The following is a 144,179-nucleotide window of genomic DNA, read 5'->3' as shown; positions in this document are numbered from 1 at the left end:
TGGTGCAGCAGTTTGTGCAAGGCTTCATGGATCCAGCTCTGCCAGCCTTGATGGTCTCCTTGTGGGGTTTCTGAACCCTCTTCTTTTATTTCTAATCTCAAAAAAGTGAACCAACCAACTGACCAACCAAGGAAAACCCTCAAAAAAAAAAAAAAAAAAAAAAAAAAAAAAAAAAAAAAAAAACCCTTGCAAATAATCTAGGTTGCAAATCTGATATAATTTTTAAATTTAACTTTTTATTCATTATTTGTGAATTTTCTATCATGCACCGAGACCCAGTCATCTCCCCATTACTCAACACTTGCATCGTCTGATGGTCACATGCTAGCCTCCCTGGAGAATTTATCAAGGAAGACATGGTGGAGGGCAGCAAAGTCCTCCACGTTGTTGGGATTATTAATGTATCTTGCTCATATCTCAGGCAACTGGGAAGCCAAAATCTCATGCTGTAACTCAGGCTGGAATCTCCCCCAACACAGTGACCTAATTTCTGCACCCAGGCCCCAACCTTTGAGGGTTCCCAAACCTCCCTAAACAGGACGCCAGCTGGGGAGGAAGTGTTGAAACACATGTGCCCATGCGTACATGTCTCACAGCCACACTAGGTATCACCGTGTAACTGACTCTCCTTCAGTGTTTCCTTACCAGCTTTGTAAATATGAGCTGTCACTTGACTTCTCTGAACCTGTTTCAGACTCACTAAAATGATAAGATTCTGAGGCTGCTTAGTGATGTTGCTGAGAGGGTCAGAGAAGAATGCAGCAAGGCTCTTTAAGAATCACAAGGATCACTGAAATCCTTAGCCCATGTGATACGCTAAATGAGTAATCAGTCAACACAAGAAACACAAAATATGAGAAAATAGCTCTCTTGAGTTTCTTTGTGTAGGAACATAGGTGTTCTTTTAGTTACTCCAAAGCTTGAGTATTATGGATTAGCAACATCAAACTTGAGGGTTCATGTTGAATGACGACACCATGGCACTCCAATTAGAATTACAGATTTCAGGAGATTCCCGTAAGACATAAAACACAAAAGATTCACTGTTGCTCTAAAATAACTCCCATGAGGTGTCTTTTAGATGGCACATTTTACAGGAGCCTACATTTGGCTGTTGAGCAAGTTAGACCCCTGTGTGGTTACATTACTAACTATTGAGCATTAACACACCAGGAGGAACACTGGTTGTTTTGCACACACCATTATGGAAGGTCTTCCCTCTCAGCTCTGATTCATTAAACTGATTGCATCAGACTGAGGTTGGACTTGTAAAAGTGTAACTTGCCCAGGCTTCTCACGGACCTCAACATGCAGACCTGCAGGGGCCTATCTTATTCATTTTAGTTATGTAATCATATATAGCTATGAGATGCAATTTATCACCATCAAGAAGCTTGCCTTGCTGTTGACACGGTCACTACATAGAATTTCCTTTGTATTTTGCTCTATATAGGGTGGTGTATAGCGGGTCAATGTCATTTGACGACAGCTTTTGAACACTTGCACTCAGTGAAGTGTTTTTAATCTTCTTTTGTTTCCTCCAAGAGAGCAAAGAACAATCAAAAAGCCAAAATGGTTGTATTTTTGTTTTGTTTTTTGTTGGTTTTTTTGAGATAGAGTCTTCTGTATCCCTGTCTGGCCAGGAACTGTAGAAGTTGATATAGTGCTTGGAATTGAACCCAGAGCTTTGTGCACAGAAGACAAGGACTCTACCAACACCCCTAGTTTCCTTCTCAAACATTTAACTTTCAAAGAAAAATCCTATGTTTCTTTTAAAAATCAGTTTTGTTTTTATTTTCAGCATCTAAGTATTTATTTTTTAAGCATCTAAGTATTTACGCCTCAATTTTGCAGAAGTTGCAAATATACCAGTCGATGTTCATCATGGTGTTATTCTGGTGTTTCCTTTATGATATGGGTTGTAATACATTTTGGAATTCTGTTTTCTTATTGATTCAAATTCACACCATGCACTAAGTGTATATGTTTATATAAATAATGGTTCTTGGATATCTTTTATTTATTTCAAAAATGATAAATGCTTGTTGCTTGATATTTGGAATGAGTAAACAAGGACATACACAAAAAACCATAAAATTACATATGATCCTTCCATTTTCAGAGAGCCTCAATTAAAACTAGGATGGAGCGATGGCTCAGAGGTTAAGAACTCTAGTTGCTCTTTCAGAGGGTCAGGTTCTGATTACTAAAGCCCCCATAGCAGTTTATAACTGTCTGAAACTCTGGTTCCAGGGAACCCAATGCCCTCTTCTGGCCTCTGAGGGTACTGCACAGGCATGAGTGCATACAAAACACTCATACACATAAAATAAAAATGGAAGAAAAAAAAATTAAAGCATATGCCCAAAGGACTCTTACATCCTATTACACAAATACTTGCACATTCATGTTCATTGTTTCTCTATTCATAATAACCAGAAATTGGAAACAGCCTGGATGTCCATCAAATGATGAATGGATGAAGAAAATGCAGTCATACAATGGAATATTATTTAGCTGTTAAGAAAAATGAAGTTTTGAAATTTGCAATTTAATGGATGGAGACAGAGACAGTCATCTTGAGTGATATGACAAAGACACCAAACACAAATACTGCATGTTTCCTCTTATATGTGGATGCTAGATTTTAAAAAGAACCACAGAAGTTAGGTAGCTAATAAAGGACCAGGAGGAGGAAGAGAAAATAGAATATGATGTTATAAAGAGATAAAGGGGAAACTAGAATAGAAGGATTACATGGGGGAGGTGGATGGGAAGACAGGGTAAAGGAGGAAATATGGGGAGGAAAAACTAATTAATACTAAAATCTAGTTGAAAAGCCATATGGAAATCCACTATTGCAGAAACTTCCTAAAATACATACTTATATGAAAGGAATTTAAATAAGGTTATCATATAATGGGGGAGACAATGCCCCAACTAGACACCTTATGCTACTAAGCAAAACTTCCAGTGCCCGGAGCAAGCTACAACTTATTGAGTTGTTGACCAAATGGATCCCAAAGACTCCATTACCCGAAACACAGGCTGCTGCCAAGGCCATTGCTTATTTTCCAAAACCTGATGATAAGGCCCTATTGCTGAAGACACAGCTATTTAAGTAATTAACCATGAGAAAACTGAATAAGTGTCCAACTAGAAACTTTGCCCTCACCTACTATTATTCATGGTGCTGAAGGATACATTGCATGCTACCAGATATAAAATTACTCATCGTTGTCACCCAACTACAAACCTTGTGACCTACAAGAGCAACCTGTCTACAAGATATACTGGTGCAACAGTGGCAAAGATAGTAGGAGAGTAACTGACAACTCTTCGACTGGTCTCAGACTTAGTTCATGAGATGGAACCATACATGACACTGCTAAAATGTCCAGGAATCTGAGTCTACATAGGTCATGGGCCCTAAGGCAAAATCTACTACTTTTTGTCTGCTAAAGGAACATATTAATAAAATGACATTTAATGACATATTACTATACTCATTGATCTGTGCCTTGGTCAAAAATCATCTAAGAACCTAGCTTCTTATTAGAGTAGATGGTTATTAACAAGGAGAACCACAAGTGGACAATGTGGGAGTGAGAGACTTTGGCGCACATAGTCCTAAGTAGATGTCTTTATCAAACCCCTCCACTCAAGGCTCCAGGATTTATGCAGAAGAGAAGGTGGAAAGATGGTAAAAGACAGAGCTGGTGGATGAGTGAAAGGGAACAGTGTCTTCCACACAGCAGGTCAATACACAAATGGGCTTACAGTGACTGACAACACTGCGTATATTTAATTCAGACAAAAACAAAATCCCAGCATTAAGAGGAGAAATGGACAAAAGTCCTACTTCTGCATATTAAGTTATTTATACTTGCTACCTGCTGGGAAAAGGAAAATCAAATTTTTCAATGAGGTGTCCACTGGGTGTATCAACACTTTAGGACAGGCCCCACCCAGCAGTATTGGCTAATACAGAATGGACTCCATGTTTCTTTTCTTTTATTTAATTTTCTTTTCTTTTTAGTCTTATTCATCCTCCCCATTTAAAACTATTTGTTTTTGAGTTTTGTTTTTCTTGTCTTTTTGAAATAGAGACAAGCCAGATATCAAGTTCATAGTGTTTTGTGGATAGGAAGGTAGAGAGGATCTGGGAGAATTTTGGTTAAAAAAAAAAAAAAAAGAATATGATCAGAATATACCATATGAAATTTTTTAGCCAACTAGGATAGATTTCTTCTTCTTCCTTGGAAGACTAGCTTCTTTTACAAAGATTTTTTCTTTTACCCCATAGTAGAATCTTTTTAATTGAAATGGCTATGGACCTTGGAGTAATGTACCAATAAGCATCTGGAGATGATTAAGAGAAAAAGTTACAAACTTTGTAAATATTGGGTTGTAATATTCTCTCTGATGATAATTTACAGAGGCTTTTTGCCAGTGTCACATAAACATGCCTTTATATAAGCATATATAGAACATTATATATATATATATATTTCTGTGTAGAAATACTCTAGAACTGTCCCTGAAGTACAGTTAGAACCGCGGTTGCACCGGATGTTGCCGTTCTTATTATTGTCACTGTTGTCTTTGTCATCATCACCACCATCATCATCATTAGCATCTCCACAATCATCATCACTCCACCATCATCAGTACCACCACCATCATCATCATTATCATCATCATCACTGTCATCATTAAATCATTTCTACAGGGTGGCCTAATTTATAGACCCTGGAGGATTATAAAACTTGCTCTCTGTGAATTCTTGCTATACTAAAAGTAACAGACATTTATTTTATAATTGCAACCTCCAGTGCAGGAGAACAAAAACCGAAACAACCCTTCGAATTACTCCCTGTCCCTAAAAGACCTCTGTCCAGGCTCAGCTGATTATGGTGTTTTTAAAGTCTTCTTTTGTTGTTGTTTGCCCTCAGATGGTAACCCATCCACTTGTGTCCTAGTGGAGGCATTCTAACATCACAGAACATTTTCAGACAGGACAAGTAGAAGCTCTTCTCAATGCTGACTGTCCTCAATTGGTTTTGTCATTAATTTGTTCTAAAGCAAGTGCTTCCTTTGTCACTCACCTTTGATGATGATAATTAAGAAATGTTCCTATGACTCTCAAGACATTATTAAGCTAGATTCCATTTCCAAACAACATTAAAATAGATGGAAAATCTCACCAAAGTTGTGGGAAAAAATTTATGGAGCTTGTCAACTTTATGATACAGTTGCCTAGTCCTCTTGATTTTTTTTCCCACCCCTGTTTTTACCATGTAACTTGGTAGACTTCTGAGAATTTCCTCTTTTTAAACTTTTCTTTGGTCATGGGAACTGAACCCAGAGTCAACTAAGCACAGGCTGGTAGAGCTGTACTCCAGTCCCATGAATTTTCTTTAAATCATTTCTTTTCTTATAGACATTTGAAACCACACACATATTGATAAGAATCTGCAATAGTCTACTCCCCATCCCTTCTCTTAACCACTGAGCCATCTCTTCAGGCCCTCCCTCCTCTCTCCAACTCAGTTATGCCCATTATCACATGTACAAATAAGGTGATTTCATTGACAGAGGCAAGGCTCTTCCTCTGCAGAGAGGCCATTAAAGAACTGAAATGAGACCCAAGCCTCCTCGTCCTCCTCGCCTTTTGCTCCTTACTCTTCACTCTCATAAGAGCAGAAAGCAAAGAAAGCTCCCCACAAAGTGCTGGGGTGGGAAGGGTGGAGTGGCTAATCCAAGAATGGGTGAGAGTTAAATATATTTCATCTACATTTTTTTGCATATTGTTAATTATGAGTACACATATTTATTTTTCCTTTCAATTTATATAATGGAAGGAAATACCTGGATCACATTTTGCAAATGAAAAACTATGCGTGGGAGAAATAATTAAGTCATGCACAGCTACTAAGAAGGGCCCAAAGCCAAAGCTAAGCTTGTCCTTACCCTGTGCAGGTCACTGTTTTCCTGATCTCCAGGAATAAAAGCTCTGATCACATGGGGTCCAATCTCCCTAGTTTCCTGTAGTGGCAGCTTTTGCACAAAAGGTACTATTAATGAGTATGCAATAGCTTGAAAAAGAATAGAAAAGTGTGCTTTCATGATATCCATGCATAAAGAACTGTGGGAATTGAAAAATAAAACCTAATACTAGGGACAGTAACACCTCAAGGTGTAGCGTCACTGTCCCTACAGTAGCACATGTTAAGATCCTGCTGTGTGCTTGCTTTCTCTGCTGTAGGAGAGCGGGTTGCTTACATTATGGGAGTCCATTCCAATTTGTACAAAGAGCTTGCTTGGGGTGACCAACAGGTTTGCTGCGTGGCTGTGTATTCCAAATGAGGTGAATTGTGGAATTATGAGGCAATCAAATGGCAAGACTTTCAGTGGACTACAGCAATCGCCCCCTTTAGCTACCTCTCAGCTTGTTAGCATCAAAGGAAAGGTACAGAGTGTCGTGCAAGTCTCAGAGTTTAGCAAACACAGGCGGTTGTGCTTAGTGGCAGGTGTAGTCAGTATTTCTTAAACCACCTGCCTACCTGCCCCATGCTCAATTCTGACTTTTGTCAGAAGTGTATTAGGCAGACCAGGGCAAGGAAGAACCAGGAGCCCACAATGCTTTGCTTGTACTGAATCAGGAAGCTAAGAGCTCAAAGAGGCGCCTGGAACCTGATGTCAGATTTGTCTATGGCAGAATCTAGCTTTACGCTCTGCACTTTACTTCTTGAAGCAGGGTGTTGCGCTTCAATGTGGAGTGTTGCTGGCTCAGTGTCTATGGAGCCCTTTATTCAAGAATGGGAATGTGGGCTGGGTTTGGCTTAGAAATTAAGAGTACTTCCTTTTCTTCCAGAGGACCCAACTTCAGTTCCTGGTATCCACGTTGTGTGGCTCACAGCGACTTGCACCTCCAACTTCAGTGGATCTGATGCTCTCTTCAGGGCCACATGGGCACCCTTACTCCTGAGTACGTACTCACACACAGATACACTCTGCACAAATAAACTCATTTAAAGATAATTTTGCATTAGTCAACATGAGGTCAGAGGCTCTTTTCACTGTAATCTTCTAGACTTTACTATAGTCTCTGATTCAAACAAACAGTTTGCTTAAATAAGAGGGGGGCAGGGGTGGCAGAGGAGAGAGAGAGAGAGTTTGTTCTCCCAGATTCTTAATGTATGGTTTTGGATGTCCAGGCTCTGGAAGCTGTGGCCCATGACTAAGACTTTTCCCATGATTCCTTTTTTTTTTTTTTTAACAGTTCACTTATATCCCTAAACTATGTAGAGATTCTTTTGTTCTTTCATAATCTGTTGATTCTCTACTGTCTCCCCAGCCCCAATCACCATATAAATCTGGTCGGTGGCTGCTTGGGGTCTGTTTTATAGGGCTTATTAGAAATAACAGTGAAACACCTCTCTATGGCGCCAAGTCTTGGTCACAAAGGAGGCCTGCCAATTTGCAGTAGCATTTTTATGGCCTACAATCAAAGCCATCCCTAAGGCCCCATCTGGAGAGGAGGGCTGAGGAGTTCCTGACACTAGGCTATCACATGACAAAGTAGATCGTTTAGTCAATCATACAGACATTTGGCCCACATGGAGCAAAGTGCACAATAGTTGATAACATCTGTTGTAATGTCCCCTGCCCCATCCCATTGTAAACCTGCTTGGAAAATGTTCTTTGGAATTTAGTAAGTCCAGTGGCAGTATGGGAGGTCATCTTAGGGAAGCTGGAGTTTGGGGTCATCACCTCCCCCACATCATGATGGACAGAGAACAAGAACACCGATTACATTTAAATTCAGCTGTTTGTTCCCATGAAAGAGGAATTCATTTATAAAACTGTGATTTCTCCTGAAGGGAAAAAGCCCCAAAACCAAACCCAGCTGCTATTTTTTTTGGGGGGGGGGAAGAGTTTAAATGAAAGGCCTATGAAAGTAAACCTACCCCACCAGGAAGACTATACGTGAGCTTTCCAAATCTGTCCACTAAAGCAGGAATTTGAAAGCTGCACCACAAATTGCTTTTCCCTTCAATCAGGATGCTTATTATGACCCTGGCTCTGCACTGCTGGCCTATTACTTACACATGAGTTTTGTTACCCTGTATTTTAATTATATGTATAGAGCAAGTTTTATGTTCTCTTCTCTGACTACTTGTAAACTTCACAGAGATCACCCCAAACCATATTGTTCCTAAAATAGCCTTTGCCTCTGTCCTTGTGGTGATACCAAATGACGCTCTCTTGATCCAGCCCTGGCTTGTATTAAGTACACTTGGAGGCTGGCAGCCATGCTCCTCCAAACCCCAGCTTAGTTCCAGCTAAGCTTACCCCAATCTTCAGACTCTATGCCTAGAACACACCACGAGAGGCATGTCACGTGACTGGCAACAGGCGCAAGTGGGATTTCTGCGGCATCCTTTGAACTTTACCAGGGTTCCAGTGAGAACTGTGGGTTCTGGGCGCGATGGTGCCACTTTTGTTAGCCGTGATGGAACCCTATAGGGGTCTGAATGCGCTGTCTCTAGGTGTGTTTCCCTCTCTGCTCTGTGCCATTGCACTCTGAGAGCCACAAGCTGGATCTTTTGTAATTAGGTGAGGAGAGTGACTTCAGCTAACTTGAAAGGCTGGGCACGGCGTTAAATGTCACCAAAAATGAGTAAAGGGGATGTTCTAGCCTTTATTGCAGGGTTGGACTGTTAGAATTTCACCTTTCCCCTGGACCATTTCAGTGCCACGGGAAACAGTGTAAATCAGCCATTGGACTGCTTAAATCTGCCGCCTTCTCCCTTTAAAAACACAGAATATCTTCCCTCCCACAGATCATTCTGCTTGATAAATCAGACACTAACCATAATATTTTGGGTGACATGGCTATAAAATATGAATCGTGAGCATTTTCCTTTCTGAAATTTCACTAATTGTGGCATAATTCACAAACGCAATGCTTTGTTTTAATTCACATAAACAGACCAGCGCAAAAGATTGTTTTAATAAAGGAGTAATATCACATGGCTGTATTTTTTAAAGAAGCAAGTGTTATTGACCCAGCTGAGTATCCTTGGTGGGTCAAGGGCTGTGGCTCTGGTTCCCGGGCTTCAGTGTGTTTTTCTAATCTTCTGTGGCTCTCTAGGCATAAGCGTAATGTGTGTTCTTCTCTCAACCTGGGAGTCATCACGGAGCCCTCTTAAACTGGCAGCCAATTTTGGCATTCATCTTTATGCTGTGACACAACTGTTCAGAAAAAGGGAAGCCCAAATGTGTTCCTTTCTCCCATGTAGTGTCACTAAGTGTCCAGTACTAGTGTGACCGGTTTGCACCCTCCTCTCTTTTGCCCCTAAACCAATGACGTTGACAATTTGTTTGGTTTTTGTATATGAGTTTGTGGAGTTTTCAAATTCCTGGGTCTTCAATGGTAATTCTTACTGATGAAACATCTTTGGGAAAAAGGAATTTGGAATGAAAACAGATGTTATAAAATTCATATGTTTGACAATATTTTTTTTTCTTTAAAATAACAATAAAATCCATAGCTCAAACTCAGGGAGGCTCCTATCAGGGCTTTTGATGAGAAACACTTGCAGATCTCTCTGATGGAGCACCCTGGCTGCAGAAGTGCTGACGATGCCCTGTGACGGGTCGCGTTCTGCTCTCTAGCTGGGGAACTGACTATCCAGTGTTCTTTCCCTCCGAGATCTGTTGAAAAGTCTCAGTTAACTGAGCACGAGGCTTCTCGGTATGCACGTGAGGTACGTAGAAATGGCCCCTGTGGGGCTCCAGGCTAGGGACCATGTGGTGCCACAAAGTTTCAGCTTGCGCTGAGTCCTTGGCTGAGTTTCTGGGTCAGGGCCTCAAGTAGTTCCCAGCCTTTTCCTCTTGTGGTTGCTGGCTTTCTAATTTTGGTTTCTAATTGTACCAGCCATTTTACCACAAGACCACAGCTGTAAGGTGGCATTTGGAAGAAAGGAAATAAGCCTGTCGGAACCCACCCCTTCCTGTTAGAGGGATTAAATGACTGCATTGTATGTTTATCATGAATTTTTAACAGGGAAAAGAATTTATACGCTATATATCTAATGCCTCTTGGTTTCCTTCTTCACTGCCCATCAACCCACAAGCTCAAATGTAACTGATGAGAAGCTAATTGGAAGAGTGAAAGTGACCTGTACAAGCTGAAATGAAGCAACCCTTTTTACTTTTATTTTGATACTTTGCCAAGCCAAAAAAAAAAAAAAAAAAAAAAATGTGAGCTTTTCTTGTTTCATGCTGAAAAGGGCTGAGACCTAGAAGATACAGTTTATGTGACTTAGGACACACTCTCCTTTCTCCATCTCTCTTCTTCTGTAAAATTTGTAAAAATTTCTCCTAGCTCTGAGACTGTGGAGGCCTGAGAAAACCTCCCTGCATAAACAGAGAAGTGGGAACAAAGCAAGTGAGTTACTGACGGAAGGGGGGGGGGGGAATGCAGAGACACTTGGGTAACATACAATTTGAGCTCTTTAGAAAGACATGGAACTCAGAGATAGAGGCTTTTTTCCCCTTTAGAAATAGTAGGGAGAATTTTTTTTTTAACTTAACAGAGCCACAGAAGAAAAGTGGAATTGGGTTATAAACCCAATCAAGATTCAGAAAATGTCTTACAGATGTTAAGTGAAAATTAGAAGTCTATGGAGACATCTTTCCTTGTGTTTTTGGTAATTTTTATAAAATTTTTCTTTAGAAAATACTGGTAGTTACTGATATCTGACCCAGCTCATATGCAACAAGCTACAGCGCCATATTGTGGTACTGACTGCAGGATGATAGGACTGTTGAGTTATGGATAGGTGGCTCTCGTTGTTTGTAAAATATATGAGAAACATAAGCATTCAGCACTTTTTTCCACAGGCCAGCCTAAAGCTGTACGTGTCCATGTAAACAGAGGCTATCCACTCCTCTTCCACACACATGTTTTGTCTCTGTGTGAAGGAGTCATGAGTGGAACACCATGGAGATCACTCAATTGACGATCTCTAGGAAGCTCAGAAGATTCCAGTCAGCTTTTGGGAAAACTATAATTCATAGTTCTTTTTGTTCATTGCTCAAATGTTTGGTCTAATATTGGAAGGTTGCTTTGACAGACTGACTGATATGTATAAAGTGCTAGTCTTACCTGGTGGTTCTGTGTGACTGCTATGGTCAATTCCTTGTCATTCACGGGCTATACCCAGAGCTTGACTGATCCTATTTTACCACTCCCAACAACTCGTTGTATTTTCCATTTTGTTAATGAACAGTTGAAGGCTCACACAGTTCCTAGGATTTGCTCAAAGCATTAGATTTTGAATCAAGATGTTTATATGTATATGACTCCAAAATAGGAGACTTTCCAAATTAATCATCAGAATGGGAAAAACCCTGGAGATACTGGACTTGAGGTCAACATTATTATGGGGTGGAAGGTATTCCCAAGCAAGTCATTAATTTATCCTAGAAGGTCATTTTTAGGAAGCTATTCATAGTGAGACACCTAAGAAACATTTTTCTCCTACTAAAATTATTTTTTTTTCAGTGACAGTATAGGAACAAAATTAAGTGAGTGTGATTCTGCTGTCTTAGACTAGCAACTCATAATGCTTAGATTATATTAACTATTACAAGAGCTTGCAAAGTTGTCATGGAGATAGGACAATTAAAATCCCTAGCAGTTACTTTCTTAATGCAACTGAAATTAACAAAATCACCATTAGAGTGCAAACAAACATAAAAGTCCAACCCAAGCTAAACAAAAGCCCCAAATCCAATCTTTTTTTTTTTTTTTTTTTAGTTTTTAAATTCTTTTAAAAAAAGTTACAGTCCATGTCCTTTATTTCTTTTGGTACATTAGCCCATGAATTCATACGAAAGGAGCTCCAGCATCTCAGGCTCCTTCCCATCAGTCCTCACAAAGTGTGCTTCTCTGGGTGGCGCAGGCTGGCGCTTCAGCTGAACCCAGGTGCCCTTCTTGTTGGCTTCCTTCTTCTTCTGGTCATTTTCCTTCATGTGATTCAGGAAGCTGTCCCAGCTCTTAGAGCACTTGATGGGCTCAATGTGTACATTGCTTCTCTGGCTGAGAATCTTGCCCTTAACCTGCTTGTTCACAATGATTCCCACAGTATGCTTGGGTTGCCATGGTAACACATATTGACCATTCCTTTTTGAACAGTGCCCATTCTCTTGATGTCTATAATCTCATCATTTTTTTTTGTACATTTGCATGTATGTGGCCAAAGGAACAACTCCATGTTTTCTAAAAGGCCTAGAGAACATATGGTGAGTGCCCCTCCTCTTTCCCTTTGTGTTTGTCATTTTGGTGACTTACTGGAAGATGGCTGCCATGGCTGAAAGCCAAATCCAACCTTTTGATCCTAGCTAAGTTGGTGACAAAAGTCTCCTCTCATTCCCAAGACAGAGGCAGTAGGCTTGCCACAAGTTCAAGGTCAGCCTGGGCTACACGGTAAGTGCTAAACCAGTCAGGATTATATATTAAGACCGTGTCTCAGAAACAAACCAATAAACAACAACAAAACCAACCCCCAATCGAAGAAAGTATAAACGATGCCTACTTCTCCACCAACCCTGTGCATTTAGTATAACCAGAGGAAGTTATCAATTTTTGTTTTTAGGTGAGAGAGAGAGAAAAAAAAGATACTAAGACACAGTGCACCCTAATCACACTTTATGCTTGAAGCTCTGTGCCCCAAAGCTGGCAAGGAGGAGACTGAGGAACTAATGTGCTGGAGGTGCTGACATGTGACTGATCTTCAAAGGGGTTCTGCCCTGGGTTCGGAGCTTAGCTTTTGCTGAGATAGCTCCTCTAGTTGCTGATAAACTCAGGAAGCAGTGAGAATCTTGCCTACTCTCTGCCTGGCTTCACAGCATGACTTAGAAGCACACGCAGTTGCAGCTAGAAGGAATTTCCCAGCCAACTCCCCTCATTCTGGAGAGGCAGCCTGGAGAGGTGAAGTAACTTTTCCAAAGCAGAACTGTTAGTTAATGGAAGAGCTGGGAGTAGGAGCCAGAACTAATGAAGCTTCAGTTCAGTGTGCCTGTGGATTAGCATGGTGGTCGGAGTCCAAGAAAGAGGAAGCTTGGGGAAGGAATGAGAGCAGCCAGTGATTGAAGGTCGATCTAAACCAGATGCAACTGAACTAACTAATTTAGAGCCAGCTTCAGTATGGCAAAATTAGACAGGGCTAAGTCATTAACCTTGCGAGGGGAAATTTATAAGCATTGACTCAACTTGACCTTAAGCCAATCATGTCGTTCCATTTACCAGCACCCCCAGAGCATGCTCCCAGATGCAGCCATATGTGTGCACATGGTATCCCCCATCAGACTTCCTTCTGTGAGACTACGGACTTAAGACATGGAAGACCGTCTCGATGATAAGATTTTCTAATAAACTATGAATCTTGATATAAAGAAATTTGATATAATTACTCATTGCATAAAACGTCTGAAATGGCTCATAAGTAAGAGGCATTTTAGAATTGTGCCACAGGCCGACTCTCCTAGCTTGGAAATACAAACTGTCACAGTGTGGAGGACAGCTTACACTGCTTTCTGTTGCACACAGAATTTCTTCCTCGCTGAGCATGGGTTGGGTGGGGGGTTGTGGTCCTTCTCCCATGAAGTCAGTCTTTGCCACATTACTTGCTTTGGACAATGATGTAAAGAGGGAGTAATGGATGCTACCCATGCCCCGAGGAGCACACTCAGGAGCTTGTTCGTTCTATGTTTGCTTTTTGCTAATGCTTGGACCGGTGCTTGATTTATTATCCCAGAACCTATTGTTGAATTGAGATGATACAAAGAGGAACTCCAGTCATCCAGGGATGGACACTTACAAAGAGAGAGAATCGATCTTTTAGTGTTTTAAGCCACTCAGCATTAGCTGGTGTTTGCTTTCACAGCAAAGTTTCGATAATTGTGATGGGCAGAGCACTCGTAATAGGCTCACCCTGTTCAATAGCAACATATTTAATCACTAGTGAAACTATGCACATGCAAGCTGACAAATGGAGAAAGGTCAAGAGTTACCTGTCTCACTGTTCTAGAGAAAGTTAGGCTGTCAGGATATCTTCTACCATTTGTTGCTATAGCATTTAAAAACTCCCTGGAAAGAACTCTTTCTCTTTATTACACCTATCTTATAATATAAATACACTGAGATATATCACCTTCTGCTTTCTCAGATGGGGATACTGACATTCTGAGTTTAAATGGCAAATTATTGCTGGGAAGGTGGCAAGTAGAACTTGCTCTATTCTGAATAACAGTTTGCCTCTTGCCTGCAAATGAGTTCAGAAAATGTCCATGAACTCTTCTCGGGTTGCTGGAGGGTGTTAGAATGAGGAAGGCAGCTAAAAGTTTCCCACACACTCACAGCTCTACCACTTGCATGAGCCCAGTGAGACCCAGCACTCTTACAGTGAATCACACAATGTCACTTGCCCGTCCACAGATAGGCAGCGAGGAGTCACAGATAGCAGGACGCACGGCACAGCCAACCTCCCAAAGCTAAGGGACGTTCAGGATGGATAGAGCCTTTTCTGTGTATGCCACACCCATACCTTCCTCCATTTCTAGCATATTCTAGAGTTATTCTAAGGACTACATGAGATAGAAAGAGAAATGGTTGGCTCAAGCACAGCCATCCAGGAGTCTGCACTGGGTGTATCTCCTGGCAGACCACCCGAGTGATCAACACATGCCAGGACTCAGTAAATATTGTTGTTGTTTGTTTGTTTGTTTGAGTGCCATGGAGCTCTTCTACCAAGAAAGATAGGCTTATCTTAGGAGAATAAAGTCTTATAAACTCCACAGTAGCCCAGGGCCAGCTGCTCTGAGTGAAGACAGCAAAAGAAGGGCAAATCAGGTTTATTGAGAGGTAGAGAAATAGTGTATTGCTGCAGGCAGGGAACTGGAGAAAAAACAAAACAGCTGCCTTTGCCCTTCTTGCACAGATCGTTCCCCACAGATGGGTGGGAATGAGCCTGGTTGGCTTGGTCCATATGCCAATCAAGCTTTGGTTTAGGATGAACCTGGTTGGCTAGCTGGGAAGTGTACATAGGAGATTCTGGTTGGTTGGGAGGTCAGATGAAGTAAGCAAGTTCAAGAATGCCAGCTAAAAAGAAGAATCTGGAAAACAAATGGAGGCAGCTGGTCAGCTGACATCTTGATGACTTGGGGCTTCTTGTAATTCAGATTCCAGGGCTCACCAGCTTGGATAAGTTACTGTAAAAACATCAGTGCTCTCAGAGTCCGTTACAGGATCCACCAGCACATGGAAACTTCTGGTTTGCCTTAGGCCTCTATTCCTAACTACCTATGAAGAGATTCCCTCCTGCTAATTTTTATGAATATGACTATCATTTCTCTTTTAATATGAATCGTTCTCTTCTTTCCCTACTCATCTCATTCCATACTTACTGTTTAACTTCTACCTCACATCAGATGTGCTTTGGATTCTTCACAGCATGGTCAGATGGGTAGTCCACCATTAGAATGAACACCTTCTCTATCCACCACAGTGTGTAAAGTTCATACAAGTTTGTGAGGGATCTTGTGGTCCTTGCTTCTTGGTGCTCCTTTGTATAATTCCCTCATGTTGAGTGTATGCTGGTTTGTTGAAGCATTTTCAACAAATAGAACATAGCAGAATTGACTGAATGTCATTTTCATGAATATTTACAAAATGTCTATAGCTTCCATCTTGGGCATTCTTTGTCTTTCCTTTTAGCCAACCAGCTATTGTGCAAAGTGGACTCTCAGACAGTCTACAGAGTGGTTCACAAAGTCACCAACTGAAGTTTGGCAATAGCCACACAACTAAGTTCGGAAGGGCATTTATCACAATTAAACCTTAGCATGACAGTAGCCTTGGTTGGCAGCTTCATCGGCAGCCCCATGCCAGACTATTGAGAATTTGTTTGCTTGTTTGTTTGAAACTATTAAGTTTTGGAGTGATTTACCTTTACTGATAAACACATAAAACAAAACCGAAAACCTGCCTTGAGAGCAGACTTTACTGGGCAAGGACTGACTTAGGGGACAGAGCCCATAAAGGGGAGAGTCGCAATCTCACAGAGCAACATTGTTTAGCAGCCATTTTCCTCAGAGGTTTTAATCTTAATTGTCTAGTTTACACAAATGTAAAAGTTGTAATGTTTTGAAATGTGGAGACAATGAGAGCTGAACTAACCCAGTCCAGGTCTGGCACTTCATAAAATAGAAGATCAAGACCCAGAAAGGATGTCTTAATGTGTTCCACATCTACATAGCCCAGTCACACACAGGACTCAATGCCAAGATTTCCAGCATCTTGCCCAGGGCTCTTCCAGTTGTATCATGCTAGCTCTTTCACTACAGTTGAAAAAAGGGCAAATGTTTTAAGAGTAACCATTGCAATTCTACAATTAAAAATATTTTATTTTAATTACATGTATTTCTGTGTATATCCACACGAGAGTACATATACTTTTAGACTCCAGAAGAGGGAGCTGTATCTCCTGGTGGTCGAAGTCACAGGGATTGGGAGCTGCCTGCTAGGGGTGCTGAGAGTTGATATTTGGGACCCTGGGAATTCTAGGATTATATCTTGTCACAGTGAACATATAATCACAGGAGATGACTAAATTAGAAAATTAAGAAAGTCCTATCTAATAAGCAAATGTCAGATCAATGTGGGGAAATCCGGAAGAGAGGAATGAAGAATTTGCATTTTTGAATGTAGTCTGTGATGGCTCTCCGCAGTCTGTGATGGCTCTCCGCAGTCTGTGATGGCTGTCTGCGGTCTGTGATGGCTATTCACAGTCTGTGATGGCTATCTGCAGACTGTGATGGTTATCTACAGTCTGTGATGGCTATCCACAGTCTGTGATGGCCATCCGCAGACTGCGATGGCTATCTGCAGTCTCCTTTAGCTTTCATCCACAGGAGCTAAATGAGGCTAAATACTCCACATCAGGAAGCTGACACTCTTAACAGAAGCCATCCCACCTTGAAGTTCTTAGTTGGGATGCAAACAAGCCCACTTACCATCCCCAAAGCCTGTGGACCTTCCATGGCTAGCATGTTGTTCTACCTGAGGTGCAGGTGCTCTTGAAACACTTCTTGTACCAAACAGCTGAGTTCATTGTAAGGGTTACGGATGAGCGAGAATACTAAAACAACAACAAAAGACCCACAAGCATTGCTATATGTTTGGGGAAGGAGAGAATAATAAAATCGCTGAAAGAGGGAAAGTTCTCCAGAAATCACAGACTGAGCCAAAGAAAAGTCTTTAAGCTTTATAAATACACAAGGAAGAAAAAACAGTAAACATAAACATTAGACTCCTACCAACAGCTAAAGGCCGCCCCAGGGACCCTGTTTTCTATGACCCTTTGTGCATGGATGGTCACTTCTACTTTGTTAGCTGGCTGCTTGTCTTTCCATCTCAGCTCTCTGTATTTCTTCATGGTCAATACTTTCAGATCTTCTTACCTTCCCACGAACCATAAACGAATCTTTGACATTTTGTCCCATTCTTTATGAAGTAGCCTTGCCAAGATCCAAATTGCCCAGAATGCTCAGGTCAGTGGTCACCGAATGCTAATCCCATATCAGATGCAGCATGTGGATTCTGTCAGTGCAAAGATGAAAGGACGGGGGGGAGGGGGCTTTGCGCAACGCTAACTTCACTGCACACCAACAATCTCACATTTTGAGATTATCTTCTGGCTTGTTTTGTAGTCCAGTATTATTTTGTTTAATGAAATGATTTTGAGGATAGATGATTATCCTAAGTAGTCTGTGCAATCATCACTGTTGAAAAGCTTCTAGTCCTTTGATAAGAGTCTAGTGATGGATATTGATCAACGTTTAGAGAAATGTTTTAATGGTGAAGTTCTTTTAACTTTTTATTTGTATGTATGTCTTGCCTTTGTGTATGTGTGTGTATGTGTGTGTGTGTGTGTGTGTGTGTGTGTGTGTGTGTGTGTATACCATATGTGTGAAAAAGCCAGAAGAGGGCATTGAATCCATGGGAACTGGAGTTACAGACAGTTGCTGGTCCCATGTGGATGCTCAGGTCTGAACCTAGGTACTCTGAAGGAGCAACCAGTACTCTGAAGTGCTGATCCATTTCTCCAGCACCATTGGTGGAGTTCTTGATATTTCTGATAAGTAAATTCATAGGTTGCTTTAAAAATTAAGTTAGGGCTGGAGGAGATAGATTATCAAGTTAGAATGCTGATCTTGCAAGTATAAGGCCAGAATTCAGATCGCCAGACTCCCATGAATGCTGGGAGTGAGAAGTAGATGGCCTGTAATCCTAAAACTCATGGGGTGGGTAGACAAGGAATCCCAAGAGCAAACTGGCTAGCTAGACTAGCTGACCCAGTGAACTCTGAGTTCAAGAAGAGGCCCTTTCTCAACATATAAGATGAGAGTCCCCAGCATGTACCCTCTTACATGTGACCATACACATTCACAAACAGGTATGAACATATGTATGCACACCACACAATTTTTTTACAAGTTGTTTTTGTAGCATATATTTTGCTAGCATACTTGACATTCAAGCAATAAATTGGTTTTATCTCTTGACTGCTCTTCTTCAATATATGAGACATTTCTGTGCCATGTGGTATCAAGCCTTCTTGCTGAGCCCCACTTAAATGCTAGTAGTAACCTTGAGGTTTTGCTTCAATAGCCAGATCACCTCCTACATTTTTATCAGTCTTCTCTGTGGGATGATATTAACATCTAAAAATAATTGAATGAAGGACTGTGATGGTTGGGTTTTGTCAACTTGACACAAATCTAGATATATCTGGGAAGAGAGAACATTAATTGAGAAAATACTTTCCTAACATTGGCTTACAGGCAAGTCTGATGGGTAGTGTTTTCATTAATGTCTTATGTAAGGTGTAGTTTATTGTGGCTCATGATCCTTTATGGTATGAAAAAACAGACTGAGCAACCGATAGGGGTCTTGCAGTGAGCACTACTCTTCCATAGTTTCTACTTTAGTTGCTACCTCAAATTCTTGCTTCCCTTCCTGATGGACTATAAGTGTAAGATGGATAAACCCTTTCCTCCCCAAGTTGCTTTGGTCATGGTCTTTATCACAGGAATAGAAATACAAGTAATGCAGAAGTTGGTACCAGGAGTGGGGTAGATCTGACCATATCGTGTAAGGGAAGAGTTTGGAAGGAGTTTTAAATTTGGGGCTATAAGAGTCCATCAAGTAGTCCTGGTTTTGAAGGCACGAAGTAGTTATGGAGAGTAGTTTCCATGAGAGCCTGTTGGTGAAAGTGCAGCTTCAGTTGCAGTGGTGACCCCGGAATATTGAAGATACCCTGTGGAGGCCATAGCCAGAGAGCTGGGGTTGCTTAGGTATTTTGGAAGGCAAAAGTGAATCCCAGATGTTGGATATTAAACTACTTTCACTGTTTAATTTTGATCTTGTTTTGATTTGATTATAACTATGGCCTCATTCTTCCATCTTGGAGTAACAGTGTATGGAATTCAGTCTTGATTCCTCAACAGTCCACAGGTGAGAGACAGACCTTTTAAAATGATGTTATGTTTTAGCGGAAAACTTGGACTTTTTTTAACTGTTGAAAACTTTAAAGTCCATGGACCATTAACATTTTTACTATATTTAAATTGTGATATTAATAAGAGCATTTGGAGATTAATAAGAAAGGAAGTATTATAGTATTAAAGGTGATGTGCTTGTGCATCAAGTTGACAGGGGGTTGATTTTGCTTGTTTTGTTTGTTTGTTTGGTTTTGTGTGTGTGTGTGTGTGTGTGTGTGTGTGTGTGTGTGTGTATGTGTGAACTTGATGGAAACCTAGACACAGTGTCTTCATAGTATTGGCCTATATACAAGTCTGTGAGATATTCTCTTACTTAATTATTGACATTGGAGACCTAGACCACTGTGGATAGTACTGTCCCTGGGCAGGTGCTCCCGGGTGGTATAAAAATATCAGACTGAGTAATACATTCAGGACAAGTCTGTAGACAGTGTTCCATCATGGATTCTGACTCAATTCCTGTCTCAAGCTCCTGCATTGAATTCACTTCATTATGGACTACAAATGGAAGATAAAATAAACTCTTTTCTTCTCAAGCTGCTTTTGGTCATGGTCGTTATCATAGCAATAGAAACCTAATAAATGACCTATGTGGGATTTGCGAAAGCATTTTACAATGGCTGATTATCATTCCTTTCTTTCAGTGTAGACACAGCCAAACGCACTGTCAAATGCTGCTGCCCAGTTTTACCCACGGAATGTTCACTGCTCTAAGATAATATAACCACAGTAATTATTTCTCCATGTAATGTATAGTTTTTAATACAAAATATGCTGCATTTTAATGGTATGCTTAATGGTCTTTATTGGGAGATTTGATTCTTTTTTTTTTGAGACCTTCCTTGTTAGACCAGCCGTTCTCTCTCTGAGCCCAGCACTACGTATTTACTAAAATGGGTCTATATATAAAACACTAAGAACAGCATGGCAAACATTATTTTCTCAGTCCAGCTTATTAAATGATCTGATAAATGGCCCCAGTTCACTTTTAAACACACTCCATTTGGGCTTGTGGAAAGTGAACCTAAGTAGGTAAGAGGAGTTCCTGCCCAGTGGTTTGCTCTTTGTTCATAAATCCCTACTCCTGCCTCTAGCACCAGGAAGGGAGGTTCACTTTGTCTCTGTGCAGTTTTCTGGATGTGTGCCCTGCTGGCTTGCTTGCTTTATTGCCTTTAAGCAATCAATCTGGTTCACGTTTTAAGCACATTTTACCTGTGCCTGGGATTTTAATGAAAGAGGAAAGTATTTGAATTTTTTTTTTCTGCTTGACATTATAGCACAGATTGATCACTCATGAACTTTGTCCTTTTGTGTTTTTTTAAAATTAGGGGCAGTACTGTTAGTGTGGGCACCAAGGAAGAGGAATTTATGCAGACCTACAACTTCTTCCACAAATGTGTGTGTGCATGTGCACACATGTGTGTTTATGGTGTGCCTGCTCACAATGACTTTAATACAAAGGCCTTAGATCATCTAGAGACCCTCAAAATGGATATGAAATGGCATAAAGTTTGGGCACTGTTACAAGTTCTACTGAACAGTAGCTCCCAAGTCTAGGTAAGTGAGAAAGGGCTGTTCCCTGGAGTAGGCCTTGTGCAAAGTGAGGTGAGTGCATTATCGCTGGCTTATTACTAGAGCACAGCAGAGGAAACGGATGTATATGAAGAGCCTTTGTCAAACACAGCACTCAGTCAAGCATGATTCCAGATGTTTGTATATAACATCACAACTCTCAGAGTCAATTTTATGGTTCTCACTCACAGATTTAGAAATAAGCTCAAAGGAATCACATTACTCACTCAAGACCCCTAAGTGAGGAGTGGAGAGGGTTGCCTTTTGAATCCATTTACTATATATTATATGTTATATTTTCTTAGTTTGTACATCATGTATGTGTGTGTGTGTGTGTGCATGTGTGTGTGTGAGTATGTGTGTACATGTGCCATGTTGGGTATGCATGGGGGCCAGAGGTCAACATCAGGCATCTTCTATAGCTCTTTATCTTATTTTTTGTGGCAGTATCTCTTTCCAAACCTGGAGCTAATCTTATTGGGATAAGATGGACGCTGGGATCCTTGTGGATTTATTTCCTAGTGTTGGGGTGACAGGCATATGCTGCTGTTGAGGACTGAATGCAGATCCTTATGTTTATACAACAAAGCACTGAGGTATCTCATTATCTCTCTCTTGTCCATATTATTAAATAGTGATTATTTTTTTTATTTATCATCATTTGTTTCTTGTAAAATGAAGTCCTTACATTCATTTTATAACACTTTATATCTTCATTTTGTTTTCCTTTAGGCTCCATTTATTGATCCATTTTACCAATAATAGTCTTTGTGCCTTGTAATGTATTTGTAGCTGATTTACTAAAATATCAGTTTATAGGGATAAACCCAAAAGTTCTCTTTTTTCTTTCTTCCTAGTTCTCTGTATTGTATGGAAATCTTTCTTTCAGATCCCCTTAATGCCAGGTTAGACAGATTCTATCCATCACTTTCAGGCACTTTATAATTAGGGCAATCTCATCTCAATACTTGAAGTCTAGGTCTGTTTTCTGGTATACTTTAATCTCAAACTGCTTTTCCCTCCTTCCGAGAAGGATGGTGAGGTGGTGCATGATGAGCAGCCAGTGATGGGCTCTCACTGTCCATGTGGCTTAGTTTTCTTGGGGTCTGTTCTGGTTTATGCCTGTTGTCTTGTAGTTATTAATTACATCCCCTTTATCTCCAACTGGCCATTTCCTATATGATATATAAGATTATTTTACTTCTCTCTGTTCCTTCTATGTTTGTCCAAGTGGGAGGTGGGAAGGGAAGGCAGGCTCTCCATAGTCAGGCAGTCTGGGTACGATGCATCAATGGCCTCTCCATGGTAGACTCTCAATGTTCCCTGTCTTGTGGGTTGCATTTATGGTTCTTTAGGAAGCTCCTGACAGCATGGGTTTCCAACTTGGGAACGCTAATTCCAGACAAGTCTCCATATGACATTACTTATTGTTTCTAACAAGTCTCTGCCCCAGCACTTCCTGCTTCCTGCATGGACTCTTTACCTTCTAGGAAGTAGCATCATGTAACCTTTCAAACTGAAGAAGGGTGTTACAACCACTTCCTGCCATGGCATTCCCACAGCAGCAAGGCTCTTCTCACCCCAGGTCCTCTTTGCACAGAGACTAGAATGGGTGGCCAGAGGAGGCTACCGGAGGGTAGGCTCAACTTTGGTGCCTCTCAGCAGCTCTTGGGGAAGCACCTGCCTCAGGACTCCTTGAAACTGTGGTGTGGGAGGGAGAGTTACCATCTGGTTCTCAAACTCAGTCCTAGCTAAGCTCCAGAGCAAGAAGAAGAATCCTGCTTGCCACTGGGGTTGGGTTGCTTAACATATCAGTTTCCCTGGCGTGTATCCCCGTGGAAACACCAGCCACACACCACAGTGACTTTCAGTTCCGTTTTGGTTTGGATATTGTTTTTTTGGGGGGAAGTTTATTTTCTTTGATTTGAAAGATTTAGTTCCACGTTGGAGATGGGGGAGGCTTCTTCCTTGCCCACCCTCTTGCGAACCAGTGATACTTCCTTTGCTTACAAGCCAATTCAACCACCCAGTAATATTTCCTAAGGACAGGGAAACATCTGCCAAGCAAACAACTTCTCCTTACCCTAGACACCCTCTTGTAGCATGGGCTGGTTTTCCTTTTTCTAGTTCCTCTACAACTAAATTGAAACTTCCTCTGAAGGTGGAGCCATGTGACACTTGAATTTATATTTCTGGCAAGGAACACAGGGTCTCACTCTTTGTAGTGATTCTGAAACAATGTGTTTAATGATGATTTCCCCTTTCCATCACTCCAGTGCCTTCCACAGTGATATATAAATAATTAGGACACCTAGACATTTATCCCATATTATATAGTCCCCTTGCTTCATTTTCTAGGTTGCATTATTATGTAAGAAAGGTTCATTTTGAGAGTATGCCATTTAATCCAAACATATTTCTCACAAACTGCTTCCTTGGCAACAATACCAGGAAGAGACTTGAATGGGTCTCAGAAAATGACCCACACAGCTCAGTCCTGTTTACCGACTCGGTGCATGGCCCGGTTCTTCCTACACAGCTGCTGGAACACTTGCTGTTGCTAACTTTTCTGAGCATGCTCTTTCCTTTTTTCAGCCGTTTGCCTTTTGCAGCATCCCAGGTAGAGGCTGCCTGCTCTGAAGGCACAGGCCGGGGCTGCCTCTGCTCATAAACATGGAAATGAGCAAATGTGTTCCCTGAAGCTTTGCAGCATTGTCAGGAAATGGCCTGCTTGTGTGCTGCACTTCGATAGGTCTGGAAATTCTGCCGAGTTTGGGTTGACTCCAGAAAAGCAGTTTAAACGTGTGCAGGGAGGAGAGGCATCAAAGCAGCCATTAGCTGAAGACACCAGTTCTTCTGCTTAGTCTCAAGCAGGGCTGGTCACAGTCAGTGAGTGTCGCTGGAGCTTGGCTGTGTGCTGTGCTGGTGGGTTGCCTTTCTGAGGAGTGGCTTGCAGCAAGCCTGCCTTTGCAGTTTTTGTATCTCTGAGGTCCATGGGCTGGGAGGCAGTGACTCTCTTGAGTAGATCCCACTCATAGCTAAAGAACAGCATGATGTAGCTATTCCTGCATCTAGCGTAGCTTATGGTCCTTTTTAAAAAACATGCCCAGAATATATGGCTGAGTAAAAGTAATTTCTATAGAAGGGATGTTGAAGGCATTATACTCAGCTTGTTAGGTGTCTTGAGCCATGAAAATGATCTTGAGAAACAAGTAAGTGAATCCCAGTGTTCTGTTCTTGCTTTGTTTAGTGGTGTTGTTGGGACAACCCCATACTAACTATTCTCAACTCAGTAAGGGATTTCTGGTTTGTGGAAAGGTCTAAAATGAGTTTTCAAACTGTAAAATCGAGCTATCATTGTCCGTGATGGCGTTTCAGCTAAAGAGCCATAAAATCTCAGTCATTTCCTTCCTCGTGGTTTTCGTCTTTGCTCCAGGGATGCTAGAACTGCTGCGGCCAGAGGACATAGCCCAAGCAGTGCAGCTGGGGGCCAGGTGGCCGCTAGTCTTGACTGGTTCTTGGAAGAAGCACAGGGTATTGTGGGTACCTTGTGGTATTTGCATTACGGTATTTCAGAAGTCTCCCCGGTCCCTGAGATGGAATTTAAAACAAGATACAACTAAAGATGTAGGCTCACTCTTTTTTCCCATGGTGCAATTTGAGGATGATTTTGAGGTGCTCCCCCAAATACCTTAAGAGGCACCCACAATAATGGTTTCTTGACCCATAGTGTTCTCTGACATTTGCATACTTTGTGACTTTAGGCAAATCACTTAACCTCTGTGAACTTTAGCTTCCTCAAGTGCAGAGTGGGGAATGACAATCCTACTTAAGTCATAGATCTTTCCTAAGGCCTCAGTGGTTGAGTACTTGTGAAACTGTTGATATAATGAAATTGTCAAGTAGCTTAATCACCACTGGTCAAGCAGTTTAACACAGGTGCCTTGAAGCTATTTTTCTTTTTCTTTTTTCTGTTTTTGGTTTTTCAAGACAGGGTTTGTGTAGCCTTGGCTGTCCTGTAGACCAGGCTGGCCTCAACTCACAGTGATCTGCCTGCCTCTGCTGCCCTGAGTGCTGGGATTACAGGCGTGTACCACCATGGCTCTCTTCAAAGTTATTTTTTAATGATTGTTACTTTATTTTCTTCTTTTATTTTTTTGAGATTATAATATAATTTCATCATTTCCTCCTTCCTTTGGATTAATACTTTTGGAAAGAGTCCTGTTAAGTGTTAGGCCATGACCACTTGTGCTCTTTTCTTTTTAAATTTATTTTTATTTTTTTCTACTTGTGCTCTTAATGTTTTCTCACAATCAAGACTCTTGTGAAGATTTCAATCTTAATCTTTACAACTTCTAAAACTCTTTGCTGAACCTATCTCAGTTCTAATTCCCAAGGTTTTGTTTGTTTTTTGTTTGTTCTGCAGCATAGTGTATGAGTTCTTTATATGAACTTTAATGGACTTTGAATCTGTTGGTTAATTTTGTTGAAATCTCAAAATACAAGGCTGTAAATAAATGTCTTTTCAAACACACATCTTCATATGCCTTCTCTGTGCTGAGCACCAGTTACAAAGCTGAAAACTGAGATCAGACTGTAAAATGCCAGCAAATGGTTAGAAGTCTTCTGTAGTAAGGTTTTGCACTGTAAGCACTTTGTTATTTGTCTATAAATTATATATACTTAAAAGGGGGTGGGAGGTAGGGGAACTGGCTTAGCCCATCCACACAAAGCAGTTTTCCATAAGTGTTCTTATCCCAAAGCACAACAGGAAGCTCATTGCTGAAGAGAAACAGTGGCTAAAACAGAGTGTGTCCAGAGAAGACTGGGAAGTGTACAAGATTACCAAAGAACCACACGCCGCCCTCCATCAGGCATGCTTTCTGTTAAAGCATGCCTGGGAGAGTGTGCAAATCTCGAGGGGGAAGTTTATGCCCATATGTGGGCACAGATGCACATATACATATATGTGCACACAGGCCTCTGGTGCTTGCATTGCAAATCACCAGGATGCACGGATTTAATAATTTATCTTATGCTGTCATCATGCTTTACCTTCAGTCGTATGGCTTTTATTTCTTTAACCCTTTTTGAATACACTTCGCCTTTCTTGTTTGATTAGGAAGATGGGAATATATGGTATACTGCCAGAATTATTAAAATATGTAATAAAATTGACCAAACACCATCTGTACCAAAGGACTATATATATTTAGTAAATTGATGCAGTATTTGTTTTATTGTTGCCTATTTGTTTACCTAGAAAACAACAGAATGGATTTTATTATGGCATTTTGGTACATATGTGTGTGTGCCATTACCCTTCATTGCCATTTGTCCTGTGGTCTGTGTTTGGCTGTGCTACATCACCAGGATTGGAAAAAAATCAAAGAGTTATGCATAGAAGAAGAAAGTAAAAATAATATTGAACTCAACTTGTGGCATTAGACAAATACATTAACGCTCTTTCACATGTGGATTACTGAACAAAAAGGGTTAAAGTACATTGGTTGCTGCTATTTTATCGTTGCTTTCGTGGTAAGTCTAATGCAAGGAAGCTACCATTTGTCCATAGGATTTCAGTAAAGGAGGACATAATACCTTTCTTATTTAGATATTATACTTAGCACTTTAGTTACAGTGCCAGTTAGGACAATAGTTCTGCCCTGGATGTCTCAGTGTCACCTGGGAACCTGTTAGAAATTAAAATTCTCAAGTCTTCCCAGACTGCTAATGCAGAAGTCATGAAAGGAACCTGGAATCTGCATTTTTACAGCATGACTGGGTGATTTTGACATTTGCTCAAGCTGGAAAACTACTGAGTTAGGATGCCAAATTACTGTCTTATATGAAGTTTCTGTGCTAGAACAAGCAGATTTTTAGAAAGATATTAACTTACATAACTCTTGCTATAGCTATTGAGGATAGAGTGACACTCCCTTGACAATTGAGAACACTGAGGCCTGGAGATTAAATCCACATGGCTAAGATTCTTTTTCCTAGGCAGCTAGTCTTCAGAAACTGTTTCTTCTTCACTAGCCTATGGAGTAAACACCTATACATCTCCTACACCGACAGCTCTGTTTTTTAAATAGTTTTAGGTTTGGACAGAGCCAAGATCATACCAAATCTTCAGTACAAAAGATCTGTTTGCTTCAGTCATTTGCCATATGAACCCAGCCATTGACCTAGGCTCTTAAGTGCCTCAACTAAGTAGAAGAATAATATGGTAGTTTGCAATATATCAAAAAAAAAAAAAAAAAAAAAAAAAAAAAAAAAAAAAAAAAAAAAAAGAAAACAAAAACAAAAACAAAAAACAAAAACCAAAAAAACAGAGGTTTTCACGAGAGCCAGATAGTACCACACTACTAATCTGTGTTTTAGAAAGTGTAATATAATCTGCGCAGTGCATAAAAATTAAAATAAAATCATCAAGGTATGCTTCAAATGTACTAGGGCAATCTTAATATACAAGATTACAATCCTTAATTGAAACGAAAAAATATTTTTAATGATGCAAACCACATCCTTCAATATGGTATTTTTTTGGCAGGGGCAGGGAGCAATATGAGACTCACTGGAAAGTATACATCATCAACATTTCTTTTAATGGGCAAAGAAGGGATTTAGAATTATATATTTCAGATGTACAATGACAAAGTTATTTCTATTTTTGGCTTAGGAATTTCAATAGTGAAGGTGTTTTATAATAAGTGTAAGTATAATAAGTTGTAAAACCCTAACATCACTGATTATATCCTATATTTCATTTCACTGAGTTTCTCCTAAAAATAATAGACCTCGTTTTCCAAATGTAGCCAGCACTATCATTAAATGCAGACTTTCTCTTGTGTATTTTAAGCAAAGTCTCAACCTTTCTGCTACTTGAAAGAAGGGAGGATACTCTTCAAAGTAGGCTCCAAGCTGTATGTTTTCCTTTCTGCATTAATGCGAGTTCCCCAAAGAGACTCCTTCACAACACTCTGGCTCCATGCTGGGAGATGTGGCATTCCATCAGTGAGATGGAGGAACACTTGGTCAACCTTTCTCTTCTTTGTGCTTCTCACAGCACCTGAGGACAGAAACTTCAACCCTAGGTGCCTTCTGAGAAGGTTAATGTGGGCTCTGGGATGAATAGGACATGGTGAGGATGTAGGGCCACTGGCAGTCCCAGGGTCATGTTTCAACATAGGGACCTTACCTCTGAACTCCCATGAATACGTATCTTCTCTGGGTTTCCAATTTAGAGGTGCCAGAAACTCCTTTTAAGTGGAACCAAAAATACGAGTATCTCTCAATGTCTTCTAATTTTCAAATGCTATTTAAAAGTATAATAAGAAAACTAAAGAAAAACATTAGTGGAGTGCATTGGCTCATAGACTGGTGATATGGTGAGAGAGAGAGAGAGAGAGGGAGAGAGAGAGAGAGAGAGAGAGAGAGAGAGAGAGAGAGAGAGAGAGAGAGAGAGAGAAAGAGAGAGAGAGAATATACATAGGCATTCACATGCAAGATAAGGCAGATGGTAGGTAGACTTGACTTACTGAATTAATTAAGTGTATTTGTATATCCTTATAGATAACTGTAAACAAATGTGCCATGGGCTGGAGCCCACTGTTACTTCAGGAAGAGTGGACAGATCTACCTTCAGCTCAGTATCCTTATGGCAATGTTTATCTTCTCATGGAATCACGAAAAAGCCACATAAGGCCATCTTACATTATTTTGACAAGTTAGAGTAGGTCAGTCACTAATATATTAGCACAAATAACTACTGAAAGGTTAACTGAAACATGCCACATTTAAAACATTTTTTTATTAATTTATTCTTGTTACATCTCAATGGTTATCCCATCCCTTGTATCCTCCTATTCTTCCCTTCCTCCCATTTTCCTCTTATTCCCCTCCCCTACGACTGTTCCTGAGGGGGATTTCCTCCCCCTGTGTATGCTCATAGGATATCAAGTCTCTTCTTGGTAACATGCTATCCTTCCTCTGAGTGCCACCAGGTATCCCCCTCCAGGGGACATGGTCAAATATGAGGCACCAGAGTACATGTGAAAGTCATACTCCACTCTCCACTCAACTGTGGAGAATGTTCATAATGAGTGAGTTAACCCAGAAGCAGAAAGACTCAAATGGTATATACTCACTTATATCTGCATACTAGCCCAAGGGGCATGTTCCACGAAAGCCTTCACTTACCAGGAAACTGGGACAGAGGAGAGGGCATCCTATTGGGACTCTAGATGAGAGAAGCATGGGAGAATAGCAAAGTAGAAGGATCCAGAGGGTCCTAGAAACCTACAAGTAGAACATTATGTTAGGCAGATTTGGGCCCAGGGGTCCCACTCAAACTAAGGCACCAGCCAAGGACAATACAGGTGGTAAACTTTAAACCCCTACCCAGATCTAGCTAATGAACATGCCACATTTTAACTGGTTTGAAGGCCTGTTAGTGACACAAGCCACAAGAGCATTATTTACAACCGACAACCGAGCGGCTCAGTAGGCATCTTGCGGGCATGGCTTCATCATGAAGAATGATGGTAGGGACAGGATGCCTTTTACATTGCTCTCTGGTGGGGAGGACAGCACAGAGCAGTGGTGTCAGTGCTGCACTTACTGTGGCTGGTGTGCTTCCGTCTGCTCATTAAAACAAAACAAAACAAAAAACTCCAGCCGTTTCTCTCCAATTATCTCATGAATGTAAATCAAATAGGGTGGGAATGCTATAAAGCAAACACAAATGCCCTCTAAATAGGCTAGGAAATAATGGAATAGAATTATTCCTTAAGGTACTTAAGTACAGCGCTTTGCATAACACAGATACCTCTCTTAAGTCAATAGATGGGGTCCTGAGAAGTAACTTAGAAATCAATCTTGCCAACTAAATCATATTTTGAGTGCATTAGATGGCTTGGTTTTTTTTTTTAAAGGAATGCTAGTATGAATATTTTTGGAAAGCAAAAGAAAAAAAATCCTTTTTGAAAATGAAATCTCTACTCTAATAGACCTCTGCTGCAAGTTCGTGGAGCCGCAGAGTGAATGTGGGAACTGGGGCACTTCCCTTGATCAGATTGCCAGCACCACGCACTCGCGGAGCTCAGAGCCTTTTTGAGTAATGTTCTTAAAGTGCTGCTTTCAGATTTAACTGAGACTTATGTACCCACCATGGCTTAACTCAAATGCAGAGATGTGTAAGAGGTTTGAAAATCAAATGACTCTAGGAGCAGAGGAGGTATCCTGTCTGAGTCAGGGCTCTTGTGAAATGTACAGTTAAGTAGCACCAATGTAGAGAATAAACATCTTTCCTTTCATCTTGGGGTTGAGGGAGGCAAGCCCCTATAACAACAGACCCATTTCTGAGAGCAAAGAACATAGGTTATTTGATATAACCGTTATTCTACCCAAAGTTTTCACCACGAAACAAAGATCCGAAGAGTTAGGATGCTGTGTTTATATTTATGTCAAATTTGTGAAAACTGACAGTGTTGGAGAAATATAATTTGATATAAAAAGGGGACCTGATGGTCATCAACTGGGAGGAACATTCCAAGCCAGTTTGTTCTGCTTCTATCCTTAGGAAACATGGCCCCTGGAAATGGTCCTCCAGCACATGGAAGGGGACTCTTACATGACAACTTTGTGGCTTATTTCAAGGGGAAAGTCTGAGAATTCTTTCCAAGTGTCACACTCTGTGTGAGGGAAGACAGGTGCAAGGAGGGCCAGGGAGAGCGCCCCGCTTTTGTGGTTTTCTCAGATGCCAATGCGGTGGAGTTTGCAGGAGGCTGCACCGAGCTGGACGTAGGGTGTGTTTGCTCCTCCTTTCACATGACACACATGGCGTAGAGGGGTCAGAGGAGGAGAGGGTGCCTACCTTGTCATCTAGGCTTTCATTATATATTGTAAATGGACACAAATCTATCTCTTGTCCAGCTCTGTCAGATGCATACAGCCAAAGTACACATCAGTGAAGATTGCAGGAGTGCTGATGCATACAGAGGATTGTCCTAATGCTCCAAAGTAAGCATTTCAGCTTGAACATGTCACATCAAACACCTTATAACGGCCTAAAAACACCACCACCATGAACTTGACATGCACTCTGAGTCTTTTATCTTAAAGCAAGTTTTTACTGTTTGTATTCATTCCTTTTCTTGTTTCTTCCCTTCATTTCCCCTTCTTTATGCAAGAAAATGAATCCTGTTTTTTGCATAGGAGTTAACTGTTCTTCATGCTTGCCTTCATACCTGCTATGCCCTCAGATCTAATTTAAGTAATTTATTGAGAGGTATTTCTCAAAACAAAGACATTCCTCTGAAAATGTTCAGCATTCCACCTCCGTGCCACAAGAAGCGGTGATACCCTGCTCACGTTAATTTCAGTAGAATTACTAACTCCTTAGAAATTATTATTGGGCTGGAGGGGATTTCCTGGAACTTTTGAGCAGAAAGAGCCCTTAGTCCCTGAAGGACAGGAATGAGGAAGTGGGATGCAGCCAGGAGCTGAGCCTGCCACCTTCTCATTCCTTACTTGTTTTCCTGGGGCCGCATGCCTCTAAGATCACAATCTATATTCATTTGGGCTTTTCGCTCAGTTCAAAGTTTTCCTGATTCTTTTGTATTCATAGAGCCTCACGGTTTCTGAATTCACAGAAGTCAGTTCTGTTCACGATCAGAGGTCATTAAGGGTCTCAAGTTTCCTTCAAAGTTATGGGGCAGACTGCCTCAGATCAGATGCCTATAAAGATGAGGGAGGGGTGACAAGGAGTATACATGGAGTGCTGTGAGCTCACCACTGAGAGTAGAGATAGAATCTGCACCCCCCCACTCCACCCCAACACACACGCGCGCACGCACACACACACACACACACACACACACACACACACACACACACACACACACACACAGAGTTTCTCGGTGTCGCTTTGCTGTCCTGGACTAGGCTGGCCTTGAACTCTCAGAGGTCGGCCTGCCTCAGCTTCCTGGGTGCTAGAATTAAAAGTGTGATCTACCACCACCTGGCATAGTTTTTGTTTTTTAAAACTGGATGCACTGTTTTAATTTTCAAAATAGGTGCCAATTGCAGACCAAAAATCTACATTTTATTTCATCTCCAGGTGTTCTGTGACGCACTGTCACAAGGCATGTAGTGATACTCTCCAGATCGTGGGTACATGGTAAAGAGATCCTGAAAGCAGAAGACAAGATGTAAGAAAAATAATGCGAGTTCTACTAGTTGGCTACACCAGTGGCATACTGTTGGGAAAAAAAAAACCAACCTGGGAATAAGGCTAAGAGACAAAATAATTTTAATCCTTTCAAGGCAAAAAGAACTGGGGTGCAGATATAGAAATTCATTGAGTTTTTACATGAGGAAGCAAGAGGATAACCACCTCCCTGAGCATCCTGGTCCAACCAGAGTTGTTCAGATGCCAAGAGGTGACCTTTGTGGGTTAGCAGCCCTGTAGAAATGAAAGACGGCAGGAGCCTCAGAGATTTCTGAGCTGTCCTTTATCTTTATGGGGTGCAGGCAGAAGTAGGAGCATTGGCTGGTATAAGGAACATTCCTTAGAGCACTTCACAACTGGGTAAGCTTACTTGGGCTGTGTCAGGTCAGCTTTGAAAACTGGGAGATACTGTCCTTCTTTTAGATAGAGGGATGCTATGGAGCCTAAGGTTGCTTCCTGGATAGTCTCAGAGTCTGCTGCCCCCTCAGTCTTCTGCAGGTTAGCCTTCAGTCTGTCTTCTCACAGATGGGGCTGGGAATCTCCAAACTCAAATCAATGTGTTTTTATGTTTAGGACTGTTTTGTCTGCATGTATCTCTGTGCACCACGTGCATGTAGCATCTCTGAAGGCCAGGAGAGTGCATTGGATTCCCTTGGAACTGGAATTACAGACAGATACGAGCTACCGTGTGAATGCTGGGAATTGAACTCATGTCCTCCTGAAGAGCAGCCAGTGATCTTAACTGCTGAACTACCTCCCAGGCTGCAGTTTCAAAATTTGAAGGAAGACTTCCCCAGAACTTTCTTGGAGTTCTTTTGTCGAACTGGTTCTTGGAGAAAATCTTTCAACGTTCCTATCAAAACACATTTAATTTTTATGGCATAGAAGATGAATGAACACTAAGGAAATCAGGAAGCTGAGTTTCTGCCTAGACTGCTTGAGTTTACATGTTCATTAGATTGTTCTATCACTGTCCAAAACACCTGGCCATGGAACCTTCAGTGTGAATGACATTGCTGAATGACAAATGTGCTAAGTGCTGGCCAGCCTTGGCTAATTATCCAGCTGTAGGGGTATAGTGGGTGACTTTCCTTTCCAATGTCTCCTCCCCCTACCCAGCTCCAAACCACAGAGTAAAGACAAGAATCCACAGTCTTCTGCATTAGGGCATTCAGCGCGGCCACAGTGCAACCAGAGTCCTGGGCTGCAGAAGCCATTTCCCCAGTGTGGTTGGCTCATGTTGCACCCAGCTGCCTATGGGCCAGATGGGCGGGCTCTAATTGGGGTCATATGTGGAAATGCTGAGAACTCTGACTTCACTCCCAGTTTGCTCTGAAGTCTCAGCTCTTCATTTTGTCCTGCAGCGCCTGTAAACCAACAGAGAACAGATCCTAAGTGTGGGGCTGAGGTGAAGTGGCATTGCTCACATAAGAAGCTTGAGTGACCAGTCCTCTGGGCATCGTCATGATCACTGAAGAGTTAGGTGGTGGAATGAGACAAGAGACAGTGTAAAGCAACAGAAGGAAAAGATGGGGACTGAGATGCATCTGTACTGTGACACTTTACCTCTGGGAACCATTGTAAATATCTTCCAATGCTAGCTAGCTGCACCACCAAATGTTGAACCATCACCAGACAGGTGGGCACAAACCAGTGTTATAGATAGATTTTGTTCAGAGGTTCAACTTTCTCTGAATCTTTTCCTCTGGTCTAATAAATGTCAGAAGTTAAAAAACAGAGTTTAGCCTTTCTACACCTGTCCTGATTTCCACCGCAGTAAATGCTATACTCATTATAATTCACACATACAACGGAGGCATGGCTGACAGCTGGCTCACCTCACAGAGATTTGATGGTTGACAGTAAAATTGGTCATAGTGCTTTCCTCCCGATGCTGATTTCAGCACACTCCACAGAGGACATGTGTTTAGGATCCTTGATAGCATGGTTTATTTGTCTGTAAGTATACTGCCACTGCTTACTACAATCTGCATGCAATGAAACCTTCACGAACACTTGATCTTAGTGCATTAATATGTGTTTTATTGAATTCATAATGTCAACAGTAATACTATTAGCCAATTACCCAATTTATATAAATGCAGAAGGTTTCTAAAACCTGGCAGCTGTTAGATTGTAAGCAATTATTACAACACTGAGAATTGAATTTAGCAGATATTAGGTAATACACATTGCATATACATGTATCAATAGAAGTACAAATAGCTCTGGATAGATTTTTTTCATGATTTCTTTTCATTACTTCATTTTTATTCTGTGCTTAATTTCATAACAGGCAGATAAAAGCCTGTGGATCTCAGAGGTGTTCCCGCTCCTCTTCATTCTTTCTATCATCCTTTTGGCATCTATTATTATTATTATTATTATTATTATTATTATTATTATTATTATTATTATTATTAACTTAAAAGTACAGGATTTTTACAAGAATGTTTTTTGTCTCCTTAGCATCACTATTTTCCTAAATTTCCAAGGCTTTCTGACTTAGCTTAATTTTTAGCTCAGTGAAGCCACATTGCTAGACTTCAGCAACTGCTAAGCATATTTGAACATGGCTTTAGAAAATGTCCTTAAAGGTGTATGTATGCACACACCTCCCCGCTCCTTCCCGCGTTCTGTGTGGAGCACAGATCTGATATGTGGAGTCCAAGAAGAAACCATAGGTCATGAGTGCCTGTGCCACTTTCTAGGGATGACAGAGTGGAAGATGCCCCCAGATCAGATCTGAGTGGCCAGTTCTTTTCTTCTCCATGTGAAGGGAGTAACACTCATCCCATTTCTACGTGTTTTGGATTTCTATGTGACAGAAATAAATTCTAACTGTTATTTACCGTGTGCTGATTTATGTTGACACGTGTTTTAGTCTTCTCTGTGGGAGCGACCTAGGGGAATGATAAACCCAGGCAAGAAAGCGTCCATCAATTCAGGGTGGGGGCTGGGGACTAGAGCTATCCAAATGTTCCCAGTCCCGTTCTCCCAAACTCAATGAAGATAAGAATAAAACATTTTCAACTTCCAACCCTATCAGTGAAAAGCTGGTGACTTTGTGAGAAGCGACCAAAACTTGGGCCTCGTGGGCAACGTGAGAACTTGAGAGATGCAGACTGAAGACAGAGGGCCAAATAGGCAGTGGAACCGCTCTCCTGCCCACAGCTAGCAGAGCTGCGAGAGTATGGGGCGTTTCCCAGTCTGAGAGGCAGTCTTGCAGGCCCTGGCGCAGTGGTTCTGGAAAAGTCATTTCCTGAGCTTGCTTGCATCATAATTGATGCAGCAGAGAGCTGTCCCTGGAGAGACGGGACCTGCAGCTCCTTGACTGTGGGCAGCAATATGGAGACGGGGCATATGCAGAGGCAGTCGCTGAAGGCCGCCAGCTTTCTGTGGGGGCATTTCTGGCTACTTACCAGCATGTGTCTGGAGCCTGGGAACCCTTGCCTTTTCCTTAAGTCATTCCTGCTCCCAGACAAAAGTTACGTCACAGCTAGTCCAACCTTTGTACAGTAGATTAGCTAGAGATGTTGATGAGCTCATGTTGAGCCTCCATCCTGCCCTCCAGGATTTTTAGAATGAGTGGTTTGCCTACATAACCTCTCAGCTACGCTACTATTGCTCAAACCCATCATCAAGAGTCCATCAGTATCTCCAAGTATATACCAAGAAGAATCTCTCCTCCTGTCTCTAAGGGAAATACTGGTCCTTAGAAGGATATTTTCCTAATAAAAATAATCTTGTGAATAATTTTGAATGTTATGAAAAGAATTAGACTTTAATTCTAATGTTGAAAGTCAACTGAGGGACCTATGGGGTTAATCTTTTTTCCCCTCTCATCTCGATTCTCCTTTCTGAATTTTGCAACTTTTCAGAGCTGCTTCTATATTTAGCATATACATTATTCTGCCATTCTTCCCAAGCTTAGCTATTACTGTGTAGAGAATAGTTTTTTCCCCCATGTCATGGATTGAGTATTTGTATTCCTTTCCAGTTCTGTGCTCAAAGTCTAGCATTGTGATGGCATTGGAAGCAGAGCCTTTGGAAGGTGACTAGTCACAAGAGTACAGCCTTTGTGCAGGTGATTAGTGTCTCTAAGAAGAGTCATGGGCGCTCACTTTGTTCTCTGCCAGAGAGGGACACAAAAGAAGATGGGTGTTTATAAACAGAAATGCACTAAACTTGCTGACGCATTGATGCAGAACATCCTACCTTCAGAACTATGTGTCGAGTCACCCAGTGCCTGGGAATTTACTATAACAGACGCAACTAGCCACCGCATGGGCTCTCAGAACAGTGGTATCAGCTCTATTCACAATCGCTGTGCGCAATAGTACCGTTTGTGGATAAGGCTCACAGTAGGGTCATATCGCTGTCACCTCTTTGTGTGTGTGTGTCTCTCTGTGTGTGTAAGCAGCTCTGTGTCTGGATTGTATTCTTTGTGCTTATTGCTTAGGGTCTTTGTGCTTGCCCCTAACTGATTGCTCACCTCTCCAAAGGAACACCAGATTTAACTTTGTCCCAACAGTTCTGGCACGTGGCTTCTGAGGCCACCTCCCTCCCACGTTCCGTGCACACTGTCTTTCTTTTCGGCCTCAGCACAGATGTCCTCCTGGGGCTCTCCCTTTACAGCATCCTGAGTCTATCTATTGGGGCCTCTGAGTTTTAATTTCATCAATCAGGCATGAGGTGGCATTCAGAAAAGAGAGTGTGCCAGCGAAACATTCCGAGATCTTGACTGCTGCAGCATTCTTTCTACTTTGACATTTCAGTTTGGCTGGACTAGAGCTCTGACCTGGGAGCCATTGCTGTAGGATTGAGGCCTGCCCCTTGGTCACTTAACTCCCCTGGGTGCTGGGCCCCACTTCCACCATCTTCATCGCTCCTAAGTGACCTGATCCTGAGGGCTCTTTAGGCTCTTCTTTGTGCCCCAGGCATTCTGAAGTTGCACTGCCCCATGTCCACCTTGTGGCCTCACACTAATGTTATGGTCCCGCACTGAGCCTTTGAACGTGGCCACTCAGTTCTCTTTGATGTATTATCGCTGTGCGGGTATCTTGCTCTTCATTATCATCCTTCCACAGTTCCTGCCATCTAAAGCTAAGCCTTCTGGCGCCTTTCTTTGGTTTTTATTATCTTTTCCCTTCCAATTTTCCATCCTTTCTTGTGTGCTGGCTTTGCTTTCTTGAGATTTCTGTGGTTATCTTTTTTTTTATAACTTAAGTTTTTTCTAAAGGCTCCTTTTAAAAATAACAATGTGCTATTATTTCGTGATGCCAAACCTTCTATGATTAACTTAGTTACAACTAATAGTATATGTGTCTTACTTTTTGTTTTCTGTTTGCATATTTTTTTTTGTGTGTGTGTGTGTCTTTCTCACATGTTTACCTTGGCCAGATTTCTTGTCAAAACCTTTCCTCAAGTGTATCACAAGTATGGACTGTATGTTTTATTTATTTATTAATTTATTTCAGTTGTTTGGAGTCTAATTTAGTTAACTAGTGAAAACCCCAGTAAGTCATGTCTTATTTGTATTATTTACTTTTTCCTTACTAGTTTTTTTAATCTGGTTATAAAAGGAATAATATATTATACCTCTATAGTAAAAAATAACCCTGGGGGTGATGGTGAGATGTTCAGCTGGTAAATGTGCCTGCCCCATATGCCTGCAAGTCCAAGTTTGATCCCCAGAATCACAAAAAGGTGAAAGGAGAGAATCCATACCACAGAGCTGTCTTCTGACTTCTATATGCATGCTGAGGCACACAGGACTGGACATTCACACACACAAACAACTGCAATGAATAAAATTTTAAAAACAATATCAGTAATATTTAAATCTCTTTCCATATGTATGTTTGAGTAGATTGCTACATAATCATAAACTTACATATTAAGAAAATGCTTATAAAATTTTATGTCCTTCTCTTTCTTAAAAAAAAGAAGAATCATACCATGATTATAATTTTCTCCTCTGAATTCAAAAGAACTCTAAAATATCACTAGTGTAAACTTATATGTTGGGAATTAACTATCAATGTATCACCTTATTATTTTTTTTTCTGACAGGTCTGGGGATGGAACAGAAGGTCTCATGCATGTCAGGGAAGACCTTGACCACTGAGCCACAGACACAATGCCTCATGTCTTATTTATAATCATTTATCACTGGATCATGTGATTAGTGCATTAAATTGCTCTAAATCAAGCATATCACAACATGCGTTCAAGACAGACTTTCAAAAATCTTAAGTGACGATAGCAAAATATCATTGTGAGGAAACACACTTCAGGATATTAGAGAAGTGAGAATTCTACCTATAGCTGTTAAGTGCCGAGTTCTGTGCAGCAATGACAGAACACAGTGCTAGGGAAGGAAGTAGCATTGGTGTAGGCATTTAGTGCCCAGCACACTGCAAGGACCCAACAAACAGATGCTAAGAGAATAAAGGCAAGAGATATGCCAACCTATACTTAAATACCAGAATACAACCTATATTAGATATCATAATATATATGACTCTATATTATCAAATATATGGCATCATATATATATATATATATATATATATATATATATATATATATATATATATATATATATATACATATATATATTATCTTGACGCAGACATTTCTGTCTTCTTTTTAAATATAAGCACACGACAGAGTGACTGTGTGAACTGATCTGAGTGTCTGGGTCTGACATGGCTTTAGGGGAGTCGTTTTCCAGGGAGAAGCCCTACATGAGCCCCCAGCCCCTTACAGAGCACCTCTGTTCTGCATGTAGCTCTGTGTCAGGCTCCTGACAGCACCCTCACCAGCTTAGTCTCTGCCAGTAGGGGATGCTATCTAGAGGGTCTTCTGGGCTAGTGTCGAGTTTGTCCAGGTGCATGAGGTGCTCAAGAAAATCTCTAGAAGATTTTAAACTATTTCTCCTTTCCACTTTCCCCTGTCTACTCTCCTTTCAGAGGTAACTAGGAGAGCTCATTAATGATTTTATAAGCAGTGAGATACAAGTGTCCTGTTGGAATATTCTACTCTTTGTCTTTAATCTCTCTCTCTCTCTCTCTCTCTCTCTCTCTCTCTCTCTCTCTCTCTCACACACACACACACACACACACACACGCACACACACACCAAATTGGGATCATACTGCTTACAGACCAAAGCATATTTAAAAATAATATTCAAGGAAACAGAAATATGGTTCATATTCTGTTTTGTGGCTTTTATGAATATTGGAAAAACAGGGGTGCTATAAAATAAACCAGTAAGATGAGATGATAATGAAGTAAGCAGATTCAAAATTGGAACCAGTGGAAGTGACTGGCTGAAATTTAACTGAAAAGAACAAATGCATCAGGAGTATAAAAAATATCACCATAAATCAAATCAAGAGTATAGAATGCACACTCTGTAAAATCTTCCAGTGCAGAGGTAAATGACCAAGGAAGCTGAGGGAAGGAAAAGACACCCCTGCCAGAGAGTGTGACCGGAGAGAAGTCAGAAAAGGTATAGGAAAGCAAGATGTTGAAAATGATAGTAAGGGATAAAGTTCTAAGCTTGTTACATGTGAACACAACAAATTCCAGAGCATATCAATGAATAGGTGGCTAGATACCTGCAATGAACACGTGCCATTGGCAGTTTTAACACTCAATGGGAAAGAAATAATTTGTGACTTGGTAGAAGAGATTGGTTATCCTCACAAGAAAAACAAACAAAAGAAAACATCTGATTTCATACTATTCCCCTACAACGAGAAACACCAGAAGGCTATGGAGACATTGCTTTAGAGCAGTAAATGGTTCACAACGGTTTAAAATATTTTAATCAAACATTGCAATAGCAAGGCTATATGTGTGTGTGTGTGTGTGTGTGTGTGTGTGTGTGTGTATGTATATATGCTTTACTTAAATCATTTCTATCTCTCCCTCTTCCAATTCCTCCTGTGTTCCCATCTCTTCTCAAATTCATTTAGCCTCTATACTACATTAATATTTATTGTTGTGTGTATAACGCACATATATACATACTACTGAGTTGATTTATTGTTGCTTATATGTTCATGAATATAGTTCTGACTACTTGAGGTTGATTAACTTATCAAGATTTTTTCCCCTGGAGAAAATTGGTTCTTCCTTTCTCACTAGCCATTGATTGCTTGAAGCTTTTCATCTATTGGTGTGACCTTGTGGAATTTCCACCATCCATGTTGGCATGTCAACTGGTGTCATTATTTACTTATTTTCCAGGTAACCATATTCTCTAAAATTTTTATTGCCATGGTAAAATTCCATGGCCAAAAGCAATCTGGGAAAGAAAAGATTTCAGCTTTAACTTTCAGGTAGCAGTCTATCACTGGGGGAAGGCAGGGCAGGAATTCAAGGCAGGAACTAAAGTTGTGGAGGAATGCTGCTTACTGTCTTGTTCCTCATGGCTTTGCTCAGCCTGCTTTCTGATACAACCTGGTACCACCTTCTCAGAAGTGGTACTGCCCACAGTGGTGTGGGCCCTCCTTCAGAGGCTCTAAAAAGTCCAAACATGGCACCAGGAAGTCTTGCCCTGCCTCGTCCCTCTCCCTTGCTAAACTGTTAGATTACATTCCTATAACTAGCCACCAAGCTCTATTTCTTTATTTGGCTACTTCCTTATGCCTGGCTCATTCCTCAGGGTGATCACTAAGGGACAACTATCAAAAACACCAAGGTCCAGCAATTAAAAAAAATCCCATTTGTCTATTGTAATTAACATAACCAATCAGAACCTAACAACCCATCCTATCCCATTCTAACATCTACCTCTCCTTTATTCCTCTTAAAATTACACCTGCAACAGTCATAGGGGAGGGGAATAATGGGAAAATGGGGGGGGGGAGGAATGGGAGGATACAAGGGATGGGATAAACATTGAGATGTAACAAGAATAAATTAATAAAAAAAAAAAAAAAAAAATTACACCTGCAAAGCTATTTGCTGTTATTTCTGCCAGATTCAGCCACCTTGTCTCTTTGCCTTGCTTCCAGAGGATCTCTTTGTGTTGAAAATTGGTGCTTGAATATGGTCTGTGCCTAATCTGGGGTCCAAAGGTGAGCACTCCAAGGTATGTGAGTCCTTTCACTCCTTTATCAATCATCAGTCAAGAAAATGTTCGAAGTTCTTTTTCCCAGATAACTCTAGTTTGTTTCAACTTGGTCAAAGAGCAGCAACAAACAATCAGAACAATTGCCATCTTGTCAGTTTGATCGACTGATACATCACTATGAGTCATAACCCCCATGATTGTTTATCCTTTAAAATCATTATTAATATCAATATCATGATATAAAATAGTCGAAATTTAATTTTTTTTACTCTCTAAAACCTCAAACTCTTTAAAAATATTAGTATCCTTAAAACATCCAAAGTCTCTTTAAAACTTCAAAATCTCTCTAAAGTATTCAAGGTTCCATAACTAAGTTCCTGTAGAGTAATAATAATAGTAATAATAATTAATAATCACACCAGGCTGAATATTTTATTATTCCAAGAGAGAAGAACCAGGGCAGAGTTACACTGAGATCAGAGAGAAGGCAAAGTCCAACCATATAAAGCTCTCAGGGCACTGCTTATGTCTCCTTCTAGCAGCTTCAGCATTCAGACCTCATCCATCAGTGTCAGTAGCCTTCAGGCTAGATTTTTCTTCTCATACCAGCTAACAGATTTGTATCGAAAAAAGAAGAAGAGCAAAAACTTCAAGTCTCTGAAGAAAGAGATTGAGGAAGACACCAGAAGATGGAGAGGCTTCCTGTACTATTGAAAGTAATAGTGTGAAAGTGATTATCAACCAAAGAAAAGTGTGCATATTTTCCTTTACAAACACACACCAAGATTTCCCAATAAATATGAGATAAATACAAACAAACACGAGAGGATGGAATTAGTTAAATGCAAAAGTGCTGCTTTATGTTTATAAAAAGTAAATGTATAATGTATGAGAAAATGTATGCAGATTATTAGGTCTTTTTTCCTGGGCAGAAATTATAGTTGTTAGGGAAGAATTTAGAGATTAGACTTTTTTCTTTACCCTTAACTGTATATACCAACTTTATAAAGACAAATAATGAACATTTAAAAGGTTTTGGTAATTTTGCTCACAGTTTTTGCTGCCTGTCTCAATCCCATTCTGTGTGCCCCCCAAGCTTGCCCAGACAGCTGATGAAGGAGTGTTGAGACTGGGAGGATAAAGCCTGTGAGGGAGAGGCAGACACCTGCTCAGGCTGAGCTCACTAGCATCCCCTCCCCTCACTTCTCTGTCTCTCTCTTTGGGGGGGCGGGATTTCAAATGGCTATTCATTGACTGACCATGAGAGTCACACAAATCCGGTGAACTGGGACTGTCTTTTGAGTTGGTTACCCAGAAGTCATTTGCAGTAGCTGGACATGGCGATGCGTGCTTTGAATCCTATCATTTAGGAGGATGAGGCGGCAGGATAAGAAATTGGGATACACCATAAGACCCTTTTTCAAACCAAAAGAACAGGAGAAAGAAGTTAACACCATACGCACAGAGAGAAGGCTGTCTTCAAACAGATTTTTCAATAGCGGCAGTGGACGCTATTCAAGCAGCTCTCTGTATACCAGGCATCCTTCTAAGCATTTGTATGATTTAACTCTTGTCATGGCATTTCAAATGTTAGGGAGTTGATGCCGCTGTCCTCATTTCACATAGATGAACACCAAACCTTAAAACAATAGTGGACTGGAGACTATGGGGAGCAAGGAGCAAGAGCCTGCCATCTGAAAAAGACATGTTGTCTTTCAATCTAATGAAGTGGGGAGAATAAAATATTGGTGAACTTTATCACCAGCAACCCCAAACAATAAGATATCTATTCTTCAAACCCACAAATGACGTTAGAAAGTATTTTTTAAAATGTCCGTTAAGGACAAGATATTTCCTGAAATACAGCCCTGAAAATACTCAGGAAATTATGAAGCTCTCTGCTTCCCATAGAAAAAATGCAAATTTCTGTACACTCAGCCATCTAATCTCCAAGAGAGTTCATGTAGTTTAACATGGCTACCAGCTTCTAAACTTGAAACTGTCGCTTTAAAAACTAGCATTTTCTCTCAGCTTGAGTATTTAAATTTGCATTATTCCTGAGCTTGTATATGTGTGCCGTTCTGAGTTACCATAATCTAACCAGAGTGTTGGGTGTCTTTTCTCCTGATGCAGCAGTTGCCTGTGTCTGAGTAGAAGGCAGTGGATCAGAAATGAGCTTGAGAGGAACAGGAGTTCAGTTTGGAGATCCCAGGGACTGTAACAAACAGCAAATGGTCAACATAGCCTGTGAATACTAGCTAAAGCTCCCTCAAGATTTTTCTTTTCTTCTTTCTCTTTCTCTTCTTCATTCTCTCTCTCTCTTTCTTCTCCTTCTCCTTCTCCTTCTCCTTCTCCTTCTCCTTCTCCTTCTCCTTCTTCTTCTTCTTCTTCTTCTTCTTCTTCTTCTTCTTCTAGAAGCTACTGGGATGCAATAAGATTTTGTTATAATGAAAGATTTTCTTTGGAAGGGCATTTGTATTTCAATGGAGTGTTTGACAAAATTACTGGAAAACTAGATGAAATTACCCATGAGCAATGGGACTTGCCTGTGTCTCCAGGCCACTCATTTTGGGATACTAATGGCTGTGCAATGAAAGTGAGGAGATGTTCTTACATGAAGATGTACAAAGAAGTTTCTGTTTAATCATGTGCGTGCTTTGTCTACAGGAAGGAAAATGTGACTATTTCTAAAAATTTGAGAAAGTATTTGGGGACATCCAGATGTCTGGCCACATGCAGCTCAAGCATTCAGATGTTTGAGCAAAATTTCTCCCTTCCAACTGGGTGTTTTGTCCTCAAGTAGATCCACGGTCATGGCTATAGTAATTACAGATCATTAACTAGTGTTAGAAAGAATTACTTGGGGAGAGGGAACTATGCCATACCAAAGCAAGAAGTTTTATATGACCACAAATGTCCAGAGTGAGGAACCAGGTGTGCCTGCGCTCGCGCGCGTGTGTGTATGTGTGGTGTGTGTATGTGTGTGTGCATGCATGTGCACGCCCAGCCAGGTCAAGTAATTAAGAATCATAAACATAATCTGGTGGCCTTCACTGATTAAGAAGGAGGCCAGTAGCACTTGAATGTTTACAAAGTTTGAAAGATGTGGAAAAGAACATCCTCTGCTTTGAAATGAGTAGAAACTTCTAAACTTCATGGCAAGAGGCTGAAGAAAGCTTAGTTTCCTTTCATTTTATTGGGCTCAGCCTAATGTGAGCTTCAGTGTCTCCAATTACAGTGTTCTCAAACTTGTGGGAATCAACCTAATAAAAATGCTGCAAAGAATCGCAGCCCATTGTCAGCTGTGGGCCGGCTGTTGGATTTCCATGGTGCAGGAGTGAGAACTGGCCTTCATGGAGCATCACAGAGCAGGCTCTGCTTTCTACCCAGCAGTGGCACCAACCTGAACAGAAGGCATTGAATGAGAAGACAGCATTTTGATTCTGAGTAAGACCTTCAAAGCTGATTTTTCAGGCAACTTACACAAGTGATAAGACAACAATGCCATAAATAAAATAGCCATAGATGGATCTGGATATCTGTTATGAACAAGCATCAGGAAAATGCTTTTATTTTGCTTGATTGATACTTCACAAAAGTAATATCCAGCCAAAGCTGCCTCACCGGGCCTGTTGGATTTAGAGTTTTTTAACCAGTTTGCCTCTGCATTCCAGGAGAAGACAAAACACCTTACAGAGGTGCCTGGTACAACACCAATGCCTGATATGTGCTTGCCCTTGCATACCAAGCCTGAAATTATTCAAGTCATTTATCTCCTTTTCACTTGAAAAACATCTCTTCAGAAGTAGCTCAGATGTGGCCTGCGGGTTTCTTTTTGAAAGGTAGCAATCTTTAGAGAACTTGCAGTTGGGATGTGTTCAGCAACGACACAAGCTGTGTCCCATAAAATAAGAGTGGCTGTAGAAAAGCCAGTGCTGGTTTCCCCATCTTAGCTAGAGAATTCAAAAGAACAGAGGCCTTAAATACTAAAAGAATTATTTAGTATTTTAATTGTGAAAGGATCACAATGATTTTTACATCAGAACAAAAGTTACACAAGTGTGATGCATGATCCACTTAAAAACATAATTTTTTTAAGGTGCCAGTGATATACACAACGTTCTTTTGCTTCGAAAGAAACAAGAAACGCGACTGCGGCGCTAAAAGCGCACTTGTGTGGGGTGGAGGAGGAAATAGGGTTATGATACAAATTGTGTGAAACCAAGGGAGGAGCTAGCCATGATATTTTGCCCCCGTGATAAGAACAATCATTTTTTATCTTTTATGCCACCTCACTGGAGAGAATTCCCTCCTACGTCCTGTGTAGTAGAAGAATAACAGAAGTGGAAAGGAGCAGTGTGAATAGAAGGCTGGGGAACACACACCACACACATTCTAGCTGATACGATCATGCTCGACACAGAAGGTTCTGGTGAGAAGCCCGTCCTGCGTCTTCCACCTCACTCCTCCTGCGAAACCGGGGTTGGGGGGCGGGGAGGGAGTGGGGAGGGCTACAGTGGTGCGCGGGGTTTGATGGCAGGATGAAGGGGCTCTGAATAGCCCACAGATCAATGTCTGCCGCAGAAGCAAACCTTTGCATCCAGTGCAGGGGATCCGAGGCCATCGAATCCCGCGCTTCTTAAGGATTTGAAGATGAGAATGGGATAAGCCGTATCATGAGACACTGTGATCAGAAAGAAAATGAGACATGTTTTGACACTTCATGGCATTTTAAAAGATTGGGCGGTAACAAGATGTACACGTGTGTCTGCAGAAAATGTGGCAGGGGAGGGGGGGTAGGCGAGGGTGCTCCATCTCCCAGCTTTCAATTAGGCTCCCGTGGGAGGGGCAACAACTAGAATTCACAGGGAAGGGACTAGCTGATATTATTATTATTATTATTTTTTTTGATGCAGCATTCCAGAAAACATAATCAATGGCACCCGTCCAGTTCCCATTTAGTAAGCAACGAACTAGCTGCAGCTGTTTTTATGCCTGGTGGTGCCAGTTTCATAGTGTATAATCATATTTGCATAAAGATAAAAAGGAAGGTGTTATAGAACACAGTTAAGCCTATGGTTTCACCATGAATTAAAGGTAATTTCAGACTAATTAGGTATAATTTGTTAAGGAATTCTTCCCAGCAATGATGACTCTGATTTTGTAATTACAGGACAATGCTTACTGTGGCTTTCAAGGCAGGAGAAAAGCACACCCGAGGGGGTCGTGTCCCACACTAGGCAGATCTAATGGTGCCACAAAAGACAGGTGTTTCGTCAGATTTCAGCCACACACTTTCACACCTGCAACGCATTAACTACAGCAAGGATGTTAATGAAGACCAGGTGCCTGTTTTCCAACCTAAGTGAGGAACTGCCACAAGGCTTGCTGTTTGCTACCTGACATCTACCCCGGATCTCCAGCAGGGTCCTCTGGTTGAAGGCGCACTGAGGGAAGAGGCCTGTGAGTGACTAGTGCAGTCCTGTGGAGTCTAGAGACCTGGCACGAAGACGTCAGCCTTCCCTTTGGGCTGTGGGTTATGACCCCTCTACCAGGTCGGATCTTCGTAGTTGACAGCCTAAAATAACGAGGAATTCTTCCAGCGGTGTCTCGGCTCCTTGGGCCGCCTGAGCACAGAGCACAGTCTCCAGGAGCCCTGGAAATTGCTGATCTACACAATCTACAAAATGGATTTCTGGAAACTGCTGCGTTATCAGCTGCTACCAGGGAAAGTTTGATTGCAGCAACTCGAGTCTTTTCAAACTCAAGGTTTGCCGTTGCTTCCGGAAGTGAGTAATGGGCGCCTTGAGCAATCTCTTATTTATTTTAATAAGACACAAGGTTTCCATTGTGTGTATGTGTGGGGGGGCTATATCGTTTTAATGCTTTCTGTTATGAAACAAAATCTTTTTCTCTCTCCCTTAAAATAAAACCCTCAGCAGTGGGGCTTTCCTCCCCTACAGCCTGTTTCTGTTTTGTTTAACTGCTCTGAATGGTAGTTATCTGCCGCTACAATTTCTAGTAGTTAAGAAGGTAAGGTTGTCAAATAAATAAATAAATAAATAAATAAAACAATGGGGTTGAAAATGGGGCAGGGGGCGGGGGGGGGCGATGCTCTCACACTGGGTGATGCCCCAGGCCTCTAAGCCTAATGACCACACCCAGGCCTCTAAGTCTAATGACCACACCCAGGTTGAAAGCATTTACAGTAGCCTTAGAAAAGTGTGATCATGGATCTTTGTAGGACGTGGGGAGTGGAATGAGTGAAGAAAAATGACTTAGGGAAATTTATAGTAGCTAACTTCAGGAAGACGGGATGGCTAGAGGGATCCTAACTGAATGGCATTGCACTGCCCTTTATTTTCCCTTTAAGCTAGATAATAAGAGGAATTTAGAAAGGACTCCATTTCCAAACTTTTCCTTTCTTTAGGCACACCTACCCCCCCCCCCGCGCTCCCCCCTCCCCCGCCCCGCTTCTCTTACCCTTTTCCATGTCCCTCTGGGTAGCCTCAGCGATCTCTATATATAACTTCTATTGTATTTAACTTGTCCTTTTAAGACTGTACTTATTTATTCCAGAAGGAAATTCGTTTCTGTGTATGAGACAAAGGCTCTATTCTTCTCTGTTGACAGTTTGTAGGAGCGGGTTTTTAAGTTCTCTGAGGTGTCAGGCTGGGCTGACAAAGCCTTTACCTTCCTTCACATCCCTTAGTGGAAGGGAAACTGCAAGCAGCATATTTTGTATTTTGTTGGGTGCCTTGTTCTTTATTTCTGTCCCCTCAACACTAAGTAGATGATGATGGGAACAACTAATACTTAGCTCTTGTTTTTCCTGGGGGATTTAAAGGAAGGGCCAGGAATCTAGAACCTCCTGCCTTTTGCTTTCTTTAAAACTTGAGTGTGTTAAATCTTAATCCAGCTTTTCTTTTCCTTATCTCTATCTGAAGATTTATTTCTCCATAAAGAAAAAAATACAGTCAGGAAGTCGAAACAACCCAGATGTCCCTCAACCAAAGAATGGATAAAGAAGATATGGTACATTTATACAATGGAATACTACTCAGCTATTAAAAAAACAGACATCATGCAATTTGCAGGCAGATGGATGGAACTAGGAAAGATCATCCTGAGTGAGGTAACCCAGACTCAGAAAGACAAGCATGGTGTGCACTCACTTATAAGTGGACATTAGCCATAAAGTACAGGATAATCAGGGTACAATCCATAGACCCAAAGAAGCCAAGGATGGGCCAAGGGAAGATGCTTGACTCTCACTCAGAAGAGAAAATACAATGACAAATAAAGTTGATAGTGGGAGGAAACTGGACAACAGCCTACCACATCTGACTTCTGAGAGGCTTCATCCAGCAGCTGATGGAAACAGATGAAGAGACCCACAGCTGGGGAAGTCCTGTGAAAGAGTGGGAGGAAGGATAGAGGAAGCCAGAGGGGACAAGTACACCACAAGAAAACCTACAAAGTAAACTATCCTGGGTCCATGGGGGCTTACAGAGACTGAACCACCAACCAGAGCATACGAATAGGCTGGCTCTAGACCCTCTACACATGTGTAGCAGATGTGCAGTGTGGTCAATGTGTGGGCTCCCTAACCATGGGAGTAGTCGATGTTTCTGACTCTTTGCCTGCCATTGGATCCCCTTCCCCTAGCTGGGCTGCCTTGTCTGGCCCCAGTGAGAGAGGATGCACTTAGTCCTGCTGTGACTTAGGTACCAATTCAGGGTGGGTTGGTACCCCTTGAGGACCTCCCCTTCTCTGAGGCAGAGAGAGGGGAATAGGGGAAAGTAGACATGAGGGTGGGACTGAGAAGAGAAGTGGAGGAGGTTGGAATCAGGCTGTAAGGAGATAAGTGGGGAAAAAAAAAAAAAACACTTCCAGAGATAAACATATCCATAAAAACAAAAGCAAAACTAAAACCAAGCCAAAATGGACACCAGGTATCAGAGATGGCCACTGAAAAGGCTACCACATCTGAGGTGTATACAGCTCTAAGTGCCACTGTCCTCCGTTTCCTAGAAAAGCAACTTACTAAGTTTTCATTGGTCCTTCAGCAGTATTCAGCTATTGGTTTCACAGGATTGTTCTGGGGCCTTCTTTCTTTGTTCTATAATCTCATGCTTCCTGTGTTTCTGGGAAGGACTCTCACTTCTTGAATAGCCTTCCCTTCTAGTGTCCTTCTGTTACTGTTACTGTTTTCTTTTCCTGTTCTGCATGTCATTTGTACAAACTCTACTCCCAAAGATGACAGCCAAGAAATCAGAGAAAGAAACACATTCATGGCATCAGGCCTTCTTTTTCTAGATAGGAGGGATTGCTTGGGTTAATGAACTGAGAGTATACATTTCATAACCAGATAACCCAGGCCCTCGGGAAGAACCAGAGATCCAAAATCCTTTTTGGAGTCCATTAGATGATGTCTTCTTGATGAGACTAAATGGTCAGTGTGCAGGATTTCCCATGGCTCAACAATCTGTTAGGATTTCTTTTTCTTCCCTAAATAAATAAGGTGAGGGCCTTGGGCTCCTGGCCCTCACCCAGAGCAAGTTGACACACCCCTGAAATCTTAGTGGAATTTTGCCATCTCTCCAGCAACACTTAATTGGTTTTAATTATCCCTCCACTGAAGCTGAACCATCTCTCACCCAGGCCACACCACAGAACATGGCTCATAAGTTTTACGAGGCACCTCATGTATCCCATCCATGTGTGCAGCCACCTCTTCCAGCAGGGCAATCCATCAGCCAGGTAGCCCTGCCTCTGACAGGCTGCACCGGATGCTCAAAACAAGGAGGGAGCCCTGCACTGAGTGCTATAGCACCTGAACATTTGGAGCTGAGTAGAGACTGAACTGCAAATGTCACTGTTACTTGGGAATTGGACTTGGGATTTCTTAGGTCATCAGACTTAACCTACTAAAGGAGTTTGAGATACCTAAATTTACTTTTCTTCGCTGGAAGGTGAGGTTGTATTTCAGATCTCTAGTGGCATCTCAGGTCTGTGCTATATAGGACCTCAGGGGAACACCTGTAGGCTAAATGAAAAACCCAAATTAGAGACATGGACCTTACTAGTAGATTAATCAGGACCTGGGAAGATTCAAAATCTACTTTGTAAATTATTCCCTTTACTGGTTATGAACAATAATATGACGTTAGGTTTTTCTAGTTCTAATACTGTCATGGAATTTTTTGGGGGGTTGGTAGTAGATAAGCATATAAAATATATTTAACTCTGAAAGTGTAAATTTTAATGTGAGGCTTCAGAGTCCATTTCTAAATGCCTGCTCTAACTGTACATCAGTCCACTGAGATGTATAGACTTTGGGTCTGGTTATTTTTGTCATATGATGTTTTTGCATAATATTTGTATTTAAAAAAAAATAAAATGTATGAAATTTAAAAAAATAGTCCACCAAAATAAAATGTTGTGCCTCTTCCCCAAAGCAAACATGGAGAAGGGAGTGGGTGAGCTTTTACTAAACGTAGCGCAAAGATTGCATTGTGTGGCTTATTTCCTCCTCTAGGGAAAGTAGAAGGGCTGGCAGGAAGATGCACCTGTTAGGGAGAGATGCTAGAGCAAGACAAATCTGATGGATATATTTGTCTCAAATAAAGTGACTAGGTCACTAAGTATCTCAAGTTGTCTTAGCTAATTCAGAGCCCAAGTGTTAGTAGTTAGGCAATGGTACAAGCCATCCCAAAGGCCCTGAGGACCCATGGGAAACAGGAAACCTCAGGACCACCCTCAAATACGTCGGTATCATCAGAAGCATGTCACTGCCATTAGAAGCATGTCACCACCAGAATTCAGGTCCCCCTAAGTTACCTGTGCATTTTCTAGGCATGTGCCAAGTCACTTGATAAAGGAGGCTCACCCCATCCTTGCTCCCCCTCTTCCTCGCATCTCCCCAGATACCACCACTGTATAACCCTCCCAATAAGCCTCCTACATGGGTCTGCCTCGCGATGTGCTTTGTATATCTATTACATAGTTATGCTGCACAAACTTTACCACTAAGACCCCATGTTATAAAACTAGAATGCATTTGTGGGCTGATGGTTGCTTTGAAGATGATTATAATTAATTCAGCATTTGCTCTGCTGGTCTTCTTTCCTTGTTTATAAATAGCATTGGTCATTGTTCATCAATGATACAAGCTCCCATTGAACAAGCACCCCCTATCCCCAGTGCTTGGGAGCAGAATGGTCAATTTTACTTTAAAAAGGGTTTGGAATATTTGCATAGGCATTAGAGAGGTTAGAACTGGGACCTAAATCTGAATGTGAAATTTGTATGAGTTTTATATGTGCCTTGTGTACATACCACGAAGGTGGTGTTGCACAATACATTTACTAATTTGGGGCATTAAAAAGTTTCATGGGTAGAATTTTTCATTTGGGGGGACATATTGGCTCTAAAAATGTTTGATACTTGGGCACATGGATTAGGGACAATCAATTTGCACTTACATTAAGTGAAAGAATTTATTTTTAAAAATTTAACTAAACAAGGAGACCAGCGGTATGTGACTTACAAGTTGTGCAGGGTAGGGCATGAGTGATGGACTGTGGGTCACCACTGGCATGGAAGATGGCGGTCTTAGTAAGGAGGACAGGGAGTTGTATGTGGTAGAGCAACTGCATGGTATAAGATGGTAAGGAAGACAGCTTGGAGGAATCCACACTTGCTAGAGTACGGTGTCCCTTGAAGGCTGACCTCTGAATGTTCACCCCTTTGTCTGGAGCAGCATTGGTTTGGGGTAGAGTACATGCATGGAAAATGTTCTTCTCTGAGGGAAGACATCTCTCCTTGTCTAAGTCCTTCACTTCTGAGAGGAAGTCTGTACCAGATCTTACCACATAGGGGTCCTAGGCTTTATCTAGCTGGCTGGCTTGCCTTTTCTACTACTCTATGGTCATTCTCCATTCCTTGTTTTGACTAGAGGCCTTGAACACTACATATAAAATGATGTTGACACCCAAATTGTCCTGTGCTCAGCAGTGATCATCTTACCCATTGCAAATAAGGCCTATTCAGATTTGCTCCTTTGTCCTTTCAGATGTCACTCAAAGAGGGAGGGGACTTGGCAGAAGAGTACAGCTGGTTTTGGCAACAGTATCCAAGAGCCAGAAATCTCCTGACATATAGGCTTGGGGAATGCCCCTGACTTCGTGCCCCTGTGTGTCTGTTGGAGTGGGAGTTAGTGTAAGGGGTGAGATGTGGGTGTATATTTGGATAAAAGGTGAAAAATGTCTTCACTGGAATAAAGAAAGGAATGCAACAGGGGTCAGTTAGACAGCCAAACCCAGGGAGGAGGGAAGGCCAGCAGGGACTCCCTTCCACACGTGTAAATGCAAATTGTAATAGGAGGCTGACTTTTTTTTTTTTTTTTTTAAAGAAAGTCACCAGCTTGTTGTAACCCTGTGCCATTAATTATAGCCAGCATGCCTCCAGGGGACTCCCCCATTGGCCAGTCTTCCCTCTCTTGCCACCACTTCCCTCCTCAGTCATACCCCACCGAAGGCTCAAGTTGCAGGCTGTCCTCACACATAAAATACTTAAAAAAAAAAAAAAAAAAAAAGTCTTGGGAGGCCAGAGTCAATTCTGTGTATTTGGCTCTTATGCAAAGGAAGTTTTCTTGTGTTAGACACAGATATCCTGAGAAGAGTTCTCTTCCCTTTAAATTTAGTTACACTTAGAACAGAGAAACCATAGCCAAACACGTATAACATTCACCAGACTGGAATATAATAAAACATCCCCTCCTTTCTTTTGAGAAAATGATTGCATGCAGGCTTTTTTTTTTGGACTGGGAATCTGGAAAAAATAATTTAAATGTAGGTCCAGAGAAACCTCCACAACAGGTCTTAGAAATTTAAAGTAAGAGTTCCTTTTGTTACATTTCTTGTGAGTATATTAGGAAATTACTGAGGATACTGTGTGAAAATTTGGAGAGACATCCCTAACTGCACAAAGCCCCTTGCTTGGAAGGATCGTCCATGTAGTTTTAAGGTCAGTAGAAGTCACCCTGCAGGTCTCTACGGTTTTCCCCATACAGTTTCACTTGCAGTTTATATAGCTCTTTCTGCATTGGGCTAGAGGAGTGCGAGAAATGGAGCCAATACCAAACTTTGGAGAACTTGATGTCCCCTGGGCCAATATTATTTTTGGAAATAAAATTAAGAATAAGAAGAACATGTTTATCATTTTGAAACAAGATTATGACATCCCAGACACTGCTTTGGTACTCTGAATAATGACCTCAGCCACAACACTCCTGATTTTCCATGTCTTGACCAAAGCCTTTCTTATTTTTTTCATCGTAATTCATTGGTTCATTCTTTGAGTACGTTCAGCAAGTTCTTTTAAAATTGCACAGCGATAGCAAAGGCTAAAATACAGCTGTGTCCCCAGGAAGGTAAACTACAAAAGCAAAAGCTCTGAACTACCAACTTGTAAGGAGAAAAAATGCTTAGATACAACAAAATGTTTTGGGAGACAAAAATAAAGAAAATGATTGACAGCACGATGGAAGGTAATGAAGACGGCTTCTGAGTCGTCTTGTTATATTATATATGTCTAAATAAGCTCAATGGACTGAGCGGAGATGAAGGACATTCTAGGGGGAAGGATGACTTAGAGATGAGAAGAAACTTCATGTTCAGAGAACAGATACTAGGGCAGAGTCTAGCTAGAGTGAGATTCGTAGAAGGATGAAGATACAGAAAAAGAAGCCTGGCTATGGTGTGGCCAGTTGGTTTACTGGTAAGTACTTATCCAACTAGGAGTAATGGGATAGGAGAAACTCTCCCGTCACCCTACTGTTTAGAAAAACAAAACCATAACCCCAAAACAATGTATCACGGAATAGACATACCAGGTAATTAAGAGATGCCTAAAGACCAACATAAGACTATTAACACCTGAACACAGAGCTACGGATCTCACCCCCACCCCCAAGTAGCAAGGATTGATCTTCCATGTGTGGTCCTCTAGGGAGGAGAAGGAGGAAGTAGGACTTCGTAACTTTGGTGCACCCATCACTTGGAGATTTAATTTGGGATTTTTTTTTTTCTGAAGGTGAATAAACTGTACGCAGCGTCGTCCAGTGTCTGAGTTAGTTGGTTGACTGCTTTTCTGTTCTGAAGTTTGGAGAGATGGAGTGCAGTACCATAGCACTTAGGTGAGAACTTCCCTCATTTTTGACTAGATATCTTAACATTAAATTCAATTTCAAAATGAGTGTATTTTATTGTATTACAGTGTTTCCATCTTGGACCCTCATTTCTATAAGGTACAGTAAATGAGCATCTGATCTAGTAAAAGGACTGACGTGCACAATACTGGGTAGTTTAAAAGTATTTGGTGAGTGTAATCAGAATAGTTGTTTGGACATTGTTTGTTTCAGCTTTAGTATTCTGTAAAGAATTTATGCCATTGACAGTGAGATTTCTAATTGTAGAACTGTTCTTTTCAACTTTGGATGCAGAATTGCCTCAGAACTGCTTGGAAAGGAATCAGAGAGTTCTGTTTTCCTTATGAAACATATTCCAGGAGACGAATTGCTTTACCATGCCATGTACTCAAGTAAAAAGTGAGAGGTAATATCAGCAGTGCTGTGACTGCTCACTGGAGGATGCTCTACTGGACCAGCTCAGATAATTTCCTGTACTGGGTTTGGGGCCAAAAAGCTATAGAAAGGATATGATCTCAAAATGTAATATCCACTGTGAGAGTGTCAGCCATTGGGAGTGTACAGCAGCTCACCGACTGACCTGAATTTCATCCAGGATCACATACTTGATCCTGATGCCTTGAATTGTTTTACTTTAATAAGATATTTACTGTTCTTAGCATGTGGTTTCTAGTTGAATAAATGCATTAAGAATCATGTAGGTGGGCTGGAGAGATGGCTCAGCAGTTGAGAGCACTGTCTGCTCCTCCAGAGATTCTGAGTTCAATTCCCAGCAACCACATGGCGACTCACAACCATCTATAATGTAAATTGATGCCCTCTTCTGGCCTGTGGGTGTGTATGCAGGCAGACCACTGTATACATAATAATAAATACATTTAAAAAAAGAATCATGTAGGTATTAATAAGAACTATGTGACATTGGGTAGCTAACTTTTGAAAAAAACTGCTTTGTAACTTATTTTTATATAGTGTCAATTGTACTATTATTTTATATATATATATACACACACACATTTGTGTATGTTGTGAACTATTTAAGGTTAAGTTTAAGTTTGGAAATTTCATCTCATTTCTAATTATTACAGTTTGTATATTGTAAGATCAAATATAATTCTCCTGCACCATCAGGAGACCATTACAAAGTAAGAAAATAATACTGAAAGCAGGGTGATATTTAATCAGTGATCTGAATTTATATATTACAGCTATTTCAATCACTCCCTTTATGCCATTGCTTTTCCCAACCCAGCTTTGCTTTGCCTTTGTCATTACTTATGCAGTGAAGTCATTGCACGTCCTTTGTCTTCCATCTTTACTGAGTGTTTCTCTAGGAGTTGAGGCCAGTTGTTCTGTAGGTAACTCTCAGTCTGAACACGACTGATGTTTTTGTGGATTTGGACAGTGTTGAAATACTGAGAAGTGATGAGTGTTGTTTATCCTGCTCTGATCTTTCTGTGATCAGGGACAAGACCTGCCTTTCTCTGTGCACTGACAATGTTAACTGCCATCACTAGTTAAGGCAGTATTCACCAAGATTCTTTACTCCATATTACCTGCTCTACTTTATAACTAATAGGGGATTTATGGAAATGATGCTTTAAAGTCATATAAATTTCAGGTCCTCATCAATTTCCCCTCGCATTTTGGTGACTTAGTGGCTTTACCACTGCATGTTTTCACTGAATGACGCTGTCATTCATGAAGATTTCTTTTCACTCCACATTTTACTTTAATGCACTTGTATATGTATTATGCTTTAGAAATCTTTATCTTATTCTATGTATAAAAACATATCTTACTTAAAGTAATTTTAAACATTTATTCATACATTTTAAAATATGGCACATTCTTCTTTACCCAATGACTGTCAGTGTTAGCCAGTAATTTCTCTTGTCATATGGTACCCTCCAGTCATGTCTGTATCCACAATAATGCATTTAGTAATTCAGTATTTCTTGATTTAGGTACAAAGCAAGGTCTCTGTTTAGCATCAACGATATCAAAGGAAGCAGAGTTATGTGAGTATAAAACATGAATATATTTATTGTTCATCAAGATATTGTTTTGATAGAATCACTACTTTGCCTTTTAAACTTGTGCTCAATAGCTAAGGGTCAGGGAGGAGAGAAATACTTTGAATTCATCTGGTAGTAAGTGCAGAACAAAAGCTTCTTATTTGGCTAGTGTTCTTGCATATTTATGGTTGATAGTTTTTATTTTTATAGTTATAAAAGATACATAGCATTGCACATAGATGTTCAGAAAGATTGTCACAAATGAAATGGATTTCTTTAAATTCCACAATACTTTTTTTATTTTATTGAAGATAGACTCTTTTATCATACAATATATCTTGATTATAATTTCCCCTATCTCTATTCCTTCCAGTTACTCCCACCTCTCCTCCCCTCCAGATCCATTCCTTTTCTGTCTCTCATTAAAAAGAACAGACTTCCAAGATTCAATTAAAAACACGAACAAATAAAATATAATAAAATGGAGGAATAACTATCATACATTGAAGTTGAACACAGCAACCAAACAGAAGGAAAAGAGTCTCAAGAGCAAGCAGAAGAGTGAGAGACCCACTTGCTCTCCCAATCAGGACTCCCACAGAAATACTAAGCTAATAGCTATAATATATACACAGAGGACCTATTGCAGACTCCTATAGGCCTTGCTGCTGCTTCAGTCTCTGTGAGCTCATATGCACCTTGCTTAGTTGATTCATAAGACCTTATTTTATTGGAGTCCTCTATCTCCTCTGGCTCTTACAATATTTCTGCCTCCTCTTTACTGTGCTAAGCTCAAAGGGGAGGAACTTGATGGACACCTTCAATTTATACTTTCTTCATGTATCTGGCTGTATTCATTCCCATCTGCTGCTGAGGAAGCAACCTAGACATCCCTCAACAGAAGAATGGATAAAGAAAATGTGGTACATTCACACAATAGAGTATTACTTGGCTGTTAAAAAAAAGGAGATCATGAAATTTGCAGGTAAATGGATGAAACAAGAAACAATTATCCTGAGTGAGGTAATCAAGACCCAGAAACACAAATATGGTATGATTCACTTATTAGAGTATATTAGCCATTAAGTCAATGATAACCAAGCCACTATCTGCAAACCCAGAGACGTTACGTAAAGAGGAGAGAGGTCTAGGAGGGATGCAGAGATCTCCCTGGGAGAGGACTAGGAGTGGGTGGAGATAAGAGTGGGTGGAATCAGGTGGAATGGGCAGATACACTGGAAGGAAAAAGTGGGGGGAGTGGGAGATGGCTGGAATGGGGAGATCTTTTGAGGGGTAGTGTGGCAACCTACTGTATTGGAAACTTCCTGGACTCCTAGTAAAGAAAGATATGACATGTCACCTAGATATCTCTTAAAGTGGTGGGGCTACACTACTTTCAGTTGAGTTGTTGGCCTAGGGGTACCCACAAAAATCCCCAAACAACCCAGGCTGTTGCTATGACAAAAGGTTGCTCTCTGCAAACTGACAGCAGGTTCCATTGCCAAAGACAACACCCGCACAATGCATTGAACATGGAGAAATTGAACTGGTGCCTACATGGAACCTTCACCCCTGAATTCTATTCTCTTTGATGTGGGATAGTTCTTTGCAGGTTCTCAAAAGAGAAACATGAACACCAAGCGGCCACAAAGCCTTTCACTTACAACCTTTCCTGCCTACAAAATGTTAGGGCCATGATGGCGCAGCACTTGTGGGAATAGCTAACCAATGTCTGATCTGACCTAAGGCTCACTCTACAAGAATAAACTCATACCCAACACTGCTTGGGTAACCGAGAGCCAGAGCCTAGAGACTTAGAGCAAGATCAAACACTAGTGGCATAAAAAAGAAATCAGTATTTTGATAATTACTCATAGATCGCTGCCTTATCAGACATCATTAGAAAGCATTTTTTTTTCTTGACCTAGTCCCACCTATTTAAAATTTAAAATACGTCATTCATGTTTTGAAGATTCTGTGCACGGCTCACTGAGACATAGCAATGGGTTTTCAAAGAGATCCCATTAGTTTGATAGTAGGGCTATATTCTAATTATGAACAAATTTTAATAAAAACTCTTCATTCAAATTCTGTAGATGATAGCGCCTGCCTGATTTCTAGGGGTAACGACTGAGGCACTTGTAGAGCTTATACCTTGGAGATTGATACTTGGGGAATAAAATATCACCCATTATTATTATCATTCCAAATATGGTCATTATTACAGTTTTCATTTACTTTTGAAAAATTAATTTCTGCCACTATATAGAAATGAACTAAAGTTAATAACTTTTGCATGGGATAGATGGCAGGGACTGTAAGTTTTGCTGTTAGATGTATGCTTTTTTTTTTTTTTTTTGGTGAGTTTAATTCCACTTCCCACCTTTTTGGCTAAAAGAGAGGTCAACTTCATGGTGTCCTAGTTAACACATATTTGAAGATGCATAATCATACCATTTTCTGAGAGAAGTTCTAAAATATCCCAGGCAGGGAAGTTCGGCAGATGCTAGACCTATGGTGACCATCTCTAGCACAGGAAGGCAGCTGACATGGTAGTCAGAACATGACAAAGAGGGTTTTCATGGATACAAGAGCTAGTCCTGACTTAGGGCTTGCCGGGACCTCATGCACAAACCAAAACATAAATGTAGTGTCCATGTTTGCATTACTGTAAAAAAAAATAACTGGGAGGAGACAAGGCTTCTAGTGACTCACAGTTTCAGGGAGATCTCAGGACTTCATGGCTGGGAGGATGTGTCAGAGGGGACACTTGGTGGAGGTTCCTAACGAGAACGAACAGGAAGCAGAAGGATCAAAGCAGAAGAATAGCTAGGTCCTCACCCTTGTGCTGTCTCTGCCAGGTGAGCCCTAAAGCCTCTAAAGCTCTCAAAATCTTGCACTAAAGTTCAGATTAGCACTCAAACAAGGGCCTATAGGGATATTTAAAATGTAAACCATAGCACTATACAACAGTCTTAGAGTTTTAATAGTGAACTAGCTCCTTGTAAAGAAAGTGACCTAAATTAAATAATCTGAGGGATTTTGAGCCTCAGCTTCCTCAAGTATAATGTGGAGAAATTATCTATTGATAGAATTGTTATGATTCTGTATGTTTTACCTCTCAGGTATTTAGAAAATGCCCCCTCCACCTTGGGTAAGTAAAAAAACCCAGATGGCTTTGTGACTCACAAAGCCCCGCAAATAGACACATGTTTGCCTTATTTTGGTTTAGTTGTTGCTTGTTCCGACTGAAGACCATCTTCGTGGGAAGCACTGGCTCATGTCCACAGGAGAAACTGTGAAGGGACAAGATGGGAAGTGATGTTGCGGTGGCTCTGCAGCAAAGACAGAGAAATGGGAGACTCTGTTGTTGCAAAGGTCTTTGGGAGATTAAACACTTTGTGTATGTGCGCGCGCGCGCATGTGTGGCACAGAATTAAAAAAAAGACCCTCCTTCCTCATTCCCAGACCTCTTCCTGCTGGCACTGGGGTGTCTGCCTTTCTGCCTTTCAGCCTTTCAGGCTGACTCTAAACAGACTTTGTCCTTTGCCATTGAGAAAAGTGGTTGGATTGGCCTGTGAATGCTTTTTTTTTTTTTTTTTAATGGGAAGACCTGGTGGCACTCAGAGGAAGGATAGCAGGCTACCAAGAAGAGACTTGATACCCTATGAGCATATAAAGGGGGAGGAAGTCCTCCTCAGTCACAGTCATAGGGGAGGGGAGTAAGGGGAAAATGGGAGGGAGGGAGGAATGGGAGGATACAAGAAATGGAATAACCATTGAGATGTAAACACTTTTTTTGTAAGCTTGTTGGCAACAATGAAGTGGAAAGCAAAGGAGACAGAGGTGGGGGCTGTATAAGGGAGGGAAAGCCTTAACGCTGTGGGAGGACAGTGTGGAGAGCAAAACAGCTCATGACCAAGAGACAATGGAAAGGGTAGGACACTCTCTGGAGAAAGCATCGTGGCAGAACCTGATTTCTTTCATTACTATCTCATCTAGTCTGTGATTGCGTTCTAGTTAAAAGTGGACTTAGAGCTAAGAGAGATGCTATTTGAAGGACTAAGACTTTGGTACAGCTTGATGGAGAAAGCCAGATATCATATAGCCTAATTTTTTTGTGTTAGCTTTTTTTTATGACATAGAAATATGTTTTACAAAAAATTTATGTGATTTTTTGATACATATCCTATAAAATATTAAAAATCAGAGAATGCTTTTTTCCCCATACTATAAAAATGTTGCCCCGTTTCTAAGACTTTATACCTTTTTAAAGCAAGAGAAGAGCAGCATGCATGAACAATATTAGTCTTCTTTATGACACAATGTTCTAAAGCTTTAAAGTGCTTTGCATTACACGACACACTATCCCTAAGAAAACAATAGTAGCAATAACTAATTGGATGTAAGGCCCATTAATTAAGAGGTAAGTACTGTCTGGAGCTGGTTATCCAGATGCCTACCCAGGGCTAATGAAGTCATGGTTATTGGAGGAGACCCTACAAGGACCACTCTACAAAACTAGCATATTTTCTAACTACATTCTAAATATTTATCCTTATACCCACAGATAAGTGTAGATCTGACCCCTCATCAAAGAAACGTCTTCTTGCAACAGATGAAGACCATTACAGAATATCATGACCTATAAAAATGCAGAGAACAATTGACAATATGGTATCCAGCCCAACTGGTACATCTACGACATAACTCCATCAGCTAAGGCTCAGAAACAATCTGTACCTAAGAAGAACACCCAGACTGGCTATCCAACACTATGTGGTCAGCCCTGAAATCATATACACACAAGCAACGTTGTATAGACTGAACAAGTTGTATTTACACACACACACACTCATCCAAACACACACAGACACACACCAACAATTAAATAGAGCCTGTGAATTTAAGTGAGTAAGGGAGGCGGGTTACATGAAGAAAATTGAGGAAGTGGAGGAAAGAAGGAAATTATGTAATTATATTTTAATTAAAAATGTTTAAAATGCCTTGCATTAAATGTTTGGCTTAATGTTTTCAAATAATTAACTAAATAAATGAAGCAATTACATTTTCCCTTTGTTTCTCAACATGATTCATATTTTCCTCAATATTAATCTTCTTTTATGCTGAGTAGTTATTTAACTATTGAGTGTTATAGAACAGGAAATAGACTACCTAGACTCTTCAGAGTGAGGTTCCAAAGACTGGACTCTGGCTCTTTGCCTTCAAGCAGATAATTTAAACTCAGACTCTCTGCTGTCTTATTTCCAAAATGGTGGGAAAGAATACAATGAACTGTCTAGTTTCTTTTTTCTTCTTGACATCCCTTGATTTTATTATTCTTTGGCTATGAACAAACTAAGCTGAGGTTTCTACTCAAAAGGAAATGAATAAATATGAAAGTAGTTTTGATACTCTTGTCTCAACTTTACACTTTATCTTCAGCTATGGCGGAACACTTTTTGGTTTAGGGGGGTACTTGCTTAAATTTAGTGCAGCACCATTTTACAGCAGATTTTCGAAGTTCCTAGTCCACAGTGTCCAGCTGCTCTTGGTGGATCTGTGCTGGTCTGAAGTGCTCCCTCTCTATTACTCTGAAAGTACTGAGTTGGTCAATTTCCACAGTTTTGGCAATAGGTTTATAACTGAAGGTGCCTATGCTGCAGTGGGCTGCTGCTGGCGCCTGTCTTTATGGTATCTCTGATGTTCGGTGTTTGTCAGTCCATGGGGTCTTGTGCAGAGGACTGGGGGGCTGTCCTGTCCAGCTGCTGATCTTTCATTTCCTCTTGGAACCATAAGAGAATTACTTGGAACATGAAATGTATTTCCCGGCAGTTTCTGGCAGGGACAACATTAAAAAAAGAACATGTACTTAACTTTCCCAGATGAGAGAAATGAGAAGGAGTAATAGGAATACTTCGATACTCTTGTGAACAGTTTTTATTGTAGTTAAGTGTACATAACATGAAGTTTAAGGCTTTGACAATGTTTAGGTGCAGTGCTGTTGTATTAAGTATATTCACATCCTGTCAGCACTACCACCATCTATTTCCAGAACTTTTCATCTGATCTATATACCTCATATATGTGGGGTCACGTAATGTCTGTATTTTTTGTGATTTAATTTTATTCAACTTAATATTTTCAAAGCTCTTGCATGATGGAGTATGCTGCACAATTTCTTCTCTCTTTTTTTTTTTTTAGAACTGAATAGAACTTCATTTATGTCTATCACATTTTGTTCATGCGTCATATTTTCTGTGGATGTTTAAAGCTTTCTACTTTGAGTTATAACAAATGATGCTAGGAACGTTTATGTTCAAAATCTCTTTGATTTCTTTTACATTATTTTGTATACATACTCACCTGTGGAGTTTCTGAGTCATATGGTAATCATGTGCTTACAATCCTTAGGACCCCACAGTCTGTACAACTTTATATTTTTAGCAGCTTTGTACGGGAGTACAAGTCTGTACATTGTCTTCCAGTCTTTTCCTTCTGTCTTCTTCTGTCTTCCCCTCAGCCAAAGTTCACGAAGTACTTACCACCCCATTGCTGGGTTTAGGAAATTAAGCGCTTCTGCCGTAGAGTTCTGTCACACATCTGTGAAGATAATGGGTAAGGTGAGCCCCACAGATTGAACAAATGTGGTCTCAGTCCACCCACTGCTGATTCTTGTATACCCAGACATTTGCCTAGACAGCAACCTACCCTTAGTAGGAAAGAACCAGAGAAGAGGAATACAGCTTATAAGCCACATTATAAGGATCATAGGGGAGTTGGTTTTATAGCCTAATTTGTAACCAAATGGTGTCTCCAAATGCTTTTCCAACTCTGTGTTCATCTTGTTTCTGCTAATGTAATAAATACCTGAGATACTTAACTCATAAAGAGAAAATATTTCATTTTGCCTCACTGATTGTGGCTTAACAATAAGGTCTTGGTGTAGCATTCAGAAGACCTTGGGTTTAATCTCCAAAAATCAAAAAAAAAAAAAAAAAAATGTTTTTGAGAAAAACATTATTGTTTAACATTTTTGAGCTTTTTAGCCGATAGTTGATTGGTCTTGTTATTCTGGGCCTGTGGCAAGGTAAGAAATCATAGTGGAAGAATGCAGCAAAAAAAAAAAAAAAAAAAAAAAAAAAAACCTCTTTGTCTCAATTCTGGTAGTGAAAGAAACTGGGGAAAAAGTAGAGGTTCCATTATCTCCTTCTAGGATACCCCGACTGACCCAAAAATCTTTCACTAAGCTCCATTTTTTAAAGGTTATACTACTACCCCTGAAAAATATTAGTCCAGGAACAAGCTTTCAATACATTGGCTTTTGAGTAACATTTGGTATCCAAATTATAGCACTATTTCCTTAACTAGCAAAGGGGATTAACTCTTCAAGGGGAACTTTTTCTGAAAGTGGGGGCTGAATGGAGATCTTTATGTGTTAGTTTCATTATTGTTGCATAAATATTCATCTTTAGGCTGAGTGACCTCTCCTTTTCTCTCCCACCTCCTCCTCTTGCTCCTCTTCTCTATTTTTATTCTTTTTTAAATCTAGAGCCAAACTTTGCAGGCATTTAAAACTAACCTTCAAACTTTCTATCATGGATTTTTCTAATGTTAAGATCATCAGATACTGCTGATGAGGGCCGTGGCTTTCCAAAGTTAAAACATGAAAGAAATGAAAAAAATAGATTTCATCCAGTATGAATTTTAAAGAACTACAAACATCTCAGATAGAGAGGCAAAAGTAAAATAATATGCCCCTTTCTTCTAGCTCGTATTGGTATTGCCTTTCTTGGCAGTCTCTTATCTTGACTTGGCCAACATGCCTGAACTTTTCTTAAGTACAAAAATCTTAATCTCCAAACTGCTTATTAGTTCTACAGGTTCTTTGCTTTAATAGTTTTTTTCCCCTAATATTATGCTGAAGTTATTTTACCTTCTCTGACCTGAGTGCAGTACCTTCTTCCTGTGTGTGTGTGTGTATGTGTGTGTGTGTGTGTATCCTCCTCCTCCTCACTAGCAGTGCTCTTGTCAATATTTAATGCTTCCTCTGTGCATTCATTGTATTCAGAAAGCTCTGACTCCAAACTATGAGTTGATGGAAAGCAGGAGCCAATCCACTGTTTCTCTCTCATAAGGCTTCTGAGAACCTGTAAGGGTTGTGTTACAAAGGATTGTTTATATTTGTTAGGACCTTGCTTAACCTTAGAACATTCACTGCACCCTTCTTCAAGCAAAAAGCCACACTGAAACATGTGAAAATGAAGTAAGATGGGTGATGATAACTTTTGATCATAGTTGGTATCTTGGCAAGTGGTGTCTAATTTTGTTTTTACTTACTGCATTTTCCCTCCCACTTAATATTCTTGGTACCAAAATGTGGGTGTTAGGCTGGACTGTAAGAAACATGTGTTGCATCTCTTTCTTGAAGTCAGAGCTCTTTGTAACTATGAAAAGGAATATGAAGCTTTTAATGTTGAGACAGGGCATATTTTCCTTGCTCTCAAAAGTCATGCTAAAAAGATACTCATGTATCTGCCATCCAGCACACACACACTAATTTCTAGTATACATCTGTGCATAGTCACAGGTATGGGGATATAAAGATATTTCAGACATTGCTCTTGAATTTAAGCATCTCTGAAAATTGGAATAAAAGACACTGTTTCTACAAATGGAGAAACCAGTTTCCTTGGGATCATATATTTTTGTCCCTCTATTTTGCTGGAAGTCTCCACTGACAGGCTCATCTATGAATTGCTCTGTGCAACTTCCAGTTTGAGGAAGATGATTTATGGTCCTTTAAATCCATTATTTCAAGGCTCAGTGAAAGGCAGACAGATTTGGGGGTTTGGGGGTTAGGCCTGTGGCGTCCCAGGCTTACTAGACGGGGGATGTCCCAATTCCTGCTCAGACCTGTGGCCATCAGTCACCAGTCTTATGTTGATACTGGCTGAGGTTCTTGGTTTGTGGCCCCTAGGCAAACCCCAAATTGGTTAGTTTTATTTTCAGGGTCGGAGATGATCATAACGGTGAAGAACCATCACCTCAGAGAGGTGGAAGCTGTGGGAGCTGGAAGTGCCTGACTTCCTATGTTGATGTCTACAAGATTTACTCTCTACCACTAATTGCCGAGGATGAACACTTGAGCTCAGCACGTACAACTTTGTTCTTCCTGCCTTGGTTTCTACTCTAAGTAAGAACCTCTCAAGATTCTCTAAGCAAGAATCTTCTAGAGCAAGCTGAGACTCTGAAGAGGAGCAGGGCCAAGGGTTGAGTTCACTTTTTAAGTTTTAGAATGAAGCAGTCACAATGAGAGACTGACATCTTCCTAACTGGTCTTCCTAACTGAGCTGTTTAAACCAGAGCCTCCTGCAGAGCCATTACTTGGCTCCATTATCTCGGAGGACAACTTAAAAAAAAAGATTTATTTATTTTATGCATATGAATGTTTTGCTGACATGCATGTCTGTGCACCACATATGTTCTTGGTACATTTATGGGTGAGACAATGTTGTCAAATCCCCTGGAACTGGAGTTGGGGATGGCTGTAAGCCACCATGTGGGTACTGGGAATTGAACCTGGGTACTCAGTAAGAACAAGTGTTCTTAACTACTGAGCTATCTCTCTAGTGCTCAAAGGCTGACCTTAGACCAGGTATACTTACTTTATCTTGCTAAACCTTAACAATGATCAGATTTTATTTAACTTTTAAATTACACGAAAAAGAAACCCATTACAAAAACAGAACCCTCACAGGAAACTCTCATAGTCACCTCTCCCTCCCTGTTTAATGAAACCCAGCGTCAAGACAGAGTTGTTCAGTTTATAAGGGCATTTAAGTGCTAGAGAAAAAAATGATTAAAATATTTGACCATTTATTTTGGATGGAGGAAATGTGCCTGACTCACCAGCCCTTATTTCTCCTCTCTATCAGAGATTTCCTGTCTATGTTTTCCAAAGCCAAGGACCTCAGATCAAAATAAACCATTTCTGTTCAGTTCTTTCCATATTTCCTATTAAGCCATACAATTGAGGTGGATGAAGGCTGTGATGATTGCTTCGGAGGAACCAAAAATATGATATGGAAACATTCAAATTAATCCTGAGTATGTTTTTTAAGTTCTTCCGTTGGGACACTCTTTCCCTGAAGGCTTCTTAGGCCTATTTTCTAGAGATATTTCCTGCAGGCATTGCACTCACAAGTCTATGGTAGGCACTCTTGTTATCATCGTCACATGAATAAAGAATCAGGCACAGAGAAAGAAATTACACACAATCATGATGCTACAAGTGGAGGAGGCAGGGCCTGAGATATGCAGCCTTGTCACCACATTTTGCCTGGTGATTCAAAACAAATCAGACTTTGAGTACAGGAGCAGAGTCTGGACTAACTCTAGGAAAGCAACGAAAGCGGGTCACCTCCAAACTTCCCTTCATCTGCCTCTGATGGGTTTCTGCCTTCCTTTCTGGCACCATTATCTTCCTTATCAATCTCAATAAATGAGATACTTTCAAAAGGGAGAGCTAGGTCAGACTATGAACCTTTCCTGTGCTGTTATGGCTTAGGTGCCATTGATTTTTCACATTGCTCTGCCCTTCTCTTGATACATAATGTCTGTGGACAGTGGCCCTGAGAAATCAGCATCCCAAAGGCCGTTCTGCTCTCATCTTCCTACCCAGCCATGTTTACTTACTCACTTTTCTCCTTACATTGCTGCATGCGGCATTATTAGCTCCCAATCTGTATACTTTCAAATTGTGGTAGAAGAAATTTTATACTCCTCCTCGCAGACAGCAAACGAGAAGTTAGAAGCTACCCGTTGAAGACAGCGCTGTGAAGCGTGATGCTCTGAAGGCAGTGTGAGGGTCAGGAGCTTCTGTTGCTTCTCAGTTTGGTACCCTGAGCCAAATTGTTGAAGTTCTCTGACTCTCAGTTTTCTCATTTGGAAAAGAGGGATGATACACATACTGAGCACTGTTTTGGCAAAAGGCAGACACAGAAATAGACTCCTAGCTTAGAGACCTTGAGTCTTTGAGAGGATAAACAAATGAGCTAAGACCTTAGTGTGAATGTCTGAAATGAAGTGTCACTCTTCTTCTTCTTCTTCTTCTTCTTCTTCTTCTTCTTCTTCTTCTTCTTCTTCTTCTTCTTATTATTATTATTATTATTATTATTATTATTATTATTATTATTAATCAGTCAGGTTTCATGAAACCTAGACCAGCTTTGAGCTTCCTATATAGCTAAAGATGACATTGAAGTTATCCTTTCACCTTAACTTCCCAAATGCTGAAGTTACAGGCATGCAAAATTCTTGGCTTGGAGGCAGGGTTTAAATTCCCATGTATTGACTACAGAGTTATGTCCTCATACAGAATACTAGTTGCCCTCTTTATGTTATGATACACTTAGAATCCAAAGAAAATAATGTACGTAGCATACAGCCAACTCCACTTTAGAAATATTAGTTGGGTTTCATTTGCCCCCTCTCCCAAAGCTCTGCAGTGTTCGGATGGGAAAATCAGGTTGGCAGGAAGATAGGGCAGCTATTTTTGGCCGAGTGAGCAATGCTGCAGAAGAGGAGAGCTGGAGCAGTTCTGTATCTCAAATCAAACTAGGCTGGCAGCTCTCAACTCTGTCTATACATAGGCCTGCTGGCCTTGGTGGTTATGTCTTTATTTAGAACCTCATGTCCCTTCTTGAACCTTGTAACTTGAGAAAGAATGAACAACTGAAGGAAAATGCAAAAAGATTAATGGACTAAAATGTTTGTAGAAAAAAATCTTATAGGAATTGTGACCACTTAGATTGAAGAAAAGATGAGACAAAGCAACTTTTGACTGTGTCAGAGGTTGCATTACTGACTGTGGTAGCACACTTTTCTCTGAAGGTGAAAATCAGGCATGTAAGCATCTAGATTCTCTCAATATATAAAATCTCATGTGATTTGGGAAATGACAAATGGGAGATCCTGGATCGACGAGAATTTTCAGACCCTCAAGCCTGTCATTCAAGTGGTGCTTTTAGATGCTCTGGTGGCATTGTGGAGACCAATGTAACTGCTGTGTCCAGCCAAGTAAGCAAAGGCTATGCTTCAGTGGGAAAGAGATTGAGGTAGGTGTGAAATAGAGTAAAATTGGGCAGCTAATGGTCTCTGACAGCAAAGATGACCAACGTGGAAGGAGAGAGGAAACTTGGTGGCAGATGAAAGAGCATCAAAGGACTCTGATATTTTCAGTACTTTAGAAAGGTGTAACAAGTGTTGGGACAATGGTAGGAGACTCCATGCTGTGAAGACAAACCATGTTCTTGACAACTGTATTAAGTGTGACAGCATTGGCTACTATAACAGAGAAACCATACAAATGCTTACTTATGTATATACTTAAAAATTTATGTACAATATAATGATCCTTTAATCTTGCTCAGGGATTTTGTTCCAGGGCCCCCAAGTGCCCAAATCCATGGTGGAGTTTCTTATAGAATGTGGTGTGTTATTTGATTATCATCAGTGCACATAGTCCTACATATTTTAAGTAATCTCTGCATTGCTTCAAATATCTACTACAATGTGACCATTATGTGTTATTTTTGTGTTATTTAGGAATGATGGAATGAAAATGAATCTTCACCTGTTCAGAACAGACACTTATTTTAAAGTATCCTTGATTTGCTGTTGGTTGAAAATGGATACAGGAGACCAACTGTGTGAATAGTGGTTCCAATGCAAAGATTGTCTATTCCTCTTACGTGCTCTAAGGTAGCTTCCTTTGTTCATTAGACAACTCTTTAGTTTTGTGCCTCCACCATGTTTTGGGACTCCATCACCAGTGAAGTGCAGATAGGGGAATGGCAGAGGCCAATACTCTTCTTACAAATGGCTCACATCATGAGGCACAGTGACAACAAGGTCACAAAAAGACGTTGGGAAGTATTCTGTTTGCTTAGGGAAGAACAAAGAAAACAATTTGATTAATAATTAACATTCTTTTACACTCAAACCTAGGACCAAGGGTCTGAGCAAAGTCACCAGGGTTCACAGAAAATTTGCCTGTTCTATTATACTAGATATATGCCCATGGGATTCCTACAAGCCCCCAATGGTGGTACTTGACTTCCCAGCAGATTTAAGGAGTCATAACTTCCTGTTTTCTGCCCTTCTTTTCTCTCTCACTTTGTCCATACACTCTTAGATCAGTGACTCTGCTCTGAGTTCAATCTTTTGAACATGCCTTTAAGCTGTACAATCTAGACTGAGTGAATGATAGCTTTATGTGGCTCATGACATAAGAACTGCCTTTGTTCCACCCATTTGCCTGAAAATTTCAGGATTTCCTTGTTTTAAATAGCTGAGTAGTATTCTATAGTGTAAATGTACTATGGTTTCTTTATCCACTCTTTAACTGAGGGACACTTAGGTTGTTTCCAGGTTCTGGCTATTACAAATAAGGCTGCCATGAATATGGTTGAGCATATGTCCTTGCTGTGTGGTGGAGCATCTTCTGGGTATATTCCAAGGAGTGGAATATCTGGGTCTTGAGGTAGCTCCCAGTTTTCTGAGAGAGGACCAGATTGATTGCCAAAGTAGTTTTATAAGTTTGCCCTTCCACCAGCAATGAAGGAGTGTTCCCCTTTCTCCACATCCTCGCCAGCATGTACTGTCACTTGAGTGGGTGTAAGATGGAATCTCAGAGTCGTTTTGATTTGCATACTGAGTGAGTTAACCCAGACTCAGAAAGACTCATATGGTATATACTCACTTATAATTGGACACTAGCCCAAAAGAGATGTCCCATGAAAATCTTCAGTTACAAAGAGATTGGAATAGATGCAGGGACCTCCTATTGGGACTCTAGATGAGAGAAGTATGGGAGAATGGGGAAATAGAAGTATCCAGAGGGTCTTAAAAACCCACAACAAGGATATCATGATGGGTGGATCTAGACCTAGCGGGGGAGGTCAATACATGCAGTAGACATTGAACCCCTACTCAGATCTAGCCAATGGACAGGACATTCTCCACAGTTGTGTGGAGAGCAGGGACTGAGTTTGATATGAATTCTGGTGCCCCATATTTGACTGCTTCCCCTTGGTGGGGAGGTCTGGTGGCACTCAGAGAAAGGATAAACAGGCTACCAAGATGAGACTTGACAGGCTGTGAGCATATAGTGGGGGAGGAGGTCTCCTTCTGTCACAGAACTAGGGGAGGGAAGTAAGGTAAAAGAGGGAGAGAGGATACAAGCGAGGAGATAACAATTGAAATGTAACCTGAATAAATTAATTAAATAAAAAGAACTGTTTTGTGTTTTTAAAAAATTGAGGGCTGGGGATTTGGTTCAGTGGGTAGAAGCACCTATCACACAAATAGGATAGCATGGAGTTTAATCCCTAGAACCTATGTGGAGGGGGAAAGGTAGAACTGGCTCAATCAGGTTGTCTTCGGATGTTTGCATTGTGTCCCGCTGCATGCACATTTAAACTCGTATCACACATTTAGCAGACACACACACACACACACACACACACACACACACACACACACACACAATTGACAAAAAAGTAACAACTATTATGACGTATAAATGATCACACAAAGCATATATTTTCATAGCCATAGCTGTTTTTCTTTTGTTTGTGAGCAAAGAGCCATACTTGTTTATGCATGTATGATTACTTCTGCCTGAAACCAGGAGTGAAGCAATTAGAGTCTGTCCCTTTGTGGGAAAGTCCAAGTCATGAAATGGGGCAAAGGGATGAGAAACAAGCTCTAAGTTTACTTTGGATAAAAGCAGGAAAAAGTGAGGCGGGGCCAGCCTTCTGCTCCCTGCCTTCACTGGTTATGGTGAAGATCAGGTTTACTATAATGTGCAAACAAAGGAAAGAGGAAGTCACAGATAGCAGAGATAACGGCCTGTGAGAACTGATGGCTGACCTGAAGGCAGTGCTACTCTTCTCTTTGAGACTTTGAATTTTTGTGTGTGTGTGCTTCATTTCCCAAGGCTGCGTTGTTGTTCTGCCATTCCTGCTACAAGATATTTGAGAGTATGTTTCACTCAACACGTGCTCAATCGACTTAACTGGTTGTTAAGTGAATGAATGGCAAGACTTGAGGCTGCTGCTCACTTGTATAGTTCCTTTATGAAAATGTAGAAATCCTGACTAACTTGGGCACATATACCTTCTAGGACCATACCTTAGCAAGAGGAAGGTGTCCTAGACATCTTCCTCCTCTTGTCCCTGGTCTGGGACCTTTCAGAAGATAACAACCTGTCAAGAAGGATGCAGTAACCTTGAATAGAGACTGAGGGATGTTTTGTTGGTGAGACCTTGAATGAGATGATGTAGCAAGAGTGCTGGTTTTCTGAGTCTACGTAAGGCGCCAAGGCACTCCAGGTAGCTGGTAATATGATTTTTGAATGTGTTTGTAAAGGTCTTTCTGGAAGAGATTGCCATTGAATCTGTAGACTAAGTAAAGACCATCTACCCTTAGCAGTATATCCACTGGAAGCTTGAATAGAACAAATGGCAGAGAAAGGGCAATGCTTTTTTGTACCTGAGATTGGGTATCCATGTTTTCTTGTGGGAAGGCACCAGAATGCCTGACTCACAGACCTTTGTGTCCAGACTAGAATAGTATTACTGGCATTTCAAGGCCTCCAGCCTGCAGATGGCAGATCATGGGCTTCTTTCTTAGCTGCCATAACTTACCCAAGTGATCTCTTGTAATGAAACACACACACACACACACACACACACACACACACACCTCACACACTCACACAGGTCACACACACAGCTCACACAAGACACACATACACAGAAACACACAGAGATCACACAACACACACACACACCCCAACAGAAACATCTATCTCCTTTTAGTTCTCTTTCTTAGAGGACTCTGACATAGCAAAATTCTTTATTTTACTCCTTATATATGGCAGCTATCTGGGCTTTTACACTTTGTCAGAGCAGCACAGTGCAAAGTAGTTGGCAGATTCCTTGCCTATGTCATATAAGTTACTTGGTGCAAGTATGCCTTTTCAAATACTCGAATGTTGGTCAAGCTGTAGCTTAAATGATGACCAGACTTTACTTTCAGAGGGAAAGGTTATATTCTGTAATATACTTCTTGCCAGATATTGGAGTAGTGTAGAAAATCCTATATAGAATCCTTGATGCTATTCCATTTGGATACATGCCACAAAAAATAACCTCAAGTAGGCCCGAAGAAGTGTCAATAAATCATCTATTTAACCTGACACTGCAATGTACCAATTTATTTCTTTATAAGCTTAAGTGCTCTTCAAAGCCAGACAGCATTAAAGCTCTAGTTTGAAATTTGTCCTCAGACATACCTAAAGGATGACCAGAAGCTTGCTCAGAAGGTGATTAGGAGAAGGTGCCTTAAGTGTATTTCATCCACACACTTAAGTAGGTTACTAACAGTAACTGACTAAAAACAATTGGTACCCAGCCTTAGTATTTAGATGCATTTTCCCATTTAGGCTCACCTATTTGCACCCACCAGCACTTTTATTGTTATTTTGTCACTTAAGCATTAAAAAAAAAAAAAAAAAAAAAAAAAAAAAAAAAAAAAAAACTGTAGACACAAAATGACCCCACATTATTCTCTTAAGATAAGAACTGTTCATTAAAATTTTAATTGTTTCTATTGGATATAGATCAGAACATGGGGAATGAATAGTTTACATGTTAACAACAGTGATGCAAACATGTATTCATTCCTTGTAATACTCCCATAGTCCAGAAATTAGATAATGTAAGGATAACAAATGTTTTAGGGCACGAGCTAATGACAGTATTCTTATGTATGCATAATTTGTTCACTATGGACAATTTTATTTTCCTCTCCATTTCAATTGCTAACTTTTAAAGACTTGCTTCTTCATTTTCTCATACGAGTTAAGAAATATACTCTACCTCAATATGCAATATAACTAAAGCATTTGGGGAGATAGAGAAATGACACAAAAGTTGCATAAAGGAGAAGATATGAGTTAAAATTATACTAGAGAGTTTGAAGGGAAGACATATGTGATGGTGCATGATTGAGTAAACTGAGGTCAGATGCTGCGGTGCACAGGGCTATAAACTGTGACATCCTTTTTGTCTTAGTCCTGCGTCCACACTCCTGTTCTAACCGAGTCAGCCTCAAGTCACTGTCTCTTCTCCCTGCAGAAACCCTGGCCTAGATCAGCAAACCCTCAGAGAAAAATTGACCTGAGGAAAACGTGAAACATGATGACTTCGTATGAGATTTTTGCTTGTTTCCATCTGAATTCAGCAACAAAACTGATTACAATGAATTTAACTGTGAACTATGTTGGAGTTGTAGTTCTCAGTCCACAGTCATGTCAGCTGCTGCTCATGATGAGTTAGAAGCACTTTTACCTCCTTTTTGCTAAATACCTCTAAATTCCTGTTCTTTCATTATCACAGTAGATTTTGTGTCTAGTACATCAATGAATGGACTTAGGTGGAGGAAATTATTTAGGCTTTCATTCTGAAGCCCAGTGTGAACTTGTTCAAACCTTTGTCATCAATGATCCTAGCTGTTGGTTTTACAGATGCCTTTTTCTGATTTAGAATGTTCTTTTCCCTTCCAGGATTAATGGGTATTTATGGTGAACAGGTATTAAACTGCCAAATGCCTTTGCTATGTCTATTGAGTGGTCACATTATTATTTTTTTCTCTTTCAGTCTTATTACGTGTTACATCCATTGACTTTGGAGTATTATGGCCCTGAAACAGACCCCATTAGGGTACAATGTGTTTCTCTTCTTGTATGTATAGGGCTATAAATCCTAATATTTAGTCAGGAAATTTTCTATAGCTTCCTGAGATCTGTAACGTTGTCTTCTAGGAATATTTTAATTGGCCCTTGTTATCGGTTTAATATTATAGACAATAAAACAAGTCAGGAAGTATTCCAAGTAACCATTTTCCGAGTTTGTGTATGATTGCTGTTATTTCTTCCTAAGGTAGTTTTTACAGTATACACAATATAGTCATGACTTGGAGATCTCTTTGTAGGCTTTAAAAAATTAATTACTTCTCCATTCCCTCACTGAGTATGTCTTTCTGTGTGTATGCACAGATATGAATGTGTCACCTTCTAGGTCATTGTTTGTCAGTTTTGGAATAATACTCTGATTCTCAAGGGGAAAAACACTAATCTAGGATGTCAAACTTATAGGCATCAATATTTTTTTCCTGTACATACAATGCTAGAAGATGGCTATGAGTAAGTTGAGCCAACCCCCTGACCTCACGGCTTGGGCTTTATCTACTATGCTAACATGTGATAGAAATCAAGGCTAATGAATTTGACAAATATTTGTTGTTCTCCTACCGTGCACTGAAGGTTTTGCTATGCTATGGAAATAAAAATGATTAAGATGATATCTTTGGCTTCCAGGGTCCCAAAGACTAGTAAAGGAGATACATTTACAGGTAATTGTTTTTGCAAAGATTCAAGGAGATAAGAGCTACCATATTGAATATCACAGAAGAGGAAGCGATTAATTACCTCTGGAAGTAGAGAGATCAGAGCACGGTTTATAGAGAGGGCAATATTTACTTTTGGCCTAAGAAGAGATAAAGGAATTTCCAAGGTTGGAGTGAGGTAGAGAAACATGAGTGCATAAGGACACTAAGGCATGACAGGCGGTCTGTGGACAAAAAGGACAGTGCCCTGCAGCTGGAGGCTTATTCAGAAGAGGAGATGAAAAAGCCAGAAGTGGGGCCAGAGTTTTAGAAGCCTAATTACACATATCCACTAGCTGTTGTAGGAATGGACACAACTGTCTCAAAATGGATATAGAAGAAGATGCCACATAATCACATGAGCAGGTTTGTTGAATATGAGGATTATTAAATACAAACTTAGCCCCAGTCTTTGTGAACATAAAAAAGAGCATATTATATGTCCAGTGAGTTTTTTGGTGGTGACTGGAGTTGAATTTAAGGCTTCATGTCCTAAGTCAGTGCTCAGCTCCTGAGCTTATACAGCCAAACTGGCTTCCTGAGTTATGTCCAAGTTGAGTCACCAAATGCCGCTTTCTCATAGATTAATCCCTAAATTGATGACTTATCAGAAGTATTACTATCTTTTACCAAATCATGCAGAGATTTGTCTTAAAAATAAACGTCTTGTGAGCTAGAGAATGGGTAGGATGAGCTATTATACAGTCATAATGATGGAGCACCAGGAATTCTCTTTTTTTTAAATTTTTTTTATTTTATTAATTTATTCATATTACATCTCAATGGTTATCCCCTCCCTTGTATCCTCCCATTCCTTCCTCCCTCCCATTTTCCCCTTACTCCCCTCCCCTATGACTGTGATTGTGGGGGACTTCCTCCCCCTGTATATGTTCATAGGGTATCAAGTCTCTTCTTGGTAGCCTGCTATCCTTCCTCTGAGTGCCACCAGGTCTCTTTTGTGAGACTGTGAACCAAACTTGCTGTTCTATTCTTAAGCAGGAAGGACTCACAATCAAAATAACAGCAAAACCCTCAGTTTTCAAAATATAATTCTCAAAATGTGCAGGGAGACTCTTTTTATAAATTCAAAAACTTCTTGTTTTGCTTTGTTTATTTGCATCTTAGTTTTAAAACTAATTCATTGGTATGCATAAGTTTGTCCTCTTGGCTAGTATATAGTGGGAGAGAGAGGAGGAGAGGGAGAGAGGAGAGAGAGAGAGAGAGAGAGAGAGAGAGAGAGAGAGAGAGAGAGAGAGAGAGAGAGAGACAGAGGCAGAGAGACAGAGACAGAGAGACAGAGAGTGAGTGAGAGACAGAGACAGAGAGACAGAGAGACAGAGACAGAGAGACAGAGAGTGAGTGAGAGACAGAGACAGAGACAGAGAGACAGAGAGACAGAGAGTGAGTGAGAGACAGAGACAGAGAGACAGAGAGACAGAGAGTGAGTGAGTGAGAGACAGAGAGAGAAAGAATCATTGTTTGGGTTCACTTAATGCTGAGAGACTCTCTAACAAGATATTACCACGGCATGGTTCCAATGAGCCACTCTTCAAAAAACTGAGGCATTATCTGAACTGATAAAGACATACAAGACAGAGTCCAGTTTACCAATGCTAACTTTTAAGTAATGAGATAATTTCTTCAGCTCTGGGGAAATCAAATCCCAAGGATAGTGCCCCAGTATCATTAGAACAGTAAAAACTTTGTGACATATAAAAAGAAATAAAAATATGTTGTTATATCTGCTTTAAAGTACCCCAAACAGTACCATTGAAAAACATATTATTCAACTATGACTTGGAGAGTAATGAGATTCTTTTCACTTTATTTTTCACATGAATAGCCACATAGCAGTAATTTAGGTCCCCGAATTGAAAGTTAATCAAAAGTTTGAATAATCAATCATATCCAGGAAAATCATGGTTTGGCAAATTAGCTTAATCCTTGTATTTACTTGTAAAAGAATCAAAGTGTGACTCAACCTACTTTGTTCTAGAGAGGTGATATTGAGAATTGGAAAAGTATTTTGACTTTAATCATCTTTGGTTTTCTAACCTAGAAAGGGGAATTATTAAAATGTTCTAAAATCAAAGATGCTATAAATTACATAAGACACAACATATTACCTTTATAATATTCAGCAATATGTGTATGTGTGTGTGTCTATGTCGGTGTTTATGTGTGTCTGTGTGTGTGTGCACATATGTCAGATGTTATTGCTTGTTAGACTCTGTGTGGCCAGACTGTTGACCAAGCAAAGGCTTTTAGTTTTGTTCCACTCTGAGACAGATTTAGGTTTTTAAGAGGAAGCTGTATTTACTAGATCTGTTGTTTTTGAAGTTTCTCAGTCCTTTCTTCTGCATGATTTATGAAGAGTTAGGTCAGAACAACAGTCTGGAAAGCACTTTCATAGATTGTGTCTTTGGATCCTGGCATATTATTTTGATGCCATAATATTTCATATGTGGCTGTATTGCTAAGACTGAGTTGAAAAGGTTTGTATTTTCTATGTCAACTTAAGATGTGTTATTGCTGCTTATTTGTAGGTTAGCAAACATTTGTGATCTTAGCTAGAAGACAGTGAAGGGACAGAGTTCCTGAGGAGAACTGTGGGTTGCTTTGGGTGAACGTGAACTTTTTGATGAAATGAAGATTTAATGAGACTAGATGGTTAATATCAAGTTTTTAAGTCAGTCTCATTTTTAGACTACCATAGACTAAGAATCCTAAGTTTCCAAGGCTGAACATTTGGAGAAATGTTTTCAGGCAGAGATTATAAACGAAAGTATTATGACTTAAATTTTGTATTAATTCTAGGAAATTTTCATGCAATGCATTTAAAAATATTATTTTTTATTTTTAAGTGTATACATGTTTGGCCTGTATGTATATCTGTGCATCATATGCATACTTAGTGCCTAAAGAGGGCAGAAAGAGGAAATCAGATTCCTTGGAACTGTAGTCATAGACAGTTGTGTCTTATGTGGCTGCTGGAAATCAAATCTGGGTCCTTTGGAAGGACAGTCAGTGCTCTTACACCACCGAGCCATCTTTCTAACCCTAAGCATATCGACTTTTGACAAAGACAAAAGAGTACATGTTAAGGGTTGGGGACTTAGCTCAGTGGTTGAGCATTTGTTTGGCCTCAGTTCATTTTAGTATGTTCTGTAGCTCGCCTCTCCTCCTAAGACCTCCTCTGATGTAATTATGTGTAACATAATGACAAAATACAACAGAAAACTTTGTGAAAATGTACTAAACAAGATATTCAAGGCAGCTTAGGGTTATTCCAAAGCTACTCAAAGTTCTAGGGAGTTTACAGTGATCTTTAGACATTCCACCTATATCTGTTGTCTTCCTTTTCCTTTCTGAGGTGTTTGATGAATGTTCGAGCAAGTTTTAAAAGCCCTTAGCAGTGCAGCACAAGTTATAAAGATAATGTAGGGTCTCTGAGCCCCTTTAAATGAGGGGAGTAGTGACCTGAAAGAATCTCAGGTATCTACAGACATTTCTGATGGATTTTCTATTTCCTCCCTTCCTTCCGCTTCATCCCTCCCACTTCCTTTCCCTTTCTCTCTCTCCTTCCTTACATTCCTCATTCTTACATTCTGTCTTTCCTGGCATTCCCCTCATCCCACTCAATGCCCAGCACTGTCTTCTGTCATTTCTAGAATTCTCCTAATGCCTACTCATCCATAGAGCAGCAACGCTCAGCCTGTGGACCATGACTCCATTGGCAAACCTCTGTCTCCAAAAATATTTACAGTACGATTCATAATATAAGCAAAATTATGGCTATGAAGGAGGAATGAAAATAATTTTATATTTGTGGGAAACTACAACATTAAAGGGTCACATCCTCAGGAAGGTTGAGAACCACTGCTATAAAGTCTTTGTTTTTGAAAATTAGATCAAATTTTTATCATCCTCACCAATGAGATGAACAGTCCTTCCTCCCCATGTTGGGAAGAGTCTGAGAATGCGACTTGGCAATTACTTTGCACAGCATCAGGGAGAGCCAAGCACACAGAACACAACATTGTTTCTTGTCCATTCAGATTTTTCTAGCTACTATAAACCAATGCATGAGTCGGGTCAATGGACATTTTCTAAGATGCAGTAAACTTCTGAGATAGGGACTAGGAGAGTCTATTTCTTACATTTAAAAAGAAACATGGCAGCTAAGTGATGGAGGCAGCATTGTAGGCCTCATCGCCTGCTTTCTTCTTCCAGTGAGTCAGGCTGCTGGTCAATGGAAAAGGTCGATTAGATCCAAGTTCTAAGTATCTGATTTTGTTTTGGAATTACTTGCTGTGTAAACTGGGCTGGTGACTATCACCACACTTAATATAAAAATTAGGAGTATTAAAGAAGACGATGAAGGAATACAAAGGAGGTTTGTAGAGCACCGATGGGTACAAAATGAAAGCTCAGAAGTTATGTGACTGTTCATTTTTTTAGGTAATTTTTCCTTCTATGGAGTTCATCTGTGCTCAATAATTCTAACACCTAGGCCAATCGCACTGATAGTTGGGAATGCTGTTATAGAGTTTCTGCAACAGTTTCCCAAAGCATCAAATTCCTGTGCCCAGCAATAGCACAGAGCTGCACAGCAGAGCAGAGGACATAGCCTCCTCCTCCTCCTCCTCCTCCTCTAATCTTAAGAGGTAACATTTCTGATTCTACTATTAGTCCACAAAAAGTCTTTATGTAAAGGGATACTTGAGACTCTGAACATACCAGAGTGTCAAGGTGTTTTTTGGAGAGAGACAGACAGACTGAGGGAGGAAGGGAGGGAGAGAGGGAGGGAGGGAGGGAGAGAGAGAGAGAGAGAGAGAGAGAGAGAGAGAGAGAGAGAGAGAGAGAGAGAGAGAGAGAGAGAGAGATATGGATGGAGAGATAGAGACAGACAGACAGAGACAAGAGACAGAGACAGAGACACAGGGAGACATACAGAGAGACACACAGAGAGAGATATGGATGGAGAGATAGAGACAGACAGAGACAAGAGACAGAGACAGAGACACAGGGAGACATACAGAGAGACACAGAGAGAGAGAGAGTGAGGGAGAGAGAAAGAGAGAGAGAGAGAGAGAAAGAAAGAAAGAGAGAAGAGAGAGCACAGGCAAAGACAGAGAGAAAGAAGGGAGGGGAGGGAGAATAAACACAACTTCCTACTGTACTAAAACTATCTGAACTGCCATAAAATTGCAAGAGCATCCATGAACCACAAATATTTTACTCAGCTAATGCTTTAAATACAAGACTTTAATGGTAGCCTAGCAGGATGTTCAGCACAGAGAGGGCTCCAAGATGCATTTAAGTGACACCTGGGGATACACTGGTGAAAATAACTAATTGTTATGAGGACTTCTTCCCCAGTTCCATGCTTCAAGAATGAAGGGTGATGTCAATCAAGGGGGAAAAACAGTGAATCCTAGGTCGTATTGCTCCAATTAAGCAAGGAGACACGTTATAGCATGAACGATTGGGTAATCATTCATACCTCTTGTGTTTCAGTGCTAGCTGTGAGCCTAAATGTAGACATTTCTTGCTTAAACATGAATTCTTTTTATATAATAGCTCAAGGCCATGACTATTTAATTGCATTTTTTCCCTTGAAGAAAATTACTTATAAGGAAATGTTGAAGATGAAGCTCCTTGGGGGAGGGGCAGAATGTAGGGACCCCTGCATGTAAAGTTGGCTAAATAGAGTTATAAAGAATCTCACTCAGAACAGGTGACTTGAAGTCCATTTCCTGTTCAAAAGCAAGAACCCTATGATCAGATGATTCATTTCCAGCATACTGGGCCTTTGCTGTCCTGGGAACCTAGCCTGCATCCTGGCCTTCAAGCCACTGGGGGCCTAAGCCTTGCTCCCTTCCACAGGCTTCCTTACCGAGTGGTGGGGCTTCTATGTGGAACACTCAATGGTTTGAAGATTATGTGCATGCTGGAGCATCTGGCTGCCTAATCCAGAACCTAGACCTGGGTTCTTTCTAAGGGATGATTCTTGGAATAGGCACAGAGCAGGCGTTGCTATGCTGACCAGAAGGCAGGATTATACAGGGCTCCAAGCACCCAGTATGGAATCAAACGGCCTGTGTTCAAACCTGCTTCTACCAGGGTGAGTTTAGGCAAGTTCTTCCATCCTTTAAGCTTCGGCTTTCTCAGTTCTAGCCCAGATTATATACCTCTGAGCAGTCCAGTGATGCTTCAATATGGAAATGTAGATAAAAGGTTTTAGTTTTGGTTATAAAATGAATAGGGAGAGATAACAGTTGTGATTAACTCTGAGCATCTTAGAATGTAAAATGCTATGTCTCCTTGGGAGCTGCAATCAGGTAGAGCCACAGCCCTGTGCATAAGCAAGCAAAATAGGGGCCATCTATAGGCAAAGCTACTATGACTGAAGCTGAGGATTAAACATACATCTTAATAATAGTAATCAAAAGAATCCACAGTAAAACTTTGAAACAAAGTAGGTACTGTGTGTTATTGTATGTAGCAGGTCAGGTTCCCAAGGCAGACCGCAGTCTCTGAAACCAGATGATTTTAACAATAGGACTTGTGTAATGATATTGACTTGAAAATGTCACCTAGGAAAGATCCACATTGTGTACTGTGAAAACTGGGACGTGTCTGGAAGAGTTCAACTTCAATGTATATTCTCTGATTACAGTTAACCTAGGGCCATAACACCAGCATTCATTTAAAAGGAAAATCAAGATTGGCTTTCCCCAGAGAACAGTTGGCAGCCTGCCCAGTGGTCTGTACAGTAATATACTTAGACAAACTTCCCAAGTTTGAAAATAAAGGGAAGGGAAGGGAAGGAAAGCAAGAGAGCAGTGTTGACCTTTGTGTGCGAACACTGGGCATTATGGCCAGGTGTTGAGAATACTCACCTGTGTTTTCCAAATGGTAGCTGGTTCTTGATGGGGACAATGGGGACTTTGGTCTTTGTCCTTTTCCAGGTCCCATGTTTTGTATTGTGATTTGTCGTTCATTCATCAAACATTCTTTAAGTGACTGGTCTTGGAATGTAGGTGTCACAGGAGATAAGGCAACCATTCTTTTAATATCTCTGGCCAAGAATACTCACCTGTCATTCCAGAAGAGGAGGGGAGAAGCTGCAGTTAAATGCTAGGAAAATCTAGCTCTCCTGATTGTTTCTCTATTTCTGTCTGTGTTTATAGACATTCCAAGGACCTAAATTTGTCTGCTTCTTTAATTTAGTATGTAGATATGCCATAGATCTGGCTCTTATTCCTAGAAAAGCACACCCTGATTCTAAAAGTATTTCGTAAGTTTAGTATGAGGAAGTCATTCCCTGGGGTTTGAACTGATGCCTTAGTACTCCAGAGCACGTGATGCTCTTACACAGGAGTGGAGTTCAGTTTCTATAACCCACATCAGGTGACTCACAACTGCTTATAACTCCAGCTCCATGGGGACACCCCTGGATTCCACAGAGACCTGCTCTCACATGTACATACTCCACACAAATGTGCATTTACATAGTTAAAAATAAAATATTTAACAAATAGTAAATGACTTTTCTCTAATTATCTGGAGTTATACAAATGAGGGCAGACTCGGAAGAAAATGGTTGGAAAAACATCCTTAAGTAATGCTAGATGTAAGTAAAATTCAGTTGGGGTACAGAAGAATGAATCTTGTTTTCATGTTTTCTACTTCTGGAAGTTTCCTTTAATGGCAAATTTTCTGTGTGGTCCATTGTTTGCATGGTATGTTATGAAAGGATTTGAAGAATGGGAGAAAGGTCCCATCTACCGGTATTCTCTTTGATTTGTGAAGTCTCCAGAGAAGCTACTCAGTTCTGTCTTGATTACTACTCTCTTTTATCCTGTGTGATTTCCCCCAAATGCTCTTTCCCTGAACAGGATGATATGAGAACCCCCATACTCTGAAGGTTTGTCTCTTGCGATTACCTGCTTCCAGAATTGTGAAAGACAGACAAGACATTAAGTTCTGTTGTTTGAAACTAGGATCCACTACCACTCATTTGCTCTGTTTGATGAGCGAACTGTAGGCTGTTGATTCACTTCTCTTTCCATGGAGGGCTGGACTGTGCTTATGAGGAAATGGACATAGAGAGAAAACCTGCCCCAGAACTATCTACACCCTCAAGGTAGCAGCTTGTTTTCTGGCCACTGATTGCAGGCTCCCTCTCTACCTGTGATGACATGTCATGGGCTTATAAAGACTGGTGTGGTCTTAACACTAGTAAAAGCTTGTACAGTTTTGCAATTTGAGTCAGATGATGTGAAGCAGAATGCTAGAATACATTTGCATTCATTGGCTCAGTGAGGCTCTCGCTGAAGTGTTGGGCCACATTATCTCATCACTGCTCATAACTGACAGATGCCCAATCATCTTACACGCTTCAGGAGCAAACGTCCTCTTTATCTTGAAGAACAATTAAGTCTTCTGAAGGTTAAATATTTCCAAGGAAGAAAAAAAAAAGGCTAAAGTACAGTTTAATTTATTGAAAGTTATTTATAATTTTAGTACTTACTGTCCTGAAAATGCCTGTCCCCTTGGAAATATGATTCAGACGCCCTGAGTTGAAGAAACATTTTCCTTTTTCCTGTGTAAAACATGAAACAAAAGACAACTGAAAAACACTTCATTAAAATAGTTCCTTTGTCCTTTTGACAATGAAAATCAAGGAGAGTTATGCCAGTTTGGCTATGTAGGTGGTCTCTTTCTATGCTGACCTTAGCATGACCTTACAAAAATCACTGAAAGTTATTTGATGCCTCTAGAGATTTTCAAAATCTGTTGAAGAGCAAGAGAAGCCCCATGTGCTAGGACATTTCAGATAATCCATGTGTTAAAATGTGATGGGTCTAAACTGAAAACTCCACCCATGACCTGCTCTGTGCAGACTCACTGTTCTTAGGCTTCCTGTCTTCTCCTACGTGAGGTCTCTGCAGGCTTATTTTGGTTCCTTCATCCTTCAGATGCATCTATTGGGGTCTCCCCCAGGCCACCTTGCTATCAACTGCATGAAAGTATGTTTTCTAAGGGAATAGTACTGTGATTTCTTTCTTTCTCCGTTCCTTCCTTTCTTTCTTTTCTTTTCTTTTAGGAGATCAGCAATTCTAGAACATTTCCCATCTTGTAATATTCTGAACTCCTTCAGAGTGCAACAAAAAGCAGGAACTTATTGTCTGATGAAAAATTAAAAGTAGACAGTGGATTTTCTTTTTTCTCTTAGTTAAAAAATATCTTTTATTCTCCTTGAGTTAATTTTTAATATCCTAGGGCTGTCTGGGGAAAGATAGTCTGGTTACCAGCAAACCTCTTCTTGGAGTTATCTGTGCCACCTGCCAGACAGTTCAGTCTAATAGTTTTGAGAAATGAAAACTGAACTTTGTGCTTTTGGTTAATGTTTCCCAGTTAAATGAAATGTAGTATTTGACCTTTGGTTCTATTAAAATGACACTGTCCAAAACTTTCATATGGGGACTCTGTCCTCTTTCCATGCTGTTGCACAGTTAGTTTTGTTCAGTTTCGTTGTCTAAGAAGAAAATAAATAAAGGAGAATATGTGGAAGACTGTGGCTTGAGACATCACCCCACCAGGAAGCATGTGCAGAACCTTTTTCAGGAACTGGATCTTCCTTCTCTGAAATATCATAAACTTTACAAATAAAAAATAGCTACTCTCTAATCTTCTGGTAAAATGGAGTCTTGGCAACATGTTATTTTCTAAACACATTGTCTACCTCTTGTTTTTCTGATTATTTATTTTTGATTTTTAAAAAATATCTTATTTAATTTTAATTGATGTGCATTGGTGTGAGGGTTTCAGATCTTCGAGTTACAGACAGTTGTGAGCTACCATGTGGGTGCTGGGAATTGAGCCCGGGTCCTTTGGAAGAGTAGGCAGTGCTCTTAACCACTGAGCCATCTCTCCAGCCCCCTCTTGTTCTTCTTGATGTGATTCATAGTTTCAGAAATGTTTGACAAGAGTTTGAGCTTAAGTTCCCAAATGAGTATTCAACATAGGTTAATTGAGACGGTTATTTCATGGAGTATAAATACATCTGTGTATTAAAAATGTATTTATTGAAGATAAACAATTATGTAATAGGAACCACCTATAGGATATAATGATAGGACTAATTAAAAAAGCAACTGATTATAAGTGACATAATTACTGAAGGCTAAAAGGAATCCTCTTGCTAATATTTGTTATGCCTTGGGTCGTCTCTAATAAGCATTTTGATCATAATTTAATGTGTGATAACTCACTTATTTCATACAAAGAAAGGGTTGCTTCTTCAGCATTGTCCACGTGGCTTTAAGAGTGCTCTGGGAAGCTGGGACATTAAGAGTTCTACTCGTGATTGAGGAAAGGCATAGATTCCAGATATTAATTGTTACTGATTTTATTTTTGGGGGCAAGTGGAAAGAGAAACAAATGCCTTTGATTAAACCTCCTTCCATCTTTGCCCATCAAATAGTCCCCCACATGGTAGAGTTCGTGGATTTCCATGTTGAGGATTTAGAGCATCTTAAAATGTTTGTGACTTGCTTTTTCTTTAGACAGTCTCTAAGCAATCATTTTCATTACGATTGTCACTGGAAGAAGCTTTAGGAGGATTAGCAGACTGGCTTTCACTCCAGCATTTCTGAGTGTTTCCTCTAGGTTCTCAGTGGTCCCCCCCCGGCCCCCCCCCCCGCTTTCCACAGTAATGTGATATGCTCAGTGGTACTGAGAAGCGGAGGGTTGAGGGGGAGAATGCATAATCAGTCATGTATGACCTCAGTCCTGGGCTACGGAAATAAAGGCTATGTTATAGAGTTAGAACAGCGTGTGTGGAGTTATGCCTTTTCCCAAGGGCTAAGAGAAGACCTGAGATGGAGTCAGAGCAAGAACAGACTAGATTGCAGACAGCCCCCCAGTGCCTCAGATCCAAGAAGTACTTAGAGCCAGAGGACAGTTTTTTTTTTACTTAGTCTTAAGCAAAATATCTCCTTTGTTTTCTCACATCCAGTTGGTGTTCATTCTGCAGACTCTAGGATTTCAGGACTCTTGCCCAGGAGAGAACTCTGTTGTCTGCTCTTGTGTAGTGGTTGCTGATCTTGCTTATGGAAAGAATGTATCTGGGAAGGCTGTGCTCCGATTCAGTGGTGGAGCACTTACACGTATCTATACTATATTCTGGAGGATGTTGTTTAGCATGTTAGGAGTTGTGACATTTCTGCTGTATTTAATGGTTTAGATGAAGTAGTCTTAGGGTTTTGGTTGACAAAAACTTCAGAGAGTTTTAAATGTTTTCTATGATGTTAGAATAGGCTAGCATTATCTTTGGGAGGAGGTTGCATTTGGTATGGGTTATGAGGCACGTGTGTATGGGCGCATGTGTGTCCACGTGTGGGTGTGTGTGATTGCGGTGCCTATTTTTGTACATCTCTTTGGCTATGTTAGTATTCAGGTCACCATGATTCCCCCCACCCTTCCCCGAGGCTTCCATACACTGTATGCACACGTGCCTGTGCGTGTACATGCACTAGGTCGGCAATTCTTACAGCTCTAGACTTGTTTCCCCCATGCTTCATTCCTCATTTAGAGCTGATTTCAGATTCTCTGCTCTACGAGTCTCTCTGAACAACGGTAGCATGCATGAGAAGACCGAGTCCAAGTCCATATTCTAATACTTGTATTCTCATTAGTTTGGCAAATCTACTTAAATTATCTACAGCAGCTGATTTTTCTGTAAATGTGGGACTATTCAAAATCACAGAAGTGTTGGCTTAGGAAACACATGAGGGAACGCTCAGGAAGTGTCACTGAAGAATAAGCAAGCCCATGTAATCAGATACAAAAAGTGCAGTAAGTCAGCAATTTGCCTATTGCCCGTTAAGGCATGACACCTCATGAGTCTTACCCTCCCTAATCACATACTTGATTGCACAGGTCCATGTCCATCTATTTGTGTCAGCTCCTTCATGGCATCTTTCTATGGGCCATACGGAAATGGTAAGAGCTTTTCCTTGTCTTTGTTTACAGGTGAACATTTCCTTTTAAACTTCAAGATTGCCGTTGTTCTATTTGACATAATTTTGACAAATATATTGTTTTGGAACTCGTAGAAAACAGAAGTAAGGCTGGGAAAATGGCAGAGGAAGGAAAGGGCTGGCAACAGAGTTTATCCATGAGCCATTTTGTTCATCTTTGGATTCCGAACATACTGGCCAAAGTCTGACTGACATGTATATGGTTAATAAATGTCATTTGATATGTAGTATAAAGCAGTAGATGTGTGCCCTGCCCCCAGCATGCCAGGTAATGTCTTGAGGACAATGACAACATTGCTCTCTGGTTCAGTCCTAAGGCCCCCACCATGGAATATGTACCCCAAGACCCTTGTTGTGATTGGTGTGACAGGTGATTGAGTCAATCACTTAAATTTTTTATTTGTAGGAAACTTCCTATAATTATTAGTTATTCATCAGGACTAGGATAATGAGATCAAATTTGTTGTTTTAGTTTCCTAATAAAGCATGAGATTCTTACTAGAGATTAGAATGGGTCTAGGAGACAAAGGACAAACTAGGCCATTTGCATCACTTCTGGGAAAATGAATCATTGTTTTTATCAAATACTCAAGGGGCAAACAATAGGCAAAGTGTCACCTTTGAGTTTACAAACTATTACCTGAGGACATACATAGATAGAGGCCTCTGGCCCCATTGCTACTGAAGCATTTATCTTTCAGGTTTAAGACACTTTGTGAGTTTCTTATTAGTATATAAATACATTTGAAATAGGAGCTACAAATCAATGTCAAATTCTACCATGATCTGGCAATCTTCAGTATAAATTAGCTACAAGATGTCATAAATTTCAATTAAAGTCTCTGGAAATGGTGGACTAGTGGAAGCCAACTGTGAGTCTGGTTGGCGGAACTGAATATCCTGGATTAACTTGAGAAAGATGTTTGCGGCTTGTGACTCAGGACAGTCTTCTGGAGACCTCGCCTCGAGCTCTACCTTTAGAATACAACACACTCATTTCGAAGCAAAGCCCAGCCGTCACTTCAAAAGGAAGAACAATTTATTCTTGAACCGGATGACTGATCACCACCTGGGAAGAGGCATATAAGCTGCTTCAAATAACATATCCCACCGTGGAAAGGATTTCATGAAACTAGTTACAGGAAAAAATAAAGTTCCAGATTAGGTTGTTTTCCAAATATATTGGTGGGAGCATCAGGTAGATAGATTATAGTCAAGTGGAAAATTCCCTGCTTTAGGTTTCAGATGCAGCACTATGGCATTTGTAGCCTTGGGGTTGGTGGAAGCTAGCAGTCTCCTTAGTTGATGTATTCCCAAGGTTTCAGACACGTTCGTAGGCAATGAACAGCTATGAAGGTAGCTGTTAAGTTGGCTCTGGATCTGCAGCATTCCCGCTCTACAAATACAGAGTTTTAATCAGTCGGCCTTGTGTAACCTTTAGTGGAATGGGCCTCTGTTTTCCCCTGAGAACTCGAGTTCATTTTCTGAAGAAGCTTCAGGCCATTAGCACTGTGAGAGGAAGCGAGGAGGCCTCATGGCAGCAGCATATCAGCAATGATGAGAGAAATAACTTTTATATTTTCAGCTTTCATATTTGAGCCTCTGATCATCATTTTGAAACTGACAGATAATAGAGTGTGTATTTTACTCAGACAATTTTCACAGATGTAGTATAGGTCCATGCCAGGCTTATTTTATAGAAAAATATTACCATGTGTTTGAAATGAGCAAAGTGAAGATCTGTGAAACACATTTCTCCCCTAGTAGGAAATTTCCAGTAGTTGTGATTCTGTGGAAGGCCGCAGCCTTTCTTTGCAGCAAGCAGGAGTTGGATTTGAAGACGCACCTCACCGGAAGATTTAATTTCCATCATCACCTGATTGGGTTAAGAAATATTAGAAAGAAAGCATGCCTCTGGGTGTTTGTGGTAGCCTTTCCAGAGATAATGTGATCATGGAGGCTCTGACCTAAGGAATGCATTAATTCCGTCATAAATTAGTGGTATGATGTCATTATTGAGATGTGCTGGAAAATCGAGGTGGGGCCATTCTGGGAGAAGGAGATCACTTTGGATATATCACTAGAGAGAGGACCATCTTGTTTGATCACTGTCACTCCCTTTCCTGTTTTCTGGTCACCATGATGTAACCTGCCCCCTCCATCAGTCCCTTCTTGATGGGATGGACCACAAGCCCTATGACCATGATCTCAGTACATATAATCCTTCTTCTAAAATCATTATCTTAGGTATCATTACCACAATGATAAAAAAAATTATCTTACTATCTCTGTGTAACTGGTAAAAGAGTTTCTTATTGATTCTCAACAGTTACAGAATAGCAATGCTTGGCCAGGTGCAGTGACATATTCTTTTAATCCCAGCTTTTGGGAAGCAGAAACTAGCAGATCTTTGTGAGTTCTAAACCAGACTGGTCTACACAGCAAGGGGCCACACAGTGAGACCCTGCCAAAAATATCAAAAAGAATATCAATGCTTAATTATAAGATGCTGTAAGGTTGGAGGACAGTGCCTAGCTTCATAAATTGCAGGCTACTTAAAAAATGACAGACTGTTATTGTGATTAATATGAAACTGGATAAATATTCATATATGGGCTATTATGCAATAATGAGCTTTAAGTAAGTAAGTTTCAGAAGATGAACATATTCTTCCGAAATGTGCTAAGCTTTTAGTATTAAACTTAGAGGAGGGCATTGTTGCATTTTGATTTGCACTTCCCCCTTGTATATCTTATCTAAATATTACTCATATCTCTTGCTTGTTTTTGAACCATTTTGGATCCATATTAGAAATCTATATTTTATATGTTAATACCGACTGTTCAGATAGATGGCTTATTTTTATAAACTTCTATTCTGTGCTTCGTCTTTTTACTTTACTGACAGTGTCTTTTGGTGAATGCTTCATTCACCAAAAGAATAAGCTGGAGAGGTGGCTCAGTGAGAAAAGCACCAGACGCACAAGTGTGTATACCAGAGTTTAGGTCACCAGAATGCACATAAGAACTGAGAGTCATGGCAGCTGCCTCTGATCCTAGCACTCAGGATGCAAGGCGTGGATGCCTGGGCCAAGCTGGCACACAAAACTAGTCAGAGCGAACAAGCTTCTGGTTTAGTGAGAAATCCCAGCTCAATAAACAATCTGTATCATGACCAAGGAAATCCGGTATCAGCGTCGGGTCTCCGTATGTGTGTGCATGCATGTGCACATGAACCCCCCCCCCCCCACTCAAGTATGCACATACCATACAATAAACAAATAAGTCTTTAAATCAATAAGTAATAAGCATGCGCAGGGAACTCCATGATTTCATGAGCTCATCATACATAATAAGGTAGGACTCGCAATGATGCAGCTGTTTGGGGAACCATCCACATTCTTAGAAAGAACTCCTCATCTGTGCTCTAAAAGGAAGCCAATAAACTTATCGGTCTCACAAAAAATTCCCACTAACCCCAACTTCTCCTTCTTCTTGGTTGCCTTTGTTCTTTACTTTAGATAGTAACTACTTGTCAGGTAATTTATATGTGGGCTTAGATATGATTTAACCTCTTCTTAATTCCTTATCTAATTTTTATGGGTTCATTTGTGAGAAAGACCACATTTCTCCAATGTGATGCTCGTATATCCGTTTGATACTTTCTCTGTATTTCCTATTTCCTATCGGTGCATGCCTCACTCTGTGATAATAGCATACCATTTTGATCATGGTAGCTTTTTGGTGAGTTTTGGAATCAAGAAACTGAGTTCTTGTTTTGTTGTTCCTTTCCAAGATTAACTGCCTATTTGGGATCTTTTCATATGCTTTTGCATCCTGAAAAAAAACTGTAATTAAGATTTTTCAGAGTGATTGTATTGGATCTATGCCATATTAAGTAGCAAAGTGACATCTTAGCAACATTAAATCTAGGTAGACAGGATGTGTTTTATCTTTAATTTATTTCAAAAAATGCTTTCCTGTACCCATTGTACAAAGCTTTCAGCTCTTTGGATAAATAACACTCTATATATTTTAATCTTTTATCAAAATTTCATGAGTTTTTCATATTATTTATTAGTGAAAAAAAAGCAATGAGTTTTGATGTCCTGTTGCTTTGCTGATGTCATTTGCTAGTTATTATTTATTGTTTCTCTTGTGTGGCATCTTAGGGCTTTCAAATGCATGACCACATCACCTCTTCGTAAAGAAGCAGATAATGTTCCTTCTCCCTTTCAATTTTGAGTGTCTTTTATTCTTCTCCTGTCTAATCTGTCTAATTCTTTTGCCTAGGATGTCTACTAGGGTGTTGAATATCAGTGACAACTGAGAGCATTCTTATTTTTTTTTCCTGAACCTACAGAACATATCTTCAGTCTCTTGTGTCACTACTTTTACTGAATCTGATAAATTCTAATATCCGTGTTTAAAAGCTTGTCTCTAAAATTTTAACTTTCCTTTGTGTATTTCCCCTGTGAACCAGTTTTTGGGTGTCTTTAATAAGCTGCAAATTTGTGTTTTCCAGTTTTCCTCTGTTTTAAATTTCATCCCATTGTGGTTTATAAGATATTCTGTGTAGTAATTGTTTGATAATTACTACTGAGAGTTAATTTGTGGCTTAAGCACCCGGTGAAACACCCCTAGTCCTACCACACAGGAATGCGTGTGCTATAGGTATGAGTCAGAGCGGTTTTTTGTTTGTTTGTTGTTTTTTTGTTTTTTAATATGGAATGCTTGGCGAATTTGCTGTCATCCTTGCGCAGGGGCCATGCTAATCTCTTTATCGTTTCCATTTTGGTTTATGTGATGCTGAAATGAGCATGGTAGGAGCGCTCTTAATGCCCAATAGATGGTTCATGCTGTTGCTTAAATCCTCTCTGTCTCATACTTTCTATCTTATTTTGTTCAGTTCTAAGGGTGGGATTCGCAGTTTCCCGCTCTTCTAGTGGAACTGTTTCTTCCTTCAGCTCTTCAGCTTTTTTTATTAAAAATTTTTTAAAAACTTTCATACTTGTCTATATTGCACGGTGAATATACTTCTCAATCCCCCCCTCACATGTTGAGCTGGTTTATAACTAAGCGTATCAATGTTTGTCTTTTTCATTGTGTTGATGCTTTAAATTTTTATTTATTTTTGCATTTACGTGTGTGTGGTGTTATGTTTGCACAGATGTGTGCCGGTGCTCACAGATATCAGAACAGTCAGGAAAGGACACTGAGCTGCAATTGCAGACAGTTGTGCAGCTGCTCAGTGCGGGTGCTGGAAACTTATACTGTGGTTTGGAAGAGCAGCAAGGGCTCTTAACTACTGAACCATTTTTCTGGCCCCAAGAAGTGAATTTAAGTAAAAAATTAGTGTGTGTGTGTGTGTGTGTGTGTGTGTGTGTGTGTGTGTTGTGTGTGTGTGTGTGTTGTGACTGTGAGCACATGTATGTGGAAATCAGAGGACAACTTTCTTGAGTTGCATCTCTCTTGGATTCCAGGATTGAATTAACTTTGTCAAGCTAGTGTGGAAAGCTCTTCAGATGCCGAGCAATCCTGCCAAGGCTAAACTTTTAATATAACGTTTTTTAAATGTTTCTTATGCATGTTTGGAATTTACAGTCTTCATTTTGTCTGATAAGACCCTAGCCACAACTCCTGTGCTATGTTGATTATTAATTCCATGAAACATAGTTTTCCACTCTCGGCTTCTGTTTTAAGCATGCCTTTGAATCTACAATATCTAGTAGCATGTAGTTTAATCATGTGCTTATTTCTTCTTCAGTATACTGATTGTAGAGTTTAACATAGTTGCATTTGTAATGATTTCTGGTAGAGACAGACTCTGTCATTTCTCACATGGCTGTATGGCCTAATCCTCACTTCCTGCATTCTGCCTCATGTGATTGACTGATTTTCTTATTGTAATAAAAACTTTATATTCACCTCTCATTTCTGATCGCATATATTTTCCACATGTTCTCTTTATGGATGCTGTGAAGACTATATTTAATCTCATGGAGCTAAAACACTCTAATGTGAATTCACACCAAGCTCCTATCACCTTGTGAGAATCATGACCCTTTATCAACGCCATTTCACTTGCTTGTCTCTAAGTGGTAGTTCTATGTAGTGTCTTCTCCAAATATTTCTTTTAAATGCTTTATCTCCTAAATAACTTAGGGAAAAAAACCTGTGAATTTACAAGCTGAAGCCAAAAATAAATGCATATTTTAAAAATCATTAATGTCTTGAGTCAATAAAAAATAAAAAGAGACTAGCTCTTAAAGTCAAGTATGTTCTTATCTTTATTGGGCTCTTTACAAAAAGATATATTACATGTGTGTGTGTGTGTGTGTGTGTGTGTGTTTTACTGGTATGTGTATCTGTTCACTATATGTGTGCCTGGTGCTCACTGAGCCTGGAAGTTAAAGGAAAAAAAAAAAAAAAAAGAATTGGATCCTCTGAAGCTGGAGTTATGGATGGTTGTGAGCCCTCATCTGTGTGCTAGGAATTGAACTTAGATCTCTTGGAACAGCAGCCGGTGCTCTTAACTGCTGACGCCTCTCTTTGGCCCTATTTTTTTTTTTTTTCTATTGTCTCTTTCATTTCATCTAGGCAAGTGCTAGTGGCAATATACTTTGCCAGTGTTTGTCTATGGGAGGAATGTTTTCATTTTCATATACATTTGAGAGACAGTTTTGTTGAATATAAAGTTTATTGTTGAAAATTTATTATTTTTCTATTTTAGAGCTTTGACTCTTTCAGCCTTTGACCTCGGACTGCCACATTTTTTTATAAGAAATTCATTGGCAATCTTACTGAAGGACCTTGTTTCTTAAAGCAACTCTACTCTTGTTTCTGAGAAGGTTCTTTCAGTCTTTGAGAAGCTTAATTATAATGTGTGTTCAGTAGCTTGTAGTTTCCTGAGCTTCACAGATTTTTATATCCTTTCATTAGATTCCAATAGTCTTAGCCTTTATTACCTCACAGTCTATGCCCTTCTCCTTCTGAAGCTTTCTCAGACACATATTGTTCCATTTGTTGATGTCTCTTTAGTTCCTTAAGCCAGGCTCATTTTTAAAAACCTTTTTTCCCTGTTGTGTGATAGAGCACATGCTCAACCATGCTCATAGCAGCCTTATTCATAATAGCCAGAACATGGAAACAGCCTAAGTATCCCTCAGTGGAAGAATGGATAAAGAAACTGTGGTACATTTACACTATAGAATACTATTCAGCTATTAAAGACAAGGAATTCCTGAAAATTGTGGACAAATGGATTGAACTAGAAATAATCATAATGAGTTCACCTAGAAGCAAAAAGAGACAAATGGTATATACTCACTTATATTGAGACACTAGCCCAAGGGGCATGTCCCATGAAAGACTTTACTTATCAGGAAAGTGGGTCAGAGGGGAGGACATCCTATTGGGACTTTAGGTGAGAGAAGCATGAGAGAATGGGGAAATAGAAGGATCCAGAGGGTCCTGGAAACCTACAAGAAGAACATTATGATGGGCAGATTTGGGTCCTGGGGTCCTGCTCAAACTATGGCACCTGCCAAGGAAAATATAGGCAGTAAACGTCAAACCCCTACCCAGACCTAGCTGATGGACAGGACATTCTCCACCGTTGAGTGGAGAGGGAGGTCTGACTTTCATACAAACTCTGGTGCCCCATTTTTGACCACTTTCCCTTGATGGGGCGGCCTGGTGGTACTCAGAGGAAGGATAACAGGTCACCAAGAAGAGATTTGATACTCTATGAGCATATACAGGGGGAAGAGGTCCCCTCAGTTACAGACATAGAGGAGGAGAGTAAGAGGAAGCGGGAAGGAGGGAGGAATGGGAGGATACAAGGGATGGGCTAACAACTGAGATGTAATATGAATAAATCTATAAAATATTTAAAAACCTTTTTTATTTTTATTTTTGTATTAAATATTTTTACACGTGCATTGATATTACACATATATACAATAAACTACCTACAGCAAGAAGAACCATGAAACAATGAAACAATCAGGATATATATATATATATGTTACATTCATAGTGTTTTGGCTATTTTTATTTGGCAGCCTTAAATAAAACATCTTTCCTATCTTGGTGAGTATAAAATTCTGAATGGAAATCAATATCTATCATATCTCATCATTACCAACATAAAACATCTCTCTAGACCTAATGGTATCTTGCCCCCTAAACAGCTAAGCTTAATTGCAAAACTAAACTGTCTGGTCTTCAACACCATCAGAGACTTTAAGAAGGAATAAAATTGATTACCTGAGTATACAGGGAGTGTAGGTTAGCAGCTTCCCAAATGAGAATGGATGACAGAGACAGTTTGCTGCCTGAATGGTCACTCAAAATTCTCTAAATGTTGGAGCATCATCTTCAGCCATCTGGCCCTATATATCTGACAGACATATTTGCGTGGCAGGAACTATTGAGAACTTGCTTCCCCTGTTTTGGTAGAGTTTGGCCATCGACTGCCTATAGCCAAGCTTGCCCATTTTTAGGCAAAATTCTGTCTGTGGTAGAAACTAGGACATGTTTTTAAAATTTTAATTTATTATAATTTATTCAGATTACATCTGGACTGTTATCCCCTCACTTGTATCTTCCCTTTCCCACCCTTCCTCCCTCTTCTACCCTATTCCTCTCATAGACCTCTGACAGAAGGTGACCTCATCTCTCACCATATGACCATTTCAGAGCCAGTCTTTTCTCCCCCAACCGTGTAGAATGAGCTGTCCATTGGCTATATCTGAATAAGGGTCTAGGTTAATTGCATGCATTGTCCTCAGTTGATGCAGCCCCCTGGCTCCAGAGCCGTTGACCATAATGATCTCCTTGTGGGGCTCCTGAGCCCTCTGGGTCCTTCCATTTCCCCATTCTTCCATACCACTCTCAGCACTCCACCCAGAGTCCAGCAGCTAGTCCCAGCATCTGTCCAGATTCCCTGCTGAGTGGAGACTCTCAGAAGACACTTATGTTGGTCCAATATCCACTTATAAGTGAGTATATACCATGCATATCTTCCTGAGTCTGGATTACCTCACTCAGGATTATCATTTCTGGTTCCATCCACTTGCCTGCAAATTTCAAGGTTTCTTTGTTTTTAATGGCTGCGTATTATCCCATTGTGCAAATGTGTGACAGCTTGTTTCAGTTGAAGAACATCTAGGTTGTTTCCAGATTCTGGCCATTATGAATAAGCCTTCTATGGACATAGTTGTATGGTGGAGCATCTTTCAGGTATATGCTTAGGATTGGTATAACTGAGTCTTGAGGTAGCAGTTAGTATTCCCAGTTTTCTGAGAGAGCGACAGATTAATTTTAAAAGTGGTTGTACAAGTTTGCACTCCCACCAGCAATGGAGGAGTGTTCCTCTTTCTACACATCCTCTCTAGCATGTGTTATCACTTGAATTTTTTATCTTAGCCATTCTGGTAGGAGTAAGATTGAATCTCAGAGTTGTTTTGATTTGCATTTCCCTGATAATTAAGGACACTGAACATTTCTTTAGGTGTTTCTTGGCCACTCAACGTTCCTGCATTGAGAATTCTCTGTTTAGCTCTGTACTCCATTTTTTTAATTGAATTATTTGGTTTGGTGGTGTTTAATTTCTTGAGTTCTTTATACATTTTGGATATTAGCCCTTTGTTGGATGTAGAGTCGATTTTCTCTTTATAGTCAAAGTCTTTCTTCTAGCTGCTTGAATCTGCCTTCAAATCATTCTTGTACAATTTTCAATTTAGTGTATTTTTTTTAGCTCTATAATATTTTGTTTCTTTTTATGTTTTCTCTTTATTATGTTTCCATCTTTGAATGTGTTTTCACTCTATACATTGCTTTCTTTGGTCCATTAAGTATCTTTAATATGTAAGCCGGCTATAGGCTCTTTGTCAGAGATATTTCATATTGGTCATTTGTTTTTTGTGCTTTTCTAATTGGGCCATACTTGGATGTTTGTGAGGTTGGAACTTTTGCTTACAAATATAACATTTCCATCTGCAAAATAAGAATTATGTCATGCTCAATCATTTTTCCCTCTGTGCAAGTGTAACTCAGAATTTTAAATCATTCTCTTATTTAACTTTAGACACATTCTACTTTTATTTTGTCATACCATTTTTTCCCTCATGATTAGCTACAGTGATGAACATGTGTCTACTAAATATGTGTAATCCCTGATGTGCAGGAAGAAAATTTAGCTTTTATCCCTATTGAGAACTGCAAAATTTGCAATAGAATCTAAGAATTGCCAGGAGAGCAATGAGGCAACATACATGGATTGTTATCCACTTCTGTTATTGGTTCCATTTACTTTCTTATAAGGTATTTTTTCTTTTTCAGGGCTCCATTTTTACCATGAAAATGTTATGGGAGTTGCTGTTGGAAGTTGTAATGCCATGATACATAGGGGTTGAGAGTATTGGGAACAGTTTGGAAACAAAATTCTAATTCCTTCAACTTGAATTTTCTATAGATAATGCTAGTATGAAATTCAAGTTTTAACAGGAGAGTGAGAGAGTTACAGAAGCACACGGAGCACTTCTCTTTCTGTCTTGCACATGCACACTGTGCTTTGGGATCTTTGTGTCTAAAAGGAATAAAGATAGCCTCAATTCAGAGATAACTCTGCCAGCCAGTACTTTTTATTTTATTAGTTCTTTGCGCATTTCATACAAGGAGTTTTAATTATGTTCATCTCTTCTGAAACGCTTCCCAGATCCATCTCCCTGTTTCCATACTCTTAACTTTTTGTCTTTTTAAAAAAATCTTTACGACCAATTTGTGCTGCCCAAATCTCTGGATGTGGGATCTTTCGTTTCATCATGGTTGACTTGCCAAGGGCTACATTCTTAGAGAAAACTTTGTCTCCTCTCTCCCAGCAGCTCAAAATTGGCAATATCTGCACAGGTATCTGTGTTCAGCTCCAGTCCATGCCAGTGTTTTGTGTGGCTTGAACTCGCACATGTCTCTTGCACACTGTCACAACTACTGTGAGTTCATATGTGCAGTTGTCCTTCTCTGTTCCCAGGGTAACCTTTTCCCTGTAGCCATCCATTGCCTCTCACTTTTACATTCTTCCTGGCCTTCTTCTACAATTATTTCTTAGAGGGAGGTGTAGTACATATGTCTCTTTAGGGTTGAGCGTCCTTCAGTCTCTTATTTTTTGCACTTTGGCCAGTTGTGGGTCATGTGTTAATTTTTACCTCTTTGTTAAACTTTTCTGAGCCCAGGGATCCTCTTGTGTAAATGTAGGCTACCATTTTTATTTCTCACAAAGTGTTGCCTTGGTCATGTTTTAATAATGCACGTATGTTGAATATATCTGACTGTATCATTTTATCTATTTAATTTAAAATCTTTAAAGTCTTTTCTAGTCCAAACCACTCAGACCAGGGAAAGGTTGAGGCTTTTAAATTTACTTTGCACATGCACAGATACACCAGCAGTGGAATGAATATATAACTAGCCTTTTAATCCCTTACATTTCCACTGTTAACTTAGGGTCACCATTCTCCTTTATTAAAGTCATTTTAAATTTGAACCCATCAAACTATAATTTTAACAATTTTCTACCCATTTTTCTTGCAGTTGGTCAGTTAGACATTATCACATACAAAGATGCCTGGTGATATAGTAATTTTGCTGAATTCTGTAGTGGTGAAAGAATTTGCCTGTGTCTTGACTTTGCCTGGCATAAGAAGAGGGGCACAGAGGTTTCTTATGGACCTTTGCTAGATACTGATACCACTATTACTTATGCAGAAAATAGGAGAAAACCCCCAAAACCCGAAAGTAAGTTTCAGAATTACTTCTATGTAAACCCATGCCTGTTGGAAACAATGGAGCTTTATTGTGTGTGGGGTCAGGTTGCCTCTTAAGGGATGCAGTGCACTGCTGCAGAAGTAGATAGACTTACAGTTCCCTGCAGGGCTCTTCTTTCTGAAGGCATGAAGAAGGTGTTGACAATGGGAAGTTGTTTTTAGGGTGACTAATGCTGTCTATGAATAAACTAGATCCCCACGTGTTTGTCTGGAAGGAAGGGGATTTTAATTCAAACCATTCTTAGGAGAACTTTCTAGAAGCCCAAATGGAAATCCAGTTTGAACCTTAAATTTTTACTGGCTTCTTTCTATTTGCTGTGTTTTTTCTAGAACTTTCTGGTGCCATCTGTCATGGCTTTCTCCTTTAATCACATGGCACATTGACATATCATTTACTTTGCCAACTCAGACACTAGTCATACTTATTTTATTAGTTGCCACTGTCTGTGAATCTATTTGCAAGATCATGAGTAGTTTGTTCTGATCAGATCTCACCAGGAAAAGAACAACTCATCAATTAGAACCATGGCCACTGCTGCCCTCTTTCCCCATTTCTGGCTTTGCCATGCTAAGGCTGTCTTTTCAGGGAGATGACACTGAAAGACTAGAAGCATTTGCGAAGCACAGTGAAAATCAACAATAAAGAAACCTGGCTTCCTCCCCGCCCCCTTTTTGCTTAATTGGAAATACCCCTTAGCTAAGCAAAGGAGGGAAAAGGAAGACAGCTTAGTCTCCTATCTTTGTTGTGATTTCAGTGGGGAGGGAAGCAGGGCAATTCACTGCCCTACCGGTTTAGCAGAGAGGCTGGAAGTCTGTCCATCACCTGCGGGGTCCTTTCTTGTCTTGGCTTGTTTTGGAGCTGGTAGAAGGGCTGAGAGTCTTAACCCTGTTTAATTTATGTAGCTTCAGAAAGAAAGGTTGTCAGGGCCCACTTGATGAGGAAAGAGGAAGAAGAGCAAATGAGACTGGGAACATGTCTGAACCTCCTCCCGCCGCACTGTCACCCTGTTCATCAGGTAAGAAGAAAAACAGATTAAAGCAAGGCCTTTGTTTCCAAATTCCAGACTTGCAAAGGATGTATTATGATACTCATTTCAAAATATGGTTACATCTTGAAAGCATTTTTGTTAGAGAGGCATATTATCTTTAACAATGAAGCAAGGAAGAAAGCTTGGTTCTTTACAGTAGACGCTTAAAATACCTTTGCACATGCATATATATATATATATATATATATATATATATATATATATATATCTTTTTACATTAGCATTCAGAAATTCTTGGCAGGAACAATAGGCATGGTTCAAAGTTCACTTCGTAATCATAAGCAGATTTCTTCTCCCCCCCTTTAGTTTTTTTTTCTTGCTGTGTTTGGAGGGGGTAGAGTGAGGGAAAAGGGGGTTTACATTTAAACATCATTCCCCCAGGATGAGGCCTAATTTCATAATAGGATAGTTTTATTCCGAGTTAACTACTTTGGTTTGGGCTCTGAATGATAATGGTAGAAAATATAAAGCAACATTTTAAAAGCTAAGACTGCAAGGCATAGCGCAGCTTAGTGAAAGCATATGTTGCTGGTGGGTCCTCACAACCGCACTCCACCGTGCTCTTGCCAAATCACGCTAGTTTCTGAAGCTCCTATTTAAATTCCCCACGCCAGGCTCACAAGTCTGCCTCTAGGTTTCTGTTAAACACTATTGAAGTGGGTCCTTAGAAAGTTTGCCTGCGACGAACCAAGTTCTTGTCTGTGTAAAAATTCAAATTAAGGTTAGTGTTCAGTTACAGAGTTCACGACTCCAGGCCGCCGACAAGAACAGAAAAGAACGTCTGCTCTTGGCACTGCTCTGGCTGGTGACAATGGCCACAGCGCGCTGCGCACGCGCACACAGGCAGAGCGCCTGCCAACTGTGGTCTGAAAGGAGTTAGACTGGATGGTGATCGGCCTTTGCAGGACCCTGGAATGCCATGTGATCGGGGCCCAGTCTCGCTGACTTTGTTAGACCCACCCTGACTGTGTCTCCTTTTCTTTAAAGGGCTGGAAATAAAAAGTAATTGTTTCAGTGTTTCATAAAACCTGGAGCCAGGAATATATTCTGAACCTGACTGTCACCATTATATGTGTCTGTGGTCACTTAGGAAAATGGCTTTTTCGGAGCTTTCGGACTTATTTAGTGAACATGGGGTTTTTGCTGTTGTTTTGTTTTCTTTTCTTTTTTCTTTTCAGACTCTGTTGAATACTTGTTTCTGATTTTGATAGTTCTCTCCTGGCACCTCTGAAAATTTTACTGCTTAATTATCGTATCTGTCACTACAATGAATAAGGTGATTACTCCATCCCACACAGGCCTTTGATATTGTTTACCCACCCACAGTTAAAAGCAGACTACATTGAATGGTAGACTTGCATTAAATTTGAAACTGTTATGACGTAGAGATCTGAGTCATTTCTTTTTCTTTCTGCAGTGCAGAACTCAAGAAAATAGAGAAATGACTCTGGTCCATGCCCCACAGCTGTGCATGTACACAGTTCCCCTGCTGAAATTCCATGGCTGTACACAGACACAGACACACACACACACACACACACACCACACTTCCTCTGCCCATATTCCATGGCTGTACACATACACTTCCCTTGTACACATATACTTTCTCTGTCCACACTCCTTGGCTGTGCACACACTTTCACTCCAGTGCTGTTGTTTAGTCGCTGTAGGGTTTGGCTAGTCTAAGTATCTGTCTCTGAAAAGAATAGAATCACAATGTAGCATTTTACCTGGAGAAAAGGATTTGCATAGGGTAATAGAATCTAACTATGACACAAAGTATGGCTTACTTAAATATCACCCTACAGTGGGTTTAATTCTGCACGGTCCTGATATTTATTCCTAATTTTTCACAGCATGCTTGCCTTATCTCTTACCACCCATGAAGCTGTTTGATTACAATTTCACAAGATAGGATGATGACGTTTTTTCTCATCCACATTTCTATTCTTCATTTGGGATCTATTGATCACCTAACCTTGTTTTCCTTTCTGCTTACGTCAGCTTATCTTTCATATTTTGTTGAAGTTGTACTTAAGATAAAATCTAAACACTTATTGGACAAGTAGCTTAAATCTGTGCTCATGAGCACAAGTTACCTAGGAGCACACGCCAGACCTGTGTGAGATTTGGAGTAATTTGCCTCGCTTTTCTGTTTCTACAAAACAGAATAAACATCACCCTTAAAACCAAAGGTGTCGGAGGATCCAAGATGGCGGCGAGCAGTGTGGACCGCATTTGGAGGCTCCAGTGAACAATTCAGGGAATTGCACAGATTTCTGAGCCAGGAACACCGAGGTCCGAACATCACGGCAGCAGGAGTGCTCCACGGTTCGGAGGGACCAGGGTGCGGAGGACCTGCGTGCCCCTGCACACGGGAGGAGTGTGGTTTTTCTCTGATCGGAGCGGCAGCGGCAGAGGCAGCAGCACCAGCGGCACCAGCAGCGGCGGCTGAGGTTTGCAGCTCATAGCCTTCCGGTGGAGGCGATTGGTGTGGTGGCTGGTGGGAATTGCTGCGGGAGAGGGGACTCGGGGCAGGATTTGGGTCGCGTGGAGCCTTTGGACCCAGACTGGACTCGGCGGACAGTTCGGCCCCAGAGTCCCGGGTATTGGCCCGGCCCAGCAAACAATTCTGCCTGAGGCACTAACTCAGCGTGGCCATAGCTCCCCTGCTGTGGCGCAGGCTTAGTTGAGCTCGCTGCTCCACACTAGGCACCACCTCAGCTCAGCGGCAGCTCCCCTGCGGGGACACAGTCCGGGCGGAGCACTTGTTCCACCACTGGCGCTAACTCAGAGCAGCCGCAGTTCTCCTGCTGTGGCGCAGGCTTGGTGACGTGCTTGGTTCCATCCTAGGCACCACCTCAGCTCAGCGGCAGCTCCCCTGCGGGGACACAGTCCGGGCGGAGCACTTGTTCCACTACTGGCGCTAACTCGGAGCAGCCGCAGTTCTGCTGTGGCGCAGGCTTGGTGAAGTGCTCGGTTCCATCCTAGGCACCACCTCAGCTCAGCGGCAGCTCCCCTGCGGGGACACAGTCCGGGCGGAGCACTTGTTCCACTACTGGCGCTAACTCAGAGCAGCCGCAGTTCTCCTGCTGTGGCACAGGCTGGACAGAGCTCTCGGTTCCACCAGCTCTAAGACTCTGGTTGGACACAGTGTACAGTTTGAATCCAGAATTCCTGGCTGAGATTGGTGGTCAGTTCGGGCCCTGAGTCAATAACTGACCACAGCACGCACTTTGGGCCAAAAGGCCCTAGTGGAGCTTGGTGCGTAGTCCCAGCCCAAAAATTCTGGCTGGACCCTGTGTGCATTTTGGGCCCAAAATCCCTAGCTGAGCTTGGCAGACGGTTCAGGCCCTGAGAATCTAGCTGAGTTCTGCCCGTGGTTCGGTCCCAGTGCTCCTGGCTGGACTTGGCAGGGAACACAGAAGGCTGTGGATACCTTGGCCTGACCCAACGCTCATTCAGAGACCCAGAACAATTGCAGGATCCACATCAGAGGGGGACTGAGGATCACTGGCTGTGAGAGACCAGAACAACAGGGCTAACCTCCTAACATCCACACCAGTGAAGCTTTGAGCTCGCAGCCTAGGGAAATCGTAAGAAAACAAGTGAATCTATCGTCAGACACCCTCCATTCAACTCTGGAAGCTACCCAACAAAAACAAAGACGGCAAGATGTCTAAAGGACAACGAAAAAGCATACGCAAAAAACCCCAAAACAACATGGCGTCTCCAGTTTCCAGCTATCCCAAAGAAAACCACCCAGAGAACTCAAATACAACGGAAATACAAGAAAATGACCTCAAATCCTTAGTAATGAGGATGATAATGGAGGAAACAAATAAAATTCGTAATCAAATGCAGGAAGACGCAGACAAACAGGTGAGAGACATAAAAGAAGCACATAGAGTGGAACTGGAAAAATTGCAGGAAAATGCAAACAACCAGATGAAGAAAATAACTAAAACGGTTCAAGCTCGAAGACCTATAAAGAGGCAATGGAAGAAACTCAGGAATATACAAAAAATCCAGATGAAGAAATCAAAAAAACAGTTCAAGATCTGAAAATGAAATGGATTCAATGATAAACACACGAAGACAGAAAAACGAGAACGTGAGACCTCAGAGAAGCAGGCGAGCAACACATGAGGTGAGCTTTTCTAACAGAATCCAAGAGATGGAAGAACGAATCTCAGGGCCTAGAAGATACAATCACAGATATTGAATCAACCATTAAGAAAATGCCAAATCTGGAAAACTTCCTGACACAAACATCCAAGAAATTAAGGACACCATGAAAAGAAGAAATTTGCGGATAATAGGCATTGAAAGAAAGAGAAGACATCAGACTCCAGGGCCCAGGAAAACTATTCTCAACAAAATCATAGAAGAAAATTCCCCAATCTAAAGAAAGAGATGCCTATAAAACTACAAGAGCCTACAGAACACCAAATAGAATTGACCAGAAAAGAGAAAAACTATGCCCGCCACATAATAACAAAAACACAAACATGCAGAACAAAGAAAAAATATTAAAAGCTGCAAGGGAAAAGGTCCAAATAAACATTAATGGTAAACCCATCAGAATTACACCTGACTTCTCAGCAGAGACCATAAAAGCCAGAAGGGCCTGGACAGATGATCCTGCCAACCCTAAAGAGAACACAGATGCCAGGGCCAGACTACTTTACCAGCAAAATTATCAATAACCATTGATTGGAGAAGAAAACAAAAATTTCCATGACAAAAACAAATTCAAACAGTACCTATCCACAAATCCCAGCTTTACGGAAGGTACTAGAAGGAACTACTCCATCCCAAAGGGTCAAGCTACAACCAAAACTACCCAGGAAATAGATAACTATCCCATGGCAAAAAACACAATACACAAACGCTCGACTGGAAACAACATCAAAATATACGACTCTTAACAGTCACTGGTCATAATATCTCTCAACATCAATGGCCTCAATTCATCCAATAAAAAGACACAGACTAACTGAATGGGTACATAAACAAGACCCAACATTCTTCTGCATCCAAGAAACACATCTCACCCATAATGAAAGCATTACCTCAGGGTAAAAGGTTGGAAAAAAATATTCCAAGCAAATGGTCACAAGAAGCAAGCAGGTGTAGCCATTTTAGTATCGAACAAAATAGACTTTCAACCAAAATTAATCAAAAGGGATGAGGAAGGACACTTCATACTCATCAAAGGTAAAGTCAACCAAGATGACATCACAATTCTGAACAATCTATGCTCCCAATACAAGGGCACCCACATATGTAAAGATCTCCTAAAAAAGCTTAAACCACACATCGATCCCCACACAATAATAGTGGGAGACTTCAAACACCCCACTCTCACTAAAAGATAAGTCATTGAAACAGAAACTAAGCCGAGAAATAACATCATTAACCAATGCCATGGGTCAAATGGATCTAACAGATATCTATAGAACCTTTCACCCAAACAAGAAAGAATACACCTTCTTCTCTGCACCCCATGGAACCTTCTCCAAAATTGATCACATCGTAGGTCACAAAGCAAGCCTCAACAGATACAAGAGGATTGAAATAATACCTTGTATCCTATCAGATCACCATGCTCTTAGGCTGCAATCAACAACAACAGAAATAACAAAAAGCCTACACGTTTGTGGAAACTAAACAACTCTCTGCTAAATGACACCTGGGTCAGGGAAGAAATAAAGAAAGAAATCAAGGAGTTTCTGAAATTCAATGAAAATGAAGAAACAACATACCCAAATTTGTGGGATACATTGAAAGCAGTGCTAAGAGGAAAATTCATAGCACTAAGTGCCTTTAAAAAGAAATTGGAAACATCGCACATAAGCATCTTAACAACACAACTGGAAGCCCTAGAAAAAAAAGAAGCAGAAACACCCAAGAGGAGTAGACGCCTGGAAATAATCAAACTCAGGGCTGAAAATTAACAAATTAGAAACTAAGAAAACAGTCCAAAGAATCAACAAAACCAAAGCTGGTTCTTTGAGAAAATCAACAAGATAGACAGACCATTAGCCAACTAACTAAAAGCAGAGAGACAGTATTGAAATGAACAAAATCAGAAATGAAAAGGGAGACATAACAACAGACACTGAAGAAAATTCAAAGAATCATAAGATCCTACTTTGAAGGCATATACGCCACAAAATTTGAAAATCTAAGGGAAATGGACGATTTTCTTGACCAAGTTCACTTGCCAAAGTTGAATGAAGAACAGATAAACAAGTTAAATAGTCCCATTTCCCCTACAGAAATAGAAGCAATCATCGATGGTCTCCCAACCAAAAAAAGCCCAGGGCCAGATGGTTTCAGTGCAGAATTCTACCAGACCTTTAAGGGCGAGCTAATACCGATACTCTTCAAGCTACTCCAAAAGATAGAAATGGATGGAAAATTACCAACTTCATTCTATGAGGCCATAGTCTCATTGATACCTAAACCTCACAAAGACTCAACAAAGAAAGAGAATTTCAGACCAATTTCTCTTATGAACATAGATGCAAAAATACTAAATAAAATACTTGCAAAACGAATACAGGAGCACATCAAAGATATCATTCATCATGACCAAGTAGGCTTCATTCCAGGCATGCAGGGATGGTTTAATATACGGAAATCCATCAATGTAATCCACCATATAAACAAACTGAAAATAAAAAACCACATGATCATCTCCTTGGATGCAGAGAAAGCATTTGATAAAATTCAACACCCATTCATGTTTAAAGTTTTAGAGAGATTGGGGATACAAGGCACTTTCCTCAACATAATAAAGGCTATATACAGCAAGCCAATAGCCAAATCAAAGTAAATGGTGAGATACTCAAGGAAATTCCTCTCAAATCGGGAACAAGGCAAGGCTGCCCACTCTCTCCATATCTCTTCAATATAGTACTCGAAGTTCTAGCCAGAGCAATAAGACAACAAAAGGAGATCAAGGGTATCCAATGGGAAAGGAGGAAGTCAAATTATCCCTCTTTGCAGATGCTATGGTAGTGTACATAAGTGACCCTCAAAACTCCACCAGAGAACTCCTAAAGCTGATAAACACCTTCAGCAAATTGGCTGGATACAAAATTAACTCAAAAAAGTCTGTAGCCTTCCTATACACAAATGACAAGCTTGCAGAGGAAGAAATTAGGAAAACCACACCCTTCACATTAGCCACAAGCAATATAAATATCTAGAGTTACCCTAACTAAGCAAGTGAAGGACTTGTATGAAAAAAATTTCAAAACTCTGAAGAAAGAGATTGAAGATGACCTGAGAAGATGGCGTGATCTTCCTTGCTCATGGATCGGGAGAATTAACATAGTAAAAATGGCCATCCTACCAAAAGCAATCTACAGATTCAATGCAATCCCTATCAAAATAACTACACAATTTTTTAAAGACATTGAAGGTTCAATTCTGAACTTCATATGGAAAAACAAAAAAACCCAGAATAGCTAAAACAATCTTGTACAATAAAAGATGCTCCGGAGGAATCTCCATACCTGATCTCAAACTGTACTATAAAGCAATAGTACTTAAAACAGCATGGTACTGGCACAGCAACAGGCTGGTTGATCAGTGGAATCGAATCGAAGACCCAGATATGAATCCACACACATATGGTCACTTGATTTTTGACAAAGAAGCCAAATCCATTCAATGGAAAAAGGATAGCATCTTCAACAAATGGTGCTGGTCTAACTGGAGGTCTATGTGTAAAAAAATGAAACTGGACCCATATTTGTCACCTTGCACAAAACTCAAATCCAAGTGGATTAAAGACCTCAACATAAACCAGAGACACTAAGCCACTTAGGAGAAAAGTGGAGAAGAGCCTGGAACATATTGGCACAGGAGACAACTTCCTGAACAGAACACCAACGGCCCAGGCCTTAATGTCAACCATTAATAAATGGGACCTCATGAGGCTGAGAAGCTCTGTAAGGCAGGAGACACTGTCAAGAGAACAAAGCGACAGCCTATAGACTGGGAAAAAATCTTCACCAACCCTACATCTGACAAAGGTCTAATATCCAAAATATATAAAGAACTCAAGAAATTAAACACCACCAAAACCGAATAACCCAATTGAGAAATGGGGCTTGGAACTAAACAGAGAATTCTCAACAGAGGAGTATCAAATGGCTGAGAAACACTTAAAGAAATGCTCAACCTCCTTAGTCATCAGGGAAATGCAAATCAAAACAACTCTGAGATTCCATCTTACACCCATCAGAATGGCTAAGATCAAAAATTCAAGTGACACCACATGCTGGCGAGGATGTGGAAAGAGAGGAACACTCCTTCATTGCTGGTGGGAATGCAAACTAGTACAGCCACTTTGGAAATCTATCTGGTGCTATCTCAGAAAAATGGGAATAGGGCTTCCTCAAGACCCAGCTATTCCACTCCTTGGAATATACCCAGAAGATGCTCCAGCACACAACAAGAAAATTTGCTCAACCATGTTCATAGCAGCCTTATTCATAATAGCCAGAACATGGAAACAGCCTAAGTGTCCCTCAGTAGAAGAGTGGATAAAGAAACTGTGGTACATATACACTATGGAATACTACTCAGCTATTAAAAACAAGGAATTCCCGAAATTTGTGGATAAATGGATTGAGCTAGAAATGATCATAATGAGTGAGTTAACCCAGAAGCAGAAAGAATCAAATGGTATATACTCACTTATATCTGCATACTAGCCCAAGGGGCATGTCCCACGAAAGCCTTCACTTACCAGGAAACTGGGACAGAGGGGAAGGCATCCTATTGGGACTCTAAATGAGAGACGCATGGGAGAACAGCAAAATAAAAGGATCCAGAGGGTCCTAGAAATCTACAAGTAGAACAATATGATAGGCAGATTTGGGCCCAGGGTCCCGCTCAAACTAAGGCACCAGCCAAGGACAATACAGGAGGTAAACTTTAAACCCCTTCCCAGATCTAGCCAATGGTCAGAATATTCTCCACAGTTGAGTGGAGAGTGTGATACGACTTTCTCACGTACTCTGGTGCCTCACATTTGACCATGTCCCCTGGAGGGGGAGACCTGGTGGCACTCAGAGGAAGGACAGCAAGTAGCCAAGAAGAGACTTGATACCCTATGAGAATATATAGGGGGACGTAATCCCCCTCAGGAACAGTCATAGGGGAGGGGAATAATGGGAAAATGGGGGGGGGGAGGAGGAATGGGAGGATACAAGGGATGGGATAAACATTGAGATGTAACAAGAATAAATTAATAAAAAAAAAAAAAAAAAAAAAAAAAACCAAAGGTGTCAAAGGCTCCAGTGCGTCCCACGCATATGGGCACAGAAGGGCAGCCCAGCAGCAACTCTTGCTCTCCCACTGAGCTCTGGGCATCTTTTTCTAGCCACACAGCCAGAAGCTCTGTCTCTCTTAGGCAAGTTGTTTGTGCTCTGCCTTTCAGTTCTGGCCACAGGATCCCTCGTCCCTCAAGTTCAACTTGTCCTTCAAGAAGAAAAGCACTAGTTTTCTTTTTCCCTGTGGGTGACATATAAAGCTCTTTCCAGTCGTTGGCGCCGTGCCCTACTCTGCTAAGGCACACCGTACTTAAAACAAGCCATACGTGTGAAAACATTTTTCAAATATTGGATTTCCTGAACTGTCTTTGCCGTTGTAATACACAGATATGATGTCTATATCATTTTCGCAGGAAGAGCGGGGAGGCCGTTCTAACATTTAAGTTGTAAAGGGAAAAAAATAATCCTGTAAAATCCCAAGCCAGGAAGCCCCACTTGCAAAGGCCCATGAACATAACAGTGCCTCTAAGGAACAGTGTACACGGTCCCTATAGTGAGGAATTGTTCTTAGGGTGCAATTGAAGTGAATGCAGTTAATAACCAGAGGTGTGCAGCATACCACAGTGGCTGAGAAGATACCTAGTTCTCTTTGACTTGCCTATGTGTGCATAACATGCCGAGCTGCATCAGAACATCAATAGGCTCATCAAAGGGAATACAAGGGAAGCACGGATTCACTTTCTTTACAAGGCAACATTCGTTTCTTTTTTCTCACAATCTGTCTTTTAAGTACTTATGGATTCCTTTTTCTCTGTTGTATTCCAAAATAGAGATTAAATGCTCGACGCTAAGAGAACAGGCTCTGAAACTCGAATGCCTGGGCCTGGATGCTCACACTTCTGCTGGTCGGCTTTGGATGCTTGTCCAGGCTTTCAGCTTCCTTAGCCTTCAAAATTCTCACCCGTGCCCTGGATCAATAGCAATAGCTGCTGGTCTGAAGCCGAAAGGAAACACTATGCAGTTGTGCTCCAACCATAGATTATCAAAGAAGTGACTGTTATTATTAAACATGTACAGCACTGACCATCATCTCTAATAGTTACTCTTTAGTCTCGAGGCTATCATACATTCCTTCAATAATGTAAGATACTGCACATTTGAATGTTCCCCTCCCTGCCCCAAATTTAATCTGACTTCTTACTTCTGTTTATCCTGTCTTAATACAAATAGAATTCTGATCTCTTCAGCTGTTGAGAAGTTTTGCTTTCAGGAGTTTGTTCTAGGAATATTCTATGGGTAGCAACTGTGGAGTCTCTTATATAATCTCGCAGAGCAGTCACAAACCTCATCACATCTTCCCCTTAGTTAAAATTCTATCTGTTTACTTTAATATGACATACAATGGTAAATGCTGGTGAATTATTGTGAACTGTACAGAAGCAGGACAAAATCCATGTATATTCGGTATGAATGGGGATTTTCCTCACATATTTTGATTCATAGCCTGTTGGATCTGTAGATGTGGAAACGGCTGGGGTGGAAGACAGGTGAATTTTTAAAAACCCTCTCTGTTTTGAGACACCTTCAAAGGACTTTGAATTCTTATGTGTGCTGACTCACAGTTACAGTCCCACTGAGGAATCACGTGACACCCAGCTCGCCACCCTGCAGAGTTGATGATTGGTAAGAAAGCAGGTCAGGTTGGTAAGACCACAGTTCAGTTAGCTATAGAGCTTAGCTCTTCAGAAGGTGGACAGATTCTTGTCATGTAAGCTTGGATGGCTGTGAGGATGAAATGCTTACTGTTCAAAATTATGTTGCAACCTTAGGCATGCACTGCAGACATCATGGGTAAAACTGGGCCAATGATCATCCTATGAGTTTGTATTCCTGGTATTTTATGTTATGTTTTGCCTGCATGCACGTGCGTGTACCACATGCATGCTTCTGCTTTTGGAGGTCAGAAGAGGGTATCATACTAGCTGGAACCGGAATTGTGGATGGTTCTGGAAATTGAACCAGGATCCTTTATAAGAGCAATGAGTGCTCTTAAATGGGGAGCCATCTCTCCATCTCATTTTTTTAGTATTTTTAAATTTTATTTTATTAATTTATTCACATTACATCTCAATGGTTATCCCATCCCTTGTATCCTCCCATTCCTCCCTCCCTTCCATTTTCCCCTTACTCCCCACCCCTATGTCTGTGACTGATGGGGACTTCCTCCCCCTCTATATGCTCATAGGGTATCAAGCCTCTTCTTGGTATTTTTAATGTCACAAATTATCCACAATCCAGCACCAAAAATAATGTTAATACTTTTATACCTTTGTGAGTAGTTCAAGGACAGCACAACAGTCACTACACTCAGCTCTAGGGTGCCTAGATCGTGGCTGGAGATGGTGGAATGGCTTGCTTGGGGCCACAGTTCTGGTGGTCAGCTGAGCTCATCAGTTATTCACCAGATGCCATTTGCCTTGGTTAGAATGGCACATCTTTATTCATCAACACTAAAGAAAATGAGGATCATGCCGGGATCCTGCAAAAGGAAGTTTAAGCTTTTACAAGCAGCAGAAACAGGCAGCACGAAGTCATCTAAATATACGATGTGTGCCAGCTAGGGTTTTAAAGCAGAACTGATCTTGACTAACACAATGGCAAATCATATTTTTGAAATAATTTTTAAAACATTCTTTCCTTTTAAATGGTCCGTGAGAAAGAGAAACACCATATTTGCCACTAATAGATCCACAGTATCAGTGTTAGCAGTGATAACTGTTCTGCTTTGCAGAGAGCAGAGCTCAGGTCCAAAGACTTCGTTGCTCAGCACTATTTCAGAACCACTGATGAACACTTTTTGTCTCATTATATTATTTCATTCTTTTGCATTTAGATTTTGATTAGAATTGTGTTTTGTGATATTAAACTTTCCAAGTATATTATGATGTATTATTGCACAAGTGTATACATATATTATATATTTCTGTCTAATGGATGTGCATACCAAGTCTGGTATACATATAGGCATGTATATGTTTACGTGTGTATATGTATATACACCTACACATACCTATATATAATGTATAACAATAGAACAAATACACTAAAATCTATGAAAGTTTTGACCTTTTGATAGTGTTTTGATGGGGATTCCGGAAGGGCTGACTTAGAGCTGTTGGTGTCTGTACAGATGGTCACAGCCTCAGAGAACAGAGATAGGCAGAGCCAAGAGGATGTCCACAAAAGGAATCCTGGAAGATGGAGTGCACAGAGTTGATCACGGGGCAGACCATGCTTCCTTACCCTCACTCCTGGACCACTAAGATCAGCGTCAGCTGGAAGAGCAGAAGATCTGCCCTTTCTTTCATGGGGAACTGTCATGCACTAGCCTGGGTGGCAGTAGGCAAATCAGTATGTTTCATTGAAAGATCAAAAGCAGTTTTTTACTGGTTCATAAGTAATAACTAAAAATGGAAAATTACAACATTATTAACTGAAAATGCCCAAGAGAGTTTGAAATCTGCCCAAGTCATGATGTAGTAATCTGGCTATGGCACAAGGAGATTTGACACAATACAAGGGGAGTGATTTGGGAAAATAAAATTGCCTCTTGTTTCTACTGACACTGAGACAATTTTATGAACCACTAAACTACCAAATGGACAACAAAATGATAAATATAATTGTTTAATGTATGTAATATACTATAGTAATATATATACACATATCAGTAAAAAGTAAAAGTCAATAATATAAAATATTAAAACACTAAGCCAATAATGAAGTGTTCCCAAAAAAATCACATGATGGTATAAGTATAATTAAAATTTGGAAAATACTTAAATTGCAAATAATGACAAAATTCCCAGCACAGTGCCTAAAATGAGTTCCAAGCGAGTAATTTTTCTTGACTAAAACATTGCCAGTTCTGCATAAAGCTATGAAGTTTCCATACTGTGAGGCAAAGAAAGGGCTAACCTTGCAGTCACCGCCAAAGTGACTATAACAGATGCGGTGATCTGATCACTGGAGAGCTGGCTTTGGAGTTCGGCTGAGAGCTTTGGATGTCTCTGAAAGCTGGGGCTCTGGATAACAAAGAAGTGAGGTACACCAGGGACACCACCAAACGCCGAGAAGGAAGGTGGACTCCCAGGAAAAAATTCCTGTAGTATGAGACATTCCATGACCTTGTACCTGACTATTGTTCAGAATGTTTTTCTTTGTCCTTCCGTCGCTCCCCTTCTCTGTTGCCTCTCACCTCTAAAATGTTCTGTTCTGTTTAATCTTAAAGCCCCCGAGGTCTATCTGGCTGCTGATAGGAGGGAAAGGCCCCTCCCATTGAGCAGAAATAAAGGTGTCTAATGATTTCTACAGACTGCTAGAAGAGTTAAAAATGAATATTTGCAACCAGGATTTAAGGAGAGGAATGTTTTACACTTAAGAAGAAACTCTGTCTGTGTCAGGCCTGTAAATGAAGCCTTAGTCCTAGCACCTGAGGGACGGAAGAGGTGGCCCTCTGCGAGTTCAAGGCCACAGCAGTCCACAGAAAGTGTTTCAAGTCAGCCACCAGAACAGAGTGAGACCTTACCACAAAACAAACAGACAAACACACAAGCAAAAGGGGGACAATACATGGTCTGCATGTGTTTGTGAGCTGTAAAGTTGTTGTTCTGGAAAATGTATGCCTGGATAAGGAATGTTTTTCTTTCTTTCTTCCTCTCTTCTTTGTTTTTAGATGGATTTGGGTTCACATCTCATTTTCATGAATACTAGGAATCTTGACATGTTCTCAAGTTCTATAACCTCTCTACATTTCACCTTTGTCCTGTGTTCCCAATGGACACTCACTCTTCCTTCTTCAGTTGCTAACCTGTCACAGTAGGCACAAGTAGGGCATACAGCCCAGGCCTTGTGCCAGCTTCATGCTCAAGGAACATTGGTGACCATCCTGGTCCTTCCAACCCTGATGAAGTCTGTGACAGTGGGACATATGTATGTGTATGTATGTATTTACATCTGAATATTTGTATTACCATATGTAAACAATCAGATAAATCAATGTAAATTCAAAATACTGGATATAATAAGAAAACAATCTTCCAAAATTCCTATCAAATTAGAAATAAAAACCTTAGTTCTGGGAATTCAGAAATGAATCCAAACAATCAAAAACATAAGGGGGAAACAACTATATACGTGCAGTGTTTCTTGGCAGATGTGTCCACGTTTCTTCTCGAAGAACCCCTATGAAGACTGTGTTCCCTTTAAGAGTGTGTGAGGGTCTTAGTGACTGCAAAGGATTGGCCCTCACTGTAGTATTGTCAAAGGTCTTGGTCTTTTCCCTTTTCAAGTCTATCCTACAAATCTCCCCGTTTTCTTTCTCTTACTTCCTCCCAAATCCTCAGTGACAGGGACAGCTGCAGTCCCTTCCTCCCACTGTACCATTCAGTGTGGAAGGCTGTTGCCATTGGAGACCTCCCCAGCTCCCACAAGCTTGCTCCATCCAAGAACTTAGGTGGTGGACTTAAAGTAGCAAAAAACAGTGAATAATTAGGAAAACAGATTTTTTTCAGCCAAACCAAGTAACTAAAGCTTGGATTTCATATCTGAGATATTGGCTGTGCTAATTAATTAGCACAAAAATAATGGTCTGTGGGGGAAACACGGCCGTATAAACTTTTGGCTGGACCTAGCGAAAATGAACAATAGGCATAGGAAAACGTTAATAGCAAAGAGAGGCATTCTAACAAAGTTTTACAGTATGTGGTTTAGGGTCCTCAGGGCGAACATATGCATTTCCCATCTAACCCCACACTGAGAAAATAATCCCTAATGCTGGGTCCTCAGCTAGTCCTATTAAACATTCTCCAAAATAGAAAGCCTGCCAATTTCAGACGAAGAATAAATGGCTCATGGTTCCTTCTGAAACAGCATCCAAGATTCATGTTCTCAGCACTACACACAAAAATCACAGGGGGAGGAACTGCTCTGGTTTCTGGGGAGCCTGAAAAAAAAACCTCATGTGTTCATGCAGTCCCATTTATTTCAGGCAGGATACCCAGAGGCCTCTGATTGTTCATGAAGGCTTCAGTTTTGATTTCATATTAAAAGAGGCCAGGGTCCACCTTTGCTTTTTTATTTTTTTTCTTTTTCTTTTTCTTTTTTAATGTGTATTCAGTATCGATTTGGAATTCATGATGGGGGAACTATAAAATGTACTCTGAACTCTGTAGGATGTCACCTTGCACTTTATAACATCAGCATGCAGCAAGAAGACCTAGTCAATGTGTGACTATGGAAAATTTTGAGGAGGACCTGAATGCTCTATTAATGGAACTGGCATTTGGGCGAGTGCATAGATTGTTCTAACCTTACATATATTATCGCACAAAGAGCTATTGGTACATAAAGAGATATGACTGAACACATGTGACAAAAATCATGAAAAAAATTTAAATGGTTTCAAACCTGTGTGTGTGTGTGTGTGTGTGTGTGTGTGTGTGTATACTTGACTGAGGAAAACATTTGAATTTTGAAAATCTATAACACAGCCTTCAGGCACAATCTCCACTCCCAGCTGTGAGAGCCTAACTGTTCCTCTGGCTTTCTTATGCCTGGATGTTCCCATCAGTAATGTTGAACTGTTGATCTCTGCACATACTACATGGAAGTGAGGACCAGATGGGAGGAGCTTTAATGGCTGAAATATAAGGTGAGGTTAAAATATCGCCACGAATCAGTTATTTAATTTCATAACCAGGGAGTCTGATTCTGCAAACACTTGGCATTGACCTGATCCCTAAATCTGTAGGAGGCTCGAGATACCATCCCTCACTGAGACACTGATGTGCTCTCTGATGCGAGGCTGGTCGAGAGTGGTGTCAGGAATCCACACCTGTCTAGTGTTGAGCTGCGTGTAGTTGTTACACATGGGTGGGGACTCACTTAGACACTGTGAAAAAACATAGAACAAAACTCTGTTATTCCCCAACAGCTTCTTACCTATTCACTCTAACTCAGGAGTAGACAGCAGTCCTACGCATCAATGACTTTCAAATTATCAATCCTATATTCAGGGTGACCTTTATTTCAAGGCTCTACTTGGCGGTCTGCTACTCCCTCAGACTCTGGGTGTTTCTGTATATGATCTAGAGCTTCTATGACCTTGTCCTCTTGAAGCTTATGTTTCTGAGAACAGAATTAGAGCATTTAGGCACATTCCCAAAACTCCTTTGTCTTGGATTTAGCCTACAGAGAAAACCATTTTTTTTTTTTCTTTTGGCTGCTTCCAGGTCTATGTGCAGCTACATGGTGTTATGTGTGCTTGTGAGCAGAGAGAGGACAGGTCTCCATTTCCTAGAATAAACAATTATGCATGCAGAGACAATCCAAGCAATTTCTTTAGGATGTGTTTCAAGAGGCCATGCCATTACAAATACTAGTCGATATATTTCAGGACTCTGAATTGGGACATTGAAAGTGTCATTTCACAAGGACCCTACTCTAAGTCATGTTCCTTACAGTATGACAATGTTCCTTTTCATTTCCAAGCCTGGCCTGTTTTCTACCTTTGACCCCTTTTATGTGTGGCAAAGGGAATTATAATTCAGTTGTGTTTCACATGCTGACAGCTTTGACTTCATGGTCTTGGAATTTTGCCTGGACGAGTGAAGGAAGGGCTGACATTAGCTTTCACGTATGCTGCTCTCCACAATGAGAAGAAACACAGGGCCACTCCACTGGCTATATAGGTCCTTGGTTTCCCCCCAGTTGTCCTAAGTAAGGATCTGATTCCCAACAATTACATCTGCTTCTGTATTTTATTCATAATGGAATTTCAAGATCAGATTAATAACTGCATGTCTCAGGTTTTCAGTCATTGTAAGGTTCAGAGAATAAAATAAGTAGCCCACAGCCATGTTAGTATTGTTTTCCATTAGATTCTTTGTGTGCTTTGTCATAAAAACTGACTAAAGGAGCCAAAGACATTCTTGTTGAATGTCACGTACAAGTCTCCAAGAACTAGCTGGTGGACTATTGGAGGTGGCAGGAGTGCCACCTCAGTGAGTCCCCTTCTCTTGATCTGTCCTATATAGCAGGATTCCTCTCCTCTGTCCTACTTATTATTACAGTGTCCATAGAAGGACAGGGAGTAGGTTAACCTATGTAATGGTAGAAAGCTGGAAAACCACTGTAGTAAATAGGCAATATATGTTCTTTGTTCATGTTGGGGAGAGCCCTGTGGATAGAAGGAAAATAAAGGCATCAGATGAGGTTGAACTAGCTGAAATAAAGTATAATCTCACTAGACAAAGACCTTTATTCTTGGTCCAAGACAAAGAGAATTTAATGGAAAGGAGAAGTGGTATGGCTTTATGGGCACATCCAATAACAAAGTGATGCAACATACCTCTGACCCAGATGCAATCTTTCCCTCTGTTACAAATTACAAACAAGCTAGTCTTCAGGGACCAGTACAGTGGGAAACAGATAAGAGCATTTCTTCACCATCACCTGAGAAGGGTTAAGGGCAGAGCAATGCAGCAACACAGCCACACAGTAGTCTGTCAAGTTGGTCCTTATGGTCATTATGTAAACTTTAAGAAATAACAAACAGCCATAGAGGGTTTTTTTTTTTTTTTTTGAGCTTTGGGGGTAACTAATGAATGCTGTTTGGAAGGCATTTGTTTAACTGAGTTGAACTGAGGTCTACTGTGATAACCAGAAAATTCCAATTCAATCTTCTATAGTTATGTTAAATTAGGTTCCTCTCCTTTTCATATAGTAATTTCTAAGTCTCTTTGTAACTTCCATGGTGAAAAATTAGGTAATGTAGAAATAATCAGTGTGTGTGTGTATGTGTGTGTGTGTGTGTGTGTGTGTGTGTGTGTGTGTACTACTGTGACCATACAAATTAAAGATATTGGTATTAAATATTTGAAGCTTTAATGCCTCTTAACGTATTCCAACATGGCAACCACAGTCCCACCCGGCTATGATGTCTATGAACCATAACAAGAACAAACATGTCAAGATATGCCTTCAGGTACAGTAGTGGCATAGATACCTTGGCAGTTACCAATAGCTGTCTAATTTAACTTAAGGCCTGCTGAACAAGACAGAAACACACCTGCCAGCAGAAACTCAGGTACCTACTTAGTCTAGTGACGTCATGGATCTTGGAGGAAACCTTATAACCACTACTTTACCAAACTGGCATATTTCCTAACTACATTCTAAGTCTCTACAGAAATATAGTAAAATGTTTACCCCTCATCAAGGAAACATCTTTTTAAAGGAGATGGAGACAGAAAAACACCACCAATTAAAATGCTGAATTGTGGAGTCTAGTCCCAACAGATAACTCTAGGAAACACTCCTACACCCAAGATCCAGGAAACATTGTGGAAGAAGGGATGTGAAGATTGTAAATGACAGAGGATTGGAAAGTTTTCTTTGAGATTGTGTTTCTTAGTAGAATCAGAAGGGAAACCCATAATGTCTCATCAACAAGACTTCCTAAACCCTTACTGAGAAAGGATGATACAAATAGAGATGCCAAAGTAGAGGGGAAGGGGAGGAAGAAGAAGGAAAGACCCAGAGAGGATGAAGGACACTAAGGAAACAAGGCCTCTAAGTCAACAAGATTGATGCCCTTATGAACTTACAAAGACCGTGGCAGCATGCACAGGGCTTGTATGGGTCTGCACCAGATGTGGTCATGGATCTGAAAGAAGAAGTGGAGACATGCCCCTATCACTAACACAAAAGCTATCTCCCATGACAACCATGTGTAGGTAGAAATTTAGTTTTCTCCAAGGATTCTCACTGGAGAAACAAACTACTCTTAAGGGTAGGCTGTACACTCAGCAGTAGATGACCAACAAAAAAGAAGCTCAGTGACAACTTTGGAGGGTCCTTGTCTCAAAATGTTTTATCAGGGATTTTTTAACCTTTTAAATTTTATTTTTATTCTATTTACACATGCACCACTTCCCCCCCCCCACCTCCCCCACAGATTGTTTGTACTTCTATTATGGCTTCCAGTTTAGTGTTTTTATGGGATTCCTGAATGTGTAAATGAGTGGGTCTCTACTTCTATGTCTGTTTCTTGTGCTTTTCCTTGGTTCATTTCCTTGTGCATATGCAATCCTTCTGATTGTTAGTCTATGTTTTATCTTATTATATTTCATTTTACTATTATTCCTTAGAAGACTGCTTGTTTTCTAATGAGAGACAGAGAGAGGTGGATCCAGATAGGAGGGAGGGAGAAAGGAACTGGAAGGGAGAGCTGTAATCAAGACGTATTTTATTAGAAAAAAGCCAAATCTATTTCCAATAAAAGGAAAAGAAATAAACATTTTAAAATGCACTCACATATAAAATAGATCAAGCATGAGAATGTTGTTGTAATCGTAGCCAACTCCTCCACAGATCTCCTGGATGCAGAATAATGTTGGCTTCAAAAATTTGAAGTAGCCAGTCACAGTGACACATGACTTTAAAGCCAAGACTTGATGGTCAAAGGCAGGCAGATCTCAGTGAGTTTGAGGCTAGCCTAGTCTACATACTGAATTTCAGCATAGCTAGAGCTATCCAGAGAGAACTTGTTTCAAGGAAGAAATTGGAGCAATTTTCAATTTAAAAATTTTGGTTCATAGTAAATTAAGTATACTGAAAGTATATTTGGAGAAGCAATACTTCAAAGTTCTCACTCCATCATACCTTTCTCAGCCATTAGAATATGTTTTCCATAAAAATAAGAGTAAACTGAGAAAGATAGGGATAAGAGAGCCAGGGTCCAATACAAATCAGAAGAAAGGGCAAACTGTAAATCAAACTTCTAAGATAACGAGAGTGCATCAGTAAGAAGCAATGTGTATGGGCTGGGGGAGAAGAACGTGATGAAGGATCCAATGACCTTGGCCATGTGAAATGTTTAATCGGGGGTGTTTATAAAATGGAGGCAAGGGAAATTCAAGTAAAAAATTAACAAATTAAAAAAATGTATGTGTGTGAGTGTTTTGCCTGCACATATGTAAGTGTATCACACGCATGAACAGTGCCTGAGGTAGACAGTGCGTGAGGTAGACATCTGATCTTCTAGGAACTGCATTTACAGGTGGCCATGAACCACCATATAGGTGCTAGGAACTGAATCTGGGTCCCATGCAAGAGCAACAAGTGCCTCTGAGTATTGCGGCAGCTCTAGCTCCTAGACATTCGTCTGGGCCAGGAAACCCAAAGAGGAATTCCGGAAAGCAATGTATAAGCATAGTACATTGCTTGCTGAGCATTGGCCAGTATTCATACACTCTAATAATGGGGAAAGACTGTGATAAAAGCAAATGAAGTAGAAGCCCAATAGGGCTAAAATGCTCCCTGAGTAAGATGACTTGATAATGGAAGTCCTAAGCACATGGCACTTCACAGCATCTGGGAAATACATGTATTCTTAAAACGGAGATTCATTTTTAAAGAAATAATTTTAAAAGTTAAAAATGGCTACTTTTCGGGGAAGATAAATATTAGAAAGGAATCAGAGGGAGCTGGTTGATTTTTCTACGCCTATTAGAACATTTTCTATATTTTTATTTTTTAAATAACCCTATAATTATATTTTTATGAAACCGTATTTGACTTAAAAATCAAGCTTCTATTGAAAGAAAGGGCAAGAAATCAAAGCAGTTCCTTGAATGTTATCATTGACCAGCATGGTTGGTATGTACATTTTTCCTTTTGCCTTGACCCTTTCAAGATACCTTCCTAGGACTGGATGTTTTAGACCCATGCTGGGGCTGCATTTCACAAAGGAAGGTATTAATGAAAGCAGACTTTATATGCTTTGGGATTCTCATGTAAAATGAAGACCTTTGACTGAAGGTGTCTGGGATCTGATAAACTGGTTTAAACAACTATGTGAGACTAATTTGATGGGAGTAATAGAAGCTTACATAAGAATAGTGGAATTGGAAAATGTTAATATTTCCCAGGAACAGGCAACAATTCATTCACCCTACCTCTATTTATTTTAGCATATTTTGGTTTGAGATATTATACTTGGAGTTTTAAGGGGATGATACACACATACTCTCAAGAAATTCATGGTCATTTGCTATAGAAATGAGACAAAGCTGTCTCCTGTGAGGGAATCAGATCATGGTATCTCAGGAGCTATGAGGAAGAGCTATGGGAGCAGAGAGCTTTTCTCTGCCGAGTACCCGAAGTCTGCCGATGAACCGGAAGTCATCTGCACTTGGGCTTAACATCCTTCATCCTAAGTACAAGCTCCACATCTGCCCTGGTGAGAGTGCATAAGCCTTATGGATTTCCCCACCTGGATGCAGTTAACCAATAATCCTGCAGATGTACTTTTCTCCAAGCATATAAAATGTTGAATACAATGTCACATGTACAATAAGCCCTCAGAAGTGGTTGATTTCTTTTATCTTTTCACTTGGAACAAGTAATTCTATTTGTAGTTTGACTACACTGCACTGTGGAGGTCAGAAGCCTAGGGTTGTATTTAAAATCCTGTGCATCCATTGCTCCTCAGTCTGATTGGGTATACATGTAGTTGTTTCATTGGGAGATTATTTAGTATTGCTAAATTACATATTACTTGTTTACTTTTTGGTATTAGGATAGTTATATCATTCTCAAGATTTATTGAGATGATGCAACAAGTTTTGTCTTCTGTGCACTCAGATCTTAAAGCTGTAGTATTTAGTTATTTATAGGACTGATTTCAAAGGAATAAATGTATAGAGAGAAATGAATTAATCTTTCTTAAATTTGTTGAATGGTGTATGACATGCATTATAAACTAAGTAAATGTTAGCTGTTGTTATTTTAAACTTTCAATTCTGGCATTCAGTTTAATATTCACTTCAATAAAACAGTTACACATTTTCCCCATAAGCTATTCTTAAAAACGGTAAAGCCATAGAGTAATAGGTCAAATTAATAAGCTTCCTAGTAAAATTTATGTAGAAATTCATGCACAAGCTTGTGTATAAATTAATGAGCAGACCTAAAGTATAACCTTTCTTGGTTTCATGTAAAGCAAGAAGCCAGCTTAAAAATGATCCCCAATCCCTGCTAATCAGAGAAAATCTAAATCCAAAGTTTAAAGCCATTTTCTAATTTTTCATTCAATTTGATTTCTCTCTCTCTCTCTCTCTCTCTCTCTCTCTCTCTCTCTCTCTCTCTCTCTCTCTCTCTCTCTCTCTCTCTCTCTCTCTGTGTGTGTGTGTGTGTGTGTGTATGATCTGACTCTTCCTTTGGATGGATCCCAGATCTCGTCTGGGTCATAGGTTCAAGACAAGATCCTAACCCTGCATTTCCTGTCATACGACTCATGGTTTGAGGCTTAAAAAGACAGCGACTGTGTTTGTGACAGACTTAAGTGACACACACAAGTTTTCAAGCTGAAAGCCACGATTGAGAATTGGTGGGAAATGCACAAGAAGACCCAAGTTCATCTTGGAAAGGACTTTCTATTTCATGTGTGACATCTGAGAAGTGAAAGGGTCAAACATTCTTCAAGGTAGTTATTTTGGAATTTGTCTGGAATGCACTCAACCAAAATGGGAAAGAAGGTTGATGGGCCACATAAGCCCTATGACCTTGAATCCATGACCACAAACTTCATTGATTTCTCAGGAAAAAATGTAAATTTTATCGGCTGCCCAAAGGACTTGATCAAGCAGATGGCTGGAAAAGGTTCAAGGGTCCTTTGAGAGAACCCTTGGCATCTTCCTTGAGGAAAAGATTCGTGTCTGTTTCTTGATCATTATTAGACACATGCTTTGGAAAGAAAGAGCAATTTTGCAAACCAATATGATAACAAAAGTGGGTAGTGAAACCATGTGGTCTGTAGATCAGGGGTGGGTGGTGGTTACTGGGAGCTGAAGAACTAAGTTATGAATGGTGTCAGGGAGGTGGAGAAAGGGGCAGATTGATCAAAAATATAGATGTGCAAAGAAGACCACGAGCTTGTAAGATAACTGAAATTATTGTTTAAAGGAATCCAGGGCTTGAGAGCTGTCTTAATAGTTAGGAGCACCTTATGTTCTCAGTTCTCAGCATCTATGGTCAGGGAACTGACAACTGTCTGTAACTTCAGTTTTAGGATATTTAATTCCTTTTTGTGGTCTCCAGCAGCACCTACATAAATGTTAATGTACACACACACACACACACACACACACACACACACACTTGTGCGTGCAGACACACAGTTTTTAAAAAGAAGTTTGATGGTGGAACCCAACATGGGAGAACAATGCTGTTTAGATTACCAAGTCAAAATCTCAGTGGGTTAGCTCCAGTTCATGGAGGCTCCATGGATATCCAAATCAATATAGGCCACTGCCATTGTCCATGGTTGGCCGCCATTATTAGATGGCAAGACCTTACTAGTGAAGACACCAAACATTTTGCTTGCATGCTATAGAGATGCTACTTGCCCTCTATACAAAACATTAAAGCCATGGCTCTCTACCTTCTGGGTGCTGCTAATAAAATATGTAGCCCTAGTCCTGGCTAGCCTCATACTCGAAAGTGTTAAGAGTATTCCTTGTTATTCTTCATTCCATGTGATACTGGAATGTGCAAAAATACAGATACAACTTTTCCCCATAAAAATCCAGTCCCAAGATCCATTCTCCCATCCTTTGTACCAAGACAGACTGGTCTTATTGGTTTCCATGCTTGCTTAAAAGTCAGGCTAAGCTGGCTTTGCTGTTCATCAACTTCACTAGCTGAATGTTTGTTCAATTCTTTATATATCTGAGACTCAGCTTTCTTCTCAGAGGATAAGAATAGTATCGCTGGTTGACTTGAGGGCAGATTACATACTTTAGGAAGTCTACGCAGCATCTGGCAGAATGCTCAGTGTGTAGTAACAATTCTGTAGATATCATCAACTGGAGACTAGAGATCAGGTGAAATTTGCGTGTTCATCTTATGGCACTAGTTTGGATCTTTTGGGAATGTGAAGCCCTTGGGATTTATAACTTAAGCCATGGGACAAAACAGTTACCTGAGCTGCCTTTCAGGCTGGCATGGAGCCTTAGCCTGCAACAGCTGTTTTTTTCTCAATAACCACTTGGTCTCTGGGCTCAACTGTGCAAAAGCAGACAGTGATTGTAGGGTTAACAAGGGTTGAGGTGACTTCTGTTGCTGGCTTTTTAAGTCACACAGTGGACAAAGAGAAATGTCAGTCTGTCTCCTTGTCCCGAGCCTGTAGCTGGCTGCCTTCCCCCCATCCCCACCCCACCCCCCCACCTTTCCTAACACCTTTATTTAAAATCCTTGTTCATTGTCTTCTGGTTTCTCATCTTTTCTGCTTTCATTGTGTTACTGTTGACAAGAACATCTGAACCATTATTTGTATGTTAATGATCCCCAGAAACCTTGGTAGCTAGTAATTAAATATTGCTAACTGCAGGGTTCCATGACACTCTCAGTGCCTGGTAGAAAGACCTGCGAACAATACTACCCTACACATTCCCATACCTGTCTCTGGACCTAGACTTTACTATCTGTCCTGGATTAGAAATTATAGGCCATCTGTCAAGTCTGCAGAGTCCTTTTAGTTAGGACTGTTTTGTTTGAGAGGAAAGTTGGCCACAATCTTGCCTATTTTAGCTGAAGAAACTCACAGCATCCTATCTGTAGGAAAGCTGACATAGCTGTAAGTCAAAAATCATCTCATTCCTCAATCCAGTTCCTAAGCTTTTCTCTATTTCTTAAGAATCTCTCCAAAGATATGTGTTGAAAGTCCACCTCTTATGAGATATTTTGTATGTATAGTTTCATTCACGAAGCTGTAGAAATAGCAAGAAGTTTGTGCTGTACTCTAGTTCAAATCTTAAGCTTTTCCATGAACAATCACTTGAGCCTGGAAACAGTATCTAACATCTCGGAATTATTTTTCTTGATGTTTTTAGATTGGTGTACCGATGTTTGGTTGAATTGCCTGTTAAATCAGCTAATATATATGAAACATCTAAAAGCTGTTTTCATCCTTGCTGAGGTAATGTTCTTTATTCATTCACACTTGCTGTATAAAGTGTGTACACACATGTACATGCATGCACAGGCATATGCACATGCAGAGGCTGGGGTGGGGAGGGAAAGAGAGATGGGGGATGTCAGGGGAGGAAGGATGGAGGGAGAGAGAGGGGGAAGTACAAACACACAAAGCTGAAACAATCACACAAAATATTCCCCAGAACCAAAAAGTAGCTAACTACTCCTGAAAGTCACAAAGTCTATAAAGTGCTTTGCTACTGAAAGAAGGGACATTGTTTCTTGTTTCTGGTTTATACAAAAAGGTGAATCCAAAATGTGTGTAATTGGGTGCAGTGGCAATTAGGGACAGAAGTGATCGAAGCCATAACACTACCTTTTTCCTTTTGCCAACCAGATGCAGTGCCTTTGGGGATATAGCCTACGTAGGTCAGGGAGGCTCCATTGCAAAAATTACCTTCCTGAGGTGTGAGGGTGATCACCCACTGCTTTTGGAAGGAATCTGGGATGTAGGTCATTAGTAACTGAAGACTGTGATTCTGAGCCCTATGAGGATCATGGCCACCTTCTGCAACCAAATCTCAGAAGAAGGGAGCCCTGCTGTGTAAGTGTCCAAAATAATCTCACTCATCGGCACGTACTGACATATGTGAAGTCTCTCACCGATCTTCCAGGACACATTTGGAGATATACTATAACACACAGGACACTGAGATGACCAGTCTAGCCAAATCAATCTCCTTCTCTATCTAAAGAAACTCTAGGAGCCTTGTGCTTTCACAAAGCAGCATCCGTCTGTGGGGATTCTCTGTATTCTCACCCTACATCCTCATCTTGTTTCTTACTTGGCAGCAGTAAACTGTCCCTAGGGACATGGCTACTTGCTCAGTGGCCCTGAGGCTTTCCCCCTTTCTGGTCTGGCTTTACTGTCTAGCACCTTGCACTTAGAGAACTGGCAGAGAAGGGTGGATTCATGTTCCATGGGCAAGGGTAAACACAGACACCAAGCTTCCATTCAGTATTTTCAACAAGGATGTGGTGGTTCCTTTACTAGTAAAGCTGTTAAACATCTTCTCAATGACAAGCATTTTTTTTCAAGGGTAAACCTTACTTTTCTTGGTGAGAAAGCCACATAACCATCTTGGCAGAACAATGTTCTTTTACTAAGATATAGGTCTTGCTTTTCTAAAGAGTGGTCTAGAAGGTTATTTGGTTTGTTCCTGTTGACCTTAAGTGGTCTGGCATTATAGAACAGAGTGAGTTTATGGGCCACTCTTAAATTAATCAGAGCCTGAAGTTAGATTCTATTAAGGTATTTTAATGAATATACATGTTTTCTATGATATTGGTGCCCACCAATCCTTGTTCCTAGTAAAATGTTAATATTTGTATTTGATGCATCATCTCTTAATTAAAAGAGTGATCATCTTTTAAGAAGAACTGGAGATAAAAATATGTGATTTTTCTTTGTCAAAGATTATCAGCAAAATCCAAATGCCAAGGGAATTCAACTATATTACTGTACTATTATTATATTTGTATTATTCAATACAAGCCAGTAAGTTTTGGAGGCAGTGATTTAAGGGTGCCCTATTCTTATTTTCTGTAATGTAAAAAATATAATTGATAATAATAAGCCCTCAGATTGATATCTTTTAATATTTTTCTATTTACCCATATTTATTTAATTTCTCAGTAGCTAGTTGGAGAGATAACTCATAGGAGATAAACACTTGGTTTTAGATTGGTGGGACATCTGTTCATATCTTGATCTCAACACTTATAGCTACTTCGGATAATTTACACTCCAATACTTGACATTTTCATTGTCAAAAATGGAGATCAAAATATCAAGAAATTTAATGTACAGTATTCAGCACAGAGAGTTGCATCTGTCCATAATGAATGGTTAATAGAGCTATACTTTTTGCAAGCAGCATATTGTTCATTATAAATAAAGTAATTCTTGTAAGATATATTTCATGGCTCCTTCTTCTCTTTCAAATCCAATCCTCTATTCTTATCCTCAGCTCTGTAGCAGTCCATCTGCTGCAGCCTCCACTTCTTCTCTGACCACATCTTCTTTGAGGTCTTCTCTTTAGCTTTCCTTACCACCAAATCCCTTTGTTTCCGCCTCCAACTCCTACATGCACTGCCTGGAAACCCAACTGCCACTGACTGCCCCAGGGAAGCATGTAGGTAATATTCAGATCTCCACCGTCCCTCCTCCTCTTATAGTAGACCATCAGCTGAGGCTTCTCGCTCTTCTCTGTCCACATCCCTAGGGGACTATGCAGATCTTAGTCCACCTTTCTATCCTCCTCCTAACTCCTTCTTCTAATCAATCTACACCCCCAAGTGTCAGCTCTCAATATCAAGAAACATATTCTAACCTGGATCCACTGTGGTCACACTGGCAGCATCTTGGAAGCATTCGCTGCCCTGCAATCCACAGCCACCACATTCTCCTCATGACCAGAGAAGGCAACAGAAACCAATGAACAAAACTCCCACCCAACAAAGAAAAGAAGAGCTATTAGCCCCAGAATTAAAATCATTTCAAACTCAGACGCCAAGATACCTTTGTGAAAACACAATCGATAACATTCTGGCAATGTCTCCACTAGAGCACAACAACACTAATAGACCATGAGAAATTCAACATAGCTGATGCATAATAAAAACATCTTAAAATAGCATTAGTGAATATGTTAGAGTTCCTTAAGGAAGAAATGAACAAACAATTAATGTATGAAAACATAAACTGTGGAATGAAAGGTTCAAGACCTTCTAATGGAAATAGAATCAATAAAGAAAATCCAAAGTCAGGAACATCTGGAAATGAAAAATTTAGAAATTCAAACAATAACTTCAGAGGCAAGCATCACAAAAAGAATATAAAAAATAGAAGAAAGATTCTCAGGCATTAAATATAAAATAGAAGAAATGGATACCTCAGTTTAAAAAAAATTAAATCTAAAAATATCCAGACACAAAACATACAGGAAATCTAGGACACTATGAAAAGACAAAATCTATGAATAATAGGAATAGAGGGAGAAGAAACCACCTAGGTCAAAGGCACAGAAAATATTTTCAATAAAATCATAGCAGAAAAACTTTCTAACCTAAAGAAGGAGATGCCTATAAAAGTATAAGAAACATACAGACCACCAAATGGACTAGACCAGAAAATAAATTACCCATGTTACATAATAGTCAAAACACTCAATGTAAAGAACAAAAATAAAAATATTAAAAACTACAAGATAAAAAAACCACAAAACTTATAAGAACAACACTTGACTTTTCAATGGTGACTCTAAAAATCATATGGTCTATACTGATGTTCTAAACATTCTAAGAGACTGCCAATGCCAGCCCAGACTACAATACCCAACAAAATTTTCAGTCACAATGGATGGAGAAAGAAAGACATTTCCAGATAAAACCAAATTTAAGCAGTATCTATCCACAAACCTGGCTTTTCAGAATGCAGTAGAAGAAAAAAAATTCAACCTGAAGAGGCTAACAGTATCTTAGAAAACACAATGAATAAATATAATTAGATCAGTAAATCAAAAGAAGGAGTATAAAAACCTCACACTACCACAACAAAATAATAGGAATCAACAAACACTGCCCTTGATAACCCTCAATATCAATGGTTTCAATTATGTAATTAAAAGACACAGACCAACAATGGGTTATAAACAGAATCCATCCTGCAGCACCTAAAAAACAAAACAAAACAAAACAAAACATGTTAACATGAAGGATAGACATCACCTCAGCATAAAAGAATGGAAAAAATATTCCAAGCATACAGACTGAAGAAGCAAGCCAGCGAAGGCACTTTAATATCTAACAAGCTGACTTTACACCAAAACTACTCAGGAGAGATGGGGAAAGTCATTGCATGCTCATAGAAGGGGAACTCTACAAGGTGGTCTCTACGCTTCTTGACATCTACGTAGCAAACAGAAGGACAGCCAAGTTCATACAAGAAACATCACTGCAGCTAAAGTTACATGTTGAACCTCACACAGTGAGAGTCGATGACATCAAAATGCAACTCTCATCCAGACAAAAAAATAGAGAATTCTGTATCTAATTGATATCATAAATTAAATGGATCTAGGGCATTTACAGAACATTTCACTCAAACACAAAGGACTATGCCTTCCATTCAGTTGTTCATGGAACTTTCTTCAAAACTGACAACATACATGGACACAAAGCACATCTCAACACATACAAAAAATAATATTATGCATCCTGTCTGACCACCACAGATTAAAACTGGATATCAACAACAACAGAAACAACAGATAGCTTATGATCGCAGCATACAAGAACGGAAATTGGAACTTTTTACTATGAATGAAAAATGGGTCAAGACAGAAACTAAAAATTCTCTAGAACTAAATAAAAACAAACACACAACATATTCAAACGTATGTGGTGGGAAGAAGATAGTTTTAAGAAGCATGTTCATGGCATTAAGTGCCTATATTAATATATATATACATATATGATATGTATATTAAACACATAGGAGAGGTCTCGTATTAGTAGCTTAACCGCATACCTGATAAAGCTCTAGAAGAAAAATAAGAAATAGTATGCAAAAGAAGTATATAGGAAGAAATAATCAAACTCAGGGCTGAAATAAGTTAAGTAGAAACAAACAAACAAAATGATATAAAGTATCGGGGGGGAAAACCCATTGGATCTTTGAGAAAATCAACAGAATTGACAAACCCTTAACCAAATTAACTAAACAGTAGAGATAGAATATACAAATTATAAAAAAGGGTAGAGGCAAAAGGGGGACATAACACCACAGAAATGCAAAGAATCATAAAAACATATTTAAAAAACCTATACTCTGCTAAATTGGAAAATCTATTAAAAAAAGATAACATCATTGATGTTTACATCATCTAATAAAGTTAAATCAGATAAACAATGTAAACAGACCTATAACCCCCAGAAACTTAGATGCTATAAATAAAAGTCTCACTCCCAAAAGTAGAGGGTCAGTGGTTTTTAGCATAGAATTCTACCATACTTTCAAAGAAAAGTTAACCCCAATACTCCTCAAATTATACCACAAAATAGAAACAGAAGGAACACTATCCAGTTCTTTTTATGAGCCATAGTTATTCTGATATCTAAGCCAACTGAAGACCCAACAAAGAAAAAAATTACAGACCATTTTCCCATATAAACACAGCTGAAAAGATTCTCAATAAGAAAATTTGCAACTGAATCCAAGAACACATCAAAAATATCACCTACCATAATCAAGTAGGCTTCATCACAGAGATTCAGGCATGGTTCAATACACATAAATCAATAAATGAAATCCAACATATAAACGGATTGAAAGACAAAAACCACATGGTCATATCATTAGATACAGAAAGGACTTTTGACAAGAACCAACACTCCTTAATTGTAAAAGTCCTGGAGAGAATAGTGATGCAAGAGACATACATACCTTAATATAGTGAAAGGAATTTACAACAAGTCCATAACCAACACCAACTTGAATGGAGAGAGTCTCAAACAGTTTCCTCTAAAGTCAGTAACAAGGCCAGGATATCCACTTTCTCTGTGCCTATTCAATATAGTACTTGAAATCTTATCTAGAGCACTAAGACAACTGAAGGAGCTCTGTTTACCCTTTGGATCTAGCTAATGGATAGCTTATTCTCCACAGTTGGGGCTGGGGAAGGGATTGCCTCTGGCATGAGCACTGTTGCCCCTGATTTGATCACTTCCCCTTGGTGGGAAGGCCCTGCAGGTACACAGAGGAAGGGGAAGCAGGCTATCTGGATGAGACCTGATAGGCTGTGGTCAAATGGTGGAGGAGGAAGTCCTCTTTTGTCAGAGGTCTAGAGGAGGGGGGTAGGACCAGCAAAAGAGGGAGGGAGGGTGAAAACAGGAAGATACAAGCAAGAGGATGTAAATCAGGATGTAATCTGAATAAATTATAATAAAAATTTGAAAAGACAACTAAAGGAAATCAAGGGGATAGAAACTGAAAAAGAAGAATCAAAGTATTGCTATTTGGAGAAGATATGCTAGTATATATAAGTGACCCTAAAAGTTCCACCAGGAGACTGAGAGAGCTGATGAACACTTTTAGCAAAATAGCAGGATTCAAAATGAACTCACAAAAATCAGTACCTCTCCTATACACACACGATAAAGGTACTGAGAAAGAAATTAAGGAAGCATTGTGTTTTTATGGGATTCCTGTGTAATGTGTTTCTTGTGTTTTTTTCTTTGCCACCCTTTTGTTTAGTTGTTTTGTCATATTATGTTTTATTTATTTTTGATTTATTTAAAAAATTATTATCCCTTAGATGCCTGTTTGTTTTCTAAGGACAGACAGAAAGAGTGTGGATTGGGATGGGAGCACAGGTGGGGAGCATAGTTAGGGGAGGGGAAACTGTAATCAGAATATAATGTATGAAAAAAATCTACTTTCAATAAAACATAAAAAGATATATTTGAATTTGCACCACTTTATAAACTGCCTTTATCCTTGAGAGCTTCCTAAGTAAGACAAATCTTACTGCAATTGTAGTTCAGGGCATATCACTCTCAAGAAGTCTTTTCTCCATGAGAAATAAGCTTAGATACCTATAAGGTACTTTCTGTCATAGTCCAGGTAACCAATCTGACGTTTTGTAAATAATGGGCATAGGGAGACAGCTTGCCACCAATTTCTGGTATTTCTGCATGTCTTGCACATGGAGGCCTTATTCAGAGAAGTCTTTGCAATGATGTTTATAGAGTGACAAGCTTGGAAGACAGAAATTACATCTCTCTTCTGAGCGATAGGCAGGCTTTCATACAATCTAGTATGTCAAAGGTGAGAGTCACTCTATAGCAAAGAGCTGGTGTCCCTATGGCCCATTATAATAGTCAGGGCAGCAGGGTATGTGGCACATTCTTTTATCCCAGCTCTCAGGGAGGCAGAGCCAGAAGGATCACTGAGAGGCCACCCTAGTCTACAAATCAAGTCCAGAGCAGCCAAGGCTACAGAGAAACCTAATCTTGAAAAACCAAATGCCAAACCAAACCAAACCAGACAAAAGACATGGCATCTCTTATTCTACATTATAATGCCTGTGGGTTAGTCTTATGACTATTTTAGACAAGAATAATTATTAAGAATATATTACTCTGCTGTGTTCCAAATAATGAAATTGAATTCACCAGTCCAGTTTTCTCATCTTCTGCTGACTTCTATGAAATCATGGAGGGCTAATTTGTTACTTTCAAAGAACAGCAAAGTCTCCAAACAAATGATACTTAAACAACTACTCGAAGAGTTTCATCCTGCGTACCAAGTCCCTTAAGTAGATTTGCATTATGTTCTTACCCACTGTAAAACTCTCATCTTAAAGAAATATGCATTAATGGAATTGACAAATGAGGGTCGTCAAAATGATGGGAAGGCAAATGGCAGGTTCCCCCTCGCTTGTCCACATTGTAGCTACTACCAAGGGGAAACAGTTTGAAGCTGTCCCCCATTCATCTAGTCCACTTGGCTTCAGGTGTGTACTTTAGGATGTGAGGATTGCAGGTAGGATCTGAAAGACCTAAAATAATTTTCTTATTTCCAAGAATATATAGGTACTAGGATGGATGTGACAAAATGCAGGCTAACCAAGTCCATGCTACTCCAGTCTTCTGAAAATGAGGAAGGTATGCCTATGGCTTAGTCTCAAGATCCATTATGTCCTGAAGCATTCCAAGTGCGTGTTATTGCAGAGAAAAGCCATTCCCAGGGAAAGATAAATGGAGCAGAGGACAGCGGTAGAATCACGAGATTTAATTTAAGAGTGGAAATGTAGAGCGGCAAGAACTTAGCTCACCCCGCACTGTGATACCTTCTGGCAGCATATTTGTGCCATGCTTGAAGAACACTTAGCATCTCCCTCAGCATGAAAGCTTCTTGCCGTCATCAGCATGAACAGCAGTCTATGTCTGCATGGTGTAGCTGTAAGGATTGGGACTATGAATGGCATTTCCATTTCATTGTGTTTGTGCTTCTTTCAGACAATGGGCTAAGCTTGAATCCTCCAACTCTTCCCAGCAACTAGAAGTAGAGATGCAAGAGATGACACAAACTGACAAGGGAAAATGAAGGTTAGCAGAAAGGGAAAGGGAAGCTCAAGACGGGGGACCCTCTCCCTTGAAAATGGAGGGACATTTGTTTGGCAATCACTCTTTGATTTAGCATTATGGCTATATTTTTCTTTTTTGCAATATTATTACTTGGAATCACTCTGAAGGGTTTCTCACAGGTCAGAACAATTGAAAGATTCTCTCATTCTCTCCAGGTCTGTGATCCTCACCTCCACAGAGAAGGCTGCCTCAGTTGGAGACAAATAAAGGCCTCTAATTAGGGCTCTTGGGAGGCATAGCAATTGTTTGAGACTGTTACTCAACCCCATGAACTCATTAACAAGCATCTTTCTGTTTGCATAGGCAGAGAAAGAGCGGGGAGTTCATTTTGGCCAAGCAAGCATGGGCCTGAGAGAATTCATATTTTATAGCCGTGGATTATTATTTCAGAGAGGAATCCAAGGAGCAAACAGACCATGAGTAACTGGTAAAAACAGAATGAGAAGGAAGAGAGAAGTGGGAAGAGAACTGGGATCAGAGAAAGGGGCCAAGACGAAGTGCAATCCTTAGAAGGAGGAACAAAGAAACCCTAGAATTCAGTGCCACCACCCAGTCTCCTGAAGGCCTGGGTGTGGTGTTAGAATGGAGCAATGCTGCTACTTCTAATCTCTGTGACACTTTGTTCAAGATTCAAATTCAAGAGAGGAGAAACTGGTTTTGTGAGTGTCCAGCAGGTTCTTGTTGGTCAAGGGAACAGGGCGATTGAGAGTCCTGCCAGGCTGTGCTCAGTAGGAGGGTACTTCCTCAACGGAATATCAAGGCTACTAATGTGGTAGTGAGGGCTACTGCGCTGATAAAATCAATGGCTTGCCTTGTCTAAATGGGAGATACCTACTGCCTCAGGTAGTGTGAATCGCTTTATACTTCCGATGCTTTCTTCGTGGAGTTGACAGCTGCTAGGATCCCATGACTTAACCTACAGTATCCTTGTGATAAAAAAAGCTGATCCCAGAAAGAACAAATGTTCTAGTACAAACTGTTAAGTCAGCTAACTTTTTTTCCTGTTTTTTTAAAGACTCTATTCTTGTAGTATAAATAAACGGTGTGTATGTATGTGTGTGTGGTTGTGTGTGTGTGTGTGTGTGTGTGTGTGTGTGTCAGAACTATGCTTTCCTCAATGCAGCTTATGCATGCTGTAAGAGTTAGACAGCTTCTTATTATTTGGAACAGAAAACTCTCCCAAATATTCTAAGTGAGATAGGGATTTCTCAGATTGACATGTGAGTATATACTTTTACTTGTAACGTTTTTATATATGTATACATTGATGAATGATTGCACTTAGCACATTAACATGTCCATCACTTCAGATACTGATTATTATTATTACTTTTGTGAGCACATGTAAAATCCATTATTTCAGCATTGAAATAGGTAATGTCCTGTCGGATATGGTTCCCATGATGCACCAAAAGCATCCCACATAATAAAATTTTGCAAGCTTGATCTCAAACGTTTGTTCCCACTGCCTCATTCCTGGCTTCTAGGAACTGTCATTCTAGAAGTTAGACTTAAATGCTTTTGTAAGATCAATGTTTTTAGCTTTTACAAGTAAGTCTTCCTCTGCCTGCCTTTTCACTTAGCACCACCCCTCGGGTTTACCCATTTTGCCACAAAAGATTTCCTTTCTTTTGAAGACTGAATTCTATTCTATTGTGTGGATATCATACTTCTTTTCTCCATCCATCTGCTGAAGGCACTTAAAATGCTTCAAAATCTTTGCTACTGTGGATAATGCTGCAGTGAACATGGAAAGCAGCTATTTCTTCAACATACAGATTTCAGCTTTCTTGCATATGACTATCCAAGGTAAGGTAGCTGGACCATATGGTCGTGCTATTTTCAGCTTAGTGATGAATCACCATTGCTTATTCTATACTGGATCCCTTACATTCCCATCAACATCAGTGGTCAGAGGTTCCATTTTCTCCATTTCCTCACCAACCTGTGCTCTTCTCCCTGGTTTTGATGAGAGCTGTTCTAACAGGTGTCAGGTGACACATCATACTGTGATTATAATGTGCATTTCCTTGATGATCCCTGATATTGAATAGGTTTTCATGCAACTTTGGGCAGCTTGACCCATGGGAAATGTTTGTTCAAGTCTTTTTCCTGTTCTACATTGGGTTGTTATTCTAACATTGAGTCTAGTTCTGTACATATTCAGATGTTATTAATGCCTTTGAAATGTATGGCTTGCAAACACTTTTTACCATCTTGGTCTACCTCTTTGCTCTGCTCTGAGTTTCCTTTGTGCACAAGCTTTGTAGTTTGCCATAGTTTCACTATGTTTTTTGCATTTTCTGCCAGTGCTTGTGGTGGTACATTTATAAAGACATTGCTCATATGCAGTATTGTTATTCCCCCATAGTTCTAGTATTATCACAGTTTCAGCATTTTGTTTAAGTTCTTTATCCATGTATGTTGATTTTTGAATGTAACAAGGAAAAGATATTAAATTTTATTTACTTTCTGTGCATACCTTGTTCTATCAAAATTGCTTATTGAAGAGGTTATCATTTTTCCATTGTGTGGAGCCATCAGCAAGCAATGCTATCTCTCCCTTTTCTATATGTATGCTATTTGTTTATTTTTCTTAACTAAATACACTGTCTAAAGCTCATGGACATTTTTTTTAGCACAAAAGTTCATAAGCTTCAAGAGCAATGGAATTTAATTCTTTTTATTGTATGCTCTTACATTTTACAAGCAATAAAAACTTTATTTGTTTGTTTGTTTGTTTGTTTTGTTTTGTTTTCCTTGTTGGAGCTAGGAAAATCCAGTTGGGTATAGTAAAAACAATACAGCAAACAGAAATGCTTTGAATGGTTAGAGATGCTTGCTGCTTGCTGTTCTACCATGGATACTGTCTGTGATAGGATATAAACCCAATGGCACGTCACTACTTGGGTCTCTGAGTACTGTTAAGACACTCATAGAAGTTATTATGCAGCTGTCAAAGTTGAAGCTGCCATGCTAAGCAAATGCCAGCTTCCGATGAAAAACCAGCAACAGAGGAACACTTCATCATTAGTACCGCCTTGGTACCAAACACTCTTCTACAGCTACAGGGTCCTTGGAGTTCACAATAACCACTTAGCCAAATGCAGCTCTGAAAAGCAAGTACTGCGACTGAAGAACTAATATTCAGTTTATTTCCTCTTAATTATTTTAAATTTAAAATACTTGACTCAGATTTTAGGAAGTGTTTAAGTAATTTTGGCACAACTTGTGTATGTGAATCTATTTTTCTCAAGTGCAAATTCTGACAAATCTAAATATAAAGCAGGCCTTCCTTGTGAAAATGCACTGTCCCAGTGTGTAAGATGCACACTGGCTTTTGGAGACTTAGGAGGAAATAAAAATAATGTAAATTATTTCATTAACATGAGGTTTGGTGATTAGGTCTTGAAATGATAATATTTTGGATACATCAGATTAAAGAAAACATCTTGTTATAATTAATTTCCCCAACTTTTACTTTGCCTTTTAGAAGTATGGCTACTTGCGAGTTTAAAATTACAGATGTGGCTCACATTATATTTCTGTTGGACAGTGTGGATCTGGAGGCCTTTTGAAAACCTCTGCCATGTACTGAATCATTAAAACACCCCAACACAATAGCCTCTCCACCCCCGCCCCGCACTGATTATAGCAACGGTAATGAAATGAACTGGAAAAGTTTTAATCCTTTAGGAATTATAGAGCTAGTGAGCAGAAGCCAGGAGTCCAGGCCAGGATGGGAAGGCTTTCTTCTATCTCCCCTCTGTCATGTAACTCCAGGCAGCCTTCTCAAAGAGATGAAGAGCTGGCATGCTTTGTCTCATAACAAAGTTTCCATCACCCAATCTATGATCAAACATAGATTGAACAAAAATACCTTCTCTTCAAATGGCAATGAGAAGAATATTCGGGTTTGCAAAATGAGTGAAAAACAAACTCGTTCACATGAATAAACGGAGTTTTAACAACGAAACATACTTCAAAATATGAGAGAGAAATTAGTTCACCCAAAGGGTTCTGGGTATGTTAGTAGAAACAAGAGTTATGTAACAGGACTAACTCTACATTAGAAACTCTCAGAATTGTATCCATCGTACTAATAGTATTCCACTTACGGTCATCACAAAGAATGGAAGCCCCCCACCTCCCCACGCCCCGCGCATTTTTTGATATTATTAATTCTAAACCATCCGTTCCCTGTCTCCTTCCTTGTCCATTGTCTTCTCCACATGGTGGGGCACAGGGTTGCCAAGCCTTCCTTTATCACTGCATAACTGATAGCAAAGCGCGGCTACAGTTGATGGAAGTGAACCATTCTCACAGGCGTATTCTCCTGTGAGGGAAAGAAAGATGCACATAGAGTGAGGCAAGCGTTTAGCAGATCACTTCTTCCACAGAGATAGGTGCCAGCTGCGTGTCTTGAAAAGCACAGCCATCTGCTCTGTTCCTGTGTCAGCCTTTGCCTCTCACAGATTTTACCATGCAGGCTTGTGGGAGCTCAGAACTTCAGCAGTGCCCAGGACACAAACAAAGACCAAAAAAAAAAAAAAAAAAAAAAAAGGTGGGTGGGTGGGGCAGACAGCATACCCTCCTTTGCCAGGGGGATCCGGAAACCACGTCCTTGAATGTATTTCCTGCGTCATCACACAGGAGATGGGGTGGGGGAGGTGGGAGGGGATGTCCCTGTCAAAAATACATGATGGGCATCTGTGACTTAGCCCTCTGGCTCTCCCCAAGTCCTGCCTTCTCCAGCCTGACCTTCTGCTCTGCAGAGAACAGACCTGCCAGAGAGCCCTGCTATTTTTACTTCTCTGTGAGGGGATCTCAGGGTACAAATTATATACGGATGAGGTAAGTTCCAGGTACGCAGACTCATGTTTCCAATTTAGCTTGGCACTGATGTCGAACATTAAACAGTCCCGCCCCAGCTCTCCCTGTTTCCACTCTCCTCCCTTCTATGGCATCTCATTTCATGCTGGTTCTTAGGGTCCCTTTCCTTTCCTACTGCATCCCTCAACTTTCAGGCTGCTCGAAGGGAGCTGGGGCTTGAGGAGAGTTAAGTTTTGCGCAGATACAATTGATACCTACTTCCTGGGTACTGGGCTGTAACAACACCACACACACACCTTCTCCCCGGATGGTGGATATTTGTAATAAAGTTTAGTGGTTTTTCCATCGCTTTCATCCATACAGTCACAGTTAAGCCGTGAGACAGCCCGAAGAGGTTGGGATTGCTATAATTATCTACAATTTGCAGATAGAGAAAAAAGCAAAAGAAAGAAGCATGGCAAGATGAAGTGCGGAAGTAACAACGGATGAATGAAGAACTTCCGGTTGGCTGCTCTCCTTTAAAACACTGTGTCTGTAGAAGATGAACTCCATTGCCTTTCCTCCTCTCTAAATTTTCCCTTCCTTCCATTATTCCTCAGTCTTAGATAAGTTGGCCTTTAGTTGAAATGTATCCAGAAAGTTGCTTTTATGACTAATACATCGGGTATTTTCTGCATTCTGTCTTATGAATGTGAAATGTTGATGTGAATTTAGTTAGAATGAAAGTTTTAGGAATGGGAGACATTAAATTTAGGCTAAAATAAATGGGTTACTAAGAATCAGATCTCAAATTTCTGCTAATTTTACTTCTAAAATCTAAAGGTAAACACTCAATGGTGTGCTCACCTTTTGAGAGTTTATAGTACAAGATGGACAGGAAAATTGAAAAATAAAATAGCATTAATCCCAACCAGAATCTTACAGTCAAGGAGAAAACTTGAATTTCCTCTAAGGAAAGACATAGCTTCAAATTCTAAATGCACTTTTGAGCTGCGGGTATTACAATAGACTTTGGTGACATTATGCATACTTGTCACAGATTTAGACTTCTGCACATACCCGTGTACCCAGCGTTGTGTTTACCTTGCCAGGGTACCTGTTTGAGACTCCTTGACTGTAGCATCTGGGGATTCATGAGCAGACTCATGCTTGAGCACCACCGTCGTCCTCCTACACGTGTGGTAGAAGTGTGGGATGGTGCATGGCCTGGGCAAGATGCTCATTGTATCTGTGCCCCTGTTTCCTCATCTATAAACTGCGAATAATAAATAAAGCTACACTGTAAGTTGGTGGAGAGTGTCAGATGAGATAATCTCTAGGAGACACTTCGAATGACTGTAGTAAATAATTTTCAATAAAGACTGGCTGGGAAAACTACAAAAATCTAAGACTTAAAACAGAGATCGGCCTACAAGACATACTGATGCAATAGTGACTCAAATGCATGGGAATAGTTTTTTAAAATTGGAATTAGGGCTTATTTCGTGAGGCAGAATCCATACCTGACACTGTTAAAGTGGCCAAGAACATGGAACTCAATAAGTCGTGGGTCTAAAGAGAAATCCACTACTATTGTTCTGCTAAAGGGATGTAGCAATAAAACGACTATTAACAACATATTGCTATACCTGTAGACCAATGCCTTGATTTACTCTTATGAGAGAGGCTTCTTCTTGCAGAAGATGGTAAGAGATCCACAAGTGTGTGTGGAGGGTGAGAGACTTTAGAGCACTCATCCTCAAATGGGATGCCATTGTCAAACACTCCTCATCAATGCTCAGGGATCCATTCAGAGGAAGAGACAGCAAGTGTGAGAGCCAAAGGTGGTGGATGACTCCAAGGAAGCAGTGTCTTCCAGACACTGCAAGACTGATATACAAATGAACTCAGAGACTGTGATAGCACACACAAAACCTGCACAGATTCAAACCAGACAACACCCCAGCACTGAGAAGGGCGCAGACACAAAGTCTCATCCTTAACTAGGAAGCTATTTGCAATTGATACCTGGAGGGGAAAGAAATAGTCTTGTTGTTGTGTTTTTGTTTTTTTGTTTGTTTGTTTTGGTCCTGGGTTGTCACTGGTTATATCAACCACACTCCAGGGCAGTCCATATGCCAACAGTAGTTGGCTACAAAACAGAATCCAGGTGTGTGTTTTCATTTGTTTAGATATTTTCTGTCTTCTTTCTTTTTTTTTTTTTCTTTTTAGTCTTTTGATTTGTTCTTGTTGTTGTTCTTTTTTTTTTTTTTTTTTTTTTTTTTTTTTTTTTTTTGCTTTACTTGGCATTCTTTTTGAGAGAGAGAGTGGAGGGGTGGGGAGGGAGGGGGAGGGAGGGAAGGAAGGAGAGAGAGGCAGACACAGAGATGCACAGAGAGACAGGACTAAGACAGAAATAATATTATCAAAATATATTGTGTGAAAGCATTTTTAATATAGAAGTTCCCAGAATCAAACAAACAACCTTCCACCCCTCAAAAGAGGACAGGCTAGGGAGATGGGTTAGCAGGTAAGCCCTTGTGGGGCAAAATGAGAACCTGAATTTTGAGCCCCTAGAACGCCTTTGAAAGCCAGATATGGTACTTCACATGTGTAGTTTCAATGTTCCTACAGTGGCATGGGAGTCAGAGACAGGGCAGCCTGAGAAGCATGTGGGCCAGCTACCCTGGTTTGCAACGCTGAACAATAAACAGACCCTGTCTCACATAAGGTGGTAGGAGAGGATCCACAGCAAAGCTGCTGTGACATAGAAACCCTACACTCACAGAAAGACAAGAAACATAAAGGCTGACATATATGGTTATTTTTATGCAAGAATATCTAAACAGCAGATGCATATAAATCCAGCACATCAAATTATATTTGATTCTTATATAACTAGTTCTCACTATTCTTGTATCCCCTCACTTTCCTTTAATAATCAATGAGTGAATTATCATTTCACATGATTTCATAGAGATGAGAGAGCTTCAGTGATGTTTGTCGCCACTGGCTTCCTCTCTAGCACAGATCAGGCAATATTTGGTTCAGAAGAAGGGAGTGGGTGCTGTATTTGAGAACAGTTGAGAACTTGATGCAGTTTGAATGAGATTATCAAGGTGAATAAAGCCACTGGAGGAAGCCTGCTGGCTGCAGAAGTTACTGAATTCCGTAGGACTGTATCACATTCTCTTTTTCTCTGAATCACTTGCAATTATGGGAGGGAATTTTAGGTGTGATAATCTCAGTTTGTCCTCTCATTGTGCTGGGTCCTGGCACATCACTGTTGATGACAGCCTCTTCCAGGCTGACTCATTGATTCCTTGGAAAAGAAGGATTGGGAGGGGCACCTGCTAATCCACTCGCTCATTATTGTTTTCTTTTATGATAGAAAAGCAAACTATGTCCTCTAATGTGAGGATTTTAGTATTGAGATTGTCTTATTACTTTTTCATGCATTTTCTTAATGTGCTGAGGTATAATTTATATAGAACAGATAGTCCCATTTTAATCATCAGTTTGATGATTCTGGTAATTGTATAGAGCTGTGCATCCAATATTGCTACCAAGTTCTCCCATGGTTTCAAAATGTCCCTCTTTACCACTCTGCAGTTGGTGATCGTGAGGTACTATCCTCTGTCACCCTGAGTCCAGCTGCTTTCCAGTAGTGTGGTGCCTTTGAGAACCATCCCTTTCCTTTGCTTTTTATAGCTGGCTATATTGCAGAGTTGATGGCCACAGTTTCTTTACACAATAGACCGTACACAGATGCCTCTGCTCCTTAAGGGCTGCTATTAGTAATGCTGCCACCAGGAGCATTTGAGCATATGAGTCATTTTGAAATACCTGTTCATTTAATTTAAATAAATATCAACAACAGAGGGTGACAGAGGTAAGCGTGTGTTCGCCTTCATAAATGTCAGATTGCTTTCCCAATTACTTTACCACTGTCAGTGGAACCAGCAAGGTACGACAGCACAGTTACCTCATTTACCTAATATTTACTGATACTCGGTAGCTGATCATCTGTTTCCTGGGTGCTTATCTATCTCTTTTTGTGAATGCTAGTTAATTGTTTTGCTCACCAATCACTTCTTAAAGTTGCTTCTTCACTGAACTGTGAATATCATGTATTCTAGACACAAGGTTTCTGCCTACCACAAGCTTTATATTTTCTGTCAATCTGTGTCTTTGTTGGTCAGCTCCGTCAATGTGGATGCAATTCACTAATTGTCTTGTTTTTGCTTTTGTATTTGTGTCTTTCTGATCTGTTTAAGATAAAAAGTTATTTCACTTACAAAAATGTTTTTGCTAACATTGTAGCTCTAGCTTTTATTTTTCAAATCATTATGTTTTCTGTGATGTATTTTTGTTTTTTTTTGTTTTGTATATGTTATCTGGTTTAATTTTTTTCTTTTGAAAAATAAATGCAGTTATTCTAGCATCGTTGAAAAAAAATATTCCTTTTTGTTGAATTATCTCCGGGGATCTTTGACTAAATAAAGTGTAGTCAATGGTGTTTGATCTTGCTCCTGTGTCTGTATTTAGTGTAGCTTTCTCATAAGCCCCAGAGGCAGAGTGAGTAGGTATCCAGACTTGTTCTTGTTTCTCAAAAATATTTTTCCTGTGCTTTTTTATTTTACTTTCAAATGCTATTCAGGGCCACTTATCAACTACTTTCATAAAATTTAGGGTAATTCATGTGTTTAGTCTATTAAAATGTAATATGACTATTAGTGTGTTTGAGTCTGCTTTTTTATTGTTAGTTTCTATTAATCCATTTTATTATCTTCCCATAGTCCTTCCTTCCAGAAACTTGGAGATTGTTTGAATACTTTTTGGCATTTTATTTTATTTTATTTTTTGGCTTTTTTTGAGTGTCTGGATGTTAGTGTCCTGGTTGTGATATCTTAGTTTAGCCATTTAAAACATTTCCAATGGAGAAATAATCTCAAAACAAAAATTGAAAGACTATTAAAATATAAATGATATACCAAAGAATTTGAGAAAATATCTAAAAAATGTGTCTGGCAAGTAAATTATATCTAAGATTTGTTTTAAAAAATAAAATACCAAACCTCCCAAGATTGTAGGAGAAGACAAATGACCTAATATGAAGTTGGCAAATTATTTGAACAGATAGTTCAAATTTATTTGACTGGCCAAAAGACACATGGAAATGTATTGAATATCACTGTATTAGTCAGGGCTCTTTAGAGGGACAGACTTACACAATAACACATATTAAACGGTGGTTTATTAGCTTGGCCTATGTGATAGAGTCTGGGTAGTCCAACAATGGCTGTCTCACACCAGAGAGACAAAGAAACCTAGTTGCTCAGGCAACAAAGCTGGAAGCTTCAAGAGTCCCAATCTGAAGCTAACAGTCCAGATGATTCCAGGAGAGCTGCTAATTTTCAATTCAGATTTGAAACCTGAAACTAGGTCCAAATATCAATGAAGGAATGCAACCATTGCAGCACCAGATTAGATGGCCCTGCCCACAAAAGTGAAGCCAAGTCTCTTTCTTCCATCTTATATCTCGGCTGCTGCTGGAAGATGCTGAGTATGATTAGGATGGATCTTCCCATGTCAAATAATCTGATCGAG

The 144,179-nt window shown here is 40.2% G+C and overlaps 1 long non-coding RNA gene and 1 other non-coding gene across 2 annotated transcripts; one reads left to right on the top strand and one right to left on the bottom strand.

Annotated features, from left to right (window-relative positions):
* Nucleotides 1-46,558: 46,558 nt before the first annotated feature.
* On the top strand, nt 46,559-133,775 carry LOC127204620 (uncharacterized). The gene is made up of 5 exons (XR_007832493.1): nt 46,559-47,325; nt 56,717-56,770; nt 87,236-87,298; nt 125,465-125,550; nt 133,629-133,775. It is a non-coding gene; the product is annotated as an uncharacterized LOC127204620 (long non-coding RNA).
* LOC127207478 (U6 spliceosomal RNA) lies at nt 92,055-92,157 on the bottom strand. The gene has a single exon (XR_007832916.1). It is a non-coding gene; the product is annotated as a U6 spliceosomal RNA (small nuclear RNA).
* Nucleotides 133,776-144,179: the final 10,404 nt, after the last annotated feature.

Source organism: Acomys russatus, chromosome 2 (assembly GCF_903995435.1).
Source record: "Acomys russatus chromosome 2, mAcoRus1.1, whole genome shotgun sequence".
Lineage (NCBI taxonomy): Eukaryota > Metazoa > Chordata > Mammalia > Rodentia > Muridae > Acomys > Acomys russatus.
The sequence above is the reverse complement of the archived record's forward strand: the minus strand, read 5'-3'. Positions and strand labels throughout refer to the sequence as shown.